Here is a 129735-nt window from a genome sequence, read left to right as displayed (position 1 = left end):
AGATCAGATTGCCTCAAAATCAAACTTTATACACGGAATGATCTCATGGATCAGGAATATTTTGCTGTGAATAGTGACAAACAGGTGTTAAGAGAAGTACTGTGGTAGTTTTTGTTGCTGTTCAGTGTTTTGGGACAAAATAAAATCAAACGTTCCTTTTACCCCAGGTGGCCTTTAGCCCGTTTGTACCCGACGCTGAACTTGGACAATACCACATTGTAACACGGATTTTTACATGTAGTTTAACTAACCATGATCTGACAAACATCACAGCAGTGTACCAGCAAGTATGCATTTTATAGGCCTACCCGAATAACCCACGTGGCATCGTCTTTTAAAAATAAATAATCATATAAACACCTCCAAAACTTTGCTGTGCAGATTTAAACTAATTTAAAAGCATCTGAACCATCTGTGCTAGGTAGACAATTAAAACGTCAATTTATTCCGTAAACAAACAAACAAACGCTTTAATGGTATTTTGCTCTATATTCGATTTTTTTTTAATTGATTTATATATATATATATATATATATATATATATATATATCCTTTTCTCACCAAGTTGCCCAGTTCACACTACTTAGTGAGTCCTTGTGGTGGCGCGGTTACTCACCTCAATCCGGGTGGCGGAGAACAAGTCTCAGTTGCCGTCATTCCGTGCATCTTATCACGAGGCTGGTTGTGTGTGACACCATGGAGACTCACAGCATGTGGAGACTCATGATTCTCTCTGCATCCAAGCACAACTTACCACGTGACCCATTGAGAGCCAGAACCACTAATCACGACCACCTGGAGGTTACCCCATGTAACTCTACCCTCCCTAGCAACCGGGCCAATTTGGTTGCTTAGGAGACCTGGCTGGAGTCACTCAGCACACCCTGGATTCAAACTCAGGAGTCCAGGGGTGGTAGTCAGGGTCAATACTGGCTGAGCTCATTCATGCATTTGACAGACGCTTTTATCCAAAGCGACTTCTAATGCGCTTATTACAATCCCAGGGACAATCCCCCTGGAGTTAAGTGCCTTGTTTAAGGACACAGTGGTGGTGACTGTAGGGATTGAACCAACAACCTTTTGTTTACTAGGTTAGTGCTTCAGTCCACTACACCACCACGGTGTAATAATGTAACTGTATGTAATAATCTCTTTCCCTCTCGTCCTTGGGTCCTACGTTTTTAAATTGCCATAAACTGTCACCTTTCTATGTCTGAACTTGTCTAGTGTAAAAAAACATGAACAAATTGTGCACGTGCTTGATGCTCTGTTTGTTTGGCACGGATACTGAATGTTTCTGTCAGTCATTTGATTTTAGTGTGCTGCATTAATGAAATGTATAATTGTTTTTTCTAACACAGTTGTTGTATTTTATTATGAAATTGATAATTTTATTCGAAGTCTTTAGATCAATATGTATACATGAAAAAGGAACACAAATATTTACTCCAACTGGACCGTGAGGTCAACTGAACCGACTGTAGTAATATCTTATTATCACAAGGTGGCTCTGCAAGCTCATTTAGAGCTGGGTTTAAGTCGCACGTAAGAAGTCCTTATTGTCTATGGCGCTTTTATCAAAAGTTCATTCTAAGCACGTAAACCAATTTCTCTGATCTTGCAGTTTATCAGAGACAAGGAGACATTTCGTGCATTATACAAATTAATTCTAATCATTTTAAAGCTTTCACTAAGATAAAAAAAAATAAATAAAAGTTAAGTATAATGCTCATTCTCATCCTCTTCCTTCCTCCAATGGCAGGTTCAAACATGGCAGTCACAAACTGCATGTTTCATATAGCCCAAACAGTTAGACTTCAAGTGCACAGTGCTTAGTTCTGTAACCAGATGATCTATAATCGAAGTGTCTCTTTATATTGAGAAATAGGCCTTTTGAGAAGTTCAATGGAGCGATTATGCTGGTCATTTTAATCCTGTTCAGTGTGCATCTGTTAGTTTCCAGCCAAATGAGCAAAACTATAGGCTAAGTGAGAGCTCCATATAATAATTCACATTGTGTCCAATCACGTTAAACCTATGCATTTTCTTGGACCACTTAACATTAATCACAAATAATATCACAGATAATATCAATGTGTATCATAACTTTGACTATTGTAAGAAGAAACGTATTGCTAATTGCCATTTGCTGATACTCTGAAATATATTTTGAAAAGCATGGTGTGTAATCATACTTTGGAACATAATCAATACAATTTCAATACATATATATGTATAGGGCTACTTCTATGCATACATATCAAACAGATATGAAAAGAGCTTGGACCAAGAGCTGCGCAGCATATTTAGACAGGAAGGGTCTGATTTTAGGTCCCTAAAACCATTTTTACACATTTTCTGAAAGGCTATGCCTCTCTTAACCTTGACATCTTGACACACAAAATATTGTTTATATTTTGAAGTGAAAAGGTAAAGTAAGACCCTATGATGTCTGGCTCAGAATTGAGATAGAAAGCCCCTAATGGCATATTATAGCTTATACAATTATAGATTAAAAACTATTATGATTCATGGGTTATTATTTAATAATTCCATGCATTAGATGTACATGTCAAACTCTTCTGTAGGTTCATTATAACCTACAGTATAGGCTAACTGAGCGGATTCATTCAGTCTAAATTCAGATTATTGCTATTATGACATCCCTTCAATTAAAAATATGTGCATCAAGATATGTATATAATCACAGGCTTGCATATAATTCACAAAATAAGAATTAAATAAATCTCTTTGACTGGGATGATGTTATTTGATTTGTCTGTCATTATTGATTTAGCCTATGCAATTACTTCAAGTAGTGAATATACATAATTACATATAATATTTGATATATTTATCTTAATTTTTAAGTAATAGATATTTCATATTTTTTTTTTTTTTTTTTTTTTTTTGCAATGGAACTAAATTAGCAAATGTTTCTATTTATTTCCATGATAACATATTGGATGATGCATCATCATCATCCTGTACATGTTAAACTTATGTTACAATTAATATGTTACAATTTAAAAGTTAATGAACATTGATTTTTCCCTACTTAGGAAAGCTGAGAAAGAATGAAAGTAACAAACATAGTACAGTGTTTTAAATGGGACAAGCATAAGTTCAGTTGTTTTAGGCAACTGAAGTAAAATTCCTCCAATTTACAGTGCACTTGACCATAGCTCAGTTGCCCAACATCCAGTTTTACACCATTGTGGTTAAACACAACCGCATTTTTTAATGGAGCGTCACTATTGCAAACCCGTGCATTTTCCCTCTCCGTCCTTCCAACACCATCCCTACTGAAATCAATGTATTTGCAGCATTTTGTGATGCAGTGTAAATTTTAGTGTGTAAGCACGCTTAGTGACGCTCTGTCGTGCGACCAAACGTTGATAGCATTTCAGCTTTTGCTGCAACGCACTCTGACGTAGACATGCACTGACAAATGAGAATCTCGGAGAGGCAGGATTTTTTCCCTGTGAAATCGAAAAAACATGGTGGACAAACTCATACATGCAGTGTATCAAAGTCTTTCTAGCAAGTCAGTCCACATCAAAAATAAAAATTAATAAATACAATGATCAATAGCTTCTCACATAAGAGTAATTTATGAGTGGGATGGGTGGGACATGTATCTACCACTTTTTGCCTTTGCCAATTTTGTACCCACCACTTTTTAAAAAGCTTTCATCAGGTAAGTGTCTAATGCAGAAGAAACATCTCCAGTTCTTGAGCAGGAGTTTCCATTTCATTCGTGTGTGTTATAATAAGTGGCGATCCAGTGCTTAATGTTAAGATGAGTACACGCTGTAGCTGTTATCAGTGGCGTTGAATGAAAGCGGGTGGTGAGATTCTCTTGTGCATCCAGACACGCTCTACTCGTGCTCCTTCCCAGTTAAATCGCAAAGCAAAATGCAAACAGATGTGTTCCCGATAATAATATACTGTACATCCATGACGTAGAGATGCACTATTCGTTTATTAAAATAAAATGTTTTAATAGGGCGAATTAGTACCCAGAACTCCTTGTACTGGAGGCAAAAACTTGTGTGACAGATGTACAAGTTATCAAAATATTTATGTGAAATTACAGTATAACCAAAATTCAAGGATGCAATATAAACAGAAAGCACAACTAAACATGAACAGCGATAGCTCACACAAAATTCTGTAAAGATTTATTCGCCATCATGTCATTCCAAACACCATGTTTTGTTTTAGTTTTTTGTTCTGTAGAACACAAAAGGAGACCTTTAGCTGAATGTCCAAGCTCATTTTTCCAACAAAAATAACTGGGGCTGTCAAGCCCCAAGCACTATAAAAGTAGTCCATATGACTTAAGTCACTCGATAGCTTAGTGTGAGGAACAGACCCAATTCACAAATGTTGTTTACTAACATTCTTAGTAAACTCAAAGTGTTCTTCATCAAGGGGGTGCTTGATGACTCAGAAAGCCAAATCCTCTAATGATTCATATTCAAATCTCAGGACGTTTTATGTCTCATTGGAGGCATTTGTAAACTATATATATATATATATATATATATATATATATATATATATATATATATATATATATACTTTTTAACTGATAATTAATAATTAATAAATATTCAATAAAAAATTTAATGCACTCCACTGTATCGTGAATTTAAACATAACTGTGGCGTTGTGTGGTACCTGTGCCCCCCTGGGCATTGTGTCACTGGGCACATACCTTATCACCCATATGAGTAATCCGACCCTTATTACATGGAAACTGACTCTTGCAGTCACCTGTAAGACTTAACAGAGTTTATGTTGTGATGCCTTTGGAATAGGTCTATTTGTTAAAGGAATAATCCGGGTTCAAAACAGTTTAATATCAATTGACAGCATTTGTGGCATAATACTGATTTCCACAAAAAACAATTGACTCATCTCTCTATTTCTTTAAAAAAAGAAGAGGCAAAAATCGAGGTTACAGGGAGGCATTTACAAAGGAAGTAAATGGGGCCAATTTTTGGAGGGTTTAAAGACAGAAATGTGAAGCTTATAATTTTATAAAATATATTTTTATATTTATTAATTCTGTGAATTATTTGAGCCATAATGTTTTATGTTTAAATCATCGTTTTTATCAACCTCATCAGGCTGGTTTTTATGGTTGTTTTAATGCTCACTTGATCAAATGCATTGCTTATGTACTTAGTATAACAGTAATTTTAAACTTTTTATGAATTGTTCAGAATTAGAGGTTGACCGATTTTGGATTTTGCAGATATCAATAACTGTCTTGGAAGAACAATGATATTAGATGTTAATTAGATGATCATTTTTAAATATATTGAATGTGTTAAAAAAAATTCTTAGTCCTTCCTTACCATAAGGGGGCAGATGGCCAAAGCATAAAGACCACAAGAGCCCAAAATCCTCCATGTAGTTTATTGTGAAACCAAAATCCCAATAATTACCAGAAAAATGGAGCATAATGCGGGACTTTTAACTATAAACATGCCTGAAATATCCAGAGACTTTTATTTTTAAATGAGAGCTCACAGCTGCAGGACTGTTTCAGTCTGGGACAGATTACAACTGAAGTAGACTACCGGATGTTCCTCTTACTGGAAGTTTTGAGAACAGACAGCCCCAATTCCAGTCTCAGAAGCATCCTTTTGTAGTGTGAAAAATCCCATTCATTTTCCCATAGACTAATTGATTTTCAACAATAACTTATAAACCTTTAAAGACAGACCTACTGTGAGCTCCGAAGGTTGTTCATCAATGGTATATTCCTCTGTTGAAGCCATGAGTCCACATTATTTCAACTTCATTGTTTAAAAATTGTGTTTAATAGTGGAATTCCTAATGAACAACTGCACTACCCATGGTACAGCAGAGAAGGATCCACCAATCAGAAAACCGCGGCAAACAAAGCCCGCCCAACAAGTCCAGTAGAAAGCACCCACTTTCCTAATGCAATATGAATGACGCAGTGGAGTCGCTCTCCCAACGCCCTCAAACTACATATATATTTGTATGTATCTGAATATTTTGTAGTAAACCTAAAATATATTGTTTCTATACTTATAATCAACAACCTAAAATCAATAGTTTTATATATTTCTAACGTTTTTTTATTCAATTACGTCATTCGCAATGCTTCATGGGATTGTAGTTCATTTTTTCTTTAAAGACATTCAGTTCACAGTCTTGCACCTTTGTCCGATTTTTCAAATACATTTTTGCATTAAATCAGAATTAGTAATGTTGTGATTCACGTCGAAACTGATTGGTTTGATTCATGGTTAAAGATTCTTTAATTTAGCATTTTATGAAAAGCCTATGGATTAAATGAATCAAAAAATACTTTCAGAACTCAAACCATTGAAAAAATGGATGGGCACATTGATCTGATCATTTAACATTCAAATCACAATGACGGTGATAACCAAAAACAAAATATTAAGAAATATGAGCTCTGAATAATTACCACACAAAATATAACTGAAAGTTACAACAAATAAAATAACAACAGTGTATATAAAATCGGCAAACAGTAAAGCTATAAACTGTACACAGTAATTTGCATAATTTATTCACACCGCAATGCATTGATGGGAAGCGCCTTCTTTTCCCAGTATCATTAGACACAGATCGCACACCTTGCTGAATAATGCTCACTCCTGAAAGAAATGCAGAACATATGTCATGAAAAATATTACTTTGTGGCTTTTTGAGTCTTTGAGGCTTCCTTTGTTTAACCCTTAAATGCATACCTCGGGTCTTTAGAGACCCGGGACCTCATTCTACTCCCTGTACCTCATCTATTTTTTGGATTTGTGCCCAAACCTCCTTAGTATTCCTCAATCTATCTCTTATAAATAGTGACACACACACACACACACACACAAAAAAAAAAAAATAAATAAATAAAAAGAGTCACAATTGCAATTAAGTACCTAAAGTGTATAGGGTCTTTAGAGACCCCAGGTATGTAAGAGTGTCAGAGTTTTTATTTTTTTATTTTTTTTTGCACTTCCATAAATTATATTTTTTATAATTATTTCATATCTATTTAAGTTTACTATTACAGTATATCTATTTCTTTGTTTTATTACAAGAGAAATTTGTACTATATTCAAACAAATAAACACTACATCATGTTTATTTTCTGTGCAGCAATGAATTATCAACAATGGTGAATTATCAGTTCCCTATCTGTCACTCACTTGACGTTGTGTCGATGTAGTGACACTAGGGGTCACTCTTGGGAGCCCCGAACACCACTGATCGTTGAGAAAAGGCCAATGGGAATTGGCGAGTGGAATTTGCATGCCACTGCCCCGGACGTACAGGTATAAAAGGAGCTGGCCTGCAACAACTCATTCAGATTTTCTCTTCGGAGCCGAGCGGTTCTATTCATTGAGCTGAATTCTTCCGCCGAGTTCATTCACCTCATCTGCTGGATTTACGGCGCATTTCAGCGGCTTCTCCCCCTCTGCACCAGTGCAGTGCAGAGAACGCCCCTGGGCACTTCGGCAGACTGAAAGAGTATATTCCTCCTGCTGAAAGATGATATTTTCTCCTTCTAAAAGAGTGGCACTTACAGGAACATCTTTTTAAAGATGCCTTTCCGTTTGTGTATAATTCCTGGTTGCGGTCGTTACCTCTTCACTTCTGACGGCCACGATCATTGTCTTACATGTCTGGGTGCTGCCCACATGGAGACATCGTTCTTGGATGGGTCATGTCCTCATTGCGAGAACATGACTATGGTAACGTTGCGGTCGTGGCTTTCTTTCGTAAGAAGGGAAGCCACCCCAGAGACTCCCCGCCTCGGTCCTTCTACCTATGGGTATGAGGCCACGTCGGTTAGCACTGGGGGCGATTTGGGACTACCTCCGCCAGGAAACCCCCCACGGACCTCCCATTCCCCAGCACGCTCGTCTGCCCTGGTCGGGTTCTGGGATGAGACCGCCGGCTCGCCGGTGAGTTCGCGCTCTCATTCAGAGCTCGCGAAGTGGATGAGTTGTTTCATCCAGTCCGATACTGAGCCTCAGCTGGGCTCCCACCTTCGGGTGCGGTCTCCCAGTCGCAGGCTGATGCCGAGCTGACACCCATGCTTGCCCGGACAGCCGCAAGCGTCGGGCTAGAGTGGAATCCTCCACTCTCCCCCGAGCCCTCGCGGCTCGATGATTGGTTCCTGGGCCCAGAGCGCAGCTCACGGCTGCGCCCCGCTCCGGTCCCTTTCTTCCCAGAGGTGCATGAGGAGCTGACGAGGTCGTGGAGGGCACCTTTTACTGTCCGATCCCGGTCTTTCAGCTCCCCCACTTTCACTACCCTCGATGGTAGGGCTGCCAGGGAGTATTCGGCGATTCCCCAGGTGGATAAAGCGGTTGGGGTGCATCTATGCCCGCAGAGCGCCGCCACCTGGCAGGGCCGCCCGAAGCTCCCATCCAGGGCCTGTAGGCTTACGTAGTCTCTGGCGACTAGGGCCTATGGTGCCACTGGACAGGCTGCCTCCGCCTTGCATGCCATGTCTCTTCTGTAGGTACACCAAGCCAAGTTGCAAAAAGAACTTTATGGAAAAGAACTTTATTACCCTTACGGCCTGTATGGAGCTCCAGGGGCGGCCCCCCGCTCCTGAGCACCCAGCTGTGGCACAAACATGCCCACACCAGGCTGGTTCTGATGGACTGCGGGGATGACTTTCCTTTTCCCCCCTCCCGGACCGGCCCCATGGTGGGTGTCCAGAGCCAGGTAAGTGCTTCAATGTCCCCGGACTCAGCACGGACACGAGGTTGGAGCTCCAGCCCCCTCGATGTGGCGTCTCAGGCTCTGCCCCGCCACGAGGCCCCACCCGCTGGTACGTCCGACATGATTGTCCCCTTGGTCCCCCTCGCCCGGAGTTTGGACGTTTTCCAACCCGTCACGATGGCTGACCCAGACCGTCCGACTCGGCTACGCGATTCAGTTCGCCAGGCACCTTCCCAGGTTCAGTGGTTTCCGCTTCACTTCAGTGAAGGGCGAGAACTACGGAAGGGTGCGATAGAGCCTGTCCCTCCAGCCGAGATGAAGAAGGGGTTTTACAGCCCCTACTTCGTACCAAAGAAAGGCGGTGGATTGCGGCCAATCTTGGACCTGCGAGTACTAAACCGGGCTTTGCACAGTTCAAGATGCTGACGCAAAAACGCATTTTAGTGAGCATCCAGCATCAAGATTGGTTCGCGGAGGTAGACCTGAAGGATGCGTACTTTCACGTCTCGGTTTTGCCTCGACACAGACCCTTACTGCAGTTTGCCTTCGAGTGTCGCAGAGGCAGCCCTTGTCCCGCTAAGTGAAGTGGGCATCCGCATCCTCAACTATCTCGACGACTGGCTAATCCTAGCTCACTCTCGGGATTTGTTATGTGTGCACAGGGATCTGGTGCTCAGGCACCTCAGCTGGCTGGGGCTTCGGGTCAATGGGAAAAGAGCAAGCTCTCCCCGGTTCAGAGCATCTCTTTTCTCGGTTTGGAGTTGGACTCGGTCTTGATGACGCCGCACCTCAGTCGGTGCTGAACTGTCTGAAGGCATTCAAACGCAGTCCCACTAAAACTTTTTCAGAGGCTCCTGGGGCATATGGCGTCCTCAGCGGTGGCTACACCGCTCGGGTTGATGCATATGAGACCGCTTCAGCAATGGCTTCAGAATCGAGTCCCGAGATGGGCATGGCGCTGCGGGACACATCGCGTGGTCGTCATGCCGATCTGTCGCCACGTCTTCAACCCTTGGTCGGACCTGACATTTCTACAGGCTGGAGTTCCCCTAGAGCTGGTCTCCAGGCATTTCGTCATCATGACGGACACCTCCAAGACAGGTTGGGGTGCCGTATGTAACGGGCATGCAGTCGCTGGCTCTTGGACCAGCCCGCAACTGCATTGGCACATCAACTGACTCGAGTTGCTGGCAGTGCTGCTCGCCCTGCAGAGGCTCAGGCCATTGATCCAGGGCAAGCATGTGTTTGTCTGGACGGACAACATGGCGACAGTAGCGTACATCAACTGCCAAGGTGACCTACGCTCCAGTTGCATGTCGCAACTCGCTCGCCGTCTCCTCCTCTGGAGTCAGCAGTGCCTCAAGTCATTGCGAGCCACTCATATCCCATGCGACCTCAACACCACGGCGGACGCGCTGTCACGACGGATTACGCTCAGAGGAGAGTCCGCCCCCAGGTGGTCCAGCTGATTTGGAATCGATTCGGTCAAGCGCAGGTAGACCTTTCGCTTCCCGGGAATCCTCACTCTGCCCACTTTGGTACGCCCTGACCGAGGCCCCCCACGGGCCTTTTTTCAAAGATCAGAGGTGTTCGGGGCTCCCAAGAGTGACCCCTAGTGTCACTACATCGACACAACGTCTCATTCCCTCCATCAGGGAACGGAGGTTACGAAAGTAACCAGGACGTATTTTATGTGCGTGTACTTATGCGTATTATACTTGTTATTTCTTACTCAAGGTGGTGCTGATGTTTCAGTGATTGATTTGATTTACATTTGACATTGCTAGCTGACCTAGAAACAACACTGAAGTAAACAATAGCAAGTGTAACACAGGAACAGTATGATATGACTATTGTCATTTGGGTGTACTACTGAAATAATGTAAGTTGTTCATCTATTTATACTCAATAAGTGCCTGAGAAAATACATATGTGTAACGTATGTGTAACTTAGGTGTAGCTGATGTGTATCTTTATGTGTAGATTACGTATTATGTGTAGCTTAATATGTGTTTGACAGCCAGTTGCATCTCATGAAATTAAATGAAAATAATGAATCCTGTTCCAGATTTACCCTGATTTGTTGCTTTATCTCTTTGATTTATGAAAAATAAAATTCAATTTATATCAAAATATATTTTATTTGATTATTTTCTAATTGTCTTGAAAATATTTTGAAAATTTGATACTATCTGGGCATTTTGTACAGTCATTTTTTATAGATATAAGTACAGGTTCTCTATATACCCGAATATGTAAGAGTGTTTGGGAAAATTACCATGAATTTAAGGGTTAAAGGATGGCAGAAACAGCACTTGCCAAAGCGTATAGGGCTTGTCACGTTTCGTCAAAAATAATCTGGGGAAGGAATTCAGACACTGATGATATAAAGATGCAAAATAACCAAACTATCCTATCTGCAAACATCTGCAATCTAATAGGTATGTTTTTATACATTAAAGGGAAAGTTCACCCAAAAATGAAAATTCTTTCACATTTACTAACCCTTATTCCATCACAGATATGTATGACTTTCTTTTTTCATCATTTAGAAGAATATTTCAGCTCTGTAGGTCCTCAAAATGCAAATGAATCGTAGCCAAGACTTTAAAGGTCCTAAAAGCACATAAACGCAGCATAAAATTAATCCATATGACTCCAGTTGTTAAATCTATGTCTTCAGAAGTGAAATGATAGGTGTGGGTGAGAAACAGATCAATATTTAAGTCCATTTTCACTATAAATTCTTGTCCCTGCCCAGTAGGTTCCGATATGCACGAAGAATACGGATCGCCATAAACAAAAGAAAGAGGATATGGAAGTTAAAGTGAAAGTGGAGACTGATAGTAAAAATGACTTAAATATTGATCTGTCTATCTATTGTAGAAAAAGTTGACATTACTTAAAAACAAACAATTGTCAACTTGAATGCCATTTAAGTCAGTGCAACTTACAATTTTAAACAGTGAACACATACAATGTCAAGTTGTACTGTATATATGATATGTAAATGTTAATAAGTAGCTAATATTTTCATCAGGATGTTAAATTGTATATTATATTGGCCTTTCCTATATTGACCTTAGCATAATCAGTATTTAATTATAATATAATCAGTATTTAAACATAATCATGTTTCATAACTTTCAGCTCCTTGACAATATAACATGGTACAAACTCCTACAGTATATAGTGAACTCTACCAAATGGTGCAACATATGGTCACACTTCTTTTTCCGGTGGTGTCATATGGTTTCATTACTTTTTCTGCTTCTACTGGTTGTGACTCTACCATTCATGCACAACCTACAGCATATTCTGTTTTGATACTGGAGCACATTTGAACATGCCATAACGAGGAGGAATAGAAGATGAGTAGGAAAATAGAGAGAGAGAGAGAGAGAGAGAGAGAGAGAGAGAGAGAGAGAGAGAGAGAGATAGAGTGAGAAAGAGAGAGTTTCTCTCTTTCTTTCTTTCTTTCTTTCTATCATACATCATTCTTTGACATACAATTATTTTAGTTACACTTATGAAAACTATACATTGCTGTAACTCGTCATGTACTCACACAAGCCTTATATTACATGCCATGCACAGACTACCTTTAAGTGCATTTTCAAGTATTGCTCTATTTAAAATATAATTTCCCAAGGCACGGGCAGAGACTGGGGAACGAACTCCGTGGTCGTGAGCATGGGCAGTGAGCACGGGCAGTGACTGGGGCACGACCTCCATGGTCATAAGCATGGGCAGTGACTGGGGAACAACCTCCGTGGTTGTGAGCATGGGCAGAGACTAGGGAACGACCTCCGTGGTCGTGAGCATGGGCAGAGATTGGGGAACGACCTCCGTCGTCATGAGCATGGGCAGAGACTGGGGAGAAGGTGTCCTTTTCCTTCTTCTTTTCCGGACAGCTGGGAGCATAGTTACGGGAGCGGGCGAAGCCACAGGCATTGGCTCTGGGATGGTTGAGGCTACAGGCATGAGTGCTGGCTCGATGGCCGTGGCAGGCGTGGGCGCTTGCTCGTTGGCCGTGGAAGGCTTGGGGCAAGGAACCATGGAAGGCTTGGGGCAAGGAGCCGTGGAAGGCTTGGGGAAAGGAGCCATCGATGCAGGTTTTGCCCAGGGTTCCCGCCATAATCCATTGTGAAAGGGGAACCGCAAAGTTCCAGAGCCTTCTCAACATATTCACAGAGTGTCCAGTGAGGATCAGCCGGAGGCATCTGTGCCTTCAGTGCACTTTTCAGACCGGTCCGGAAGAAAACCACCAGAGAGCTGTCTGGATAGTGCACTAAATTCACTAGTTCTAAGATCTCACGGGCATGATCCTCAACTGGACAGTCCCCTTGCTTGAGAAGCAGGATACAGACAGCCGCTAGATCCATGTTGGTCAGTTCTTCTGTAACGGATGGTTGCTGAGGTGAGACAGGAGATGTAGGATCTATGTACAGGTTTTAATAAAAATGATGACAGTCAAAAACACTTTTTTGACTGTGTGTGTGACCTTACACAGTCACACACACTGTAAATACTAATAGTAATCTCAAATTATAAAGAATAGTTTACTCAACTTAATCTTACATTTTTACTATTCTTACTAGTTTTAATTAAGTTACCGTTACTCTCTAAATCCTAAAGTTGTCATTAATAAAATAATTTAAGTGGTCCTAATTAAACATGACTAGAAATGTCATATTTTGGAATCATAACTCAAATACATACGTTTTTTTAAACTTTGGCTTCGAGTACTACAAACTCTTAATTACCAAGTAGGAAATTGCGGTTGTGTGGAAAACCCATAAACCCTTGTGCTTGAATAAATTGTTTGTTTGGTCAAAACAAGGGAACTTATGTAGTAAAATAATATTTTTTTTTATTTAAAAATGTATTTAGTTTTAATTCTTATGACTATTGTTGTTTTGATGTAGCTGGTTGATAATTTATATTTTTGTGAAGTCACCATGAGTGACTCCTCTAGTGAACTTGGAGCCTGTTAAGTTTAAGCCAATCTATTTTATTCAATTGTATTTTACAAAAGAGCAGATTTATGTGCACTAAGTACTGAGTAGAGTCAAGTGTGTCATATGGCTAAACTAGAGTCTAGTCATTATTTCCCTTATTCTGTATAAGACATGTTACAACCCAATTTAAATAATTAAATCAAAACATCGATACTTTAATCGTAGATGAGTTAAGCTTACTTGTAACTAGTTAATGGTACTTAAAAAAATACGTTCCGTTTACTTGAGCAAAATAAGTATGTTTACTTAGAAAAAGCATGCAAACTGATTGCCTTGAAAATGTAAGTAAGGTCAACTAATTCGATTTTACAGCACATGCAATATGTGACTGTCATGGGTTTTATTTATTTAGCTATACCTGAAAAATTATGGAACGATCACATAGTTCTTGTAAAATGAATAGGGCCTATCATTTTTTGAGAATATGTCATATTGTACTTCAGCTCCAACTACTTAGTTATGCTCATAAAATTAAAAAAGCTCTTATTTATTGTTTGTCATGTCAATTCAATGAATTTAAAATCGTTTTAAAGGCAATTTGTAACAACACTGTTTTATGCTCGGAGACTTTGCATTAAGCATATGCAAGAGGCCTTAATTGTGTGTCCCCTTGGTAAACTGGGGAGAAAGGTCAGTTTAAGCACATAACGGACTTGTGTGTTGACTTTTGGGAAAAGAAGAATATACATAAAAATGCAAGTGCGATTTACGTGCTACAAACGTTCAACTTACCTGGCCATAGTCTCTTAATGTGTTAAGGGTAAAATAGACTATAATAGTTATTTTTTTAGAAGGTGTAGTTACAGCTATCTAAACATGGCAATGAGCAGGCAATTATGCGTTTGATCTAACAGGTCAATTAGGTTTTTAAAGGGTGTTGGCTGGTTTAAACCTGGCGCACTCAAGCTATTGTATTGTCTGAGGAGAAACTGGCGAGGGCGCCAAAGAACGCGAAATTAATTTAGCGCGCGGCCTCGATCACCCTCTCCCTCCTCCAGCGCGCGCTTAACTTTACCATCACTAGCCGCTCACGCCCCCATGTGCACACTTGATTTGAGAGCACAGGCTACACTCAGCATCACATATTAAAGATGTTTTTCTTGCATCTAAAATGTAACACAATGTTGTGTGTGTGGTTTAAGTTTTAAATAGTTTACGAGGACTTTTTTTTAGGTTACAAACTGGTAATTACAAGGGTATTATGCTATAAATGTGGTTTATGAGGACATTTCTAGTGTCCCCATAATTAAAATCGCTTAAAAAAACATACTAAACGATGTTTTATTGAAAATGTAAAAATGCAGAAAGTTTTTGTGAGGGTTAGGTTTAGGGGTAGGGTTAGGGTTAGGGGACAGAATCTATAATTTGTACAGTATAAAAATCATTATGTCTATGGAGAGTCCTCATAATGATAGCTGCACCAACATTGTGTGTGTGTGTGTGTGTGTGTGTGTGTGTGTGTGTTTGTGTGTGTGTGTGTGTGTGTGTGTGTGTGTGTGTGTGTGTGTGTGTGTGTGTGTGATCAACGATTTTGTCCACCATTTATCATAATTATGACAATTACAGTTTAGAGAGACTTTAATTATGCAGCAATAAAAAGGGATAGTATAAGTCCAAATGTGATCACATATATAAAAGAACCAAACGATTCTTTTGTCATCTTAACCCATAGCTAATTTTGGTTAAGTCTTTTATATCTTGAAATTCAAAACATGTTCGATAAATAATCAACATCATCACTGAATGACATTAGTAATTTTGTTTTTTTATTTATTTATTTGTTATTATTATTATTATTATTATTATTATTATTATTATTTACATTATTCGTGTAGTAAAATGACAATGCCATTGTTAAATTATTAAAGGGAAAAAGTGCATCTCATTCAAAAATTGTTTCAACACTAGGCTGCGATGTAATACACAAGAAAGGTTAGGAAATGTCTACCGATAAATGAAAAAATCATTTAAAAATATATAATACATTTTTATATTGTATTATTTATTTATTGGAAGACACTTAGTAAACGAGCAGCTGTAAGCATTCATCTATCGCCGACAAAAATAAGAAACAAACACGGCATTTTAATCATGTCACTACATTTAATGTGAGCCACATCTTATTTCGTACTGAACAAATGTTATAACTATGTTCGTAACGGGATCTTCTAATTGGATGTTAAAAAAAAAAAAAAAAAAAACCCTCTTTAACTAATGCCTCTCATTCGAAAACGTCAGTGTGAAATAATCGAAAGAGAAAGAAAAAAGAAATGCAGAGCTCAGAGAGAGGGAGTGGGAGAGCCAGAACAGAAGGAAGGAACAATAGAGAATCAAAGCATAATGATATTCCTAAATGAAGAGGGAAATGTTGCCGCGCTCATTTTATTAATCAGACTGTCAATTTCACCCCAGAGGCCAACCCCAGGAGCCATCTAAAACAGACTCAGATCAGAAGCTGCTCTCCTCACTTCTCCTCTCTCTCTCTCCACCTGGATATACGCGTCTGGCCGATCAAGGGCCGACTCGATCAGCCGATGACACTCTCCCTCCTATTTATTTGCTTATAAACCTGTTACAATAAATGATCATTCGAACAGCGTCACGAGCACATTTAACTACGAAGGCGCAAACCACTTTTTGATGAATGACTTTCTGGACCGGAGAGGATGCGCGGGTCATTTTGAGCAGGCATACGTTGCCCGCACTGACATTCCTCTCTTTTCTTGCGTCCAGCTCATAAAGGTGTTATATTATTTAGAGGCAGCTGCTGAACTGAATGCGGATTAGGTCCGGCACTTTAGTCATCGGAGCACCAGCCCTGGGACTTTGTTTTTTTTTTTTTTTTTTTTTTTTGCACGACTTCATGATGGAGAGGATAAGAAAAGAAATGATTCTGATGGAAAGGGGACTACACAGCCCAGTGGCAGGCAAGAGGCTCTCCAACCTCTCTGACTCGGCCGGGAACGCGGTGCTGGAGGCCCTGGAAAATTCTCAACACGCAGGTCGTCTCAGCCCGAGAATAACTTCCGCCTCGCTCCACGGTAGTCTCGGGGATATTCCCACCAAAGGCAAGTTCGAAATCGACAGCTTATTCGGAAACCACCACAGCAGCGACAATACGTCCTCCACCGAAGTATCATCCTCTGAAAGCAGGAAGAAAATTCATTTTTATCCTGAAGTTTCTCCAGACTCCGATATGAACAGCGATGTGGAGGTGGGATGCCCGTCTCATCGCTCACCGGGCAGTGTCAGCCAACAGAAGGAAAACAATAGCAAAGGTACAAATATTTACAAAGAGTCGTTGATCCAGTCACTTTATAAATCTGTTAAAATGCTATATTTGAGTATTATAATGTTTTGCTTTCGGAACAATATTGATTACTCTAATTGGAGTTTGATTTGTATTTTCTAGCAGCAATTTTTTGTGATGTCTGTTAAAGTAGGTTACCTTTTTTTGTTTGTTTGTTTTACTGATAAGATACTGAAAAAATGTTGCCTGTAGATGCCGTTAACGAATAAAATTATTTGTGAATCAATTTGTGTACAGTATAAATACGGTCTTAAATTGGAAAGAAATTAAATGAAGACTGAAAAAAAACTTTTTATTTGTGGATATTTTGTCTTTAAATGTCGACTCTCTGAAGGATTAATTATGGCTTCCAAAATGATTTCGCATTACATCGATTTTCTCGGACAAATAGCCTGTGGAAAATGACGGTTTCAAGGAATAAATATTTGTAAATGCATCACAGATCATATTTGCAATGCTTTAAAAATTCATCTAAAAATATTTGATTCATTTGTTTTCTATTCATTTCAATATCCGGTTTAGGTTTTTCGGACAGTAATTCAGGCACCTCCAATACAAGTTCATCGTCTGTCTCCAACCTAAACGGCAATTCCATCGGTAACTCCAGCAGCTCGGACCAGGTGAGGAGGTATCGGACTGCTTTTACACGAGAACAAATTGGAAGATTGGAAAAAGAATTTTACAGGGAAAACTATGTCTCAAGACCCAGGAGATGTGAACTGGCCGCAGCATTAAACCTTCCCGAAACAACAATAAAGGTAGGAGCTGAACTCTTCCCAGAACAGACAAAAAAGGTACCTTGTGTGTTTGTTTAAAATGTTCAGCTAATATCGATCTCACTTCCACAGCCTACAACAACAGAGGTTTACGAGTAAACAGACACACATAAAGGCACAAACAGAGACATGCAATTCGAAAAATAAGCCTGTTTTCTTTCTAAAAGATTAATACATTTTCTTAAGAGAAAATGCCGCATATATATATATATATATATATATATATATATATATATAACCGTCTTGTAAGTTTCTGTATCATAGGCAATTGTGTAATTCTTTATATATAAAAATAGATTTGCCTATGATACAGAAACTTCCAAGAGGGTTTTATTTGCAAAAACTGATTCGGTCAATTACACAAATATTCTTCTGATGAAAAAGTTTTGCTCTGTAAAAATTATAGTAGTTATATTTGGAGCAGGAAAACTGTAGTCCAGTTGGTTTTGTTTTTGCTTCTCACCACTGCTCACCTGTTCACTAATTGTTACCTGTATATTTTTGTCTGTAGGTGTGGTTTCAGAACCGACGAATGAAGGACAAGCGGCAGCGGCTGGCCATGTCCTGGCCACATCCCGCCGATCCCAGCTTCTACACCTATATGATGACGCATGCAGCCGCCACCGGAAGTCTGCCTTATCCTTTCCATTCCCACATGCCACTGCACTATTACCCCCATGTCGGTGTCACGGCAGCAGCTGCTGCAGCAGCCGCCTCAGGAGCCGCTTCTTCACCTTTTGCTACCTCTATACGTCCCCTTGATACTTTCCGTGCGCTCTCTCATCCCTATTCACGCCCAGAGCTGTTGTGTAGCTTCCGACATCCAGGACTATACCAGTCACCCGCCGGCCTAAGCAGCTCGGCAGCGGCGTCAGCGGCAGCGGCGGCGGCGGCAGCGGCTGCGGCAGTCAGTGCACCCTCAGCCGCGGGGCCATGCTCATGTCTCAGCTGCCACAGCAGTCAGGCGGCCAGCGCACTGGGCTCCAGGAGCGCCAGCTCTGATTTCACCTGCACGGCGAGCGGGCAGAGGTCTGAGAGCGGATTTTTGCCCTACTCAGCAGCAGTTCTCAGCAAAACTGCGGTGCCCTCACCAGACCAGAGAGAAGAAAGCGCGCTCAATAGATAGCTTAGCAATAAAATAAATGTTTTATTTATTTAAAGCACATGTCATTTGATTTGGTTGATTTAGGGAGAATATTTCCATTGCAGAAAGGCCTCTATTGCGCCCACAATTAGAAAAATGATAAGAAACAGTGTTAAGTGTTAATACTAGAGGTCTTTTAACGTGTTTCAACACAACACACAAACAGTACGTTACAGTAGTATAAAGAACAAGTGGGTTATTTACATTAAAATGCAATTATTTATTTTAATTGTCTCATTTTTAAATATAAGTATCTGTTATTATTTGTATCATTGTTAACTGTGTGCAAATATTATTTTCGATGAGATTAGATCACACCGTGCAGTATGTATACACTGGATGTGCCACTTTAGTATCAGTTAAGGGACCTGGCGCAAAATAATGATGCTGTTCTAAAAGTGTTGCTGCTTGAGGGACTCTCCTTGATCCAGGAGTGTGGCGCATAAAATCTGCACTGCTTCCACAATGCCATTTCTGCTGTTAATAATGTGAAGATCATGACGAAAATTGCCAATCATGTACCTTGATGGACCTCCTTTGAATGTGGAAATGTAAGAAAGTTCCCCGTTCTGAGACTCGCTGTCAAACCATAACAACCCGCTGTGGGAAGTCATTAGACAAGATATATAAAAGACCTTGAGCATTTCGCATTGTTCTTGGTGTGTAGATTGTACAGTATTAAACGTGGTATTCGTTACCTGCAGAGGAAATTAAAAAGAAAAAAAATCCCCTTTCCATCGAGTCTTATTTTCAATCTTCTTATAGGAGCATTGGCCGGCCTGGGTAGACTTTTTACTCAGACATGTTCCGCTGATGCGAGCAGTCTCATTAAATCCAAACCGATATTTCCATAATACTCCCAGTAGAGACTCTTCACTCACAATATAATAGGGATTATCCACACAACCCCAAACTTCAGACAAATTGCTCATGCATTTCTGTCTTCATACATATTTTTTGTTACTGGGCGGAATTCTGCCACACATAAAACCGCATTTAAAACATAGCAAAATAGCACTTGTACAGTACAAATGGTAGCTAAGATCTTTGGTCATAACACGCATAGTCTCGTTTAAATGGTCTTAAGACAAAATTCTGACTGCCATTCGAAATGATTAACGACATAGATACCCTTTTTATATATTGTTTTATAATTTATGTGACTGACGGAATGTTTATTTAATTTTAGGATTACACAATTGTTTTAGATACTCGTTTAACTTCATTAGTTCACCAGACCACAGATCAAATTAGAATTAAAGGAATATTAGCCCTCAAACCATGTTACAAGCCCAAATGATCAGACACACTGTATATAAAGCATATTACACTGCTGTTACCTTTTCAAATGATTTTTTATGTTACTAAGTGGGTGCGCTGGGCTGGTTGCCGTCTGTTCAGTAAATGAGAGTAAGGAAATCCCAGTGTTTTGCTCCTCTCCCAAGGGTTGCCGTGATACATGACTCTGTACATTACGTCTCTGTATTTTACTTATTACCGACTGTATGAATTTTCATATTTTCACTTGAGAAAAAATGTGCAATATAAAAATGTATATTATGTTATTTATTGATGGTGTTTGTTCTTGGAAAATAAATATTTAAAACGCAACATTTTAAAATCGTTATCATTGTGCACGTTGCATAATATTAAACGAACGCATTATGAATGGCGAGCAATTGCCAGATAATTTGTACATCTAAAGTTTGTACAAAAATGTGGTCTAACGGTTCATTCATAATTTTCTACGACTTGACTATTTTGTGTTTTTTTTCTTCCCCCCTTTAATTTAATTTTTGTTAAATGTCACGCAGTTCAATTCTTAACAATCTTAAGCACCTATTTTATTGCAATTTCTGAACATGTGATTTTAAATCAACTGAGGCCTTTTTCATCTTCCTTTTAAAATCAATAGGCCTATTTCAATAATAATAAAATATATATATATATTTAATAATATAAAAAAAAACAAAAACAAAACAGTAGTGTTAAGCGGAGTTCCTGCACTCGCAACACTTTTATTTATTTATTTATTTTATTTTTTATTTTTTTATTATTATTCTTGGTGAGAGAGGGAGTCTGGCATTAATTAAAACGACACTAAAACTATAGGGAATAAGGAGTCTGCGATCACGGGTCATTCCGGCCTTATAATTTACCATTATTTTTACATTACCTCTAAATGATACAAGCTGATACTGCCGTTAATTGCAGCCTGGTTAAATATATACCGGAACACTCCCGCGGGACTTTGAGATAAGTTGCTTTCTTTTTTGAACGTCCCCATTAAAGAAATGGGATCAGAGTCGCGCAGCACGTGTGTGATGTATCGCCATGTTTCGTTATGCTCTTTACCAAGGCGAGGGTTACAACCCATACAACAAAGGCATTGAGATAGATGGAGAGGCAAACCGGAGAAGACAGAGGGCAGAAAAACACTGGCCACAATTACGCCATCAGTTTTGTATCCAATGTGCAAAGCCTGAAAAAAGAATTCATCATAAAATGCAGCAAACTGTCTGTCACCTTAACCGAATTGCTTTTGACAAGAAAATAAATCTGCGGCTTGTTTAATATATTTGATATTTTCTTTATTTCGGTGCTAATAGAAAACCCAAATGAAATGTCCACCACCAAGATAGAAATGCAAAGATCGATGATCCTCCCGCTACTGTCCAATCACCCACATTTAATTGACTGTATTTTCTGGGTAATTGAACTGCTTGTTGTAAATTGAACATTTTACAGAAACGACATAAAAACTACATTTACTGACATTCATCGCATCTTTGACATTGATTATCTGATCAGCGCGTGTCATGCTAACCTCCAATTCTTCATTACGCACTGTTTATGAGCTGTTGCAGAACAACTCGCTTGTTCCACTGTGATTGATTGCCTTATTAACGCGTGTTCTTGTAAGTGTGACCGAACTGATTACGATGCATATGTTTAGAATAATGTTTCATTTAGCTGACTGCGAGTAATGCGAGGTGACAGCTGCTGCGGGGAGGACAAAATCCGAACTACGGGGAGCACGTGGGGCCAAAACATTGTTGTTTTAAGGTGGAACTTCACAAATAGGACGAGCTAGCAGATAGCGGTGCACTGAACGGAGAGTTTGCACTACTGTTTCAATGAAATAATACGATAAGTAGGCCTATATTGTTGTGATTTATCCGTGTGCTTGAAGGACGATATACAGACGGTTTTGGAAATGGAATCAAATAATAATGTTAGTAAGAAGAGGGTGATCCCATCCAATTGTTGCGATGGAACTAAAACTCAAAGGCACCAAAGTCAACAACAAAGAATATCACCCAAACTGAATCTGTTAAGACCGGCTGACACTGTGTAGCACACCATATGCTGTCATAATTATATAGCTAAAAGCCATCGTCAGTTTCGGTAAATGGGCAGTTGGTTACGTGGCTTATTATAAAAAAAGCACTGATAAAAAGCCAATAATTTTTTCTTTCCACAAATTTGGGAAATCAGATCAGATGAATGAATTTGAACGTGATTTACACGAAAACCATGGCACTGCTGACTTCATTGAGTTGAGTCAATGTCCATCTAGTCTTCAAAGCTTTTTTATTTGCTTTGTTTGTGTTGTCACCATTAAAGTAAATCGAGGGAACAGACGCTAAAATATTCGTGTACCACCTCAGCACCGACTGTGATGAGATTCATGCGTCAAATCAAACTATGGCCACCCTTGTTTGTCTCAAATGAACGCTTCTGTTCAAATGTTGCTTTCATATATTATGTGACATTAAATTAACTATAGCTCATTAAGACAGAATGAAATGGTTAAATTAACTTATCAACCCATAATGATGATGAATGAGGTAGTAATTCAGATTCAAGCTGGGCAATTTGCAACTCTGCACATTTTTATAGTTCTCAAATAACATTTTGAATAGCAGGTCATCCCCTCAATCAGTTGCATGGGCACGTTAAGTATTTCCCCCTCTCACTCAGAAAGAAAATGTTTTTCATGCATATGTATTAAAACGTGTTCGCAATTATCCTTGAAAATCACTTGCTCTAACTGCAGAGCTGTCAGCTTGCTATGGGCTGCAATGAGAAGGTTTGGATTCCAGGATGGAATGGGGGTCATAAACATGATGTTTTGCACAAAAAAATACAAAAATTAAAAAAATAAAAAAATAACAACAACAACAACACACCTAAATAGGCTATGCTCATTTATATAGGCTAATATATAGCCAGTATCTTGTTTAAAAAAAAAAAAACCGATAATGATATTTTTGATGCGACCTCATTTACATCTCTATACAAAATAAGCGGGGAATTTACCTATACAATGCGCATTATGCCAGGTAGACCTATACAAACCTAATGTTTGTTTCATACGGCACATAATTTATTTAAATGCATCTGATGTGCAAAGAACACTCACGCATATTGCTTTCCCTTTTTTCAGTTTAAACTTGACAGGCAGTTGCAGTTTGCAAAGACATGTAGTGTGTTGCTGTCAACGCGTAATCCTGTAGCACCAGACATTTAATATTACTTCAATTAATTAACTATAAAGTTAACCCTTTGTCTGATTTGCAACATAGGACATCTCAAAAGAACTAGTTAATAGGCAGAATGGAATTTCGTTGTTGTGATGGACTGCGCAATGCTGCATTTCATTTCCAAACAGCTTGTCCATAAACGCCTGGTAAACATCTCCACTAACGCACGTCATTACAGTAAAGTCAGAGCGCCAATAAAGATAACCGAATTTTGTCGCAACAATAATTGAGGATTGTTTTTAAAGAGATGCGACAACAAAGACTGCTGAAAGCTCTGAAAAGCTCTTGCGAAAGAAATGATCATGCTAAACAGCGAGACGGCTGCGCAGACGGGGTCAGGTCAAACCATCGCGCGCAACTCTCCTGGAGGCGTGCGTCACGGGTTCTTTGACAACTGCTTGCGAATTCTTTTCCTGAAATGACATTACACAAGAAATCATACTTTCGCAGATAAATCGGATTTCTGAAAAAGAGTCAAGCAAACACTCTGTACCCTACCTTGACATTTCATTATATTAACCACTTATTGATGTTCCTATACTGTAATGTTAGTGACAGCTAATGTTAGTGACTCCACAGAGAGCAGCAGCAGCTTTGCGTATATGATTCAAGAGTAACGTCACAAGCAAGTACTTTATAATGAAGAAGAGAATATTAAAAGATAGTGTCTTGTTAAAACTGACGGTGGTCATTGATTTGTGATGGTCACACAGATCTCAAAATATTTCCAAAATGTAGAGACAATCACAAATGAAATTACTATGCCCCATGTCTTCACACAACTTCAATCAATATTCAAACTGCAAAACAAATTGGTCCCCTATAAGAGCAAATATTGATATTATCTCTATGTCTGGGTGAGCTGTAATTAGTTTAACCAAATAAAGAACTTTTGCAATGAAAAACTGTATTGGTTTGAGTGAAACTAGAAGGTAAACTGTATTTTTGAACAATTACAGCCACCGAAAACATTATTTTGACAAGGAAATTTTTAAGCTGCTCTGCCCGGTTAAATGCATGGGCTCAAACTGTGCAAGAAAGACAAACTGGTAATGTTTTGATTAGGTTTAAAAGAAGAGACTGAGAATAGAATCTCTTTATGAAGATAAGCCTGTTTATATTTCAGTATTACACAGCATTCAGTGATGATTTTAGACACACTGTAAATAAGAATGACAAACCTCATGATGTACATACTAAGGGTTTCATGACAAAATGAAATTGTCTGCACTCAGTCTGCCATGAATGACTCTTTTATAGATTTTATGTTACGATGGGGACAAGTGATGGGCAACACAGCCAACCCTGCAGCCAGATTGTGATAATAACATGAGCTTTTACCAAATACATAAGCCGATTAAATACAGTTTTTGGCTGTTGATCTAAAAGGGATAATTTTTCCAACAATGAAAATTCTGTGATCATTTACTCACTCTCTTGTTCTCCTAAACCCGTATGACTGTCTTTCTTTCATACAATACAAAAGCAGATGCTAGGCAGAATGTTAGCCTAAGTCACCATTCACTTTCATTACACCTTTTTTCCTTTCAAAGAAAGTGAATAGTGACTGAGGCTAACATTCTGCCTAGCATCTCCTTTTGTGTTCCATGTATGATTGAAAAAAGGAAGTAATACGAGCTTGGAACAACATGAAGGTAAGATAACAGAATTATTGTTTTTGGGTGAACTATCCCTTTAATTATCTTGAAGTTAGCAAACTTACAAACTCAATTCAGTATGATATGTGTCCATAACAAAAGACTTGCTTTTAGATTTGACTCAGACATGGTCACCGACCAACACTAAGAACAAGTTCACCACTCTGCATTTATGTTTAATTTCCATTTTCCCCTTTCACACATTCTGATGCAATGATATACAGACACAGGTATGCTAGAGTTTATTTAACATAAAAGTGCATTATTTGTAGCTAATGCAGAGCAGTGCAGTATTGATCTAAAATGTTTCAACTTGAATAGTTTGAGATACTGGATCCAATCCACTCACACTGTGTTATTGGGCAGATATGAATATGTAATGTCCTGTTGCTGTCCATGGTGCTGATTTTCAATACTCCTGCCGAGATGGTATGTTAGTTCTAAAGCTCTGATTTTATGTTAAATGCCCCTCCATTTCAGAGTCATCAGATTCACAGAGAAGGAGAAGCACCACCCATAATAGTGGTGATAGAGTGGGAAACATTTGCTGTGCTTTTATTACATGGTTTTGCAATGGTTTTGTTGAAATGGAATATGTAACTACAATTAATACATGTTATTTTTTATTCTGCAATGAAACCTCAGATCATCACTTTGTAAAGTGTTGCATGAGATAATAAGCTTTAGAGATATGTAAGACCAGTTTCATTCAAGGTATTTTTTTAACTGAATTTATTCCACTAACAATGGTGAAAATCAACAAAAAAATAAAAAAATAAATAAAAAACTGCATCGTAATGCAGTGCATGACTGGGCCAAAACAGTAAATTTAATTAATTTTATTAAGTAATTATTTATTTTATTATTATATTAATTATTTATTTTATACATTTTCCTTTTATGCTACAATGCACCTGAACGAAGACAACCATCACGATTACATATACTGATATGAAAGCACTTTTGCATCAAGTATAGTTTTTGAATAGAATTGACAATCTAACTAAATGTTTACAATTATAATTAACTTTTGCATTGATTAACTTTGTAAGTTTCAAGTTTTACTTTTTGGTCTTCTAAAAATTATAAAGAGAAATTCTTTGTAGTAGGTCACATACAGTAGTTAGGCTACTCACTGCATAGCCTATATTTTATAATCATTTGTTTGCAATTATATTATAGTAGTAATAAATAACTTTAGAAAATACCTCAAATGCAACAGAAGCCAATTATATTCCAGAGCTGACAGGGGCAGCAGAGAAGATCATGCTGATCCACATCAATAGATGACAGTACAGCATCTAACACCACTGTCGTATCGGTTCTTAAAGTACACGAAGAAGAGCAATGCTAACGCTAGCTAGAGAACTACTGAATGACCCTTTAAAAAGAGCTTTTATTCAGTTTTTAACACAACTCATTATTGTTATATTGACAATAATGCCAAGAGTCGGATTATTGTATTAGAAGATACAATGTGCATTTTCTGTCATATAATTCTTTCAGTCAAAACACTGAAATAATTTTGTGTCATAAAAGGTGCAGTAATTGATTGTTTTATTCAATTATAAGCATAAAATGGCCCTATTCCCTAAAAGATAAGATTGAAATAGCTGCCATGAAATATCACAACCGTGACAGCGCTAGTCTCTGTAAACAGTTAAAGAAAGAAAAATGGCCACGGTCACTTTGACGGTTGTCAGTTTGAGAACGCCATTTTGCTACTGTTGCTTTTCACAACTAACGTAAAGGTCATTGTAACTGTTCAGGATTGCAGACATCAAATTGCATGTTTATTTACTTACCCATGAAATTAAAATGCTATCCTGCTCCATATCTAATTACAGTGGTCTCCAAGTGTCTCTGAGTGGGTAAGTGCCTTTTTTTGAAAGAGGGAGCATTTCTTATTTAGGCTGAAGTTCTAGAACTGTTAAAATCGCTTGAAGCATAATTATTTAGCAGAGATGGGCCACTTCTATTAAAATTAATGGGAGAAATTGAAACGCCAAATGGCAGCCAATGGTCAAAGGATGTAGAAAGGAAGTCCCGCCTTACTGGTAAAAGAGCCAATCACCTTTTAGATACAGACATCGCCTGTCAATCAACACGAGAACGCACATACGTATTAGCTATATAAACCGAGAAAATTGCGGGGTATTTTATTGCGTAATCTGAGGTAAAGAAACACAATTTATGATACCAGTGTTGTCAGATTTTACTGCTGATTTGAAATATGATCTTTGATTGTAATCTTGACCAACACTTTTGGAGATTTCAGTCTTTTCCCATTCAAGTAGATAGGAGCTACACTAGCATGACTGGAAATAGCCCCCAGAGAGCGTCCCAAAGATGGCCGACAGTGGACTGACTTGCTAGAGAGACTTTGGCACAGAGTAAAATTCAGGGCGAATTCCAAACAGAAGTAAGCATCCCTATGCCCTACTCCCACTGAAGGGCTGAGCCCTTGGCTGAGTTCCATTTCAAATTGTTATCCCCTTCCCTCGCAAACTTCACTCTGTCTCATGGACTCGGATGTACGTCACTGCTTACGTTGCGCAAGTGTCCACTACTGGTGGAAGACGTGCAATGGGTTTAACTGGAACACCCTTAACCCTTGATCACTTGGAGCATGTTGAAGGCTGATGTCAAATTGTGGAATTATTTAGTGATTTTTGCACCTGAGAAAACATTGTTTTCGGAGATTGATTTCAGAGGCTTATGCATAAATCTTGTGTTAAATTTTTTATTTTATTTAGAATGAATTGTTTGAAAGGATTCATCAAGATTTACACAAATGAAAATGTTTACATAACAATGAACACATAGGCTGTAACTGTGTGATAAAAAGTTTAAGGTAGCTACAAGTATTATGCTGTTAAATCTTAATAATTTCTAAACTGCTTAATTGACCTAACTTCACTTCCATCATACAATAGAGTTGTGTGGGGGTGGGGTTTCTGAAATGCAATCTGCTGTCATGTCACAGTTGAGTTGCATTGTGGGATATGAAGCTGCCTGAAGCGTACATCAGAGTAGGCTCGCTCCCTCGGTCAAAATCGAGGGGTTGAGGGTCTGTCAACAGAAACTTCCCACGCTCACTTAATGAAGTGGAATGCTTAAGGGAGTTAGCGAGTGGATGTTAAAAGTGAAGTGGAACGCAGCCCTTGAAGTGGGAACTCTGAAGGGAGCAGGGCACTCGCATCACATGTATGGCCATTTGGAACACCCTTGATGAAGGAAGTAATGAAAGACATACATCACTTCCACTTCGTCTTCGCCTGAAACGTTACCATCACGACACAGCGCAGCTGTTCTATCAGCAGGAATCTCTTATTTATTGCTGTTAATTTGTTGTTGCAAATAATTTTTGTAATAGTTTTCTTTTCAAACATTGCCTTTTATGTCTTATTAAAAATTGCTTACTGTTGCTGTTTTAATAATAATAATAATAGTAATATATCTGTACATTCATTCATTCATTCAGCTGTCCATCGTGTCCGATGAAGACATCCTGTGAATCTGTTTCCTCCACAAATTTCTGTCTTTGGCGAGAGATTGCCAGCTATTGAGAGGATTCTGTTTTGCTTTTAGGTTTCGTTTGATAGTGTCTTTGTAATGCAGTTTAGGTCTGCCTCTGCTGTGAAACCCTTCTTGAAGTTGTGAGTACAGGATTAGTTTGGGTAGTCGGTGGTCGTCTAGCTGGATGACATGACCAGTCCATCGCAGATTTCACTGGAGTTCATACATGCTTGGTAAAGTTGCTCGCTCAAGGATGGAGTTGTTTGGTATGTGTTGCCACCATCTGATGTTCATTATCTGCCGGAGCTGCCTCATCATAGACTAGCCTACAGGAAAAAATGGACCCTGTTTTTGGAGTATCTCTCTGCTTATGGCTGTCTACTATCTTATGAATGAGGACAAATGTAAACTGCAGAGGAGAAGTATCTGTTATAAAAGGGCTATAGTGCTTGCCCAAGCGTTTGAACATGCAATATGTCCTGATCAACAATCTTGCTTTAAGGGCCTGGGTAGCTCAGTGGTAAAAGACGCTGGCTACCACCCCTGGAGTTCACTAGTTTGCTAGTTCACTAGTTCGAATCCCAGGGCATGCTGAGTGACTCCAGCCAGGTCTCCTAAGCAACGAAATTGGCCTGGTTGCTAGGGTGCTGAGTGACTCCAGCCAGGTCTCCTAAGCAACCAAATTGGCACGGTTGCTTGGGTGGGTTACATGGGGTAACCTCCTATAATGTGCTATAATGTGGTTAGTTCTCGGTGGGGCGCGTGGTGAGTTGGGCACGGATGCTGAGGTGGGTGAGGTGAAGCCTCCACACGCGCTAGGTCTTCATGGCAACGCGCTCAACAAGTCACGTGATAAGATGCACTGGTTGATGGTCTCAGATGCGGAGGCAACTGGGATTCATCCTCCGCCACCCGCATTGAGGCGAATCATTACGCCACCACGAGGACTTAAAAAAGGGAAAAAAACAAAAAAACAATCTTGCTTTAAAATATATCCCGATGATGTGTGAGGTTAAATGACATAAACGGTTAAATCGAAGTGATCATCGCATGTACCCTTCGCTAACGGCCTTGTGGAAGGGCCCTCTGCCATTTGCCACTTTCATTTGGAACACCCCTTCGTGTGGTGTCCCCTTCCCGCAGTGCCCTTCAATGGCACAAAAATGGCATTTTCGCATTTTCGGGCTTTGAAATTGTGAAAGTGCTTGACAGAGTGCTGGAGGAGAGGAAGCAGGGGGTCTTTTTTTTATTTTTTATGACTGCTTCAACAACAACAGAAAGGCAGTCATAACTGAAAGATTTGCAAACAAAGACTGAGAATACAGCTTAATTTTCACATCGCTTTCTCCACGACATACCATAACAATAAGTTATGGTAATAAATAAAAAAAAAAATAAAAAAAAATACAATTAAATAAAATAGGGGTGTAGGGGGTTTTACTTTACAAAACCATAATCCTCCAATAGAGAATACAAATATTTTGTTTTGAGACTTTTCATCCCTCTCAGTGTCTCCAAATACATGGAAAATACCTCTTTAAAAACAGGTAATCAGGGAGGAGCTTTGAAAAATGTACATTTGTGTATATAAAATTTCAACAACAGCAACAAATTATTCACAACGTAAGATACAATTTTATCCTTAATTAATCAACCAAACTTAATAATTTCCCATGAGATTATCAGCATAACTGGTTTTTTTGTTTTTGTTTTATCCAACTGAATGCATCATTCCAGAAAGAATGCACCAAATTACACTGATTAAACAAGTGATCAACCATTTCTACATCCATCTTGCATATTTGACATAGATTTGAATCCCCAACATTAAATCTTTTCTTAAAAGTTCTTTTGCTGGGTGTATATAATTCATAATTTTAAAGTGCACCTCTTTACACTTAGGGGCAACAGGAAATGAGAAGAATTTACTCCTAATTTCACTTACTGCTTTCCTCTCAAATCGTTGGAAAATATACGTTCTCCTTACAGGTCCTGGGAAACGTTCGCGTGTTGGACAATTTCTCATTTTATATCTAAAAAGTTTATATTATCTATCATAATCAATACGATCATACATTTTAAATATTGCAACTGAGTACTTTAATTGTTCTGTTATTAACTTAATCATTGGGAGCAGGGGGTCAGGAATTGGCTGGATTGCAGGTCCCTGTTAGGACCTTCTGGTAGATGCTGGAACTGCACCACCCGATGGCAAAAAGCATGTTTCTCCATAGACAGCCATTCAAAAGTAGGCGTGTTTTACGACGAAATATTTTTTTTCCAAGAACCATTTAAATGTAAAAGATTTCATTACATTATAGCACATCGTCACCCGGTGACGGATTGTTTTTAAAGGGCTCTTAAAAGCGTGAAATGTATTTATATTTTTCCCTATCTATTCCCATGGACGACTGGTCAGTCACGTGACACCCGATCCCGGAACTGAGCGCCCATGAGCAAACACGGCAACCTCCATTTCGCTAGCTTTCTGGGAACACTGCGCTAGCTGAGCACAGTCATAGAGATGAATGGGGATGTTAACTGATAGCTCTTTCCAGGTATTTTATAGCTCCACGAGAGGAAGTCCCTGCCGCTTGGGGTTGTGGGAAGAGTTTGATGACGTTTCCCTTTGAAGTAGAGCAACAATAACGCAACTTACTGCTGGACATCTACCGTTCAACGGTAAATCATTCTAAATTATTTCTTATCTTCGCAGTTATTTGCGTGGTTCTGCACATGGAAGCTGCGTCACAGTGCATGCATTAAAGATGTCGTCTGATCATGTCAGCTGTATCATCTGATATTATCAAGTTAGACTGACTTTGTTTGATGTATTTATTTCATTTAAAATAAAACAAAGGCGCATTTGTTATTCTAGTTTTGGGAAGCACCATCTGTCGCGGGGTTTTACTCCTTGAAAACGCATTTTAAAGCGCTCTATTTCCGCTAACGGAATAAGTTTAGAAACTCGTGGAGTTAGTTGTCTTTATCATTGTTTTTAGAATATTTTGCGAACCTGCTTTCTGTAAACTGCCCCTCATCACTAATAACTTAGCACTATAGGGCGCATAAAAGCTTGGCTTTGCTTTTTAAGAGTAGCACGCGATGTTTTGAAGTTGGAAGGGTAAAGTTGAATGAAGTGGTTACGTTATAAACGAATGGTCGTTAGGAAAACAGGTTTTGTATTATTACTTCGGCCTTTATATGTTTAAAGTCTTTCTATTCTCGCAGTTTGCTTGGAGCACCATCGGATTCAGTCTGTTTAAAATCACACACACACACACTCCTTCCTTCAGTCTGTTTAAAATCACGCACGCACACTCCTTCGTTCAGTCTGTTTAAAATCACGCACGCACACTCCTTCGCTCAGTCCGTTTAAAATCACGCACACACACTCCCTCGTTCAGTCCGTTTAAAATCACGCACACTCACTCCTTCGTTCAGTCCGTTTAAAATCACGCACGCACACACACTCCTTCGTTCAGTCCGTTTAAAATCACGCACACTCACTCCTTCATTCAGTCTGCGGTTGCAGGCCTCTGAACTCTTTGACACTGTAAACTTGGGACTTAAAATAGAGAAGTGTCTTGTTACTTTTAAAAAAGCCTTTAGATTGTGCGTAGGATGTGATATCTGATATCACTGATCTGGGAGATTTATACCTCAGGCTTTGCGAGTTATACTTAATGTACAAATGTCATTACATTAGGTTATAAAATATCAATCTAAGTGTTATAGAGATAGCATAGGTTTCAAGCAAAACATTTAACTAAAATAAGCTGGACAGGGATTAAATGATAAAGCAATAGCTAGAAACGCAGTTCAAAATGAAGACAACAGTTATTTGGACTCTTTCTGGTTGTCAAACGTTCAGTGGAATATATCCTACACCTGTATGAACTTCAGGTGAGCTGACTTCATCCAGTAAAAATCACCTTTACAACAGTTGGTTAAAAGTCATTGCAAAATGGCTCAGAAAAGGGAAAATAATTTCCAAAAGAATCTAGCAGCATTTGTTTGCAGATCCCACTTGGTTTGATGTTGTTATCTAATGCATGGACATTTATACATGTTTAAGTGTGGCTGATGTGTCCAGTTATTTTATGGGGCCAGTGTAAGTGAAATTTCTTTAATCCTTGTAATGTCTTGTGTGGAAAACGTGTATATGGTCTTGTTAGTGCAAGGAGGAAAATCCTTCTTGCTTTTATTGTAAGCAGGTGTCGTATCTTGACGTGGTGTAACAAGAGTAAGAGAGCCCAGGCTTTGAGAGAAGGACGTCCCTAGCAAGATGGGGGCAGTGGTATCTCGATGGAGGGTAAATATACAAATTCAATCTCCTTCAAATTGCAATTCAATGTATTGGCCACAAAGCAGCATTTATTCACTTCTAGGATGTACCCTTAGGCAGCATCTATTATAGTGCTCACTTGTGATGACAAGCCTGCAGTTTGATTTTTAAATGGCTTGATGAAATATGTTTTCTGTCATTCACTAATTTTGTACCTCCTACCAGACACTTCCAGCTCTTTTAATTTCAAATTTGTACATGTTAAGAGCTTGCTGTGCTGCTGTTAACAGCAGTGTTTCTGTTCACAGGCCAAACCATCTACTGTAGAGGTTTTGGAGGGACTTGATAAGGTATAAAACTGTAGTCTTTTAGTCATCTCTTATATTGAGTTTGCACTTGCACCCTTTACCTACAGCAATACTTAATAATCACTGTGTGTTTTTTGGATGAGGGTTCCTTTTTAAGTCCAGTCATGTTGTTTCAGTCTGTCACTGAGGCTTAAAGTAACAGAGAGCAGAGATGGGTAGAAACTCACTACATTTACTTTGTTACATTTACTTGAGTACAGTTTTGGAGAACATTTACTTTTAAGAGTAGGTTTAATAGTGGGTACTTTTTACTCTTACTCAAGTAGCAGCCATATCACCCTGTAGCTCAAGACCAGTTTCCCACTGAAGCTAAGCAGGGTTGAGCCCGGCCAGTACCTGAATGGGAGACCTCCTGGGGAAAACTAAGGTTGCTGATGGAAGAGGTGTTAGGGAGGCTAGAAGGGGGTGCTCACCCTGTGCTCTGTGTGGGTCCTAATGCCCCAGTATAGTGACGGGGACACTATACTGTAAAAAGGCATTGTCCTTCGTATGAGATGTTAAACTGAGGTCCTGACTCTCTGTGGTCATTAAAAATCCCAGGGCACTTCTCGTAAAGAGAAGGGGTGTAACCCTGGTGTCCTGGCCAAATTCCCCCCATTGACCCTTCTCAGTCATGGCCTCCTAATAATCCCCATCCATAAATTGGCTGTATAACTCTGCTCTCTCCTCTCCAATAGCTGGTGTGTGGTGAGCTTACTGGCGCACTATGGCTGCCGTTGCTTCATCCAGGTGGATGCCTGCACACTGGTGATGGTTGAGGAGAGTCCCCTGTTCACTGTGTAAAGTGCTTTGTGTGTAGTGTCTGAAAAAGCACCATGCAAATCATGCAAAAGTAAATTTCTAATGAAAAAAATTACTTTTACTGCATTAAAATGGGCAACGTTCCTTTCGTTACATTACTGGTTTTAATTAAATAAGTTTTAATAAATGCGTAATTTATTGAGATTTTTTTGAATGGGACTTTTACGACAGCAGAACTTTACAGATGCGCTCTATCACTCGAGTCGAGTTCATGACTGCAGCAAGTGCTCAAAGCAAACACTTTCATCACACAATGACTTCATTTTACACCAAGACAAGCGGATATTACAAGATTACAATTGCAGCTCCAACCTAAGAAAACTCGTTGCGGTGAGTTTTGGCGATTGTGATAATTTGAGCGTGTCTGTGTTGTGGTGATGGTCATTTTCAGGATGATTCTGTATGTATGGGCTCTTATGAACTCAGTTTCGAAGTATACATTTTTATATCAGTGCTGAAATATATCAGTGTCTATTGTATAAATCCATGAAACATCCGCATTGTGTAAATGCCTTTTGTTCTGCCGATTGATTGCGTGCGTGCGTGACTACTGGAGCGCATCTCTGCACGTGCACACTGCACAGACTTAAATAAGTCTAAATGCTTCCAAATACAGAGATAAGGTGCAGTTTACCCTTACTGTACAAAACTGATGATCTAAATTCTTTCTACATTGAAAGAAATAGTGAAGGAAGCCATTAATAAAGATGATCTTGCTTTAGCATTATATGATTGGTCCTGTGGAATATTGTTCACGTTATTCACTGTAATAATCGCTAGAAACTGGCGTCCAAACTTCTCTTGTAATTGACAGATTCGTCCAAATCTGACAAGTGTCAAAGTGATAGTTTGAACATAAATGAATATTCTGTCATCATTTCCCTGCCCTCATGTTCTTCCAACCCCGTATGACTTTCTGTATTTTGTGGAACCCAAAAGATGTTAGACAGAACGTTAGAGACTGACAGTCGCAGTCACCATTCCCTTTTAAAATATGGAGGAAAAAACATGCAGTGAAAGTATATGGTGACTATAAGGCTAACATTCTGTCTGACATCGCCTTAATTGTGTTGCATTGAAGAAAGTCATACAGGTTTGGAACAGCATGAGGGTGAATGATGAAAGAATTTCCAATAATAATTATTTGTATTAAATTGTAATTTATTATTATTATGAAATACATGTTAAATGTGTATTATGTAACGGGATATTGGAGAATAACAGTCCATTATGTTACATATGAAAGTAACTAGTTACTTGCTACTTGAGTATTCTTTTAATTGGATGCTTTTTTACTCTTACTCGAGTAATTATTAACATCATTACTTGTACTTCTACTTGAGTAATTTTTTTTCAAGTAATTGTACTTTTACTTGAGTACAGTTTTTGGCTACTCTACCCACCTCTGACAGAGAGTTACAGACAGACAGAAACAAATGTCTTACGCTGCACCAGCCCTGTGGAATTGACATTAGATATTTTCGGATGTGGGTTATACAATACCACACACTTTTGATCTTCTCAGTGAGAGTGGTCAGTTGGCATTTCTCAGGGCTTAGCTGATATGAGTATCTTGATTGTACATTTTGTTTAGACACTAATGTCATTTGATTTTACCAAAGACATTTGGTCTGATTGGTATCATGTGTTGGAGTAAAAAGATTAGATCTGTGCACAGTAAATAACAGTTAATTTTGCGATATGATCAGAGCCTGCCTCTCGTGTTCTACCTTAGGTATTTAGGTCATGGGGAATTGAGTGAAACATGTTTTCCTTCTTCACACCCTGTGTGCTGCTGGGGACTTTAAAGTTAAACTGTAATTTTGTGTCTTTAGGCCGTCATGCTTGCTGTTATTTGATCTTTCCCTGCTAAACATGCCTCCATTTCTCTGAACACATTTTTTTATTGCATAACATATACTTCTGCACATTCTACAGGATATTCAGTCCCTTGAGGAATATCGAGAGAAGAACCAGAAGCAGTTGAAGTTATGGGTTTACAGGCTGCTGTTGTATTCAGCTCTGATTTACCTGATAGCCTGTTTAGTCATCTATGTGCGGTATATCCCAGAGCAGCTGATAGGAAAATTAATAGTGGCTTCACCGTTCATGGTATTTCCATTAATGTAAGTACTTTTGATGCTGTTTTTAATTTGAAACCAATTAAAGGTTTGTGGTAAATTACATAAAGTAATACATTTTAAATACACTGAAATGTTTTTTTTATTTTGTTTTACAGTTAAAATATCTTAATATTCTTAAACCATGATACATTTACTTAAAACAAAATGACAAGATATTAAGCACTGTTTTCAGAGACATTTTAATAAAATTTAATGAGGTTAGTACTTTAAAACAACAACAAGAAAAAAAAACTATTTGTTAAAGGTGTAAGAAAAATAAACTTGTTTTCCCATTTGCATTGTTTATTTTTCTTTACCCATTAGCGAATAATTTTTTTTTTCTTGTTATTTATTTGTTTGTTTGTATTTACTTCATACTTCAATAGATATCATAATAATAAATGTTGAAATTTGCTTTGGTCATGTTGATTGAAATTATTTCAATCTTTCAAAATTATTTGAATTATTACATTATTTACTTGTCACTTGTAGTGTTTTGGATGAATACATGTAAAATTGTGTTGTTGACTTTGTTAATGATTTTCTATACCTGCATGTAGAGTCTGGCTCCTGAGGAAATTGCTGATTGTTTTATACAACAAACGGACAGAGAGAAACAGTAAGAATTTCACTCTTACTGTAAACACCAGCAAAATCTGGATTTGATATTGATAACATATTTGATCTCACTATGAGGTCAGTCTGAGATAACACAGTAGATTTAATCAATGAAAAACATTCATTCATTTGGTCTTTATTTTCTTTCTTTCTTTTTTTTTTTTTTTTTTTTTTTTTTACATCTTAGATGAAAAATTAGAAGAGCTGAAAGCAGAGAAAAAGAAAATAGTGAGTAATCACTAGAAGTGTCTTCCTTGAATGTCACATCCTGGTGTGCAGTGTTGTTGAATTTAGCGTAAAAGCAGCAGCCCTTCAGTTTCCCTTGCATTGTATTGAGCTCTTCTGCTGTCAGAGAGAGAAAGAGATCATTTCTGCTCTTAATAAATAATCTGAAATCAATGAAGACGGGTAATTGGCACAGAGACTTTACTTGGTAAAGCGCTTGGCTAATGGCTTGTCTTTAAATTAATAGTGTTTAGTGATGGGAGGAAATAAATCTGAGAAATTGCTTGTCATCCAATGTCATGTCTAATAACTTTCAATAATTACAGCTGATGGATTTTCACACTCCCCATTATCGCAGTAGGGCTTGTAATTATTCTATTCATTAAAGTTAAATAATTAGCACTATTTGCGCTTTCCCTGAAATTAAGTTTTAAAAGAAAACTCAACGGAACACGGTGAGCAGACACCATTTGTTCCACTTTTTAACCCAAAATAAACAATTGGGTTAAGCTACTTTTTTGTTGTTGAAAAGATATTGATTTTCACTATCTTAAAAGATTTTTGAAATCTCTATTAATGTTTGCCTTTATTTTGCATTACATATTCTGCATTGGTGTATTAGCAACAATGTTGAATGTAATTGTGGAGTTATGTAATGGTGTAATATCTTTCTTACAGCTTGAGCAGGTGATGGAAACTGAAACCTACAAAAATGCCAAACTGATTCTGGAGCGGTTCGACCCAGAATCAAAGAAAAAGCTTGTAAGTACCTAAAACTGAAGTCTACAAATGAATATTTGGGTAAATGTTGTAGATTCATGTTTTTGTTGTTTGTTTTATTTAAAGGAGTTAGAAACTCAACCCATAAGCCAACCTGCAACTCCAAGACAAGGCCAAGGTGAGCAATCTAAATATTCCCTCTGTTTTGAACATCATTTTCTGTATAGAAATTTTAATAGTTAATAAAACATGCTTAACATTCAAGAATCAGATTGTCACTTAATGACTTTTCCTTATTTTATGAAAGCTAATTATAAACGCAGGATTCCTACGTTCATGAAAAACCTGGAAATATCAGGGAATTTTAAAATTGGGAAGGCCAGGGAAAGAAATACTTATACTAGACATTAATACAATTTTAAAAATCATGGATATGTCTAGATTCCTAGTTATGCTCAACTTTAAAATATGTTATCTGTTAGAGATTGCTCTTTTTGAGTGCGTTCTTTACAAACTAGAAAAGTCATGGAAATTCATTGGTCAAAAAGTGTAGGAACCTAGAAAACAAAATTTAAACTATAACATGCTTAAAAAATTTCCTCTCCAAGGAAAAAAATAAATAAAATATTAAATAAAAACTCATATTTGGAGTCTCATAACACCAGGAATAAAACAAGAATAAATTCAATGAAGTGTCACATGCTACTGTTGTCTGACTGGTGTACACACTATCCAAAACAGTGTTACTGTCCTGAATAACAATAACCTTTCTGAAAAGTGCATGTCTGCTTAAAAGAATACAGTAGGGTTGACATTTTGTCTAATATGTCTATTAGTGTTGATGAGGTCAAAACAAACCAGTTTGAAGGAAATATACACTCACTGAGCACAATATTAGGAACACTTTGGTTCTAATAAAGTGCCTGACATGGTCTTATGCAGTTGTAGCCCAACCGCCTCAATGTTTTACGTGTTGTGCATTCTGACATGCTATTCTTCTCACTACAATTATACAGATGGGTTATCTGAGTTACTGTAGACTTTGTCAACTCGAACCAGTCTGGCCATTCTCTGTTGTCCTCTCTCATCAAGAAGGTGTTTCCATCCGCAGAACTACCGCTCACTGGATGCTTTTTGTTTTTGGCACCATTCTGAGTAAACTCTAGAGACTGTTGTGTGTGAAAATCCCAGGAGATCAGTAGTTATAATACTCAAACCAGCCCATCTGGCACCAACAATCATGCCACGGTCCAAATCACTGAGATCACATTTTTTCCCCATTCTTATGGTTGATGTGAACATTAAGTGAAGCTCCTGATCTGTATCTGCATGATTTTATACATTGCACTGCTGCCACATGATTGGCTGATTAGATAATCGCATGAATAAGTAGGTGTACAGGTGTTCCTAATAAAGTGCTCAGTGAGTGTATACAATAAGTTGATTTTGACATTTCTAATTGTTATTTTATCACATCTCTGGGACCCCAAACAGAAGTCGATCTCAACAGAAAATGACAGTTAAAGTGGTAGGACTAATAAAACTTTCTTCTGCGAAACAAGGAGGATGATTGTGTTTTTGCCAATACAAAGGAAGTCAATGGGGTCCAAAATGGACCTAAAGACAGCATAAAATTAATCCATTCTCAAGACTTAAGTGATTTAATCCATGTCTTCAAACCAAATTGTTTCAGATTTTACACTTCCTTGGTCACACCAGTTTGGGACTTTGTTAGCAAGCCTAAATATAGACCTTATTTTAGCAGCCAGCTATGAATGTTTTAAAGGTTTTATCCAAAACTAAATGGGGAGCAGACAGCTCAACTCTCATGAACTTGTACAGAACCATGGTATGCTCAAAGCTGGACTATGGAAGTATCATTTATGGATCAGCTAGGAAGTCATACATATGACCTTTGGACACTGTATACCACCAAGGTATACGACTAGCTTTGGGAGCCTACAGAACATCACCAATCCAAAGTCTCTATGTGGAAGCCAATGAAACTTCCTTGGTAAGCAGATGTCTAAAATTGGCCTTACAATATGCAACCAAACTTAAAACAAATAAAGAAAACCCAGCCTATTCAGCAGTTTTCCCAATTCAGCATTCAACAATATATGAAAAAAAAAAAAAAAAAAAAAAGTTTCATTCGTCCATTTGGCCTGTGTATAAAACCCATCTGGAGAATCTGAAAGTGGATCTAAACAGTTTGGAACAGACACATTTCTGCAAAATTCCTCCATGGGATCTTAAAAAGCCTCAAATCCATCTGGATTTAACAAGGAACCAAAAATCCAAAACGCATCTGAATGATTTCCATCAACAATTTCTGGACATAAGAGCAGTATACCCACAACATATCCCAATATACACAGATGGATCTAAATCTGGAAATAAAGTGGCAGCAGATTTTGCAACAAACCAACTGTGTCAGGGTATTCGCATTCCTGACCAAAGTTCAGTTTTCACTGCAGAGGCAAACACTTTACTACTGGCACTGAAGTTTGAGACTGCTTTTTTTTTTTTTTATAATAACTGATTCAAAATCATGTCCTGAAGCATTGGAAGCTACTAAAACTGATCACCCAACAATCGTGAAGATTTTAATCAAACTGTCATCTCTTGAAGCAAAGAGTTTTAATATTATATTCTGCTGGGTACCTGGACACTCAGGAATCTCCGGTAATGAACAAGCAGACAGAGCTGCCAGAGAAGCACTATCTACTGAACCAGTAAAATGCCCTATACCTTCCACAGATCTGAAACCAACTCTGAATGTATATATCAAAAACAAATGGCAGTCGGAGTGGATCAATGTTTAAACGACAAATTGTGAGAAATAAATCTTGTTGTTGGAACAAGATATGTGTTCCCTTTTAATAATCGCTGGGATCAAGTCATTTATACATGATGCCGGATAGGACATACAAGACTCGCACACCAATTTTTTCTATCAGGAGAAAATTCACCAAAGTGCTCATCTTGTCAGAACCCACTATCCTTTAAACATATTTTACTGAACTGTCATACCTCTTCACATCTGAGGAACCTGTATTATTTAGTTGATTCTTTTGGAAAAAGTTTTTAATCAAGTGAATCCAAATTTAGTTTTAAGGTTTTTATGAAAAATGAATCTTAAACACATTATTTAACTCTATTTTTAAATAACTAAACCTGAATATAGCCATAGAAGCTGGCATGGCGTAAAAAATGAAATAAACAAACATTTTAGCAGCCCATGTCCTCAGAAACTGTATAAACCAGTATAATATTAAACTCTAAGAATAATGACATTTCCTTCACAGAGCTGCGACAGAGGCATGTGACCCCTCGTCCTACTGGACGTCCGCCTCTTGCTCCAATAACTGCTGCTGCAGCCCCTCCTACCCCACTGTCTGCCCCAGGGGGGCCACCTGAAAAAAAAAGTCTGTCTACCTCAGCCCCTCACGGTTTGATCAGAAGGCCTGGAACTCCGGCTGGCACCCCTGCCCCAGGGACAGGTGAGTCACCCTATCTCGCTGAAAATCTGATTGCCCTTAGCTCTTGTAGGTGGGCTGTTCAACAAAGCCCTTACTAGCAGTGTTGGGTAATTTATCCCCTCTCAAAGTAATCCACTACAAATTACTAATTATTTCTCTGAAACTATTTCTAACTAACTTCTCTGAATCAGAATGTAAGTGGCGTTAAAAGTTAAGCTCCAATTTGAGTGCTTGATCGCAGTCTCCATTTCTCAGTGGCGAATTCTCAGGGCCAGCAAAGCGTTATCTGCTGGCCTAACATGCCTAATTCATATATTATTATTCATTCTTTCAGTCTCATTCACCTTTTTGCCTATGTATTTTCAATCGCTTTCCACTGCTAATTCATCTACAAACGAATTGGGAAAAACTAAAAGTTTATTCAATCCGAATGTATTCCTTGACGGTAACGAGCGAAGCATGAAGCAGGGCTCGACAATAAGGACTGCCCGATTGCTAGAACTGTCACTTGCCCGATCGGGCCAGTGCTGCATTTATAACATTAGTGCAAGCAAATAACAAGCAAGAGAGCACAAAAATGACACGCCGCGAATGAAGTCTTCTAACCGAGGAGCGAGCGCGAGTATATTTATCTTGCAAAGACGCGCAAATGCGCAGTCGTGTGCAGACACCGAGCACACGCTCCTAGCACTGTCCTCGCTCTTTTCCAAGTGTCTTAGCTGCAGCTATTACCAGTGTGTAGAAAATAGCAGGAAGAAAACCCACTTAATGAATTTCGTAGTGGGATTTAACGTCTTGTGCAACATTAAGTATCCCTACGCATTCTGTGTTCACAGTGCACGAAATTCCCACATTTTTCGTTTTCACATGTTGGTGAAAAGCAGTAATCCACACTTTGGAACATAAGAAATCAACAGTTTCTTATTATAGGACTGAAAATCCATGTCTCTCCATGCATATGTCTCATCATCATCTTCTCTATGCAGCGTAGACTGTTTAACATGCATGTGCTCTCGTAAAGGGACAGAGCGCTAATTTTATTCCCACTGTAAAAAAACAAACACATTTTTTCTCATTAATTCGCCTTTAGAGATGAAGCGCTGAATGAGACGTAATAAACTTTGTTAAACCCCAGTTATACACGTGTCTGGAAATCACGAGCTGCTAAATATCCAAAATGTAAGTATGCATTTAATTAGGTGATGTTTCAAAACGTAAACATTAATTCGACATAATGCCGTTTGATATGAAAAGAAGCAAAATCACTATGGCTATTAGGCTATTATTATCAGAGCTGTTCAGCTGCAGGGTGAAGATGAATATTTGAAACAGTCTACTTCATATCATCCTCATGAGACACCTGTTTCGTGTCTTATTTCTGGACCGTACAGTTATTTTTGTATTTGTGCTTTGTGCATCAGTCTGTGTTGGTCTTTAGGTTGTCTGATTTCATGTTATATACACATTGTTAATTCACAGATTAGGCCTAATATCTCCCTAATGTATATTGCATGTCACAACCGATTTGGTAGCAAGTCTCTTCTCAGGGATTCATATGTTTATAACATTCAGCCAATAATCACATCTTTAACTCAGTGATTAAATCTTTGATCCTGTGTGTGAATACACTATACATGGCCAAGAGTTGCATGACTAAACGGGAGACCGAAAACCCATCATCTGCACAACAGAACTCTTCGCATAAAAACTCATGTGTAAATGGCATTATGGCTGAGGTTAATATGATGTATTTATGAATTTATATCTGTAAAGCGCTTATATGGGATTACATAAGGCATAAATCATATCTTGCAAATTATAAATGTGATTCAGTTTTGGGGACATTGGCTTAAAAACATAATATATGTAAAAAATAATTATCTTCGGACACATTTTTAAAGCCATGATGGTAAAAACAGCTATTTATCATTTTTGTGTTGGGGCCAGTGAAAATTTTGGCAGGGCCAGTAAAAATCTGAAGCACTGGCCCGACCAGGCCAGTAGAAAAAATCCTTATTGTTGAGGCCTAATGAAGGCTGTTTCACAAATTACATTCAGAAGCAGAGATCCACCCTGTTAAGCCTTCAGAATTTCCACAGAATCCCTCAGTGCAAATGAATGAGCAACTAAAGTCAGACTGTCAGATTCATCAGCCAATCAGATTGATTTATTTTGTTCTTGGTGGGTGTCATCCACCAACTTGGCCTGACTACAAATCGGGGCTATAATTGGTGTTAAGGATGGGTAGTGTAATCCAGCCTTTATAAAACAAAGAAAAATATTGGTAAATATCACTTGTTAGCACAACATTTTCATTGGGCGTCATTTCCATCAAGCTTTAATTTATCCAAATTATGCAATAAGTGTGAAAACATTATTTCATTGTATTTAGGATGCATAAGATGTTTGCAATTGAAATTAGCCCCAGCAAGACAAAAAAAAATTAATAAATGTATATTTAATTTCTACAGGGTTGGTACAAGGTGCTTGAAGTACTTGAATTTGGCTTTTTCAAATTTAAGTCCTGGAAAACCCTTGAAAATAAAAAAAAATTACCAAAAGGTGCTTAAGTTCTTGAATTATAAAAAAATAATTAAATAAGTTGCTTAAATCATTTAAGAAATTAAATGTTATTTTAGTTTTTTTTTGGAAAAACACGTCAACACGATTGCAGCGCTATTCAGAATGGGCCAATCACAATCAATTGTTACTGGAGGATTTAAAAATATATATTTTATAGATACCGCTGCGGTGGATTTAACAAGTATGTGTCCTTGCAACTATCAGTTTTAATAAAAAATTACTCTCCAGAGTGAAAAATTAGATGAGATGTAAAATGTTCTGAGATTTGAATGCAGATCAGTGGAGGATTCAGTTTTGTGAGCCGTCTAGCGCCCCCCTTATGTAAAGAAATTTGTGTCTCTCAAAATAGGTTATTTCTGAAAGCATTTGGGTCAAAATCAAAATATGCTGACAAACATGTTCCTTGACTTTTTTTAGTCATAAAAAAGATTTAAAATAAAATATATTTTTATATTTTATAACCTAACCTTTAATAATATTAAATGGCTTGACTCTGTTTTACACATTTATTGTTTTAGATATATTTGAATTTGTCAGTTGCCTGAAAAAAATCCTTGCCCCCTTCAGCTGGTACACCACTTCTATGACATTTAGTGTTAACTTGCTTCATTTGTGAAACAAAATTAAATAATAAAAGAGAGAACAACAGCCTAGTTGTGCTTTATGAATAAAAATAATGTCAACATGTTACAAAATTTTTACCCTCAGCGTTTATGGGCAAAAACTGAACAGAAAATGTCAGTATTTTGTAAGTTTGGAGAATGACCTATTTGCAGTTTTGGTGAGTTCCTCACATAAATTTATTGTGTGACTTTAGAAAACATGGAACATAGCACATGAGTCATATGGACTACTGTTTACGGACCCAGTTATTCATTTTTGTTGGAAAGCGAAGTGCGTTTTATGGGAGCACACTACAATAACACATCAATTTCATCATGAATGAACCAAGAATTGTAAGAATGTGTAGATAAAGATGCAAATTGAGATATGTTGTACTTGTAATAAGTGGTGTTTTATAGAAATAAATTAACTGAATGAAATAAAATATTTTTATTTAAAATTAACAAAGAATTTGTTTGAACATAGTCCTTGAAAACAAATAAAAATCTGCTTGAAAAGTCCTTGAAGAGTATTTTAACTTTGAAGCATCTGTACGAACACTGTTTCTAACACAGAATTCTGTTAAACACAAAACAGAATTGTACAGTTGAAGTCAGAAGTTTACATACACTTTTTAGGGGTCAAGCCCTGAAAGAGCAAAGACCCTATTGATCGTGAGGATTTTGCAAGGATTTGCCGTATGGCCTGTTGCCATTTTGAAAAAAGTTCCAAAAATACTTTAGCGAATTGCTTCTAGGCCGTTCGTCCGATCGGAATGAAAGCACCACCAGTAAATCGCTCTAAGCAAGTTCTTTGAGGTAATAAGGAACATGGCAAAATTTTTATTGTAAGTGCCAAAAACAGGCCGATGAAATTAAAAGTTGTCTCCGCTTTTATGTAAATGAATATAACGGAATGAGATATTTTCACCAAATTTGACACTTATATAAGGGCTCAATCTGAGAACACACTGAAAAAGTTGCGGAGCTTGGCCACTTGGTGGCGCTATAAGAGGAAACAACGTGAAAGTGGCTCTATGGAGCCATTGGTCTGATTGACTTCAAAATTTGCATGCAGTGTCTTTGTCAGACTCGCCATCACTGACCATGAGCACAGTCACGTTTATTGAGATACATTGCCACCATTGGCCAATCAACAGTGAATTTCATTGCGGACATGCCAAACAGGTCTCAAGGCTGTATCTTGGCAACACTTTTGCCTATTAAAACAAAACTTGTTACATGTGATAGCCATCATGCCCTGATGGTACCTGAGCGGTTTCGGAACAGTGCCACCTACTGGACAAGAATTCAGCAAAATAGCTATTTTTAGATATTTTTAAAATAGATGCTCTTTTTATCATTGATAGCTTACTTTTTCTAACTCCTACAGCGTTCATCGGATTCTAACTTAAATCATGATGTTTCTTTGGCTGATCATGTTGCCAATAATGGGCTTGACCCCGGTGTTGGTGCTTGCAGCTATATTTATTCTTCTTATTCTTCTGTACATGGATCCTATGGGCGCCCATAGAACCGTTTGCGGGAAATTTATGAAATTTTGCACACAGGTAGAGGACAGTCTGAAGTGATACCATAGCAAATTTGGAGTCTTTATATCAAACCCTCTAGCAACCAATAGTTCAAATTTCACTCATGTTTATGCAAATAACTTTTGAAACAAGTCCTAGAGACAAAATTATGTTTTCCCCTGATTCCGGAGCTCATGCCGAATCGAAAGCATACCATGGATTCAATTTCCGACTGACTAGATTTTCCACCATTTAGAATGTTCTGAAAAACCTACTTTTTCAAACTCGTCCTAGACCGTATGTCCAATTTGCACAAAAATTGGCATGCGTGGGGGCCTGGGTAGCTCAGTGGTAAAGACGCTGGCTACCACCGCTGGAATCGCAAGTTCGAATCCCAGGGTGTGCTGAGTGACTCCAGCCAGATCTCCTAAGCAACCAAATTGGCCCGGTTGCTAGGGAGGGTAGAGTCACATGGGGTAACCTCCTCGTGGTCACTATAATGTGATTCATTCTCGGTGGGGCACGTGGTGAGTTGAGCGTGGATGCCGCGGTGGATAGCGCATGTGGAGGCTTCATGCCATGTCTCCGTGGCAGCGAACCTCAACAAACCACGTGATAAGATGTGCAGGTTGACGGTCTCAGATGCGGAGGCAGCTGGGATTCATCCTCTGCCACCCGGATTGAGGCGGTTCACTACGTGACCACAAGGACTTAAAAGCACATTGGGAATTGGGCATTCCAAATTGGGGGAAAAAAATAAAATTAAAAAATTGCCGTGTGTCACCTGGAGACATTCAGGACAAAAAGTTGTTAAAAGAATTTTGATAGACCAAACCGTTTTTGAATGCCGTTTCAACAAATTCAATGAAGAATGCGCCAAACTGAATATGAGGCTGTATCTCCAAAATGCTTTGACGGATTGTGACTAATCTTGGTATGCATCATAGCCATCATGGCCTGAGGTGACCTGCAGCATTTTGGCACAGCATTTTTATATCTCTACGGGTCAAGAGATATAAAAAAAAATGGCTGTTTTTGCTTATAACTTCTGAACGGATTGTCCTACAACTAGAAACTAGACTCTTGATACCAATTTTGCCTATGTCGGCCATTTTCGGCATCGGACATTTTTAATTTTGTTTAAAATGCTGTATTTTACAAATACGTTGGCTTATCGTTACAAAACTCGGTATGTGTCATTGGTGCGATGCCCTGAAGGTGCTCAAGTTTCAGGACAGTGCTAGCTTGAGGTAAAAAACAAATATAATGAAATATATAAAAATGTTAAAAAAAATTATTCGTGTCTTTTTTGGGGGGGGATTTTCTCCGCAATTTGGCATGCCCAATTCCCCGTGTGCTCTAGGTCCTTGTTGTGGTGTAGTGACTTGCGTCAATCAGGGTGGCAAAGGATGAATAATTCACTCTTACTCAAAAACTTGCATGTTGATTCAGTCTGATAAATCGTTCAACTGAATGAATGGAATCACTCAGGGCTGTGTTAACAAAAAGCATTGTTAGCCCAAGTGGATCTTAAAGACCATTGATGCCTATGGTACCTATGGTCAACTTAAACTATTGATGCTTTTGGGAAACACTGCCCAGAACAGTTAATAAATGAACATCAGACTCACTGCACTGCATTTCTTTACACTCAGGGTACGTTTACATGACAACGATGCATTAAAAACGGAAACGTTTTTCCTTTTGCGTTTTTGAAAAGTTTCGTGTACAGACGACAACGTTGTGAAAATGATCCCCATTCACACAGATCCGTGAAAATGACTAAAAACGCTGTATTATGCATGCCAGGCCAGTAGTTGGCAATATCACTTTCTAAAGAAACACTACGCGCCTGCGCGCACAAGCGTTCTTCCACAGAGCGGTGAATACAAACAATGAAGATGGAGAAAGATGGCGAAAGCATTGAGCAATTTTGTCTGGACTGACGTTGAGGTTGCATGATTACTACAATTACCTTGCTGGAGAAGCGTCAATAAACTCAAAATCTTGAGCAGCACAAACACAGTCCTGTAGTCCGCCATTGTAGTTTTGAATGTCTCGCGCATTGTTTTGAAGTACTCGCACGCATTCCTATAGACTGAACTCTCAAGATTATTCAATAAACTCTGTTCATTTTTACCATCACTTTGTCTCCTGCCTTCTGTATTCCCCCTGCTGACTCTTGGGCTGGTAGGAGAGTAAGTTAACATAACAAGCTGCTGATGTTGACTGGTTTTGGATATCAGACAGAACTCTTGTGTACACGGGATCTAACATGCATTTTCATTGCCTCATGTTTTCATATTCTAAGCATATCATTGAATACTGTACATGACATCACATCTCTGTCTATAGGCTATATACATAAGCGGTGAGTGAATGAATTGCAGGGTAAAGGTACATCAAATAAAATTAAATAAATAACATTTAAATACATTTTTCCCATCTGAATCCAAACATTAATTTCAAGATTGTCAAATTGCAGGTTCTACCTACTGTACAATGTTCACACTCCATACAAAACACTCCAAATGAATAAATTGTTGATTATTGTTATTTGCACAGACACCAGTATTCATATTGAAATTATACATATCAAATTGATGCCTATCAATCCATAATTCTTTCTATAACATGTAATGACGTCATCGTTTTCACAAATTCGCGTTTTTGTATGTTTACACGAAGACGATAATTGTTTTCAAAAACTTGCACTTTGAAACCCTTTTTCAAAAGTTTGCATTTTCAGGCCCCAATATGCCGTTGTCATGTAAAGAACAGCCAAAACGCATACGTTTTTAGTTGAAAATGTTGCGTGTAAACGGACCCTCAGTCATCTGACTTCAAAATAACAAATGTTCGGTATACTATCCCCTTAACTGGCACTCCCCTTTTTTAGCATTTACCAGAAAATTACATTTTCAAGTTTAAATGGTTGTTGCTCTTGAATGCTAGGGACTGAAGACCTAATTTTGGTCTCTCTTTTAAAGATGGGAGATTGTTGTGCAAATGAATCAGTAGTTTTAATTTTTTTATTTATTTATTTTTTAAGTTATAGAAGTTTGTTTATTGAAATGAAAATGCAATGCACTAAAATTGTATTTAATTTATTAAAACAAATATAAAAATATATATTTGGTTGCCAAAAAAATTATAGAAAATTAAAGCCATATATCAAACCAAGTTGTATCCCAAATTTCAAGTAAATAAGTTATATAATGCCAAATTTCTTAGAATTATTGTAGACGTGTACCAAATGTGGCCACAAGATGACATCAAAGCTCCATTGTTCCAAGAGTGACATACTCAGATTTAAATGCCTGTCATTCTGAAATGCCTGGGTCTACAGACCTAATTTTATACTCTTTATAAAGAAGACACTCGGGAGATTATTGTGTAAGTGAAATCAGTTAAGTTAATAAAGTTATAGAAGTTTATTTAAATGAAAATGCAGTGCACTAAATTTTATCTATGAAAAAATATATAAAGAAATGTGGCATCCAAATACATTACAGAAAATTAAAGCCATACATCAAACCAAGTTGTGTCCCAAATTTCAAGTAAATAAATTAGAAAATATATTATTTTTCTAACATTTACTAGGCGCAGTACCAAAAGTGGCCACAGGGTGAAATCAGAACTCTGTTGGTGCAAAAGTGAAAAAGTAATTTCAGAAATGTTTTGAAAAACGAATTCCAGAAACACCACTCAAACCACAAACTATCAAACCACACTATTTTATTGGAAAACATTAAAATTAATTACAGGTTATAATTATTATAATTACATTTATAATGCATGGTTACAGTGTTAGTATTGTTAGCAGTGGAAGCCAGTAATTATTAGGTGTGTAAATCGGACGTTTCATCACAATACGATCTGATATCGATTCTCTTGGCCTGCGATCCGATATTTGCCAATACTTCAAAGTCTGCCGCGATACGATTTTGATTTGATTCGATTCAGGGCCCTGCAATCGATATTATGTGCCTATTTTACACAATCAATAAGTAAAAAAAATGTTTGCCCTCAAATGCAACCAAATGTAATTTGAATTATTTTATTGAGCTCTCTGAAAAGTGCAAATTTATTATCCATATTGAGACATCCACAACAAAATAAGGTACTTCAGATGTTGAAAAAAATTATACAGATAATAAAAAATAACGTCACACACAAGTGATAATCAGTTGTTTGATTACAGCTTATTTTTCAGTTTAATCCAATTCAAAGTACTTGCATACCCATGACTTGTTTCCAACTATCCATGCTATCCATGGTTTTCTTGGATACAACTTCCACAGATGTAATGACATTTTTTTTTTACAGTTAACTGGGATAAATGTTAGTAAGGGTGTTGATGTGTAGATGTGTAAAGTCTTATAACTGATGTTAGTGCTGGGCAGCAGGTGATTTCTCTTTCCCTCGTTAGTGCTGTTCAGAATGTCGCCGTTGTCGAGACATTTTACATGATGGTTGAACTGCTCCATAGTACTTTGAAATAGCTAATTCTCATGTAAAATTCAAATGGTTCGAATGAATCGTGCATGTGAGCCGCTCTGCGTTTGTCATGAGAGCTCACATTTTAAGGAGTTCCCGATTGATGCGCTCGCACGGATCCTGTCAATGGAGCTCACGTTTCATGGGAAGCCCGGTTGACGCTTGCGCACGGAGAGCAGAGCATAATTTGGCTTCACAGACCCTGCGCACATCCTTGACCCACATGAAAAGCGTATTTAACGCTCATAAAGTGAAATTAATGTAATAAGGTTGCTTCATCGCCTGACAGATATGTGTACGGATGTGGCTGACATGAGAGTATTAAAATAAAGGTACATCTTAAAAATGTCTATCAATATTTAAGAGTTGTATCGATGACATTGGTTATTAGGTCGATGAATCGTTACACCCCTAGTAATTATTCACATTTCTAACAAACATATATTTTTCTGTCATAAATTATATAATAGTTTGTTTACACCACTAAATCAAATAATAAATGATACAAAGAGCCCATAATTCACACTGATCAGCACCTGTGCATTTAGCTCTTGCCCTATATCTGCTATGAGTCCAAACACAGAATATGCACTCCTGCTGGTTTGGCGTTTATTCCTCCTCAAAACTGCATGGAACTTATTCCAAAGTACTCAAATCTAGCCTCAAGTTTCGCTGTTTTGGATAAAATGGTCAAGTCTACTTTCAATCGTGGACATTTACCATGGACTGTATGCTTGAATTTCCTGCCATCATCCGATCGGATCATGACCAGAAGATATAAAAGATAATACCTCACATGTTGCATGTTTTAAAATCCACTCTTTCAATATTAGTAATGCATTACTCTGATGTCATTCAGATCACAAAACAGTGGCCATATTTCGAAGCTAGAGACTTGTAGCTTTCAAACGTTATAAGGTTTGTCAAGATTAAAGTTGGATATGAAGGTAATATAAAAATATATAAAAATGCTAAAAAAGCAAAAACATCCCATATATGGGACAGTGCCAGTTATAAACTAGCTCTTCAGTATACTTACTGTCTGATTGTTCATATGACAAGTAAAGAAGAAAACATTTGCAACATTTTGTAAGAAATTAATTTCAAAATTAATTCATTGTATTTAAATGTTGTATCAATTTTATTATGAAATAAGAGTTCACATCGATCTGAGTGTGTATATTGATAAAATAATTGAAAAACGATAAGTTGTATCATGCTACATCATAATGGTTTTACAAATGTTAATAACTTTTGATAATTTTAGTCTATTGTCATTGATAGACTCCTTGGCTGATGCCAAGAACAATGTATATTACATTAGAAGTGATTCTTTTCATTGTTTTTCGAGCCGTTTGCCTAAAATCTTCACAGAAATGCAAGTTTCACTATTTTTTCCATTCCTGTACTTGGCCCTGATAATTGCTGCTTGCAGCTATATTTTCAGCTTTTATTTCTTTCATCACTTTCCTAGTGGGTCAGAAGTTTACATACACTTTGTTAGTATTTGGTAGCATTGCCTTTAAATTGTTTAACTTGGGTCAAATGTTTTGGGTAGCCTTCCACAAGCTTTTCAAAATAAGTTGCTGGAATTTTGGCCCATTCCTCTAGACATAACTGGTGTAACTGAGTCAGGTTTGTAGTCCTCCTTGCTCGCACATTCTTTTTCAGTTTGGCCCACACATTTTTTTTATCGGATTGAGGTCAGGGCTTTGTGATGGCCACTCCAATACCTTGACTTTGTTGTCCTTAAGCCATTTTCCACAACTTTGGGGGTATGATTGTGGTCATTGTCCATTTGGAAGGCCCATTTGTGACCGAGCTTTAACTTACTGGCTGATGTCTTGTGTTATTGCTTCAATATATCCACATAATTTTCTTTCCTCATGATGCCATCTATTTTGTGAAGTGCACCAGTCCCTCCTGCAGCAAAGCACCCCCACAACATGATGCTGCCACCCCCATGCTTCACGGTTGGGATGGTGTTCTTCTGCCTTTTTCCTCTAAACATAACGATGGTCATTATGGCCAAACAGTTACATTTTTGTTTCATCAGACCAGAGGACATTTCCCCAAAAAGTAAGATCCTATGTGTCCCTAGCTTTTTTATGGTGGTTTTTGACCAGTGGCTTCTTCCTTGCTGAGCATGTCGATATAGGACACGTTTTACTGTGGATATAGTTACTTGTCTACCTGTTTCCTCCAGCATCTTCACAAGATCCTTTGCTGTTGTTCTAGGATTGATTTGCACTTTTCGCACCAAACTACGTTCATCTCTAATCTCCTTTCAGAGCGTTATGATGGCTGCATGGTCCCATGGCATTTATACTTGCGTACTATTGTTTGTACAGATGAACATGGTACCTTTAGGCATTTGAAAATTGCTCCCAAGTATGAACCAGACTTGTGGAGGTCCTCAGTTGTTTTTTTTTCTGAGGTCTTTGCTGATTTCTTTTACGTTTCCCATGATGTCAAGCAAAGAGTCACTGAGTTTGAAAGTAGGCCTTAAAATACATCCACAGGTACACCTCCAGTAGACTCCAATTAGCCTATCAGAAGCTAATTGGCTAATTGCCTAAAGGCTTGACATAATTTTCTGGAATTTTCCAAGCTGTTTAAAGGCACAGTTAACTTGGTGTATGTAAACTGCTGACCCACTGGAATTGTGATATAGTCAATTAAAAGTGAATCAATCTGTCTGTAAACAATTGTTGGAAAAATTACTTGTGTCATGCACAAAGTAGATGTCCTAAACGACTTGCCAAAACTATAGTTTGCTAATATGAAATCTGTGGAGTGGTTAAAAAATGAGATTTAATAACTTCAACCTAATTGTATGTAAACTTCTGACTTCAACTGTATATGTGCTAACACTGTGGTTGGAATTTTCATGACTTTTAGGTAAATCTCCTGTGATGCATGTATATACACTAATGGACATTGTTAGTAGACAAATTAAACTACATTTACATTTATTTATTAAGCAGATGCTTCTATCCAATATGATTTGCAAATGAGGAATACAGCAAAAGCGATTCGTCATAAGGAGGTAATAACAGGAAGTGCTGCAATACAAAGTTTCAAATTAATCTGAGAAGTACAAGTAGGGAGGAAGGTGAGAGACAGTGATGAAGGAAACTAGTGAGAGTATGAAAAATGTTTTAACACTTTACTTTCTAGAAGTTTACAGTGCTAAAAATGGCAGAAGTTGAAGAAACATGCAAAAATTGCTCATTGAGATCTTGTGTAAATTTTGTGATATGCATTTTAGTTCTGCATTTTAACTTTACATTCTCTCATCATTTTTCATTTTGTCCCCACTCCACTGCAAACATCTGTTAGCAGTGACAGACGGTTGACACAGGGCCTGGTGTGTTAGTCAAGTAAGTTTTGCCATGTGCAAACAGTTCTGGGCCCTGTTCAAGCAAACACCTTTAGGAAGAAATTGGAAGAGAAAAGCACCGTGGTCCACTGCGGCGTCTCCATATGCTGGTAAATGAGTAAGCAGCAGGGATTCCAGACTATGCCAAGTCTGGCAGAAATGACCAGTTTTCTCACTATGATTGCTCTTGATGTTAAATTATATTAATTATGAGAGTGGATCACAGCAGGCTTCATGAGGGAGGTCCATATCAAAGTCGTTATTAAAAGCTGTCCCTCTTATCATTCATCATCGGCTCTGTAGCACAGAGCCACAGATATCGGCACACGTGCAGTCTTACAAAAATACAACAAATGCAAAACCCTGTGGCAAATGTCTGGCAGACATTGCCACAAATATGGCGCAAGCTCATATTTTCAAATGCAAATGAGCTTTGGTGCAAACTGTTTGCTGCAAATTTGCGACAGGCAATTGTGGTGAATAGTGTTTTTTTTTAATTGGGGCTGCACGATTATGGCACATCAATTGTCTTATGTCCCTTGATATTGTATTCACAATTATTAATTTTGATTTAATAGAATTTACATAAGTAAATGTACTTTGTTTAGGGCAGCTGCGTGTATTTAGGCAACGCATCCAAAACAAGCTGAAAACTGTGTTCATGTGAGACATAAAACACGCATCAGCACTAAACCAAAGTCCCTTTCAAGGCAAGTCAGTCCATTCAGCGGCCATCTTTGGAACACTCCCAGGCAGCTATTTTCTATGGATGCAAGTGGCATAAAAGAACAGCTACTATCTACTTGAATAGTAAAAAGACCAAAATCTACAAAATGATTGGTCAAGATTATTATCAAAGGACATATTTTAAATCAACAGTTAAATCTGACAACAGTGGTATCATAAATCATGCTAAAAAACACTATTTTTCAGGCTGGTCCAGCTAATGCGCATGTGCTTTCTAAACTTGACTGACAGGCGATGTCTGTATCTAAAAACTGATTGGTTCTTTTACCGGTAAGGCAGGACTTCCTATTCTACATCCGCCATATTGGGTGATTTAATTTTTCTCATTCATTTTAATAAAGGTGGTCTTGGGCTAAACTCACTCTTTTGGACTGTTACTGACAGAATTCCACAGGAAGAATTGGGACACGCATTATTCTCAAACTTCCCTGCCCCTTTTGTGTTTGTTAAATATTTGAGCTAATTTGATTATACCTACAGCAGCCATTGAGACTGTAGTACTCTCACCTAAAATTAATACGTATTGCACCTGTTTAAATCCATTCTGATGAATTTTGAAGAAGTTCCAATAAATTCAGCACAGAAAATGGCTAATATAAACACTCTGATTTATTATAGCGTTCATACGCACAACAGACATGTCTCTGATTGGTTACAATGCCCAAAGCTTTAAAAAAAAAAAAGAAAAAAAAAAAGTTTTACTATGAAATTATTTACTACTACAAACTATTAAGTTGTAAATAGAAAATTTAGACACAAATGATTGTATGATTTGTTTATATGATTTTGATGTATAATTATAATACCAAAAGGGAATTCTGTAATTAAAACTTTTCACGATTGGTTAACTGCGGAAGCCGTAATTTTAATCTCTCTCTCTTTTTTTTCTTTCTTCGATTTATTGTTCAATTCTGTTGTTTTCAATTGTTTTTGTTTTTTTGTTCCACTTTTCACTGCACATTCAGGGCAGTGTTGTTTATAGTGGTCACCCGATATATCGCAGTGGCTGATAAATCAGCCGATATTTAGAATTTTTAGACCTTGTTTAAACAGATGTAATTCACGAACCTCACAAAACTTGAGTGAATCCATCATTTTCTTCCTGTGGAGCGCTCTTATATCTTCCTCTGAAGCATGTATTCTGTCAGCCTGGATCAAAACTCTGTTCCTCTGACTCATGAATGTTTGCATGATGGTCAGTCCGTGACACTCCAAGCAGGTGATCCGGGCCGTGTAAGCTAGAAGCGGTCAGTAGATTACTGCTTGCTGGATCTGCACTAGCGCGTGAGAAGTAAACATGATTTATGTGTGCTATAGTAAATGTCATGTTCACTGTGCACTGTATGTACTGTATGTACAATTCGTTTGTTTCTGTCATTTGTGAGTTAATGTGATTCCTAATATAAGAACAGTTTCTATGTTCAAACAAATTACTAAAATTGGATGATTAAACAGAAGAAACTGCTATCTATCTTTTAAAATGCAATCTTATTTCTTTAAAGATGTTTTTTTTTTAATTATTATTATAATTATTTTTACAAAGTTTAACCAAGTTATTTACTATATTAATTGTGTGATATGTCAATATTATATTGGCCTATTGGCCACCCTGCTCTCTGGATATCTGCATCAGGCATAAAAAAAAAAAAAAAACCTTTCAGTTGACCACTAGTTTTTTGCATTTAAATCTAATCTGAAATATATCCCACCCTTAAAGAATCTCTAAACATTATTACATATTCTAATACAGTACAAATCCCAACACAATTGTACAACATCACAAACACAATGTGCAATTTTTTCAAAATGTTTGTTCCAGAAATCAACTATTCATAAATTACTATATATATATACATACATACATCAAATTCTACAAAATGAAAACACAAATCTAAATTTACTTAAGTGTTTGTTCACAGGAATGCACCCTCCAGGTCCTCCGCTGGCCAGACCCATCCTCCCCAGAGAGCGAGGTGCCATGGACCGGGTCATTGAATACCTAGTGGGTGATGGACCTCAGAACAGGTAAATGCTCTATATTGAAATCATCTTCACACTGAGCTAAATAAGGGTTAGAAATGATTTCATAATGTTGTAAAATCACCAAATATTTAACAAAAGTTTGTTTCAGTTAAGCCAGTGGAGTAAGGCAGGAGAGTAAATATCAGTTTAGCTGGTTGTTTAACCCGTTTTATCATCAACCATGTGAACATTTTAAGTCAGATCACACCTCAACTAACTGCACAATTTGAGGTCATTTATGTGTATAGCACAAGTGGTGTGGATTAATTACAGTAAGTTTAGATATTAAGATTTAGATAATAAGTTTAAATATTATTGTTCCTGATTTTTAAGTCAATTACATTTGTAGCATTGTTAATTACCACAGAAAATAATTTTGACTCGTCTCTAGTTTATATAAAAAAAAAAAAGCAAAAATTGCAGTAAAATTAAGGTACTTACAATGGAAGTGAATGAGGAAAGTCCATTAGCATTAAAATACACACTGTTGGTAGCGTGACACATTTGTTGAGTGAAATGGATATAATGTAGAGCGGGGGATTTCAGGACTTGAATTGATTGTGAAAAGTGAGCTATGACTTTTATAGGTTATTTTATTTTTCCCCATCCACACAGCCTTGGTTACATTAGCATAAAAGAAAAGACTTTTAAGACGCGGAGAAAGCGTTTACACTTTGATAAAAGACTTTGAAATCAAACAGATGAATCATGCACTACAACACCAGAAACATTTAAGAAACTAAATGGGGTCAATTTGGATTTCATATTCTGTTTAAAAGTAATAATGTAGCTGATTGAATTTTTGGAAAAAAAAAAAAATGTCATGTTGGTAGTTCAAATGTTATCTCTTTTTGTTTCAGATACGCTCTGATATGCCAACATTGTTTGTCTCATAATGGCATGGCTTTAAAAGAAGAGTTTGAATATATTGGTAAGATTTAGATAAATATGCAGCACTCTGTTTGTCATGCTAACCTTTCTCTGCTAAGATAAACGACATACTGAGCATTTTCAGGACTGTAAACCGGTGTTGACCATCTCTTTGATGCGTTAACGCATCTTTGTGCTGTTTTTTTTCTTTTAATATATGTTTACTGTATGTGTCTAAGGATCATTCAGATGAATTTAGTTTTTTTTTAAAATCATTTTAGCATTCAGATGTGCCTACTGTTATTTCCTGAACCCTGCCCGGAAGACACGTCCCCAGGCCCCACGTCTCCCAGAATTTAGTGCAGAAACCAAGATGAGCCAAGACCCCCCTGATGTTGCCATGGAGACAGACCTGTCTGCTCCTCCACCTGCCCCAGGTACCAGATCATCACCAGAGTTCACCTGAGCAGCAGGAGGAGATGATGTTTAGATACTCCTGATATTCTCAAAAGGGATGTGGAGTTTTGCTCCGTATTTAAGGAGGATTTTGGAAGGGCCGGATTTGTGTTTACTGCAGGTTTGGCGTTGTGAGTGTATGAGAGGTGGAGACGTGCAGGACGTTTTGAGCAGTGTGTGTGCGTGCTCGCGTGTGTGTGTGCGTGCTCGTGTGTGTATTACAGCTGCTCTTGGCCTCTTCGGGGACATTTGCTGATATGCTGCTGTGTCTTGAGAGCAGATCTGAGAGGTGATCAAAGGCTTTAGAGTCTTTTATTTCCCCCCCTGCAGTGCTGCTTATTTAGTAGGGCTTTACCTTGTGTTTCTACCTGCCACTCTCACACACATTCCTTGCTCCCTCTTCTGTTATTATGTGCTCATGAGAGTGTGATGTAGCAAGAGTGTGTGTGTGTGTGTGTGTGTGTGTGTGTGTGTGTGTGTGTATGCGCTCTGTTTAAATTTGACACCTCTCTGGAATTTAGTGACAGCTTTAAATTTCTTAATTTGAACTTGATTTTATTATTTTCTTCCATTTGTTGTCCGTCTGGTTGCTGGTTAGCAATGAATGTTCTTCCTCTTTTTGTATAACATTCACTCTAAATCGCACAGCACATGCAGACTATGTATATTTCATTAAATCGCAGCCTTTGCTGTAATAATCACACTGGGCCATAAAGTGAACTGCTTATCCAGAGGTGAGAAACTAGTCAAATACATGTCACTTAGTTAAAAAAGAAAACATAAATATATTCCTACTGTTTAGTAATAATGATATATAATAATTTTAATATTATAATATATAACAATATTCTAAATAAAATAATAATAATGTACGGTTAAGTAATATCTCACATTTGTTAGGCACTTCATCTGATAAAAATAATGCAATGTTATGTTGAACTTGTATTGTTTTATTTTCATTTTATTTAAAGGGCCCTAATTAACTCTCACCCTTAGATTTAATTCTAAAATATTTTTGCATTTTTCTAAGATTCAGCCCCTCTCACAATACTGTTGTCTATTGGTGATTCACCATTGTTGCACAGAAAATCAATGTGATATAGTAGAAATTTATCTGAATATAGTACTCATTTGTCTTGTTTTAAACAAAGAAAAAGATACAATGTAATAGTAAACTTAGATATGAAATAATCATATATAAGATTTATGCACACATATACACTACTGGTCAAAATTTTGAAACACTTGTCTGAAATGTTTCTCATGATCTTAAAAATCTTTTGATCTGAAGGCGTATGCTTAAATGTTTGAAATTAGTTTTGTAGATAAAAATATAATTGTGCCAACATATTAATTTATTTCATTATAAAACTAACATTTATTTAAAAAATAAAAGTTTTTGAAATTGATGACTTGGACCAAATAATAAAGAAAAGCAGCCAATAAGTGCCCAACATAGATGGGAACTCCTTCAATACTGTTTAAAAATCATCCCAGGGTGATACCTCAAGAAGTTGGTTGAGAAAATGTCAAGAGTACATGTCTGCAAATTCTAGGCAAAGGGTGACTACTTTGAAGATGCTAAAATATAACACAGTTTTAATTTATTTTGGATTTTGTTTAGTCACAACACAATTCCCATAGTTCCATTTATGTTATTCCATAGTTTTGATGATTTTACTATTATTCTAAAATGTGAAGAAAAAAATATATAATAAAGAATGAGTAAGTGTTTCAAAACTTTTGACCGGTAGTGTACATTGCAACATTATTACATATCTGGGGTCACTATAGACCCTACACTTTTGGTAATTAAACAGTTAGGAATTATTTTATTTTTTTTAGCATTTTTGTTCTTTTTATTATTGTTGTTAGACTTTCATAGGAGAAAGGTTGAACAATACTAAAGATATTGGCATATAACTCCAAAAAATGGATGAGGTAAAGGGGTTGGCATGAGGTCCCAGGTCCCTAAAGGTATTCTTTTAAAAGTTAAGCAATGAAATGAAATCTCTTGTAAATCTAGAGTTATTTTAACACAAGTACTCATTGTGGTTGTTTACTAGAGGGTAAAGCAGCCAGTCCAGAGCATGTGAAGGCAGAACCTGAGGAGCACCATGCAGAAGACAGTCCATCAGAAGAGAAGAAGCCTGAAGTTGCTGAACCTCACACTGACCTCCCTGACAAATCAGACGGCGAGCAGGATGTGTCCTCCATGGAAGTTGAATAGAGTGTAAGAGAATTTGCCAATACTAACCTGTATTCATTTTGTGTGTGTGTGTGTGTGTGTGTGTGTGTGTGTGTGTGCGTGCGCGCGCGCGTGCGTTTGATTTCATTTGAAGGATAATTTTCTTTGTTCTTCACCTTTTAGTTTATTTGGTGTCTGTCATTTTAATTTCTTATTATAATTGCAGTGTTATTTCATAAGCCAGTGAAGTAAAGTGCAGTATAAAATGATATGGTTTAGGGGGTTTTGTGAGGGTTATTTTTTTGTTGTAAAACTACCAATTATAAAACTGATATAGTTGTAATAATGTTACATTGCTGACTTTCATAGTCAATGCATATTTTGTGTCATTTACATATTATGTGAAAGCATGAATGCAGAAGTTTCAGGTGTTTGTTACTCTTAGTTGGCAAGAAAAGCAGCTATTAACATGCATTTCATTTCACCCTCCTTTTTGAAGCACTGTTTTGTGAATGAATTTATATAATATTCTTATTTTACAATACATAATGCAAAAATGTCCTGTTCAAAAGAGTATTTATAATATTTATAGTCATTAATATCAGCTCGGTGCCTGTTATGAAAGTGTAGCATACATTAGGTGCTGTGAGAGATCGGTCCCATGTTTACAGGTACTGCCATAGGAATGTCTGGTTATTTATTACTGCATAGAAACAGTCCGTCAGTGTTTTCAGCCATATGTGCCTTAATAATAATAATAATAAAAATAAAAAAAAATATAATGAATAGTCTAGTAATTATGAAGCATATCATTTTGAGCAAAAATGCAATGCTGTTTTAGTTTTGCCTGAGGAATTTGAAATAATTCAATAAAAAAATTTTTTTTAAACACTTCTGATGTTGAGAGTTGACTTTTATTGTCTGATTAAGACACAGGGTTCAAGATTGATTCAATATTTATTTCATTTTATTTTAAAGGAATGTTCGGGGTTCAATACAAGTTAAGCTCAATCAACATCATTTGTGGCATAATGTTGATTACCACAAAAAAATAATTTTGACTTGTCCCTCCTTTAAAAAAAAAAAAAAAAAAAAGGTTAAAATCTGGAATACAGTGAGGCACATATACAATGGAAGTGAATGTGGCCAATCCGTAAATTTATGAAACTCACTGTGTCAACAGTATAGCCATAATATGTAAACACTATGTATGTTCACATGATTTTAGAGTGACGAATTCGTTTACTTGCCTTTTCTTTGTAAAGTTATATCGAATTTTACTATACAACTACATTGCCATGATGACGAAACACCATAAACATTAAAACCCTAAAAAAAAAAACGTAAAAATAATTTAAACAACTTTACAGCTCAAATAATACACAAATTTTAACAGAAGAATTGAAGTGCTTTTATACAATTATAAGCTTCACATTTCTGCCTTCAAACCCTCCAAAAATTGGTCCCAATCACTTGCTTTGAAACTGCCTCACTGTAACCTCCATTTGTCCTTTTTTCAAAGAAAAGGAAGAACAAAATATATGTTTGTAGTAATCAACATTATGCCACAAATGCTGTAGATTTGATTGTAGATTAGAGCTTGAATTCAATACCCGGAACAGGTTAAGAATTTATTCTTAATGTAGCCTACTACAAATAATTTTTTGTTCATGTCCATCACTGGACTTTATACTGTCAACAATCACATGAAGGTTGCAGCCCTCAAAACCAAGATAAGTGGGTATCAAAGTCTTCTTAGCAAGTCGGCGGCCATCAGGCTGGGCAGCTATTTTTCTATGTGAACAAGCGGCATACATTTGCAGCACCTATCTACTTGAATGGGGCTAAAATCTCCAAAAAGGTTGGTCAAGATTACGATCAAATAACATATTTCAAATCAGCATTCAAATCTGACAGTACTGGTATCATAAATAGTGCTTCTTTACCTCAGATTACACTAAAAACACAATTTTCCAGGCTTGTATACACATTCTCAAGTTGATTGACAGGTGATGTCTGTATCTAAAAGGTAATAGAATGCAACAGTGCTTGTCCACTTTTTCAGCCATCTGGGTTCTGGATGTATTTTCCCTATTCATTTCTTCCATAGACTTTAGGAAATTCTTCATAAAAGAGTTGTGAGCCATGAACCAAACTAACGAGCTCCGAGGTCAATCACAACATCACAAACTTTGTTTTGAGGCAAAAAAACTATTTGAAAATCGGACAAAAAGACAAAGGTACAAGGCTGTGTACTTACCGTCTTTCAAGAGGGCACGGACTACAATCCCATGAAGCATTGCAAATGATGTCACTGAATAAAAAACAATGGGAATATATAAAACTATTGATTTTAGGTTGTTGATTATAAGTCTAGAAAAAATTTATTTAACGTTTATTTCAAAATATTCCAATATGTACAAATATATAAGTAGATTAAGGGTGAAGAGAGACCGACTCGGTTAAGTGCGTTCGCTGGTTTCGTTGGCTGCAGTTCTCTGATTGGTGGAACTTTCACTGCTGTACCATGGGTAATGTAGTTGTTTACCATGTATTACGCTATCAAACAACATTTTTAAACAATGAAGTTGAAATAACGCAGACGGGTGGCTTCAACGGAAACATACACCATAAATGAACAGCCTCCTAGCTAACGGTAGGTCTGTCTTTAAAGTTTTATAAGTTATTGTTTAAAATCAATTAGTCTATGGGTTAAATTAATGGGATTTTTACTTCTGGAACCAGACTGTTGCGCTCTATTGGCTCTTTCACTTGTAAGGCGGGACTTTCTTTTCTCCATCTGTTGACCATTGGGTGTTCCAACTTCCATTCATTTTAATAGAAGTGGCCCATCTCTGCTAAATAGCCTCTGGTAGTATTCAGTTGGTCATGTGATCTTAACATGACAGCTACGATGAGGCATCCACCCCATTTAAAATAAAACACCTTTTTCTAGGAGTCTTCATCTCATGTGAGTGAACATTTTAAACAATTTTTTTTTTTTTTCTCCCCTAAGGACTGAAGGACTACTTCAGCTTTTAATTTTTTAAAATTCATTATGCACATTTTGGTGTTCTGGATTTGAGGGGGACAGGGTCATGGTATGCATTGCTTGTAGCTGATGTTATCTGTGTCAAGAAATTGCCGGTCAGTGGACATGCCACTTGAACGGTTAAGTGACCCTTCTCAAGTGAGCATCTGTGTGCTCGGGCTGAAATAGGCTGTTAGTGGCCTGTGGTATTACCCGCATTGCACCCTGCCTACGGTCCATCCATTCTGACACTGGGAGACATTGAAAAGAATGTGTTAAAACACAGTCCATTTTCATTAGGCAACCTATTTTAGCTTGTGATCATTTTATTTTAGCTCATTGATCATTTCAGACAGTATTAGATAACGGGAGTGACACACAAGCCTGACTGAGCTTGATTACTTGACCCTGTTCATTTGCAACACTGCCCCTTGACACACAAACATTCCCACTCGCTTTCTCTCTCAGGTCAGTCTCTCACATTTGTCTTTGTGATTTTATAATGCATGTTTACAGATATGTGACCCCCTGAGCACAGCAATGCATCACTGTCAGCAGGACAGTGCTACCTGATTCCAATACACTGCGCTTTTCTCTGACCTCTGACAGCACCCTGGCGCTCCTGAAAAAATAACCCGTCAATAGGACATTTGAACCTTTCCCAGCAAATATGATGTAGATCAAGTGTTGGTGAATTACTTGTGAGGTGGGCACTCAGTAGCCCAACCCCAAATGCAGAGCGTTTCATTTTGAAGTCAAACTCCCCACTACATCATGCTGCACAATGTAATTTATTTTATTTGACACCTTGCTAGTGCGCTGTCAGTAAGATCATTTTGTGTGTTTTGAATTCCCTTTCATTTCCAGAGCCCAAAGATAAATTGTGTCACAATTGCTTGTTTTATTGGAGATTTCTCACAAGCAGGTGGAGTGATTAGATATGAACCCACCTTGATGCTTTCCTCACTTTTTCGCATAGAAAGATTCTCATTTCAAATACTTCAATCTAATTTTTTCATACTTCACGCCAACATGTGATATATATGTTCAGTTAAGAATAATACACACTCAAAATATTCATATTTTTGTGGGGGGTCTTCTATGAGATTGTGTCACAGAACAATAGCTACCACCACACAAAGAAAAAAGAAAAAAAAGAGAAAAAACATTACTGGCAGCTGAGTGCCAGAAATTTACTGTAAAAAAATAAATAATAATAATTTAAAAAAAAATCAGCTTTCAGATTTCATCAAGAGTGACTTCCAGGAGCCCTTTTGACATTTAATTAAGTATGGGATATATCTACAATCACATTTTCACTAGTTAAAATGCTAATTCTTGATATCAGCAATGGAATTACCACTACTGAAAATACTAATTGTTGATATCAGTAATTAGGTTTACACTAGTAAAAATGTGAATACTTGATATCAAAAATTACATAATTATTTTTGGAAACTCCCGTTCTTGGTATCAAAAATGGAATTCCAGGTAGTAAAAGTATAACTGTTGAGGTCTGTTCTTGTATTTTCACTAGTAGAATTTCACAATAATCTGTCATTCACTCCTGTTCAAAATGGAATTACAGATATCTATAATTAATTTCTTACTAGTTAAAATTCTAATTTCACATATAAGCAATGTACTGATACTAGTAAACTACAATTTACTTACTAGTAAAAAACAGTAACTTTTATCAATAATTACATTGTTATTAGTGCAAATATTCTTCCTGATAACAACAATTGAATTACATCTAGTAAAAATGCTAATTTTTGATACTGATCATTTGAATATCAGTTGTGTCAATGTTAATTTGAGATATATTATTAGATATGCAATTGCAACCAGTAAGAAAGCCTTTTAAGATTTCTTTAATTAATCTTCAATGTATTGATATTGGAAATCTATTTCCAGATATCTGAAATACCAAAACATGTTGAAATACATTTCCATTTATACAAATAAATAAAATCATTTTCAGTAATTTAATTCAATTGTTGATATCAGGAATGGATATTTGTACTAGAAACAGTGTTATTTTTTTATATTTAAAAAAATATTATTTTTACTTAGCAACATGAAAAGTTACATTAAACACTCCAATGTACATAAGTTATATCAAAAGTAAGAAGAAACTTAAATATTTCAATAAAAATATAATCAAATGTGATGGGTCAAATGTGATGGATTTTGCCAAAAAAAAAAAAAAAAAAATACATGCACATATTATGTTGTCAAATTGAATATAATTTTTCACAATATATGGTAAGGTAAATACCAGTTAACCAATTAACTGTTTTACTGTAGCATTTTTACATTTTTTCCCATTAATGTTAAGCTACAGGCGTTTTGTTTTTTACAGTGTAACTACTACACACTGTAAAAAAAAAATCCTGTTAAATTACAGTAAAAAAAACTGGCAGCTGTGGTTGCCAGAAATTCACTGTAAACAAGAAGAATGAAGATTTTCCAAGGATTCATTATGTTGGACTGTGATATGGTCTATTCTCCTGACATTATATAGAGAATCACAGCAGTATATTGTCACTATACAGTATAGGTGGAAAGGAAAATATCTCAAGGATGCATATTTTCTACTCTTCTATATACAGCTGTTTATCCACCCAGGAAGGAGATTCCATCTGCTTTCTGCTATCAGCAACCTACTAATTGATTTTCAAGGATGACAAACGAGCCGCTGATTTGCTGAGCAGAGGTAATTCCGACCTGGTCCACCTGGGCCAACCGACATCTATGGATTCTCTGAATACTCCTCCAACTCACACGCCATGTCTCTTGACTCAGATTTACACTGATCTTTTATTTATTCCCTGAAAATATGGCAGATAAGAAATATAATTGTTCTTGATATTTTGTTTTGTCATATCGAGCTGCCTAAGATTGAAATCCTAAGAAACAATTTTCTGTTGAAATGAAAGAGCTTGGCCTTGTGAACCCTGGAGGAAAATAACCTCGCTGTTCCAGGCAGAATATATATAACAGAAGAACTGAATAAGTTAAATAGACAAGAGCACGAGCTGTGTCACTTTTCTATTTACTGCCCTTTGGGGTGAGCGCTTCAAAATATTCTCGTTATGTTTCTCCTTGTGTATGCTTAATATCAAGTGTGAATCGTGCAGCCGCAGCATGATAAAAACTAACGGTGAGCTGTTTGAGTATCAGTTGGAGTTTGACTCATTTTAATATTGCAATTTAGACCCTCCCCGTTTCCTTATAAGAATGAAATAGACAATAATGAGTTGAATGTCACAAAAGCAATTAACATGTCCCAGTATTAGAGTTCACCGTGGGATGATGACAGCTGTATCATTATCAAAGTCATCATACACCCGGTAGACATAAGGGACACATTAAAATCAAATTAAAGGATCGTATCAGGGTGCGGCGCCATGGCCTGAATGAGGAGACGCTCTATGAGCAGTTGAATTCTGGCAATTAGCTTTTGGCTCTGTGATTTTTAAATGCCACAAGACAAAGTTGAGTGGCATGAATTAATTTCACAAAAAGGTCATGAGGTGCCAAAAATATGTTGATTTGAACAGAATTACCATTTAAATCACAAAACACATTTAAGCAGGCCGATTCCCTGTACCCCTGCGCACTAGAGCCTGCCATAAATTGTTAGACAGAAACAATAAGCTTCTCTGGAGGAGAAAAAGTCATTAAACCTTGCTGTAGCTTAAATGGAGACTCTACTCAAACGTTTTTAGAGGCATCATAGTGCAGAGAAATGCCAGGCCTATTATTGCTCTGCATGTTCTTCAGCATTCATACTTCACCTCTGAAAGGGCACATCTTTTGCTTTAGCTCTGACACTCACAATCTCATTCCTCATAGATATACTTCTGTATATACGCCTAGCAAACCATTTCATATTCACAGAATTGCGACATTGTTGTTCTAAATGTAAAAAGTAGCTCATGTTCAGGCTGTTGAAGGCAGTTGAAGGCAGAAGAGTCATTACTGTTGGTCATTGAACATTTATCAGAACAGTGTAGTGATAATCACATGGCCACTCAATTATGTAGTAGACCTCACACAAGACACCAAGGTGTAAGTGTGTGAATGTGTATGAATGTCAGATGGCCCCTCCCTCCATTTACCCAGGGCGCCAGCTAAGGAATTCCCCTTAACAGTATAAGAATGATCCAAATGGACCATTCAATAAATTAGAAATATGTAAACTGATTAATCATCTAGTTAATCTGAAGGATTTTGTGAAATTCTGCCTAACCTTTAGAGCCTCACACACGCAGCGGTACGTGGTACAGTGTATCGCAGTATTTCTTGCGTACCACCACTTCTCAGAGTCTCCCAGTACGATGTAATGTCTTTATTTAATGTAAGTCAGTGATGCGATGAGGCCAGCCAATCACTTTTATCTGAACTTCCAAATTATTTTGATAAAATTGCGGAGGTAAACATCCGAGCCATCTCTGTGCAAAACTCAGCGGTGAGTTTAACAACACGTGCAACAGCATCTGTGCTAGTCAAGCGATCCGTGGTCCAGTTCTGGAGGAGCGTGCGTGTTAAAGCTTGTCTGGCCATAGTTCAGTAACACTCTTCTCCAAAACATGAACCAGCAACTTTTAGGTGAGTGCATTTTATCAAGTCTTATTTAATCAAATGTATTTATGCAAATTGTTTAGCTGCAGGGTGCAGTTAAAACTACAGACTGTGTCTGAAATGTCAAAGCTGTTACAGAGGTGATGTCAGCTCATATGCACAACCTTTTTCCACAAAAGATAAATCAATGATGAAAACCGAACCTTCAATTAAAATAAATAGGAAAATGTGCTTTTTATTTTCAGTTATTTTCTGTAGTGCTCATAAAAAGATTGTGAAGTGTCACTGAACTTGCCTATGCATAAATCCTGACAGTGCTTAGTTGTATACAGGTGTGTGTCAGCGTTCACAATCCTGAACATCATCAAATCAGTTTGTTCATCGTTTCTTATGATTATTTATTATCTGCAGAAGTATGTGGCTCCTGTGTGCAAATTCATGTGTGCAGGACAAGAAAGGCTAATTGTCCCCTCATTGAATGGGAAAGATAATAATAATAATAATAATAATAAAAACAGACACAATGCTCTTTTTGTTTTTTTCATGCTACCTTATTTTGTGTAAAAAGAGAGTTCTACATTAGATTGCCATTGTTCTCTTGTGTGGGTTGATATGGTCAAAGATACAGACTTATGCCTAAATAAATATTCTTCCTTAGATTTAATAAACAATAAACCTACATTGTATGCTTTCATTTTCAAAGTAAAGTTAATCAAAACCTATTTGTTAGTTGAAGGAGTGAGGTCATATTTGTTCTTCAGCCAGATTTTAAGAAGGAATTTATAGCCAGACTCAAATGTTAATTAAATACCTATTTTAATGTAATTACATACTATTATAATGTAAATAAATGCATAATATTAACAGTTTTATTTTGTGTTAGGTAACCTAACCCCCAAAGGAGAGTACCTGCACTTTTTTCCTTCCAATTTAAGCACTGTTCACACATAATATATATATATATATATATATATATATATATATATATATATATATATATATACTGTTGTGCTCAAAAGTTTGCATACCTTGGCAGAAATTGTGAAATTTTGGCATTGATTTTGAAAATATGACTGATCATGCAAAAAAAAAAACAAAAAAAAAAACAAAACTCTTTTATTTAAGGATAGTGATCATATGAAGCCATTTATTATCACATAGTTGTTTGGCTCCTTTTTAAATCATAATGATAACAGAAATCACCCAAATGGCCCTGATCAAAAGTTTACATACCTTTGAATGTTTGGCCTTGTTACAGACACACAAGGTGACACACACAGGTTTAAATGGCAATTAAAGGTTAATTTCCCACACCTGTGGCTTTTTAAATTGCAATTAGTGTCTGTGTATAAATAGTCAATGAGTTTGTTAGCTCTCACGTGGATGCACTGAGCAGGCTAGATACTGGCCCATGGGGAGCAGAAAAGAACTGTCAAAAGACCTGCGTAACAAGGTAATGGAACTTTATAAAGATGGAAAAGGATATAAAAAGATATCCAAAGCCTTGAAAATGCCAGTCAGTACTGTTCAATCACTTATTAAGAAGTGGAAAATTCAGGCATCTCTTGATACCAAGCAAAGGTCAGGTAGACCAAGAAAGATTTCAGCCACAATCAAGGCACAGGGTGATTTCTGTTACCATTATGATTTAAAAAGGAGCCAAACAACTATGTGATAACAAATGGCTTCATATGATCACTATCCTTAAATAAAAGACACGATCAGTCATATTTTCAAAATCAATGCCAATGCCAATTTCTGCCAGGGTATGCAAACTTTTGAGCACAATTGTATGTATATGTGTGTATATATATATATATATATATATATATATATATATATATATATCCCCTTTTCTCCCCAATTTGGAATGCCCAGTTCCCACTACTTAGTAGGTCCTCGTGGTGGCGTGGTTACTCACCTCAATCTGGGTGATGGAGGACAATTCTCAGTTGCCTCTGCTTCTGAGACAGTCAATCCGCACATCTTATCACGTGGCTCGTTATGCATGACACCGCTGAGACTCCCAGCATGTGGAGGCTCATGCTACTCTCCGCAATCCACGCACAACTTACGCACCCCAATGAGAGTGAGAACCACTAATCGCAACCATGAGGAGGTTACCCCATTTGACTCTACCCTCCCTAGCAACCGGGCCAATTTGGTTGCTTAGGAGACCTGGCTGGAGTCACTTGGCACACCCTGTAGCGAACTTCATGTGATGAACTCCGCTAATAAAAGAGGTTTTTCCCTTTAAATAACAAGTTGTGGATGTGATGTAATTTCTATAGCAGAAAGAAAAATGTCCAGTGTCAGGAGACATGGTGGCGTTTAACATGGCTCAGTTCGATTTACTCTCATTGATGTCCTGCTCTCCTGCTGAAGCCGTGCATGGAATGTCTGAATCTCCCTCTGAAGCCGTGTTTGGAGAGAAATTGTGCACCTAACCTGACTTAAATGGAGACTGACGGTAAACCAGTCATGCTAGGGAAAGTGTAAGTGATACTCTCTTTTTGCTGTTGTTCATTCTTATGGAATATTGTAAATTCGATAGTTACTTTGTGCTAATTGTATTTCATTTATTTGTATTTAGGGGTGGGTTTTCTTTATTTTGAACTGGATACAATTCAAGCTTTGAACAATACACAAGCTCAACGGGCATTCCTAAAAGTATTTTGAACAGACTGAGGAGTTATGAATTTGTACATGATTTGTATTTTTAGTGCTTATTCGATATGTTTGGAATTGTAGTCTCTATTTGATATGTTTGGATTTATTGTACTGGTGGAATCTGTGTATGGGTATTATGAACTTGTATTACACTTCATGAATATATGAATATATGTTGTTTTACCTGCTCTGGTTTGTGAAGGGTCATTTGAATTGCAAAAAAAAAAAAAAAACAAAAAAAAAAAACAAAGAAACAGGATATGATAGGGATTATATAAATTGATAAGAACATTTATTAGATTCCTTTGGGACGGTTTAACTTATGAATACTTGAAAATTGTCTGGATAATATACCAGTTGATGGTACTCAATGTTCTCTTTTGGATATGGAATTGTGTGGAGATTCTCTAACTCTTCCCTCCTTACAACCACATCATATTCCTCCTGTAGGGGTTCTTCACAAGTCAGATACTGATTCTTCATTTCAAGCTGTGGAAACTAATCTTCTTTCTCAAAAGCATCTTTCCACAGTTGTAAATAAAAAAATGGAAACCCTCTTGGACACTCAAGAGAAATATAAAGAAGAATTGAATGAGCACTCTTGTGAATGAAAAGCAAATGGAATTAGCTCAGATTGTGAGAAATCATGTTGAACATTTGCAGAATCAAATAACTTCCACCATAAACTGGCGTGTGAAGCACCTACATTCTGAAGTGCTGAAAGATATTAATGCTGTTATGACTCCAATGGTGCAGACTGTAAATCAGTTGGAAACTGAAATATCTGTTCTCACAAAACGGGTGGATAAAAGCATTCAAGAAGTTAAATCCATGAAAAACCAAAGCTCTTGGTGATGCTTCTGTTCAAACTACTTTTCCATCTCCTATGGATTTTCAGTCAGGAGCTACAACTAACCCTCACAGACTGCAATCCATGATGCAGAATATTACTGAAAGAGATCTCATGTCACATAATGATTCTTTCATGCATGAAGATACAAAAACAAGATCTCTTGGTAAAAGTCCAATTAAACTTGAGTTTCCTTACTTTGGTAGGATGGAAGTTACAGCAGATCCTTTGCTGTATTTGGAAAAGTGTAATGATTATCTAGCTCTACAACCCCTCACTCAGGAAGAGCTTTTTGTTACTCTCAGGTATGTTTTGCATGGGACCGCTCGAGATTGGTGGGATGTGGCACGATTGGAAATAACCACCTGGGACGTGTTTGAACCACCTGAGAAGTTTCGACCTGCTTTTTTGTCTTAGGATTACGAAGATGAATTGGCAGAGCAAATAATAACTTGAGTACAAGGTGAAGGAGAGAGCAAACGTGATTTTGCTTATATGTATTGATCTCTTTGTAAACGTTGGAAATCTGACGTAGAGGAAGAGGAAATTTATAAAGATGATTTTGAAAAACACAAATCCTCAACTGGCTAGTCAACTAAGAAGTAGTAGTGTGGTTACAGTGGATGGACTTGTTCGTTTGGGCCAACAACTTGAAAAGGATAGAGAAAATCAGTGGAACTATGAACAGAGGAGAGAATTTGTCAAAAAATCTCAACCTACAACTCAACATACTTCTACGAGTCATCATAGCATTTCGCAACCAATTGTTTCCAATTCCACTCCCAATGTGCTTTGCTGGTGTTGTAAAAGTGCTCACTCTCCTGCAACTTGTCCACTACTAACATCTTCTAATAAAAATAGATCATATAATAAAGCACCTCACTCCTCATCTATTCAGAATTACCAGAAAAGAACAGAACATCCTACTGTAAGTACTCTTACTCATTCTCGTTCTTCCAAAGGTAAAATCTCTAACAGGTAAAATCCCCAACAGCTGGTTGTTTCGATATCCATTGGTACATGGAAAGATGGTGTTTTCGTTGACACTGGTTCCTCGTGTACATTGCTAAATGACAGTCTTTGGAAAAAACTAAAAGCACCTACAGATGAATTGAACCAATGGACTGATGGTGCTAGACAGCCTTTAGGATGGACAGAGGTAGAAATTATACTTCACAACAGATCTTGTACCTTACCTGTTGTTGTTTTATCCTCACAGACTATCGTTTTTCCTGCTGTTATCGGACTTGACTTCCTTTTTTTCAGTGGAATGCAGCTTGATGTTATGAATCGGATGTATTGGTTTCAGAATGATAAGGAAAAACATGTTTTCCAGAAAGAACATCATGAGTGGACTATGGAATCACAGGTCGCCTTATTCTCTGCTATAGCTCCTTGTTCAACCGAGTTTTCTGATCTGGAAGCATCTGTTAAGTCTCCTGACCCCATCATCCATGATGTCAACTTAAAAGAGTGTGAAAAACAACATCTTTTTGCACAAATAGATGCAAATGCTAATGTTTGTACCACAAAGCTGGGATGCACTAATGTGCTTACTCACAAAATCTTTCTGACACAAGAAATGCCCATTAAGCAAAAGTCTTATCATGTTTCCCCATCCAAATTGAGCATCATGAAAGAACAAATTAGTGAGATGTTGGAAAATAAAATCATTGAACTCTCATCTTCAGCCTGGGCTGCTTCTGTGGTTATGATACCTAAGAAAACAGGGGGACTTAGATTTTGCGTGGATTATTGGAAATTAAACGCTGTCTCTCAAACAGATGCTTACACATTACCTACTATTCAGGAAATCCTGGAATCACTGGTGGGAGCAGCAGTTTTTTTCCACTTTGGACTTAAAAATGCTTCTGCAGGAGTCACGTGACACCATGCAAGGAGCAGACGTGTGAGCGACGAGCTCTGTGCACTTTGCTGAATTTTCGATTATTTTCATGTTATAATTTGGTGAATTTTGATACACCCAGTTACACATTTGCCCTTTGTTGCAAAAAATGGCAAAGAAGTCAAAATCCTCGGGCTCTGGAGACATTAAAAGACACTTATGTGTTCAGGATGAAGGCCCTGACAGGCCTACAGACCGGGGACTCGATTTGGATGGCGCGATGGCAGAGGAGATCCAGCGTCAGTTGTCCAACATGTCGGTGATGTTGACGAAGATTCTTGCTGACTTGGAGGATCTCGCTGTAATACATCGATCGATCACGGCGATGGAAATAAAATTCTCAAAGTTAGGTACAAGAGTGACTGATGTTGAAAAACGAATCGATTTTCTGGAATCTTCGGAGAGGGAATTAACCGCTAATCCACCTGTGACCAAAGTTGATTTGGAACATCTCCTGGTAAAACTTGAAGATCTTGAGAATAGAAGCTGCAGGAATAATGTCAGAATTGTTGGAATTCCTGAACATGAGGAGGGCAGATATATGGTGAAATTCCTAGATGAGTTTTTCCCGAGTCTGCTCGACATAACAGGCCACAAGCTGGAAATCGAGCGAGCTCACAGAGTGCCAGCTCACAGATCTGCTGAGGGAGATAGGCCCAGATTGATTCTGGCCAGATTTCTGAGATCATCCGATAAAGATCTTGTGTTGCGCCAGGCGAGGAGCAAAGGGAAGCTTTCTTGGAAGAACCATAATATTTTCTTGTTCCTGGACTTTGCGAGTTCGACAAGAGAGAACAACAAAGTTTTTGCAACAAAGGGCGATCGGTTCAAGGGATGTAAGAAACTCTTACATCAGAAAAATATCTCGTTCGCTTTGATGTTTCCAGCAAAACTGAGAATAGAAACGAAAAACGGTCACAAAGTATTTACATGTCCAAATCTGGCAATGTCTTTTATAGAATCAATGTCTGAGTAAACCATTGGATGTTTCTCATTTGAGTGGGCCTGACTCGCTGTACTTACTCTTGAGGAAGCTGGGCGACATTTTGGGTTTTTTGCGTTGGCTCCGCCTAGTGGCTGGAGCTTGTTTTGTGAATAACACTTTTCCTTAAAGAAACTTTTGCACTGATGAAAGATTACATTTGCATTGAAGTTCCCGGACAGATTGAGAGTGGACACTACGGATGACTGCAAAATATCTACATGCTCACACAAAGGATGTCTTTTATAAAGTTGATGGATTGTGTAAGTCATGGTATATACTTTTATGCAGCCTCCGAGTGAATTGACTTGACCATCCGGGGAAACGGGATGCCGGTTTTGTTTCTTTTTGTATTGGTTCCGCCTAGCGGCTGGAGCTTGTTCTATTGAATAACACTCCTTTGGAACAGCTGTGGATTAATCTGTTCGTTCTTTGTGCTTATTCCTCCTGCTGGATGTAGTTTGTTTTGAGTATTTTTACGAGACAATGGAATGATTACGTCATCCGTTGAACTCATAACAGCTGGCTCACTGAACATTTGTTTGTCTGTCCGAGGAAACTGAATGGTTTTATATCAGCTGGAAGTTGTTTTGTGGAAGATCACACCTTTAAAACAGTTCTGTGAATGAATCTACACATTCTTTGTGTTCATTCTTCCTATTGACTGGGTTTATTTCACAATATATTTTCTGTTATGTAATTTTGCTTCACAGATTGTTGTCGTGGGGACTCATGGGTATTCATGGACCTTTTGAGTTTAGAGGGATTGTTGCCGGTTGGCACTTTAGTGCGCAGGGTTAATGCGCATGTTTTTCTTTTTTCTGTTTGTTTTGTTCAGGGTGGGGGGGGGATGGGTGTTCGGGGGTTGATTGTTTCACTAATGGGGAATGTGGTCTGTATAATTTTGTTTTTCACACACAATTTTTTTTTTTTATTATATCAATATGTCAGTTGTTAATATGAGTGTACTGTTTCTCTCCACATGGAATGTGAATGGGTTGGGACACCCCATAAAAAGAAGGAAGTTTATTACTTTTCTTAAACGTAAGAAATATGATATAGTGTTTCTTCAAGAAACACATCTCTCCCTGCAGGAAGCTGAAAAATTTGGGAAGATATGGGGTGGACATATTTTCTTTAGTGCTGGCTCAAGTAAGAGCAAGGGAGTCATTATATTGATTAATAAACATCTACAATTCAAAGTCTCATACAGATTAAAGATAAATTAGGAAGAGTAATTAATGTTTTAGCTGAAATTCAAGGGCAAAGTCTGATTTTGGCTAATATTTATGCACCTAACGCTGATGATCAGGGCTTTTTTATAGATCTTGAAGTGATGTTGCAAGCCGCTGGCACCCCTCATGATATAATATTGCGAGGAGACTTTAATCTTTTGATGGACTCAGTCCTTGATCACAGTGAAGCAAAAGTGTGTTAACCCCCTAGAGCAACCTTGACACTTCACAGGATGTGTAAAAATCTTGGTCTTGCAGATATTTGGAGACTTTTGAACCCATCTTGTAGGGACTATACATTTTTTTCATCAGTCCATAAGATTTATTCTAGAATAGATTTTTTTTAAAATATCCAAATCCCTAATTTCATCTGTTGTTGATTGCTCAATTGGAAACATTTTAGTCTCAGATCGCGCCCTGGTGAGTTTAGAGGTGATGCCACATATAGAGAAAAAGAAATCATATAGTTGGCGCTTTAATGTATCCCTTCCTCAAAATCATGATTTCCAACAAAAGTTAAAGACCAAAATCAATGTTTATATGGAGACCAACTGGTCCTTAGTATCCTCTGTGGGCGTGGCTTGGGAGGCACTTAAAGCGGTTCTTAGGGGTCGGATCATACAGTATGCCTCATTCATTAAAAAATCCAAAGCACGAGAACTTGTGGAGTTGGAAGAGAATATTAAAAGTGCCGAGGCAGAGCTAAAGCGCCGTATGTCAGCTGATGGCCTCAGAGAATTGACCTGATTTAAATATAGATATAATACTATTTTGTCACGGAAAGTGGAGTTTTGGTTATTCAGGGCATTCATACTTTGAGTCGGGTGGCAAAGCAGGGAAGCTTTTGGCTAGATAAATAAAGCAGAGAGAGTCTCTTTCTATCATTCCCTCAGTGAAATCTGCTGGTGGTGAAATTTTTACTTCAGCCATTGATATTAATAATGCCTTTAAAGAATTCTATATTGATCTTTATAGTTCCACGCCTTCGTCTACTGATGAAGATATTAGAAACTTTGTGGAACCATTAGATCTTCCTAAACTGACGATTGAGCAAGAAAACTCTCTTGATTCTGAGATAACCTTGGAGGAGCTTGACGAGGTAATTAAGTCCCTACCTACTAGCAAGATGGTTTTGCCACAGAATTTTTTAGATCCTATGCTACAGAACTGGCTCAACTTTTGTTAGAAGTTTATACTGAATCATTAAAGAAGGGAAAACTTCCTCCAACCACGACACAAGCCCGGATCAGTCTGATTCTTAAAAAGGACAAAGATCCAAGCGAGTGTAAAAATTACCATCCAATCTCCCTGATCCAACTAGATGTAAAAATATTGTCAAAAAGTTTGGCTAACCGATTAAGTAAAGTTATGACATCTCTTATACATATAGATCAGGTGGGGTTTATTCGGGGCCGCAGCTCTTCTGATAACATCAGGCGTCTCATCAATATCATGTGGTCAGTGGTGAATGAACAGTCTCCGGTCGCTGCCATCTCACTTGACGCTGAAAAGGCATTTGATATGGTAGAATGGGATTATCTTTTTAAGATTTTGGAAATGTATGGGTTCGGGAGTACATTTATTGGTTGGATTAAGTTACTTTATAAACACCCTGTAGCAGCGGTGCAAACAAATGGGTTAATTTCAGATTATTTTACTCTGAGTAGGGGCACTCGGCAGGGTTGCCCTCTTTCCCCATTATTGTTCTGTCTTGCCCTGGAACCATTAGCAGCCGCGATAAGAAAGGAGGATGATTTTCCAGGGGTGACAGCGGGAAGTGTGGCGCATAAGCTTCTGCTTTATGCAGATGATATTTTATTATTTGTCTCTGACCCCACTAGATCTATGCCTTGCCTCCACAGAATTATTAATTCCTTTTTCAAATTCTCAGGATACAAAGTCAATTGGTCTAAATCTGAAGCTTTGGCGCTGACAGCATACTGCCCAGAAACGGCTTTCCAGCCGGGCGCCTTCCAGTGGCCCAAACAGGGCATAAAGTATTTGGAGATTTTATTCCCAGCAAATTTGTCTGATTTAGTTAGAGTTAATTTTGACCCTTTAATAAAAAGGTTTTCGAGCAATGTGGGCAGGTGGGCTTCATTACATTTATCGATGATTCGGAAGGTTAATGTTATTAAAATGAATTGTATTCCAAAATTCAACTACCTGCTTCAGTCTCTCCCTGTAGATGTCCCCCTCTCTTATTTCAAGCAATTTGAAAGCATAGCGAAGTCCTTCATTTGGAATGGTAAGCGCCCCAGGTTAAATTTCAATAAGCTACATAGGCCAATTGAAAAAGGTGGGTTAGGCCAACCCAAGATTTTGTTTTATTATTATGCATTCAGTCTTAGACATTTGGCTCATTGGTCTCTTCCACCTGAGAGAGCCCCTCCCTGGTTTTGTATTGAAAAGGAAGTTCTTGCCCCTATCTCACCACTGCAAAGCCTTTCGATCAAACTAGCCGGAGAGGTTAAGTCGCACCCTGTTATTTTGCATTTGCACTCGTTATGGACAAAAGTGTCCAGAGTGTTTAATTCGGATATTTATTTAAATGCAGCCTCGAGCATATGGCTGAACCCTAAACTATGTATTAATAAGTCCCCTTTTTGTTGGTCAGATTGGATTTTGAGGGGGGTTAATACACTTGTTGACCTGTATGCGGGTGGAGTATTGAGACCTTTTGAAAATTTGGTTCAACATTTTGGCATTCCCAGATCTCAGTTTTATAAGTATTTACAACTTCGCCACCTACTCTGCGCTGTTTTTGGGAGTGGCACGCACCCCCTAAAGCGGCAGGTGCTTTGGGAGAGGTGATTGCTGCTTTTGGAAAAGGCCATGAAGCATCAGTGTATTACTCCCTACTAATTCAGAGTCTGGGGGATGGAGCCTTGACTTCTCTCAAGAGAGTATGGGAAAAAGATTTGAATTTGGTATTAGAGGATGGAGTGTGGACTAAGATGTTAGGGGTGTTAGGATCCAGGAGTTTTGGTTGAGGGTTCAGAGGTATTTGTGTGATGTTTTGAACACTCAGGTTTTGCTCTGTCCCAGACTCTGTATTTTGGGTGATGGGGCGGTCATGCATTTAGGGGATAATCACATAAAAAACTGGGTTATGACCAGCCTCATGATTGGCAGGCAAGTAATTTTAAGGGGTTGGAAGTCAAGTGGAGCACCCTCTTTTTCGGAGTGGTGTGTGGAAATGGGGAGGGTAGCTGCATTTGAAGAGGCGGTAAGTAGAAGGCTGGGGTTTAGGGACTTATTTGCTAAAAAATGGGGCAAATATTTAGTTTTTTTGGGGGACTCTCAGGGAGGGGATGTGGAGAGTGTAGTTTAGTTTAATCATGTATGTTTATTATTATTTTATTTATTTGTGTATGTATGTGTATGTATATATGTATATGTATATATGTGTGTATATGTGTATGTATGTATGTATATGTGTGTGTATATATATATATATATATATATATATATATATATATATATATATATATATAAAATTTGTTTTTTTTGTTTGTTTTTTTTTTAATTGTGTGTGTGTGATATGTGGGACCACAGGGGTGTTCGTTAGGGGTCAGGGTGGGATTGTATTAGTAGGGTTTAAATGTAAAATGTTGATTCTTTATATATGTGTTGAGTTTTTTCTACTGTCATATACATATGAATCAATAAAAATGTTAATTACAAAAAAACAAAAATGCTCCTGCAACCTTTCAACAGTTGATGGAACTGGTTTTGGGGGAATTTCATGGTACCATCTGCTTTATATATTTGGATGACATCATTATTTAATCCCCCACCATTGAACAGCATTTTCAGGATGTGCAAGCTGTGCTACTTTGCTATCAACCAAGAATGAAGTATCCAAGGACTTGCAAGTCCCTGATGAGGAGATATGGAAGGCAAAACAAAATGATCCAGATATCCAATCTCTCTATATGACCATCATGGATACTGGACAACCTGTTACTGTAAATTCTATCACCACATTTACTAACTTGTAAGACAAGGTCTATAGAGTGCAATTACCACACAACCATCTATCAGATTTACATTCTTACTTCTCATCATTCTAAACTCCTTCAGAACTTCCACGAAGATCCATTATCTGGACATCTAGGATGTTTTAGAACTTACAAAAGGCTGAAGACTCTTGTATATTGGCCCAAAATGAATCCTGATGTTGTAGAATATGTTCGTTGTTGCCAGCAGTGTCAGCTGTACAAACCTGAATGTAGAGGATTGGCAGGGAAGTTACAACAGACTGATGTACTTCGACCATGGGAAATGTTAGGAGTTGACATTATGAGCCCTTTTCCACGAAGTCCTAATCGGAATATTTACCTTTTAGTGTTTGTGGATTATTATACACATTGGGTGGAGCTATTCCCTCTTCGACAGGCCACTGCAGAATCAGTTGTCAGAATAATGACAAAGGACATCTTCACTAGATGGGGAGTACCTGATTTTATTCTGTCTGATCAAGGTTCTCAGTTTGTTTCCGCTCTCTTTGAAGAGACGTGTAAACAGTGGAATGTTTCTCCAAAACGAATGACTGCCTATCATCCACAGACCAATATGACTGAGAGGAGAAATCGTACATTGAAAACAATGATCTCTATGTACATTGGCAATAATCATAAACAGTGGGATAAAGACTTACCTGAGTTCTGATTTGCCTTGAATTCTGCTGTTCATGAATCGATTGGTGTGACCCCAGCTGAGTTGAATTTGAATAGACCACTGCGAGGTCCCCTTGATGTCTTGTTACAGCCCAGGGAATGTACTCCCAATTCTTCAGTCTATGCTCAAGTGGAGAAACTGAGTAGAATGCAGGAGTTTGTCAGTAAAAACCTACATAAAGCTAAAAGACATCAGAAACAAAATTATGACAAGGATAGAAGAAAAAGTAAGTATGAGGAGCAAGACAGAGTTTGGTTACGAACCTACCCTTATTTCGAGGCGGAAAAATAATTTTCTGCTAAACTTGCCCCCAAATGGCAAGGTTCGTACTGAATTGTACAAAAAAAGGGTCCTCTTAACTATGAAATTGTATTGGAGGATACTGGAGAAGATGGTCGTATTGTGCATGTGTCACGGATAAAACCTTGCTACCCTTCAGCTGCAGAACTGCAAGAACTAAGTGATGCTGATACTAAAGTGAAAGGGGAAAAGGAAAATCAAAAGATCTCAGACCTTTTCGTGGAAGAAGAGGAATTCAAGGGATTTAGTGATGTTAAAACACAAACAGAACTTGATAAAATTGAACGTCAAAGAGTGTTGAATATTTCTGCAGAAGAAAGTGAGGAAGATGACTTCCTTGGATTTTAATAATCATTGAACAGTGTATGTAAACTTTTTTCAGGATTCAAACTCGTGACTCCAGGGGTTGTAGTCAGTGTAAGTACTCGCTGAGCTACCCAGGCCCCCTGTTCACACATTATGAATTTTGTTTACAAAAAGATAAACAAGAATATCTAATAACAACTACAAAAATGAGAAGAGAATAAAGTGCATAGGATAGAAAGTTGCAAGTGGTTGAGTTGGATGTTGCTATAGTAAAGTATTGCTATTATCTTATGAAAAGTTTTCTGTTAACTAATAAGGTGAATATCTTATTTCTAGTTAAACAAATAAGATTATTTGCTAGACATTAAATAAACAGGTTATGCAATCTAAAGAACATTAGATAATCATAAGCTGGTAATATACACTAATGACAAGGTCTCTGGTAAAAAGTTTGGATAGTGATATTTACGTTCCGCTTGATCAAGTGATAAGCTCGGTGATGGCGATGTGTTCCACTGGTTGTGCTAGTGGGAAAGAAGCTGTATTCCTTTTTAACAGCCTTGAACTAAAATCGCTGAGGAATGCTGATCTCCTGGAGCACTGTGAGGATCCATGCAGAGAAGGTTGACTCGTGAGAGCTTAACCTTGTTGCGGGTATTTCTGTTATTGTCTCCCTCTTCTCTTTGAAAAGGAGACTCAATATAGGGTCGTTTCTTTTGTCTCCTCTTTCTCTGGATGGGAGACTCAGAACGTGGATGATCTGCTAGTGCTTCCAACCTTGATGGCCGTAGACTCAGAATGTGGAGTGGTACTGTTATTGTCTCCTTTTTCTTGTGAGCGGATGTAACAGAGTTAAAATGTATGTTTATTTTATGTTAATTGAATTGTGAATCCCCCTGAATAAAGCAGCTATCTCATTTAAAAATGGGTATGGTGCTCACTAGTGGCTAGCGTGAAACTGCAGATGGCCATATTTGTCTTGCTTCCAGGCTGCCATACCCCAACAGTCGAGGCGAGCTGTCTGTGCTGTGGGTATGAGCATTTTTGCTCTGTCTTGTGTATTTGGTATTTTTGTGATTTTATATTGTGTTTTAATTAGATTTACTGAGTGTTTATAACTTAATTTAACTAGTCTTTAAAGGTTTTAATGTATGTTGTAACAAAGATTTCATGTTTTATGTGTATTTTCACAAGCCCTCATTAGGCCATGCCTATTCACGTGCTTTACCTCAGGACGCCGTGAAAATATTAATTACATTTTATATTTCATTTAGATAAATGTTGGTCTGCAGCAATAACACGCAGCCATAAGGAATTGTATTTTCTTTTATTTTCGTCATCAGTAAACAGATGTTCCTCAAACTGGTATGTGTGTGAGTTATGATTGGGGGGTCCTGTTGGTTCATCAAGTGGCCGAGGGTAGTCCAGGTGTGCAGGGAGACGGAGCCTGCTATAGTGGAGAGATGTTCAGAGTCTATTACACCGGTGCCAAGGATCCGACAGTCACCTGTGATCTAGGGTTCAGTTATACTGAGAAACAGAACTTGGTGTATTGTGTCTCTCTGGATGGGAGACTCAGAACAAGGATGTTTCAGTTATTTCCTCCTAACTCACAGAACTGGGGACTCAGGATCTGGTGTATTTGTTGCTCTTTGTCTTGGAGGGCGACTCAGAACAGGGTCGTTACTGTTAAAAGGGTACTTTTACTCCTTTCTCATGAGATTGCAATTTGCCACCTTTCTGTTCCTGCATGCACAATACTCAATAGTAAAATGTATTTAAATCTCTTGACTGAAAGGTTTTTGCATGTTTTAATACAAAATAAATAAATAAAATAAAAAATAAAAATAGTTGCATGCATATTTCCAGTATGACTCCAGGACTGCTTGCGCTGGATAAGTGTACTGCTGACTTGAGAACTTTTGCAACTGGCTCATCATCATAGGTTAATAAAATGGTAGTACAATCAAATCATAAACATATTTCCAATATGTTTTATTTGTTATAATTTTTACTGTTCTGAAAAATGTATCAGAAACATACATTTCCACATTCAAAGGAATACTTCACCCAAAAATGTAAAATACTCTCATGATTGACTCACCTTTAAGCCATTTCAGATGTGTATGTCTTTACTTCTTCATCAGAACCGAAGTGAAGATTTTTATAAGCACATTTCAGCTCTGTATATCCATACAACGAAAATGAATTGGTGCCATCAGTCTGCTGGCTGTTTGACAGTCCAAAAGACATATTTAGGCAGCATATAAGAAATCCACAAGAAAAAAAGTAAATGTATCCTGATATTAAAGTCTCATCATAAAGTGTATCTATAGGTATTTAAACTGTATTACTTGTAGTTTTGCGGTTGGCCTGCAGGTGTCTGCATAAGTTTATGTGCTTACAATGCTCTTAGAAATGTACGATTACTCCAGAGCACTCCTAAATCTATGAACATTTTCAAGTACTACTTAAGTTATGATGGCTTTGGGAAATGGGCCACAAAACTAAGATGAATTGTAAAATGGATTATACAGTCTACTTAGGCTAATGATGCTTTTGGGAAACAAGACCCTAATCATTTCATATTTTAAGAAAACAGATTCTTGAAAATGATGTGTTTACATAGACTTTTTAATTTAGATATTTTATTCATTCATTCATTTTTATAAAATAGCACTAACAAAAACAGCAAAACTCATAATGGTTGTCGTTAACACACACTGTCTAACAACCATCCAGAGATTACTCTAAATTCCTGTTTCATTTTAAGTTGAAATGGATGAAATGAATGACTTGCGATTCAGTGAGTTTTTGATTCACTAAAACAGTCATTAGGTAGGTGGCGCTGTATGTTTTGTGCTGTAGAATCAAAAGAACCGACTCATAAGAGTAATTTGTTTAGGAATCGGGCTACACTGGTCTTTTTGCATGTTTCTCATTATAGATTAAAAAGAACTGACTCATAAAAGTAATTCATTAAGGAATTGGACTTCACAGGTTGTGATGTATGTTTCATGCTGTACAGGATGTATGTTTCATGCTGTAGATTCAAAAGAACCACTCATAAGAGTCATTCATTCAGGAATTGGACTACACTGGTTGCCCTGTATGTTTTGCACTGTAGAATCAAAAGAACCGACTCATAAGAGTCATTCATTCGGGAATCTGACTACACTGGTCGCACTGTATGTTTTGCGCAGTAGATTCAAAAGAACAGACTCATATATGTAATTCATTCGAGTATCGGACTACACTGATTGTGATGTATGTTTTGTGCAGTAGATTCAAAAGACCAACTCATAAGAGTCATTCATTTAGGAATTGGACTACACTGGTCGCACTGTATGTTTTGCACAGTAGATTCAAAAGAATAGACTCATATATGTAATTCATTTGAGTATCGGACTACACTGATCGTGATATATGTTTTGCTCTGTTGAATCAAAAGGACTGACTCATAAGAGTAATTTATTTAGGAATCGGACTACACTGGTTGTGATGTATGTTTCACGCTGTGCAGGATGTATGTTTCATGCTGTAGATTCAAAAGAACCACTCATAAGAGTTATTTATTCAGGAATTGGACTACACTGGTTGTGCTATTTGTTTAGCACAGTAGATTCAAAAGAACCGACTCATAAGAATAATTCATTCAGAAATTGGACTTCAATGGTTGCGCTGTAAGTTTTGCACTGTAGAATCAAAAGAACCAACACACAAGAGTCATTCGTTCGGGATTTGGGCTACACTGGTCGTGATGTATGTTTCACACTGTAGATTCAAAAGAACCGACTCATAAGAGTCATTCATTCAGGAATCGGACTACACTGGTCGCACTGTATGTTTTGTGCAGTAGATTAAAAAGAACCGACTCAAAAAGGGTAATTCATTTGGGAATCGGACTACACTAGTCGCATTGTGTTTCATGCTGTAAATCCAAAAGAACTCACTCGTAAGAGTTATTCATTCAGGAATCAGGATACACTGGTTGCAATGTTTTTTATTTTTATTTTTATTTATTTTTTGCTGTGTAGATCCAAAAGAAACAACTCATAAGAGTCATTTGTTTGGGAATCAGACTACACTGGTGTGATTTTTTGCAGGAATGAGATTGTTGGCCTGTTGAACACACAATTTTAGACAAGAAACTAAAAACACACAGGCAGTTTGAAGTCCATACCACCTGACCTTCATATAATTTTGCCTTCATACTGCATCCATCCCATAACATCTGACACATTGATTTACCATGTGTTGATGATTCAGTTGATACTACATCGGAAATCAATGTAAAGGCAAACAAATTTCGCAAGCCCACTGATTCCCACAAGTGCTCAATAATTATGGTAATTACTGTACATACCTCACACATGAAGCAATGTTCAATACAGTGCCTTCAAACAAACTGACTGCATCCCATGACCCTTTCACCTACAATATATGGTCTGTTTTCATCCAGAGATATGCCATCCCTGGTTGACAGGGGGTGGGGGGGCTGTAGAGGGCTGTTTGAGTTAATCCTGCTGTAGCTAGCATGTACTCGTTGCTCTATCTCATGTGGAAATCATGCAAAGTATCCTGCAGCCCGCAGCCTCATTTTATAGCCTCATCCATTACCACTCTGTCATTGTTAATTGTCTTCTTTTTACCTCTGCAGGATTCTCCAAATTGGTGCTATCGAATGTGACAGGGGGAAGAGCATTAACCATCTGACAAGATGATATCTGCGTTCAATTTCCTTTTCTGCACTGATATATACCTGCAGCACATCATTTTCCTCTCTGTCATAAAGAGCGCAATAAATCAAAGGTGCTTATGGAGGCACAGCAAAAAACAGGGCCGCCGGATTTGTGTCTCCAGCGCTGGCTATTATGACGCCATTACCACAACGTTCTGCTCCTTCAAACAAAAATGATCAAGCTTAATGCCGTTGAGATTAGGGAGATTAAGAGGGAAAGAGAGAACGTTCTCTGTTGTCTCTCCCAAACAATCTACCCTAAACTCGATAAAAGAAGCACCATCTTCTCCCTTCTCCTCTCGTTGACACTATTATCCATCTATTTGGATGAAATTGCTGTATCATAGTATAAATCTGGGATAAAAGTGGCACATCCTCTAAAATAAAAGGGAACATTAACTGCTCTATCTTCCCCAGGCCCTGGGAGCAGGCCGGCAGTAAGCTCACTCAAGTGTGGTGGCAGTTATGCTGGGTTTTACTGGACTACAGACAATTATCCTTTTCTCCTCGCCTCTCAAAGACAAACTGCCAGGGCTTCATCCAAAATTATTTCAAATAGATTTTCCAAAATGTCTATTGCAAGATTGCTGCCACAGATTATTTCGCTTAAATTGATAGAAGTTGAAAAAGCAAGAAAGCAAATCTACGAATCAATCACAATATCTTTTTATCACAGAGATATAAAGCTGTGAGATTTTTGCCAGATAACTTTTTCATCAATGCTCCCTTTCATAAGTGATCATAAAGGTATTCATTAATGACTAAAAAGTCATTTACAAATGCATTAAAAATCATTAATATGATTAATATCTCCTTCTTTTAGGGAGATCATTAATAGGAAAAGTGGTTCATAAAAATGCGAAATTTCTTTTTTTTTTAGAGATGATAGATAGATAGATAGATAGATAGATAGATAGATAGTATTATAATTTTGAGGGAAAAAAACATTTAAAACAAAGAAACATTATGATGTAAAATGAATGAGATATATTTATGAATCCATATTATTTCTAGGTCACTAATCAAATATGTAAATATGTGATGTTGACCTTGGTATACACCTCTGTACAGACTGTCAGATATCCTTTCTTCCATTGATGCACATGTGATGCTCTTTGGAATATTCTCAAATCATGCTTGATAACATGATCATCAGAATTTGCACAGACTTGTAAAGTTCAGGCCAGTTCGAGTGCATGCTGCCAGCAAAAGTAGGATATGCCAAATGTTAATTGTTAATTGCATGTTGATTGCTCGGAATAAGAAACACGTCTTTAACCTATTTATCTAAACACTTTAGTTTGTGAGTGTAAATGCATTATGGAATATAAATCACTAGTGCTGTTTATCCATAGAATTAAAATTGCTGGTAGTCTGTGCAAGATCCTGCTGCAGATTGCAGGGGTATTTGTGCATTGGAGGGACCATCTTTCAAGATGTATTTCCTCTAAAAGTTTTTCATTGTTTAGGTAACCTGGACTCAAGAAAGAATAACAACTGTACTGTTCAATATTCCATACACATCATGGTTCCTATATAAACACAAAAATATAGTCTAGACAATTTTCTGCAGTGAAGACAGTGACACAGACAGTGATGTAGGTAAGAATCTAATACCAGATTTCAGTCACACACAAACACACAGGCAGACTGGGATGGCGACAAATATCGGGCCTTGTAAAAAACTCACCAGCTCAAACCAAGAAAGCAAATTACGGCTCTGAGCTCCCATTCAGCATGAAGCTCATATACATTTATTGTATTTGCTCTAGATGCCTAAAACAGCCATGCATGACTCCATCCATCTCCGTTTGTAGCACAATAGATTTGCGCAAGATGAGATGAAGATATGTAAAAAAATAAATTATAATAATAAAAATAAAAAAAAACTGTTTGACACAAACATGCAGAAAATGTGCTGAATTGTAACAATGACTAAATTGAATCAATGCTTGACTGGTTTTCATTTGCTAAATATGGGAATTACATCTGCTCATGGCTCTTCATCAAATGTTTGACATCCATTGTGTTTTTATTTTTTTCTTGGCTGGATACTGAGTCGTTCTGTGCTGAAATGAGACAATAATCTCTTTTAATTTGTGAGGTGGTATGAGATTAACCCAACAATGACTGACTGGTAGATGATTAAGGGTACAAAGGTGTATGTTCACCACAGTGGGCGTTAGAACCTGTCTATAACTGTGCAGTATTGACCCTCGGCTTTCAATTAGGTCTCACATCTACATATTCACCTTAATATTCTAGATGATTAAGCATTCTGTATTATTCTTTAGATTCTGAGAGTAAACTTAATGGCATATACATCAATTTCCTGCATACATTAGCACTAACTCTGTCACTGGCAGGTATAAGAGGTTTTCTTTGCTAAGGCCACATAATATCAGATAAAATTTCTTGCTGAATAAAAACATTTCAGATAGTGTAGCAACTTAGGGGCCGTTTACACGACAACGATGTTCTAAAAACGGAAACGTTTTTCCTTTGCGTTTTTGAAAAGTTTGGCGTACAGACGACAACGTTGTCAAAACGATCCCCTTTCACACGGATCCGCGAAAACAGCTAAAAACACTGTATTATGCATGCCAGGCCAGAAGTTGCCGATGTCACTTTGTAAAGAAACACTACACGCCTGCGCACATCAGCATTTTTTTTTATTTAATTTTTTTTATTGCTTTACTCAATATAACATGACAGTCAAACCAACTGAAAGCATAAGAAATAAACGAAAGGAAAACTTACAAAAGGTATATCGACAATATACAGAATTCAAAAGGCTATAATTTATACAATATAAAATGCATATAATATTAAGATTCAAAAGGGAATATTCAAGGCTTTATAAAAGTTAATACTCTTTAGCGCTTTACTGTTTTTTACTCCTGTTAACATATTAAAGTAATATTTTACTTCTATTTTGAAGTGTGTGAAGTTTGGTTTCTGTGACGACCATTTACATTTATGAATACATTTTTTTTTATAAATCAACAATACATTTATAATATACCATGCTTTATGTTCAATTTTACTATCAAACTAAAACAAAACATCCTCTTTCCTTAAATGCATATCAATACCTGTATTCATCTTAATAAAATATTCTAAATCACACCAGAACATTTTTGTATAGATACAGTCAAAAAAGAGGTGTACAATGCTTTCAATTTCAATGTTACAAAAAGCAATTTTTAAATCAATATCTTTCCTAAATCTTGCAATAACTTGTTTAACAGGGTAAATCCTGTGAATAATCTTAAACAAGACCTCACGAATCTTACTGGTCACACAATATGGTCTTGTAATTTTAAAGGTTTCTTCCCAATTAATATTTTGAAATTGTGCATTCCAAAAACATTTGGCTGATGGAGCTGCACAATTTTGACAGATTTTCCTAAGATAGTTGTTATTATTTTTTTTTTATCTGTAATACTTATACCTTCCAATTTAACAGTAAAGTCAATATTTGGTCTTGAAACAATGTTATATTTTAACAATTCAATAAGTTCAAAAGGTATAGCATCAATCACAGTCATAAATTCCTTAAAAGATACTGGGAAGGAATATTTTCCAGAGAATTCAGAGTGCGTAAGTAAATTACCATTGCTGTTAAATAGTTGTGACACCAATAAAATATATTTTTTAAACCAACTGCCAAAAAAAAAAAAAAAAAAAAAAAACAATAAAAAAATAAAACAAATACAAAAACAAAACAACAACAATTATTTCTGTGCTTAATGTATTTATTGTTCCAAATTAAACATCACATAAGCATTCTTCCACCAAGCGGTGAATACAAACAATGAAGATGGCGAAAGCATCGAGCAATTTTGTCTGGACGGACGATGAGTTTGCTTTATTACTACAATTACTTTGCTTAAAGCGTCAATAAACTCAAAATCTTGAGCAGCACAAACACAGTCCTGTAGTCCGCCACTGTAGTTTTGAATGTCTCGCGCGTTGTTTTGAAGTACTCACGCATGCCTATAGACTGAACATGTAATACGCGTGCGCATGACGTCATTGTTTTCACAAATTCGCGTTTTTGTATGTTTACATGGAGACGATAATGGTATCATTTTCAAAAACGTGCACTTTGAAACCCGTTTTCAGAAGTTTGCATTTTCAGACCCCAAAACGCCACTGTCGTGTAAATGAACAGCCAAAACACATAAAATGTTTTCCGTTTTTAGTTCCAAGTTACTGTCTCTTATGTTATGCATATAACGTCCTGATTACTTGCGTAACCTCCATTGCCTGATGGAGGGAAAGAGACGTTGTGTCGATGTAGTGACACTAGGGGTCAGTCTTGGGAGCCCAAAACACCTCTGGTCTTTGAAAAAAGGCCAATGAAAATTGGCGAGTGGTATTTGCAAGCCACTCCCCCGAACATATGGGTATAAAAGGAGCTGGTATGCAACCACTCATTCAAGTTTTGTGCTGAGGAGCCAAGACAAGGTCCCAGCCATTTCAGCGGGTAGTTCAGCGTTGTGTCTTGTTCCCTCCATCAGGGAACGGAGGTTACGCAAGTAACCAGGACGTTCCCTATCTGTCACTCACTCGATGTTGTGTCGATGTAGTGACACTGGGGGTCCCGACAGGAAGACCCCCAGAGATGCGCAGTCAGATCAGTGCTTTCCTTCCTGCAGGAGAGGTTGGAAGGGCGGCTGTCCCATTCCACCTTGAAGGTGTATGTTGCTGCTATAGCAGCACACCACGACACAGTGGACGGTAAGTCCTTAGGAAAGCACGACCTGATCAACCGGTTCCTGAGAGGGGCCAGGAGGCTGAACCCCTCCAAACTGTGCCTCGTTCCCTCATGGGACCTCTCTGTAGTTCTTCAGGGTCTACAGAGAGCCCTCTTTGAGCCTTTGCAGTCAGCTGAGCTTAAGGCACTCTCCTTGAAGACTGCCCTCCTGACTGTGCTCACTTCCATCAAGAGGGTAGGAGTCCTGCAAGCGTTCTCTGTCAGTGAAACATGCCTGGAGTTTGGACCAGGCTACTCTTACGTGATCTTGAGACCCCGACCGGGCTATGTGCCCAAGGTTCCCACGACCCCTTTTAGGGACCAGGTGGTGAACCTGCAAGTGCTGCCCCAGGAGGAGGCAGACCCAGCCCTGTCGTTGCTGTGTCCGGTGCACGCTTTACGCATCTATTTGGATCACATGCAGAGCTTTAGGATCTCTGAGCAGCTCTTTGTCTGCTTTGGTGCACAGCAGAAAGGAAGCGCTGTCTCCAAGCAGAGGATCGCCCACTGGCTCATTGATGCCATAGCTATGGCATATCGTGCCCAGTACGTGCTGCCCCCGGTAGGGTTACGAGCCCATTCTACCAGGGGTGTAGGGGCCTCCTGGGCCCTGGCCAGGGGTGCCTCTCTAACAGACATTTGCAGAGCAGCGGGCTGGGCAACACCCAACAACTTTACAAGGTTCTACAACCTCCAGGTGAAACCGGTTTCATCCCAGGTAGTGGCATGCAATCCAAGCGGATAAGCCCGGGATAGCCGGCTGGGTGTATCACTTGCACATAGCGCCTTTCACCTCCCTTGGAGCTGAAGATGTGCGCCATTAATTCCCAGCAGTGTTCACAAACTTTGTTCCCTGGTTGACTTCCTCTGAGCCCTGTGGCAGTTGAGTGTTCGGAGAGACTCGCTGCCAGCCCAGTACACGTGCTAACTAAGAGCCCTGTTCTGGGGTAGGTGCTCCGCATGTGGCGGTTCCCTGTAAGGTAACCCCATGCGATGTATATCTTCTGCTAATTCGTTTCCCTGTTGGAAAACTGCATCTTCCTTGGGCAGAGCCCCCTCTACCACAGTCCACATGTTTGTAGTAACTCCTCCCCTGTTGGATAGGATCTACCATGAGCCTTCTCCACATGGTCGGCAAGACCATGTGACGTAATTTCCACTTAAATATCCCCCCTCTCTTTGGGCGAGGTGTGGTCTCCACGGTGTCCTCCCCTTGGGAGGGACACCCCCGGACTAGACCTGGTGGCCCAGTTGGATAATCCCCCTTGTTTTTTAGGGAGTGGAAAAAAATAGGGGGAAAAGAGGCCACGACTGGGTTAGCCTGTCTCTATCTTTTGGGTAGTCGACTTGTACCCAAAGGGCCGTTCGACACTCATAGCTATGTTGGGGGAGGTTACGTGTCGGCCTGGTGCGCTGGCTATGAGACACACAGTTGTCTGCCCATCACACACCGCCAGTTCACTTAACACAGTTCAGCCAGTTGCGGCATTTTGTATAGGGACCCCTAGTGTCACTACATCGACACAACATCGAGTGAGTGACAGAGAGAGAACGTCATGGTTACTTGTGTAACCTCTGTTCCCTGATGGAGGGAACGAGACGTTGTGTCCCTCCTGCCACAACGCTGAACTACCCGCTGAAATGGCCGGACCTTGTCTCGGCTCTTCAGCATAAAACCTGAATGAGTGGTTGCATACCAGGTCCTTTTATACCTGTATGTCCGGGGCAGTGGCATGCAAATACCACTCGCCAATTTTTATTGGCCTTTTATCTAAGACCAGAGGTGTCTCAGGCTCCCAAGAGTGACCCCTAGTGTCACTACATCGACACAACGTCTCGTTCCCTCCATCAGGGAATGGAGGTTACGCAAGTAACCATGACGTTAGTTATTTATCTTGTTCTATACTTCAGATTGTTTACATTTTACCCTGGGATATTTGTTTACCTTGTTCTTGTTTCAGTCTGTTTAAACTTTACCAGTGGCGGGCCGTGGTAATCTATAATAACTGCAAAAATCTATCTAATAATATTTGCAATTTAAATGTTGCTTGCAATAAATTAAGTTTTGTCAGGGTACACGGTTATGCTGCGTTCTATTCAAGTTGGATGTGGGATATTTCTACTTGATATCTCTGACGATAAATGCATTCCATTCCCCAATATTCGGAAGAAGACATTTAAGGAAACAAAACTGCAATGCTCCCATTAGCTTAGCAGGGTTTTGACTCTCATTAGAGATGTCTCCTAGCAACCCAACTGATAAACAATGCTGCAGCACTAGCATTTGTGCTTCAGGTGTATGATTATCAAAAGACATTATAATGTTTTATACACCATGTTTTCTGCAGGCATTAGTTAAACAAGCTTTAATATCATGTAATGTGGAAATGAACTCATTTATCGATATTACTTAATAAAGTGAATGTTTATCACTTACTTTGTACATCTCCTCGAGTGTCGACGTGTTTGTGTGACATCATGCACCTGCATCTCGGCAAAATCGGAGTAGAGAATTTCTGCACAAGCCTACATGTTGTAATTCTGACTTTAAGATGCATTCCATTGCACTTTTCCTAGTAGGATGTTGTAAAATCCGACTTTTCGAGTTGAATGGAACGCAGCACTACTCTTCAAAACTTGATCCAACACTGAATGCTCAAGCAGCCTAATTTACATTTAGAAAACTCCTGATGTTGCTATAACAATGCAAAAAGCACTTACCAATTTACTTTAAGTGAAAATCAGTCCTCCTTTCATGATTAATAAATTAAGCAATCACAAAATCATGCAGAACATCTCAGGTTTGTAAATCCATAAGGATCTCTTTCTCAATGGCGATAGCGGCAGTAAGACAGTCAACTCGTCAGCAAGATCTTGCGCTCTTCGCTTTCAAATTACATCACTTAAAGCATGATTGCGTCACTCAAGATCAGATAGAAGGTCTTGACTGGGACATATCCTAAAGATCACACCCACCAAGATCAAATAATTCATTCTGATTGGCTGATGAATCTGAAAATCTGACTTTAGTTGCTCACTCATTTGCACTGTTGGTGTGGAGCTCAGACTCACGCGCTGCTTCGGCTAAGGAGCTTGGCTTTGGGCATGCGATTTGTGAAACAGTTGTCACACTTTGCTTGTAAGCATCAAGTAATAAATTCTGACTGGATAAACTTTTTTTTTTTCTATTTGTTTGTAGATTAATTAAGAGTGGAAAGTGATTACAAATACATAGGCAAAAAGGTGATGGAGAATGAAAGGATGAAAAATATTTATTTATTTGGCATGTTAGGCCAGCAGAGAAGGCAGAGAATGCTCTAAAGATGCTGGACAACAGCCAATTCTTCAGAACAAAGGGGGGAATGTTGGGCCTCATGTATTCAGATAGAAGACCAAGGCAGGCCTAACAGTCATGAAAACATAACTCAAGCCCCCACCTTCCAAGTCGTAAATTTTACTGATAAAAATCACGCCAAAATCAAACAAAGGGAGTCCAAAACAGACTACAAATCCATGAAGCCTTGCTCACTAAAGGATCGAACTCTCAACTCCTATTGGATGAGGCACACAACAGAACGTCCCTCAAACATGACATCATCAGGAGTTGAAATAATTCTGAAATGCTTCCAGAATTCACTTCCAGCGACTTTGTTCACCGAATATAGACGTAGTTTTTTTTGCTGCTCTCCGGTGCAACCTCGTGGCACAAGGAAGTAATGTCCGACTTGAAACTGTAGCCATACAATCTCCATCTCGCTGGACGAGTTGAGATTACTCTGTGTTCAACCAAACACTCTAACGGATCCGAAGGAGACTGCCGAGCAATTCGCATCTTCATCCGTTTGCCTACAGAAGTGAAGAGATTAAAGATTTCTCTTCCATCTTCAATCAAGTCGACATTTCTGAGTTCTCCGCCAGCCTGCCGAGAATCAACAGCCGTACCGCCCGCCGACAATCAACAGCCATACCGCCCGCCGACAGAGCGAGGAAACGGCCTCCCGTCATCACCCGAGCCTCAAGGAACTGGGTCAGAGTTAAAGGATGGAGGAAAACACATTCTACCTGTGTCCTCATGCGATTCAAGTAAGAGGTTTACGTCTGGGCAGAGATAGAATATAATAGCGTGTTATTCTTGTGTTTCAAGGTTTTTGCTTGTACAGTTTACGGATCGCCATATCCGCTCATTATTAATACTCAGGGCATTAATTATCGAATTTGTTTTGCTGTATTGTGGTCCAAACAAATTGGATTGTTGTGCAATTTCGCCATCGCGGGTGAGACAGCAGCTGAGTTCACCCATTGAAGAGTCAAATAACGCTGGACTGTTTACGAGCCGTCCACCGCGTCTCTGAGCGATGAACTAAACAGCTGCTTTCTCTCCCATGACCGCGAAATCAGCTTTAGGGCTGTCACTTCTCTCTCTCTCTCGTACTAATTACACACACACACACACACTGTCACACACACACACACACCTTATGTGTTATAGGATTATTTTGATTTCCATATCTAATCATATCACTGTTTAGTTTGTAGTTGTAAGTCAGAAGTTTATTGACTGCATTGTATTAATTATTAATTGATATTACTACATCAATAAACTTTGTTTATATTACAAAGAGAAGTGTTTTTGGTTTGTTTTGCATATGCCTGTGTCATGCTGATGGGATGTCAGTGCTCGGATTCAAACCTTCATTCATTGTTTTTTTCCCCGAAAATCGATATTCTTCGGATGCCGATTTTCCTAAGAAAACAATCTAATATTGAGACTGTTTTACTATTTGGTTATTAGTCCCTGATTTCAGGGTGGTGCCCCGTCAATGTTAATCCTTATTAATATTCTAATGATTTTTGATAATTGATAATTATCTTTGATGATTGAATTTGAATGATCAATAAGCTAGTATTAATTTTAATTAATGTTTCATCGATGTTAACAATTAACGATTATCTTTGATAACTGTTGATTTAAAGGATTTAAAAAAGCTAACACTGATTCTCATCAATGTTCTATTGATTTTAATAATTAATAACTATCTTTGATAATTATTAATTATTGCTAATAACCAAACTTGCTCCTAAATGTAGCACACTACATTTACTGGAGCCCCATATGATGTTTTAATGAGTTAGATTCAATTGATTAATTTAAATATGAATTAATAACTACAGAAATAATTATTAATTATTTCTGATAGTAACACTGATCTAAACAACCAGTAAAGCCCTACATAATAATTGGTGCCCCGTGTGAGGCATCCTACGTGCCAGTTCTGTCACATAATAATTGGTGCCCCGTGTGAGGAATCCTACGTGCCAGTTCTGTCACAGTGTGTATGCATAAGAATCCAAAGTAATAACTTGAATCCTTACTTCAAAGTTTGGTTCTGTTTGACAAATTACTTCTCACAACTTGTCAGTGTGGTGTGAAAGTGCTCTTAAGAGTGAATTAGGGGTTGGTAAATTTACTATAGTCTGCTTAAAATCTGCTGTTGTTGTTATTTAACTCCTAACACTTTCATCTAAATATTACAGAGAGGTGCCAAGTCACTTCATTGATGTCCACCAAAGAGAGAACACAGTGAAATTTGCACATTACATAACAGTAGACCGTAAGCCACAGGTCGAAGCCTCTCAACTGTGCTTTCATGTTAGCATTATATCAACTGTAAAACAACAAGCTGTCAGAGCCACTATCACAATAATTTTTACGGCCCCAGTAAAATGAGTCACCAATCGCCCTGCGTGACTGGAGCTGAAGCTCCACAGAGATGCAAGATGTAGTTGCTGCTGTCCTTCGTCTCTCCATAGAGGAGAGAGATAACCTTAACGGCTACAGTATTAGTCGTTGAGATGAAGCATTGCAGCAACTAGTTGATTATCCCCGGTCGGGAAGCCAATGCGCACAATCCTGGACCTTGTGGGCCAAATGTTCCTTCTTCATCACCGCAAAACCCAACTGCAAACCGCTGAGCACCAGGCCCAGCTCGCCCAGCTGCAGAGCAGCTACCAAGCGGTGCAGAAGGAAAATCTCAGCCTGCACCAAGAAATTAGGTGCACCCAAGCTGAGAAAGTCCAGGCACAGAAAGATAATGCCCGGATGCAGGAGGAAAACGAAGCCCTGCGCAGGCAGCTTCAAGCTGCCCAGCTAAAAGTAGAGTCAGATCAGGTAAGTGCAGCTAAAACACACAGCACAACATCTGACATAGAAGAGGGCCGCCTTTTTAGTGCTACGTGTAGAAATGTGCCCCTGAGAAACCCAGGAACACACACTAGGAGCCGAGCTGCCCCTAGTGGTACAGTCTCTGACTTCGTCCTCCAAGACACCTTTCAAAATCCTCCAGTGGCCCGCTGGTTGGATGCAGGTGCCCCTCCTTATAGTTGCCCTCCTCAGTCAGTTTTCAGTCACGCCACCATGCATTTCAAACCAACTGATTCCACACCACGGAGGGGGGACAATTATTTTCAAGCCCAGAGTGGTGTAAGCGGCTCGAATATCCCATTAGCCAGGGAGCTGTACGCAACCCGGGGTCCACCTCCACGCGTCGACTGGACTCCTTCCCCACCATGAAGGGGAGGAAGTCGTCCTCATCACTATAGCGATCCGAGTGACTATGATGTTTTGGATGACTCGGATGACCCGTGGTCATACCGACACCAACGCTTGCGCAGCCGAAAACTCGAGTCCCTCGCAGGGGACATAGAACGCTTTGACCCAAGTAATCGATATTCAAACATCGACAATTATCTTAGGGAAATTGAGCACTGCCTGATTGATTTGCCTTATGCTTCGTCACGTGAAAAACTCAAGCTTATATGGAAGACCACGGTAAGGAGTGTCCATGCGTTCATGGAAACGCTACCGACTGGTACACGAAACCACTACTCAGCTCTGTGTAAAGCCCTACGCGAGGAGTATTCGCTGTATATCGACGAAGCCTCCGCTACCATAGCTGCTTTCGCCATCACCCAGAAGAGGCACGAGCCTCCTCGTGAATATTATAGACACCTGAGAACCACATACTTCCAAGGAAGTAATGCACCAGATCTGGAGGAGGAATGAGCTTTCAAGTCTCTTTTCCTTCACAACCTCCGTGAGTGTGTGCGATATGACGTCACGATGCACTGCAGAACGGGCAACCCCACCATGCAGGAAATCAGAAAGTACGCACAACTGGCATGGGAGAAACGCATGCGCCCTGCCTGAGGGCACGAAGGTGACGCCAGAGCCCTGGGGATCCAAGCCTCAGAATATGCAGACCTAGCGCTTGAAGGCAACAAAATGCCTCGCGTTAAGGTGAATGCTAGAACCGGACCCCAGAGGCGCCAATCACCCCGCCAGCAGGGTAAGCAACAGAACCAGGGGGGTGGTGACCAGACACACCCCCAGGGTCATGGCAGGCCTAAACAACAAAGTGTTCGCCGGCCGAAAAGAAATGCGCTTTTCGAACGAAAACCCAAACAAGAAGGTGAGTGGGTAGGCAAGGTTTCAAATCCCCTCATAGAACAAGATTTGAGAGAGGAAATGGAGGATATTAGGAGACGTTTGACTGAGTTAGTAACTAAGCTTGACATGCTCCGTTGTTCACCAGGTCCGTCGACCTCCTCAAAGGAACACGGCACTGAAACCTCGTCAGTATGACTAGACGATGTACCCCCTCCCGTTAACGCCAAAGTTTATTTTGTAGGTCGGGAAAAGGGGAACAGTGTCCAAGTTGCTCCCCAAAACAGTCACTCCTAACATGCCACACCCTCCTTTTCTGACCTTCTGGGGCGATCTGTACCGTGAGGGCAATGCCTGATACATTGGTCATTCAACTCCCACGCACTACTCGACACCGGTTCCGAAATAGTCTAATGGGTTCCAACACCTTCGCAGAGGTGACTAGAGCAAAGCTCTCCCTTGGTAAACCATTATAGACAGAGACCTGCAACGTAAGCATCACAAGCTACACGCAAGATAGGTCATCTATCACAAAACGGGCCTGGATTGACACCTTTCAAGGGATGATGCTAATAGACCCTGTTTACATATGTCCCATTAATACGGAACCACTGTTAGTTGGCCAGGACCTACTGAACCGATTGGCACCACTCATTGACTGCCGTCATGGACACATGTGGGCTCAGGTTGACATACCGAGACCACTTGCTCCAGAAAACAGTTCGCCAGCTTCAGATGCACACGTTGCCATCATCCAAAAATCCAGCAGAGACGACGACTCCAATAAGAACAATTACAGGGCCTGAATAAAACCCTTCAGGGTACTATAGTCACTGTAAATTTGCAATCCGTTCTTATCAATAACACTTTGCACGCTTTAGGGACTTTGTCAGAGAAAACAACTTATGCGTGTATCGTTAGAGATCTAATGCAGGACCTCCTCAGGGAAATTAGTTCCTCAGTCAACAGTCTGAGTGGTGGAAGGATTCCAGCTTACCTGGTCTCCCTAGACCTTGTCAAACAAATCCTTAGATCTGCTACTATCTCCGTTGTGCAACCTTCACAGATACACATGGCATATAGTTTTGGCATTGAAATTCCAATCCATGTAAATCCTCAGAACCTCAAAATAGGATTTATCCTCAATCTACCATCATAGGCAGAATATATATAGACTAAAATCTGTATTTAATGTTGGTTTTCAGAGAGGTAATGCACACATTCACCTCAAAACACCACCAACACTCACCGACCATGATGAGGACCCCTCGCTCTACCTTATCTCTAACCTAAACACGTGTACCAAGACAAAGAACATTCATTGGGTTTGTCCAAACGCAACCCCTTTGTTAGAGAGGTGACTAACTACCTCGCTGAACAAGTGTCGTGGTAGCATGTCCATCAAAGATGAAGGAACAGAGACAAAGGTAGAGCGAGCAGGCAGTCGCTGGCTCGTTAACACACCAGCCACCGAAGTCATACGACTGCCATGATACAGCCACTAAGCTAAGGCCACTAAACTAAGGCTACCAAACCAAATGGTGTTCTTAATGGTTCCCCAAGGAGCCACCGTGCACATTGACGATATTGTCCTCCATCATCTCAACGTCGACAAAAATGACGCAGAAATTGAGATCATGGACGCGTTTATTGGTCACAGCCTCACCGTTGATGACACCCTTCAACAGCAGCTTCAGGCTGAAGGGATGGAATTAGTGAAGTTCAGTCTCAAACCGACTGGCTTGACCACTATATTTCATAGTCACATAAGCAGATTGTCATCTTACCGAGAACACCCTATCAGTTTGGTTGCCCTCTGGCTCCTCCTTAGTGGTTGGATCATCATCGCAATTATTGCACACACCATGTACAGGTACATTCAACACCTACAGGCCAGATTGGACTCACTTCTCATACAGCCACGTTTTACACACCAGTCTGAGCCCATCCCACAGGTTAACCCCAATCATTTCCAAGGATAAGCCTTTTAACCTTTAACCCTCCTTTCCTCTTAACATTTTGTTCTTAGTAACCAATGTCAGGTTCTACTTTGATTTTGTGTTATGACCAAAGAACAACAAAGGATTGTGTTATGGTTAATGCTGTGCCTTCCAATAACTTGAAATGTTTATGTGTGATGAATGTAGTTTTAGATTTAGCTAGAAGTTCTATGCCCAGATGTGCCTCAATCTCTGTCCAGACGATAAAGCCTCTGTGAACTCTAATGAACTGTATAGACTCTGCAACCATTTTTCATTCCTATCAGGAATACATGGATGGCGTAACCCACAGGTTACTGTGAACTGACAAGAACTGTTCGGCCCTTCAGTTGTTCTAAAGATGCTGGACAACAACCAACTCTTCAGAACAAAGGGGGGAATGTTGGGCCTCATGTATTCAGATAGAAGACAAAGGCAGGCCTAACAGTCATGAAAACATAACTCAAGCCCCCACCTTCCAAGTCGTAAATTTTACTGATAAAAATCACGCCAAAATCAAACAAAGGGAGTCCAAAACAGACTACAAATCCATGAAGCCTTGCTCACTAAAGGATTGAACTCTCAACTCCTATTGGATGAGGCACACAACAGAACGTCCCTCAAACATGACATCATCAGGAGTTGAAATAATTCTGAAATGCTTCCAGAATTCACTTCCAGCGACTTTGTTCACCGAATATAGATGTAGTTTTTTTTGCTGCTCTCCGGTGCAACCTCGTGGCACAAGGAAGTAATGTCCGACTTGAAACTGTAGCCATACAATCTCCATCTCGCTGGACGAGTTGAGATTACTCTGTTTTCAACCAAACACTCCGAAGGAGACCGCCGAGCAATTCGCATCTTCATCCGTTTGCCTACAGAAGTGAAGAGATTAAAGATTTCTCTTCCATCTTCATTCAAGTCGACATTTCTGAGTTCTCCGCCAGCCCGCCGAGAATCAACAGCCGTACCGCCCGCCGACAATCAACAGCCATACCGCCCGCCGACAGAGCGAGGAAACGGCCTCCCGTCATCACCCGAGCCTCAAGGAACCGGGTCAGAGTTAATGGACGGAGGAAAACACATTCTACCTGTGTCCTCATGCGATTCAAGTAAGAGGTTTACGTCTGGGCAGAGATAGAATATAATAGCATGTTATTCTTGTGTTTCAAGGTTTTTGCTTGTACAGTTTACGGATCGCCATGTCCGCTCATTATTAATACTCAGGGTATTAATTATCGAATTTGTTTTGCTGTATTGTGGTCCAACCAAATTGGATTGTTGTGCAATTTTGCCATCGCGGGTGAGACAGCAGCTGAGTTCACCCATTGAAGAGTCAAATAACACGGGACTGTTTACGAGCCGTCCACCGCGTCTCTGAGCGATGAACTAAACAGCTGCTTTCTCTCCCACGATCGCGAAATCAGCTTTAGGGCTGTCACTTCTCTCTCTCACTCTCGTACTAATTACACACACACACACACACTGTCACACACACACACCTTATGTGTTATAGGATTATTTTGATTTCCATATCTAATCATATCACTGTTTAGTTTGTAGTTGTAAGTCGGAAGTTTATTGACTGCATCGTATTAATTATTAATTGATATTACTGCATAAATAAACTTTGTTTATATTACAAAGAGAAGTGTTTTTGGTTTGTTTTCCATATGCCTGTGTCATGCTAACGGGATGTCAGTGCTCGGATTCAAACCTTCATTCATTGTTTTTTTCCCCAAAAATCGATATTCTTCGGATGCCGATTTTCCTAAGAAAACAATCTAATATTGAGACTGTTTTACTATTTGGTTATTAGTCCCTGATTTCAGGGTGGTGCCCCGTCAATGTTAATCCTTATTAATATTCTATTGATTTTTGATAATTGATAATTATCTTTGATGATTGAATTTGAATGATCAATAAGCTAGTATTAATTTTAATTAATGTTTCATCGATGTTAACAATTAACGATTATCTTTGATAACTGTTGATTTAAAGGATTTAAAAAAGCTAACATTGATTCTCATCAATGTTCTGTTGATTTTAATAATTAATAACTATCTTTGATAATTATTCATTATTGCTAATTACCAAACTTGCTCCTAAACATAGCACACTACATTTACTGGAGCCCCATATGATGTTTTAATGAGTTAGATTCAATTGATTAATTTAAATATGAATTAATAACTACAGAAATAATTATTAATTATTTCTGATAGTAACACTGATCTAAACAACCAGTAAAGCCCTACACTTTGCTGGCCCTGAGAATTCACCACTGAACTTTACACTGGGTTATTTGATTATCTTGTTCCATGTTTATGATTGTTTATTCTTTAGCCTGGGTGTGGCAGCGGGGGCGTGGTCGAGCATCCATCCGAAGAGAGGGAAAGCGGTAAGGGCGCTTACACCTGAACTAGATTATGTCTAACACCTGTCTCTAATTCCAGTGAGCATGGGGAGAGCGGCATATAAATGGCCATGCCACCAGCAGAGAGGCAGAGAGTCTAGCACAAGGGAGCCCACAGTGCTCGTGGAAGCTGATGTGTTTATGTTCATGAAGCTAATGAGTTTGAGTGCCTACGTGCCTCTGAGACTGTTGAGTTTGTGAAGATGTAAAGCATTGAAGTGGCCAATTAAAAGCCTTACCTGAGTCTGGAAAAACCTGCTTCCCTGTGTCCTCCTTCCCTTCTGTTTGTGGAGTCTTTCACACTGGGTTATATGTTTATCTTGTTCCATGCTTCAGACAGTTTAAATTTACACTGGGTTATTTGTTTATCTTGTTCCATGTTTCAGACTGTTTATACTTTAACCTGGGTTGTTTATCTTTTTCCATGTTTCAGACTGTTTATGCTTTCCACTGGGTTATTTGTTTATTGTGTTTCATGTTTCAGACTGTTTATACTTTAGGGTTATTTGTTTATCTGTTTCCATGTTTCAGACTGTTTATACTTTATTGTTATTTGTTTATCTTGTTCCATGTTTCAGACTGTTTATATTTTAGCCTGGGTTATCTGTTTATCTTGTTCCATGTTTCAGACTGTTTATGCTTTACACTGGGTTATTTGTTTATTGTGTTCCATGTTTCAAACAGTTTAAACTTTACACTGGGTTATTTGTTTATCTTGTTCCATGTTTCAGACTGTTTATACTTTATACTGGGTTATTTGTTTATTATATTCCATGTTTCAGACTGTTTATGCTTTACACTGCGTTATTTGTTTATAATGTTCCATGTTTCAGACTGTTTATGCTTTACACTGCGTTATTTGTTTATCTTGTTCCATGTTTCAGGCAGTTTATAATTTAGCATGGGTTTTTTGTTTATCTCATTCCATGTTTAAGACAGTTTATGCTTTAAAATGGGTTATTTGTTTATCGTGTTCCATGTTTCAGACTGTTTATACTTTACCCTGGGTTATTGTTTATCCTGTTCCATGTTTAAGATTGTGTATGCTTTAAACTGGGTTATTTGTTTATCGTGTTCCATGTTTCAGACTGTTTATACTTTAGGGTTATTTGTTTATCTGTTTCCATGTTTCACACTGTTTAACCCTAGATTATTTGTTTATCAACTTGTTCCATGTTTCAGACTGTTTATACTTTACACTGCCTTATTTGTTTATCTTGTTCCATGTTTCAAACACTTTCTGCTTTACACTTTGTTATTGTTTTTAATCTTGTTCCAAGTTTAAGACTGTTTATACTTTAGCCTGGGTTTGGGTTATTTTTTTTTTTATCGTGTTCCGTGTTTCATGTATCGTGTTCCATGATTATATTTTAAACTGGGTTACTAATTTATCTTGTTCCATGTTTCAGACAGTTTATACTTTATTACTATTTGTATATTGTTTTCCATTTTTCAGACTGCTTATAGTTTAGGGTTATTTGTTTATCTTGTTCCATGTTTAAGACTGTTTATACTTTAGCCTGGATTATGTTTTTTATCCTGTTCCACGTTTAAGACTGTGTATGCTTTAAACTGGGTAATATGTTTATCGTGTTCCATGTTTCAGACTGTTTATACTTTACCCTGTGTTATTGTTAATCCCGTTCCACGTTTAAATTTGTGTATGCTTTAAACTGGGTTATTTTTTATCGTGTTCCATGTTTCAGACTGTTTATATTTTAGGGTTATTTGTTTATGTGTTTCCGTGTTTCAGACTGTTTATACTTTACCCTAGATTATTTGTTTATCAACTTGTTCCATGTTTCAGACTGTTTATATTTTAGCCTGGATTATTTGTTTGTCTTGTTCCATATTTCAGACTGTTTATAATTTACACTGGATTTTTTGTTTATCAACTTTATCCATGTTTCAGACTGTTTATACTTTATTGTTATTTGTTTATCTTATTCCATGTTTCAGACTGTTTATACTTTAGTCTGGGTTTGGGTTATTTGTTTATCGTGTTCCATGTTTCATGTATCGTGTTCCATGATTATGCTTTAAACTGGGTTACTAATTTATCTTGTTCCATGTTTAATACTGTTTATACTTTAGCCTGGGTTATTTTGTTATCCTGTTCCATGTTTCCGACAGTTAATGCTTTAAACTGGTTTATTTATTTATCTTTTTCCATGTTTCAGACTGTTTATACTTTAGGGGTATTTGTTTATTGTGTTCCATGTTTCAGAATTTTTATATTTTACTTTGGGTTATTTGTTTATCTTGTTTCATGTTTCAGACTGTTTGTGCTTTAAACTTGCTTATTTGTTTATCTTGTTCCATGTTTCTGACCATTTATGCTTTAAACTGGGTTATTTTTTAAATCTTGTTACATGTTTCAGACTGTTTATATTTTACATTGCATTATTTGTTTATTGCGTTCCATTTTTCAGACATTTTATACTTTACCCTGTTTATACTTTACTACCGTCTCCATCCTGATGAGTTGTCCTTAGCAGCCTCAGAAATGTGGGACAGGGGGGATGGCCCTCCGAGGATGGACCCAGAGGATCTTTCAGATTCTGAGCTGGATGAAGATACTTCCCAGGCCTCAGATCCAGCACCTCTGGATCCATCAGATAAAGCTGTGATTTTTAGAGCGACAGAGTGCTCTAGTGCTAGTATTGGCCTCTGTATTGGCGAAATCTGTTTTTGATAAAGGCTCCCAGCGCTGAAAATTGGAGGTGTTGCTGATCCTTCCTGATTTTGTGGCGGAGCTACAGTCCTCCTGGAAGGCACCTAGCACTAGTGCCTTACCCAAGACACAGCTGGCCAATGTTACGGGGGTGGGAGGCTGTGGGGCCTACATTTGCTATTTTGGCTGGAGCAACAGCAAGGGTAGGTAGAGATGCAACTCATCTAAACAAGAACTGAAGGGCTGTGGATGTTCAGCTGCGTGAAGCGTACCAGGCATTGGCCTTGGCTGTGAGACTTTCTGGTACAAATACCGGCTTGCTGTTCTATTTGGAGGGCTTGTTACAGGTTGTGCCAGGGGAAGACTTTAGGCCACCGAACGGGGCAGTCTTTGGCAGCAGGAGGCTAGGGCCTTTCAGCCTTGTCTATCCAGGGCTGGGGAGGTTCACAGTGGACTTCAATCCAGAGTTCCTCAGCTAACCTGAGCTAGGGGAGTCGTTGCTCCTTTCACCAGCAGCGTCCGGCAAAGCCGGCAGACGTGACCGATGGGACGCCTGTCTCGGCAATAATGGTTGTCAGCCTCCGGTGTCCCACTTTACACCTCAGCATGTGGCTCACTGGTGCCAGTGTACCCAGTTCCCTTGGATGCTCAATACCCTAGGTTCAGGGTACAGGCTCCAGTTCAGAGCCAAGCCGGGGGTATTATCCCAACATTCTTGGGAGGAAATATGGAGTGCAAATCCCTCTCGGCAGAGGTCTCAACTCTTTTGCGAAAAGGAGCAATAACACTCCTGCCCTCAGAGTCGGTAGGGCAGGGGTTTTATTCCACATACTTTCTCATTCCAAAAAAGGATGGGGGCTGGTGTCCCATCTTGAATCTGGAAAGGTTCAGCTGGTACCCAAAACAACTACTTTTCTGGATGTTAAACCTGTCAACCCTCTTCACGAGTATAAGGCAGGGGGACTGGCTCACCACGGTGGACCTCTGAGATGCCTATTTTCATATTCCCATCCACAGAGATCACAGGGAGTACCTCCGTTTTTTCTTTCAAGACAGCGTGTACGAGTACAAGGTTCTTCACTTTGGCCTGTCTCTAGCTCCTCATTCTTTTACCAAGTGCATGGATGCAGCACTGGTTCTGCTCTGTCGGCGGGGAATTTGCATCATGAATTACCTGGATGACTGGCTGATATGTGCCCCAACCGAGCAGCAGGCAAGGAGTGACACAGAGGTGTTTTTGCACATTCTCAGACTAGGCCTGACGTTGAACGAGGAGAAGAGCTGTCTCATCTTGTGCAGAACGGTAACATATCTGGGCTTGGTGCTGGACTCAATGACCATGAGAGCCTGTCTTACACCCCAGAGCATTCTGGTGCTAAGGGAGCAGATATCCCCTCTTATGGGGAAATCTCAGATGTCGGTGAAGTGTGGCTGGAGGCTCCTCGGCCTAATGGCAGCAGCCACTCAAGTCGTGCCACTAGGTTTGCTTCACATGCGACTGTTACAGCAGTGGTTCACAAGGAACAAAGTGATTCCACATGAGGACGGTCAGAGAATTTTGCAAATGGATCCAGAGGGTGTCCCAACCATGAGGTGGGTGTTTTCAACCCCAGGCCTCAAACAGGGAGTCCCTCTGGGTCAGATTTGTTCAAGAGAATCCATAACCACAGATGCATCCAAAATCGGTTGGGGTGCCATGTGGTGAAATTGCCCAGTTTGAGGAAACTGGGAGCCCTCTTGGACAGGAGTTCAAATAAATCTGCTGGAGATGGAGGCTGTGTATCGAACCTTGGGGAATTTTCTCCCAGACCTGCAGAGAAAACATGTCATTATGTGCACAGACTGTTCCATGGAGGTGTCTTACATAAACCACCAGGGGGAACAATCTCCCCATCTCTTCATGGCAAGGCTCAGGAGCTCCTCCTATGGGCACATGCACATGGTCTTTCCCTGAGGGCCTTACATCTTCCAGGGTTAGTCAGTGTAGCAGCAGATCTTCTGTTGAGGGGAGGACCAAGGCCTGGGGAATGACGGCTGCACCCAGAGATTGTGCAGGCCATTTGGTCCCATTTTGGAAGGGCTCAGGTGGACCTCTTCGCTTCTCATGAGACCACTCAGCATCCCCTATGTTACTCAATGGTGGGCCCGAGGGGAATGCTTGGGGTAGATGCGCTAGCACACGAGTGGCCTCAGGGCCTTCTTTATGCCTTTCTCCCTTTTCCTGTTCTGCCAGTAGTGCTGGCCAAGATTCAAGAATTGTGAGCCAGAGTCCTGCTTACAGCTCCCGACTGGCCCCACCAGTTGTGGATGCCAGATCTGGTTGCATTGCTCAGGGGGTCCCGATGGCGTCTCCCACTCAGACAGGACATGCTGTCCCAGGCCCAAGGGCAGCTTTGGCACCCCAACCCGGGGCTGTACAACATGCATGTTTGGCCTCTGGATCGGAGCCATCAGAGAGTCTGGTGCGAGGGGTCCATGTTTCAGACTGTTTATACTTTAGGGTTATTTGTTTATCTTGTTCCATGTTTCAGACTGTTTATACATTAAACTTTGCTATTTGTTTATCTTGTTTCATGTATAAGACTGTTTCTACTATACACTGTGTTCTTTGTTTATCTTTTTCCATGTTTCAGACAGTTTATAATTTACCCTGGGTTATTTGTTTATCGTGTTCCATGTTTCAGACTGTTTATACTTTAGGGGTATTTGTTTATCTTGTTCCATGTTTCAGACTGTTTATACTTCATTGTTATTTGTTTATCTTGTTCCATGTTTAATACTGTTTATACTTTACCCTGGGTTATTTGTTTATCAACTTGTTCCATGTTTCAGACTGTTTATGCTTTACCCTGGGTAATTTGTTTATCCTGTTCCATGTTTATACTTTATCCTGGATTCTATTAGAATTTGAATGTATTTGGGAAACCTGTTTACCAATAGACATTATTTTGAAATTCAATTTGGTGACACTAGTGATGTAGAAATAACACATTGCACCTTTAAACCAACAACAACATACTTTTCACACAAATATTAACCTGTGTTATTTTTAATTCTGGGTTAGAAGCATCCTGGGTAATCTTTCACACTGTTTATACTTTACACTGCGTTAGTTATTTATCTTGTTCTATGATTCAGACTATTTACATTTTACCCTGGATGATTTGTTTACCATGTTCCATGTTTCAGACTGTTTATGTTTTACACTGGGTTATTTATTTATCGTGTTCCATGTTTCAGACTATTTATACTTTAGGGTTATTTGTTTATCTTGTTCCATGTTTCAGACTGTTTTTGCTTTACAATGGTTATTTTTTATATTGTTGCATGTTTCTGACTGTTTATACTGTTGCCTGGATTATTTGTTTATCTCGTTCCATATTTAAGATTGTTTATGCTTTAAACTGGGTTATTTGTTTATTGTGTTACATGTTTTGGACTGTTTATGCTTTAGGGTTATTTTTTCTCTTGTTCCATGTTTCAGACTGTTATATTTGTTTATCCTTTTCCATGTTTCGGACTGTTTATACTTTAGCCTGGATTATTTGTTTATCTCGTTCCATGTTTCAGACTGTTTATGCTTTACACTGGGTTATTTGTTTATCGTATTCCATGTTTCAGACTGTTTATACCTTAGCCTGGGTTATTTGTTTATTGTGTTCCATGTTTCAGAATGTTCATGCTTTACACTGGTTTGTTTGTTTATTGTATTCCATGTTTCAGACTGTTTATGGTTTATGGTTATTTGTTTATCTTGTTCCATATTTCCGACTGTTTATACTGTAGCCTGGGTTATTTGTTCATCCCCTTCCACCTTTAAGACTGTTTATGCTTTAAACTTGGTTATTTGTTTATCTTGTTCCATGTTTAAGACTTTTTATACTTTATTATTATTGTTTTATTTTGTTACATGTTTCAGACTCTTTATACATTATTGTTATTTGTTTGTCTTGTTCTGTATTTCAGACTGTTTATATTTATTATTATTTGTTTATTTTGTTCCATGTTTCAGACTGTTTATACTTTAGGGTTATTTGTTCCCTATCTGTCTCTCACTCAAAATCAAAATCAAATCACTTTTATTGTCACACAACCATATACACAAGTGCAATAGTGTGTGAAATTCTTGGGTGCAGTTCCGAGCAACATAGTAGTCGTGACAGTGATGAGACATATATCAATTTACAATAAACATCAGATTAACACAACACAATTTAAAATCTAATATACACATAATTACACATTACACAATACACAATATACAATATACAAATAATAACATACAATGTACAATGTACAATATACAATACACACAATATAGGACATTCAGGCTGTTACTATCAACCGACAGCCTGAATGTCAATACAGTACAATACAACCTACTGTATATTTTATATATTGTACTGTATTGACATTCAGGCTGTCGGTTGATAGTAAGTTGCCAGTGTGTTGTTAAGAGAGAATATAATATAATAATAATATAATTTGTGATAGTCCGTTGTGAGATATAATAGTAATAATGTGCAGTGCTGATATATTGATCGTGGGAGATCAAGAGTTCAAAAGTCTGATTGCTTGAGGGAAGAAGCTGTCATTTAGTCGGCTGGTGCGGGTCCTGATGCTGCGATACCGCCTGCCTGATGGTAGCAGTGAGAACAGCCCATGGCCCGGGTGGCTGGAGTCTCTGATGATCCTCCGAGCTTTTTTCACACACCGCCTGGTATATATGTCCTGGAGGGAGGGAAGCTCACATCCAATGATGTGTCTGGCAGTTTGCACCACCCTTTGCAGGGCTTTGCGGTTGTGGGCGGTGCTATTGCCATACCAGGCGTGTTGCAGCCAGTCAGGATGCTCTCTACAGTGCTGGTGTAGAACCGTGTGAGGATGTGGCGGTTCATACCAAAGTTCCTCAGCCATCTCAGGAAGAAGAGGTGCTGATGAGCCTTCTTCACAACGGCTTCAGTGTGGATGGACCATGTGAGTTCCTCAGTGATGTGGACACCCAGGAACTTGAAGCTGCTGACTCTCTCCGCTGGTGCTCCATTGATGGTGATGGGACTGTGTTCTCCATCTATTCTCCTGACGTCCACCACAAGCTCCTTTGTCTTACTGACATTGAGGGAGAGGTTGTGCTCCTGACACCAGTGTGTCAGAGTGTGCACCTTTTCTCTGTAGGCTGTTTCATCATTGTCAGTGATAAGACCTACCACCGTCGTATCATCAGCAAACTTAATGATGGCACTGGAGCTGTGTGTTGCCACAAAGTCATGTGTGTACAGGGAATACAGGAGTGGGCTGAGAACACAGCCCTGTGGGGCTCCAGTGTTGAGGGTCAGTGATGAGGAGATGTTGCTGCCCATTCTAACCACCTGGTGTCTGCTTGACAGGAAGTCCAGGATCCAGCTGCACAGCGAGCTGTTTAAGCCAAGATCCCGGAGTTTCTTATCAAGCTTGGAGGACACTATGGTGTTGAATGCAGAGCTGTAGTCTACAAACAGCATTCTTACATAAGTGTTCTTTTTTCCAGGGGGGAGAGCAGTGTGTATTGTAGATGCAATGGCATCATCAGTGGAGCGGTTGTTGCGGTAAGCAAACTGCAATGGGTCTAGCGATGGAGGAAACACAGAGCAGATGTAATCTCTAATTAGTCTCTCAAAGCATTTGCTGATGATAGGGGTCAGAGCAACAGGACGCCAGTCATTTAAGCAAGTGATTTTGGATTGTTTTGGAACAGGCACAATGGTGGACGTTTTAAAGCATGTGGGGACTACAGACAAAGAGAGGGGAAAGGTTGAAAATGTCCGTAAAAACACCAGCCAGTTGTTCTGGACCCGTGGCTTTATGAATATTCACCCGTCGGAAGGATTGGGTTACATCCGCTACAGAGACGGAGAGTGAACTAACCTCTGTAGCTTCGGCCTGTGAGGGTGGTGTTATTTCCCTCGAAACGAGCATAAAAATATTTAGCTCATCCGGGAGAGAGGCAGCGGTGTTCACGGCGGAGTTTTTATTCCCTTTAAAGTCCGTGATGATATTAATTCCCTGCCACATGCTTCTAGAGTTGGTGGTGTTGAACTGTCCTTCAATCTTCTACTGGCGTTTGGCTGCTCTGATAGTTTTGCGGAGTGCATAACTGGCTTGTTATGCTCCTCCGCGTTCCTGGAATTAAAAGCAGAGGTCCGCACATTAAGTGCCGCGCAAACATCGCTATTAATCCAAGGTTTCTTGTTCGGATAGATCCATATTGTTTTGGTCGGAACGACGTCCTCTACGCACTTTCTGATGAAACACTTTACGCTACCAGCGTAAAGCTCGATGCTGTCATCAGAGGCGGACCGCAACATTTCCCAGTCCTTGTGATCAAAACAGTCTTGTAGCATAGAGTCTGATTGGTCCGACCAGCACTAGATTGTTCTGAGGGTGGGTGCTTCCTGTTTCAGTTTCTGCCTGTAAGCGGGCAGAAGCAGAATGGAAGAGTGGTCCGATTTGCCAAATGGTGGGTGGCGAAGGGATTTGTAGCTGTCCCAGAAGGGAGAGTAGCAATGGTCCAAAACCCAGTCCCCTCGTGTGTTAAAACAAATGTGTTGGTGGTATTTTGGTGCGACTGATTTGAAACTGGCTTTATTAAAGTCCCTGGTCACAATGAACACGGCCTCAGGGTGCGTGGTTTCCTGCTTGCTTATAATCTCATACAGTTCCTTGAGTGCCCGGTCTGTGTCGGCTTGTGGCGGGATGTACACAGCTGTGATAATGACCACTGTGAATTCCCTTGGTAGCCAGAATGGTCGACACAGAAGCATGAGAAATTCCAGATCAGGAGAGCAGAAAGACTTGATAGAATGTATGTTCCTCTGATCACACCAGGATTTGTTGATCATAAAACATACACCACCACCTCTTCTTTTACCTGAGAGGTCTTTCGCTCTGTCCTCTCGGTGCACGGAGAACCCCACGGGTTCAATGGCTGAGTCTGGAATCTCCGCAGACATCCAAGTTTCTGTAAGGCAGATAATGCAGCAGTCCCTCGTCTCTCGTTGGAAAGAGATTCGTGCTCTCAGCCCGCAGAGTTTGTTGTCCAGAGACTGAACATTTGCCAGTAGAATACTGGGTAGCGGGGGTCAATTTGCACAATGTCTTACTCTGATGAGAACCCTGGTTCTGTTTTCCATTTTCCTTTTGCGTTCCTACTCGACGTTATGTCAATGTAGTGACACTAGGGATCACACTTGGGAGCCACAAACACCTCTGTTTTTTGAAAAAAGGCCAATGAGAATTGGCGAGTGGAATTTGCATGCCACTCCCCCGGACATATGGGTATAAAAGGATTTCAGATTTTCTCTTCGGAGCCGAGCAGTTCTATTCATTGAGCTGAATTCATCCGCTGAGTTCATTCACCTCTCTCTGCTGGATCTTACGGCGCATATCAGGGGCTTCTCCCCCTCTGTATCTGTGGTTTGCAGAGAACACCCCTGGGCGAGTATATTCTAAAAGAGTATATTTTCTTTCTGAAAGAGCGGCACACATGGAATGTCTTTTTAAAGATGCCTTTCCATTTTTGTGTTATTCCTGGTTGCGGTTGTTATCTCTTCGCTTCCGACAGCCACAATCGCTGTCTTATGTGTCTGGGCACTGCCCATGAGGAGACATCGTTCATGGATGAGTCATGTCCTCATTGCGAGAATGTGACCATGGCAACATTGCGGTCGCGGCTTGCTTTCGCGGCTTGCTTTCGGCTCCCCGCACCGGTCCTTCTACCTATGGGTTTGAGGCCGCGTCGGTTAGCACTGGGGGCAATTTGGGAACATCAATGGGACCACCTCCGCCGGGTATCCCCCCACGGACCTCCCATTCCCCAGCATGCTCGCTTTCCCTGATTGGGCTCTCGCACGAGACCGGCGGCTCATCTCAGCGTGAATTCGACTTCTCGTTTGGAGCTCCGGAAGACGAGTTATCGAGCGCAGCATCGGAAAACGGACTTGTCCAGTCTGACACAGAGGCTTCGGCTCGGCTTCCTCTTTCGGGAACAGTCGCCCAGCCTCACGCCGACGTGGAAATGACGGACATGCTTTCCCGGGCGGCCGCGAGCGTCGGGCTAGAGTGGAACCCTCCACTCTCTCCTGAACCCTCATGGCTCGACGATTGGTTCCTGGGCATGGGGCGCCGCCCGCGGTCACGCCCTGCCCCCATTCCTTTCTTCCCGGAAGTGCATGAGGAGCTGACAAGATTGTGGGAGGCACCTTTTACTGCCTGGTCCCGGTCTTTCAGCTCCCCTGCTCTCGCTATCCTCGATGGCGGAGCGGCCAGGGGGTATTCGGTGATCCCCCAGGTAGACAAGGCGCTCGTGGTGCACTTGTGTCTGCAGAATGCCACCACCTGGCGTGGGCGCCCGAGACTCCCGTCCAGGGCCTGTAGGTTTACGTCATCCCTGACAGCTAGAGCCTACGGTGCCACTGGACAAGCCACCTCCGCCCTGCATGCCATGGCTCTCTTGCAAGTACACCAAGCCAAGGCGCTAAAAAAACTGCACGAGGGTATTTCTGACCCAGGATTGATGCAGGAACTGCGCTCGGCGACCGACCTCGCTCTCCAGGCAACGAAGGTCACGGCGCAGCCTCTCGGGCAGGCGGTGTCCACCCTGGTGGTCCAGGAGCACCACCTTTGGCTCAACTTGGTCAAGATGGGAGAAGCGGACAAGGCACGGTTCCTTGATGCCCCCATTTCCCAGGTTGGCCTGTTTGGTGATGCCATCGAGGACTTTGCCCAGCAGTTCTCGGTGGTGAAGAAGCAGACGGAGGTTTTACAACATATCCTGCCCCGGCGCGGCTTAAGACCCCGCACCCTGTCTGCTCGTTGCCAAGGGCATCCTCCTGCAGCAACAACACCGGCTCCGCCACAGCCTGCCCCCGTGGCCCGGCTCCGGCATGGAGCCCTCCGCTGGAAGCAGACACCACTCGTCTCGTGGCCGGCCGCTAAGAACCCGAAGAAGGCTTCGAAAAGCCTCCGAGACGGGTGACCCAGGGCCGATGAGATCCACTTCTCTGGGGCTGGTCGACAGACCACTCCATCCCCCGGTGGAGGGCCGGGAGGAGAATCTTTTGTCGCCGCATGCCCAGGAGGCTGCGGAACCCAAAAGTCTGACAAAAAAATGGTTCCCATGTCTCCTTGGTCAAATATCCAGTGTGCACGGCCATCGTCACGGCCAAGTATGGCGCTCCAGTGGCAGACCCCCCGCCCCTGTGCAAACACGCCCACACGGGATTGGTTCCAGTGGACTACGGGGATGAGATTCCTCCTCCCCCCTCCTTGACAAATCTTATGGTGGGCGGCAGGAGCCAGGTAAGTGCTTTGATGTCCCTGGACTCAGCACGGCCACGTGGCACCTCGAGCTCCGCCCCGCCGTAAGGCCCCACCCGCCGGTACGTCTGACGTGATCATTCCCTTGGTCCCCCTCACCCGGAGTTTGGGCACATGTCTCGTGCTTTCCAACCCGTTGCGATGGCTGACCCGGACCGTCTGACTTGGCTATGCTATTCAGTTTGCCAGGCACCTGCCCAGGTTCAGCGGCATCTGCTTCACCTTGGTGAAGGGCGAGAATACTGCTACCTTGCTTGCGGAGATCGCTACCCTTCTGCGCAAAGGCACGATAGAATCTGTCCCTCCAGCCGAGATGAAGAAAGGGTTCTACAGCCCTTACTTCATTGTACAGAAGAAAGGCAGTGGGTTGCGACCAATCCTGGACCTGCGAGTACTAAACCAGGCTTTGCACAGACTCCCATTCAAGATGCTTTTGCAAAAACGCATTCTAGTGAGCGTCAAACATCTAGATTGTTTCGCAGCGGTAGACCTGAAGGACGCGTACTTCCACGTCTCAGTACTACCTCGACACAGACCCTTCCTGCGGTTTGCCTTCGAGGGCCAGGTGTACCAGTACAAGGTCCTCCCCTTTGGCCTGTCCTTGTCCCCTCGCATCTTCACGAAGGTCGTGGAGGCAGCCCTTGCTTCGCTAAGGGAAGTGGGCATCCGCATTCTCAACTATCTCGATGACTGGCTGATCTAAGCTCATTCTTGAGAGTTGCTATGCACACACAGGGACCTCATGCTTCGGCACCTCAGCCAACTGGGGCTTCGGGTCAACTGGGAAAAGAGCAAGCTCTCCCCGGTTCAGAGCATCTCTTTTCTCAGTCTGGAGTTGGACTCAGTCTCGATGACAGCGCGCCTCACGAACGAGCACGCACAGTCGGTGCTGAACTGTCTGAAGGCATTCAGACGGAGAACAGCGGTTTCACTGAAACACTTTCAGAGGCTCCTGGGGCATATGGCATCCTCAGCGGTGGCCACACCGCTCGGGTTGATGCATATGAGACCGCTTCAGCACTGGCTTCGGACTCAAGTCCCGAGAGGGGCATGGCACCGTGGGACACATCGCGTGACCATCATGCCAGTCTGTTGCCGCCTCTTCAGCCCTTGGACCGACCTGGCATTTCTATGGGCAGGGGTTCCCCTAGAGCAGGTTTCCAGGCACGTCGTGGTTACAATAGTCTTCTCCAAGACGGGCTGGGGCACCGTATGCAATGGGCACACAGCCGCCGGCTCTTGGACTGGCCCGCAGCTGCGTTGGCACATCAACTGCCTAGAGTTAGCAGTACTGCTTGCCTTGCGGAGGTTTCGGCCGTTGATCCAGGGTAAGCATATGTTGGTCCGGACGGACAACACAGCGATGGTAGCTTACATAACCGCCAAGGTGGTCTACGCTCCCATTGCATGTCACTACTCGCCCGGTGTCTCCTCCTCAGGAGTCAGCAGCGCCTCAAATCGCTACGAGCCATTCACATCCCGGGCGACCTCAACACCGCAGCGGACACGCTGTCATGTCAGGTTACCCTCAGGGGACAGTGGAGACTCCACCCTCAGGTGGTCCAGCTGATTTGGAGTCGATTCGGTTGATCACAGGTAGACCTGTTTGCTTCCCGCAAATCCTCCCTCTACCCGCTTTGGTACGACCTGACCGAGACACCTCTCGGTATAGACGTGTTGCCACACAGCTGGCCCCCTGGACTACGCAAGTATGCGTTTCCCCCAGTGAGCCTACTTGCACAGATCCTGTGCAAGGTCAGGCAGGTCGGGGAGCAATTCATCCTAGTAGCACCCTACTGGCCCACCCAGACATGGTTCTCGGATCTCACACTCCTCGCGACAGCCACCCCCCCCCTGGTGAATTCCCCTGAGGAAGGACCTTCTTTCTCAGGGACGGGGCACCATCTGGCACCCGCAACCAGACCTCTGGAATCTCCATGTCTGGCCCTTGGATGGGATGTGGAGGACTTAAGTGGCCTACCGCCCGCAGTGGTAGACACGATCACTCAGGCAAGGGCTCCCTCTAAGAGGCGCCTGTATTCCTTGAAGTGGCGTCTGTTCACTAAGTGGTGTTCTTCCCGATGTGAAGACCCCCAGAGATGTGCAGTCGGATCGGTGCTTTCCTTCTTGCAGGAGAGGTTGTAGGGGCGGCTGTCCCCCTCCACCTTGAAGGTGTATGTAGCCTCTATTTCGGCTCATCACGATGCGGTAGATGGTAAGTACTTGGGGAAGCACGACTTGATCATCAGGTTCCTGAGAGGAGCTAGGAGGTTGAGCCCCTCTAGACCGCGCTTCGTTCCCCCTTGGGACCTCTCCATAGTCCTTCAGGGTCTATGGGGAGCTCCCTTTGAGCCCTTGAATTCAGCTGAGCTTAAGGCACTCTCTTTGAAGACTGCCCTCCTGACTGCGCTCACTTCCATCAAGAGGGTAGGGGATCTGCAAGCATTCTCTGTCAGCAAATTGTGCCTGGAGTTCAGTCCGGGTTACTCTCACGTGATCCTGAGACCCTGACTGGGCTTTGTACCCAAGGCTCCCACAATCCCTTATAGGGATTAGGTGGTGAACCTGCAAGTGCTGCCCCAGGAGCTGTATCCCAGACCCGACGATAATGCCAAAAACTCTAAGGCATACCCCCACATGGACTTGTCCTCATGCCATACCCAGCGTAGCTTCTTCATGTGCTCTACACGCTGGCGAGCAGAAGAAAAAAATCCATCTCTGCTGGGTCCGTCAGTGGCTTGATTGTTATGTCACAGTTGTTTTGCAGAGATGAAGGACCCAAACGCAGAGATGGAATAAAAAGGCTTTTTTAAGAAAACTACAAAAAGCAACATAAACCTCTTACAGTGGAAGGAAAAAGGCAAACCAGAACAGAACAGGAATATAACTAGAACACAGGTAAAAATAAAACTGCCCAAAGACTGGAAGATAACACCGATTAACACACAAAACAATCGAGCACAGGACAAAACATGAGGGAAGCTTATATAGGGAGAGGTAATGAAAGACAGGTGACATGGATTATAGGAGTAATTGGTGATGTCATGGCAATGGGGCTAGCACACAGCACGTGGCACCTGCAGAAACAAGAAGAAGAGAAACAAACAGGGAAACAAGCAGACATGACATACTAACAAAGTGAGGAGGCACAGCCACAGTCAGACTGTGAAAGTTTATACTTTACCCTGGGTTATTTGTTTATCTTATTCTAAGTTTCAGACTGTTTATGCTTTACACTGGGTTATTTGTTTATCATCTTGTTCCATGTTTTAGAATGCTTATGTTTTACCCTGTGTTAGTTGTGTATCTTGTTCCATGTTTCAGACTGTTTATACTTTACCATGGGCTAGTTATTTATCTTGTTGTTAGTTATTTATCTTGTTCTAGTGTGAAACATTGCTTAACTCAGGGTTAAAGTGGGGTTAAAAAACAAAGTATGAAAAGCCTTCTAAACGGTGGTCAATTTTATTCTCAGGAACACTATTTCATGTGTTTCTGCAGATTTGCTGAATTACTTATTTTGAGAAATGCTTTCATACTGCTCATAATGTTTTGTTTCTTAGCTTAACTTTTATATTTTTTCCCAGATGAAAATGCTGGGGTGTGTGAAAGCAGACTGTAAGTCATCATTACTGCTGAGCTGGGCATGGGCCACTGCTCTGGGTGAGGAGGGAGCTGATGGACTGAGACCACAACACAACTCCTCAATGCTGCGCTCATTTCACCTCTTATACGATCTGTTATCCACAAGGCCGGTGCTCAGGTAACCGGCACCTAGTAAAAACACTATGCACCCATCGCTTGCAGCCTTGACACCTAATGTGGCAGCATACAGAGCCATCTTCACTTTATAAATGAGCTAACCACTCAAAAGACACAATGGAAGTCTAAAACATCCTCTTTTATTGTTGGCTAAACATTTCCCCTGGGCCCTGCAATTTGGCGTTATGAGAAATCGGAGGCAGAGAGAGCCATTGTCCCGCAGTTATAGTTCATTTTTATAGTGGTGCTACGACTGAAGAGGAAACATATGCCAGTCACAGTCATCTAATTAGCTCAATAATCCTTCAATGGGCACAGGCTAAATACTATAGTGCTGGAGGAGGTAAACATTCACTACAGTAACACTAATGGCACAGAATATTTGCCAGGTACTCCTTTACAAGAATATTCCCCATGGCCTGGCATAATTAATAGCTTTACAGTCTTCAAGGCCATAATGCTCATCAGTTATTAATTAGAAATTCATTTTACTGAATAAATAACATTGATGATTGATGATGAAAGTTGTAATTGGGCTCTGTGAGATATTCTCAAGGGAGAAGTCTCGCAGAGAAACACAATCACAGTCGAGGAGTTCCAGTATGCTGGACCAGACACAAGGGGAGTTCATAACCATGCAGAGCTGTTCTTTTGAGACGAGGCTAAGCGCCACAAATGGGACTTTGATAAATCAGAGCAGTGTGCATCAGAGTGTCTATGATGTACTCCATGATGGATTCTTCTGAATTAATGATGTTTTCAGGAAAGTACTGACAAAAATGATGGCAGTAAACAGTCATTTTGACTATCACAGTATTTTAAGGCATATTGGTAACATTTTACAATAATGTTCCATTTATTATGGGTTCATAAAAGGGTTAATTAATGACTAATAAGTCATTTATAAATCTTTGACATACAGTTATATCAACATGAATAAAAAGAGCAACTTTCATGCATTTATTTGCCAATTAGTGAGCATTTTTACTTACATGTTATTAATGCTAATCAATACACTTATTAATTCTCAAAAACATAAAATGGCCTATTTCATGATTTATGTCACAATGTAGCAAAAATAGGGATTTTCTCATTTCGCTACAGTCTGCTTTGTGTTTATATTGTAATGTCAAAAGAATGCTTTTACCTAGTTAGCTTGTTACCAACCACTTTTCAGGTAGTTATGCTTATTCACAGCATATATCATATAATAAAGCCTGATGACCAATAAACCATACTTAACTTTATGTACATAACTTTCAAATGTTGTCAAATCCTTAAAAATGCTTCATATGTGTCCACTTTATATTAAAGTACCTTTTCCTAGGTTACTAATGTTGAATAAGTGTTATAAAGCATTTATAACGTGTTAGATAAAATTACTCACTGTTTGGCCAGCATTGCTTACAAGCCACACTTTTTTATAAATGTTGCTATAATGGCATATAAATAATTTATAATGCATTTGTAAATTAATTATTAGTCATTTTTGCACCCCTTTATAAACCATTAACAAAGGGAACATTCATGTAAACTGTTACCAAAAAATTCTGTCATGAATATATATATGAATATTGAATATATTTGAATAGAGCTTACTTCAGTAGAGCACTAGGCTAAGAGACGATCCTTTTATCATTTCTTTACCCCTGCCTCTCACGTCAATATTTGCAACAAAAGGCAGCGGAAACAACAATGGCATTACGGTACTGTATACTTAATCGCAGAAACTGCATGGTTGCTAAGTTACTCCATCCCTGGGGGCCGCTGCAGTCTTTTTAAATGACGGAGAAGAGCAGTGAAAACTCCAGCCCTCTATGCTTCACTATCGATTTTACTCCAGAGATCCCAGCACTGATGATAGGCTTCTGATATATTTTCCTGCTGCAGGGAGTCCCTTTGAGCATTGCAAGAAAAATATCTGTCAATATGCTCCTATTATGATTTCTTGATCTGTGGCGATAAAAACTTAAAGCATCGGCCCGTATTGCAGAATAATGGGTTGGACTATTCAAAAACCAGTGCTGTTGCTGTGATTTAGGATTTTTCATAGTACTGTTTTTTTTCAGAGAGAAGTGTAACCCTTGGTGTACCCAGCTCGGAATACTTTGGGCCTCATTAGTTTGATTGACTTTCTGTGGGGCACGATCAGCTGTGACATCATAATGCGCCATAGTAAATATGGAGTCTGATGGGCCGGTCTCATAGCTGCCTCTCTCGCATGTCGCAGTCTGCCCTCAGAAGACTGCCGTGCCGCTCTCACCGCCCTATTAGCAATTTATAATGGTGATCAAGGAGTAGTCATCAGCAAATCAAGACAACTGTCTCCACGCTGCACTAATTGGCCTGTGTTCTTTTCTGATAAATGGCTTGTGACTAGCATGAGGTCCCTTGGATTTCAACGATTCTAATGGCCCACAGTAACTAGATTTACTAACACAAACCGGGTCAAAGAATGGCGATGGGGAGCAAAAAATGTTAATTAATATCAATAATGGCCAATTATGAGTTTGACAGAGGGATATGTGCATTTTCTCTGATGACTCTGGGCTGGGTTGCAGGAAAACACTGCGAAATTAGCATAACAGTGTATGCCCGCTCCACGGAGGAGCCCAGCAAACATCTGCTACGTTAGAAATTCAAATCCGCTCCCTGTTACCGGCGCTGAATGTAGCTGCATAATCAGCCATTCTTCTTAGGCCATTTTGATGGTGCTAACAATGCCCTGGTGACTGGGGGGCCCCTCCCCTCTGGGCCCTCCAATCAGATCGGCCCCACGCAGACCCGGCTGTAACCGCGACAACAGAGGAGTCAAAGAGCACTTCAGGGACTGGCTTTGTGCAGCAGACACTAATCCTTTTTACCCATTACACCACCTTTATTGGAAGTAGCACTTAAACAGACAGGCTTTAATCAAATTTAAACATGCTTTTGGAGGCTGAAGAGGTTGCAAATGACATATTAATTGACAGGCTTTTGTGCACAGCCTCTGCTGACTAAACACTCATGCCCTTTAATTAATCACACAAGCTGGAATATACACAATTAAACTGTGCGCTCAGTGTCGAAACTGTATAAATAAAGGAGTCTGATATCGAGAGCAAAGTTCTTCGATACCGATGGAGTCCCTTATATTTATTACTACTCCAGTAAACCACTGAGGGCCTGTGAGCGCATTTTCCAATGCACTCCACATGCATATCAATATTTTTCTCACTAACCCAAATATTGTTGCTGTTTTTACTCCGTCTGGTTAATCTATTGTAACGCAGCAGCAGTGTGACCGTATTGACCAAATTGGACCATATGACAAGCGGTGTACATGTCAGAGTCTAGGAGGAGTGGTCGGTCCCTGAGGAGCGGCTTTAAAGAGCTGATAGAGTGGCCCAGCTGTGGGAAACCTGCTCCTCCAAAACCCCCAAATAGGCCCCGCTCTGAGGTTTAGTAGAGGGCTAGCAGACTGGTATCGCAGGAGCATGCAGATCTCTTAAGGGCGACCTGAAGTGTTTTTTGATGGAAGGTCAAAGTAGCAGGGTAGGGTTATTTTTTAAAGTAATTTTTTGTCTAACCAGTAGCCAAATACCTTAAAGCAGTGGTAAATTTCACACTGTTTTTTATTTTAGTCATTTTTTTTGTCTTTTGATGAAAATGTCCTTTTAAATTTAGTCAATATAGTACGTATTATTTAGTATAGGGTGAAATTAACATTAACTAAGATTAATAAATGCTGTATAAGTATTGCTCATTGTTAGTTCATGTTAATTAATATTGTTAACAAATGGAAACTGTTACCTTAATTTACTGAAGTATTAGATACTTTTTAGAAGTTACTCTATTGTAAATTTATATAGTTCATGATAATGCGTTATGTGTGGCACATTTTTAAGGAAATTAAATATTCACAATTTAAGCAAATTACACATTCTGACTAGTGCTTGAATTAGTTCATGTTCACCTGTTCATTGGCTTCATGGTCTGTTCAGATGTAAGTTGTGTTATGAAGTTTATGTTGTGGATCTAGCTGATTAATGTCACATTCTGCATATAGGATGTGTCTGAGTGAGGCAATTAAAGTTGGTAGTAAAGTTCATTGTACAGGTGTTCAGCTCATGCAACATACTGTGACTGGATTTTAATAAATTATTTCTATATTTTTCTTTCTTTAATAAATAAATAAATAAAAAATGTTAGTGCACCATTAATATTTGGCAGTATTATTTCTTCTCATATTTTCATCAACAAAATGTTTTAATAAAAAAAAAAAAAAATGGATTATCATCATGATGTGTCTTTTTCATCTCATCTTCATAATCATTGACAAATTCAAAAAACCCTTCATCAACGAAGACTTTTTGCTGTTATTTCACTGATGAGATTAACACTCTCTTTAAGTCTTGACTACAAAAAGATATTAAATATCCCCACCAATACTGCCCAGGAATAAAGATATAGTTCAAAGAACACACGTTAACCTTCTGTTACAACGTGCTCCGCTATCATCCTATAAGTAGTCACACTTGAATCTTGCATTACACAGCCTATTTACTTTTCAGAAAAATTTAAATGTAACAATTCATGAAACACCACAAATGTAAAAAGTAACAAAAAAAAAAAAAAAAAAAAATATTGTTTTGACTAACAAATATTGTAATTACTGTAATAAATTGTATACAGTTACAACATTTAAAACTCCCCCCCACCCCCCAACCCACATCTGAAATTTATAATAAAATACCTATGACCAGAGAACATAGTTCAAACCTTTTGGTTAAAATCTACATTCATTACACTGTACAGTTGACCCCTGCTTCAATCTATACCAATTTTGTGAATTCAGGAGTTTCTGAAACTGCCAGTTTACATGTTGTAGACTTACAGTAATTATTTAATAATTATGAATACATTTTAGTATTTTTTTTAAATTTTAAATATTTTAAGTCATGTTACCTTTGAAGTTTGCTGAGGCCCCCCAGTGGGCCCCGGCCCCCTGATTAAGAAGAACTGGTTTATATTTTAAAAAAGCTTAGTTTTGAGGATAGAATTCACAAAAATTATTTTAATTTATTAGGGTTTTGAACTAGATGTTTTAAACCAATTTACAAAACCACTGCAAGAAAAAACAAAACAAAACAAAAAAAAAAAAAAACACACACACACACATTTGTATAATGAGTTGACCCACTTGTGACCCAAAACCTTTTAGTTACTGAGATATAGCCCTTGTGACAACTTCCCTGTGTAAAAACTAGCCCTGTCTCCCCTATACTAATTTGAAAACACACTGTGACTAGTCTTTGTCTTTTCTATAAGAGAGTAAATCTGTTTCGCAGAAGTGTGCAGACTGTGTTCTGTCTGAAGTGGTGGAGAACAGAACTTTCTCTTTACTTTACTACTTATAGAGAACATGGGATATATTGTTTGCTAAATCCACCTACTCTGTGCTTTTATAATTTAGGACAGAGGAAGTTTGCCTATGGAAAATAATACAAAATTCTATGTGATTTATGAGTGTGGGCTTCAGTAGATTATTAAGCACTTTTTATCTGGGGCTTTCTAAAACGCAATAATTGCCATTACTTTTGCTCAAACATTAAAAAAAAAAAAAAACTCCTAACCTTAAGGATTAAACTTAATCATGTAACTTATCTCATACCGTTTGTGCTACAGATATGAATGATATTTCAAATTGTGCAGTTTGTTGCAACCCCATAGCAACGGCCTGGCAGCCACTCACAACACCCTAGCATCAAACGGTGGTGAGTTTTGCATGCTAGCATCACTCACATGTCACAGGCTGATTTTAATTAGTAAATAACTTCTAAAATGTTGCTAATTTATATAGCTAATCGAAATCAGTGAAATTATCAAATGCTTATTTTTATTTTAGTTTTTTTAGTTTTTTTCAAGTTGATTAAATCAGGTGATTGTTGAGCCTCGTATTCAGATAGAAGACAAAGGCAGGCCTAACAGTCGTAAAAACCTAACTCAAGCCCCCACATTCCAAGTCGTAAATTATACTTATAAAAATCGCGCCAAAGTCAAACAAAGGGAGTCCAAAACAGACTACAAATCGCATGAAGCCTTGCTCAATAAAGGATCAAACTCTCAACTCCTATTGGATGAGGCACACAACAGAACGCACCTCAAACCATGACATCATCAGGAGTAGAAATGCCTCTGAAATGCTTCCGGGATTTGCTTCCAGCAACTTTGTTCACCGAGTATAGACGTAGCTCATCGCTGCTCTCAGGTGCAACCTCGTGGCACAAGGAATTAAAGTCCGACTTGAAACTGTGGCCATACAATCTCCATCTCGCTGGACGAGTTGAGATTATTCTGTGTTCAACCGAACACTCTACGGATCCGAAGGAGACCGCTGAGCAATCCGCATCTTCATCCGTTTGCCTGCAGAAGTGAAGAGATAAAAGATTTCTCTTCCATTTTCAATCAAGTCGACATTTTTGAAGTTCTCCGCCAGCCCGCCAAGAATCAACAGCCGTGCCCGCCGACAGAGCGAGGAAACGGCCTCCCGTCATCACACGAGCCTCAAGGAACCGGCTCGGAGTTAAAGGACGGAGGGACACACATTCTACCTGTGTCCTCATGCGATTCAATTAAGAGGTTTACGTCTGGGCAGAGATAGAATATTATAGTGTGTTATTCTTTTGTTTCAAGGTTTTTGCTTGTACAGTTTACGGACCACCATGTCCGCACATTATTAATAATCAGGGTATTAATTATCACAAATTTGTTTTGCTGTATTGTGGTCCAACCAAATTGGACTGTTGTGCATTTTCGCCATCGCGGGTGAGACCGGCAAACTGTTTTGATCCATTAAGAGTCAAAGAACGCGGGACTGTTTACGAGCCGTCCACCGCGTCTCTGAGTGATAAACTAACAGCTGCTTTCTCTCCCACGATCGCGAAATCGGCTTTAGGGCCGTCACTTTATTCTCTCTCTCGTACTAACCACACACACACACACACCTTATGTGTTATAGGATTATTCTAGTTTCCATATCTAATCATATCACTGTTTAGTTTGTAGTTGTAAGTCGGAAGTTTATTGACTGCATTGTATTAATTATTAATTGATATTACTGCATAAATAAACTTTGTTATGTTACAAAGAGAAGTGTTTTGGTTTGTTTTGCATACACCTGTGTCATGCTGACAGGATGTCAGTGCTCGGATTCAAGCCTTCATTCATTGTTTTTTCCCTGAAAAACGATATTCTTCGGATGTCGATTTTCCTAAGAAAACAATCTAATATTGAGACTTTTATACTGTCTGGTTATTAGTCCCTGATTCCAATGTTAATCCTTATTAATATTCTATTGATTTTTGATAATTGATAATTATCTTTGATGATTGTTGAATTTGAATGATCAATAAGCTAGTGTTAATTTTAATTAATGTTTCATCGATGTTAACAATTAATGATTATCTTTGATTCTCATCAATGTTCTATTGATTTTAATAATTGATAATTGTCTTGATAATTATTAATTATTGCTAATAACCAAACCCGCTCCTAAACGTAGCACACTACATTTACTGGAGCCCCATATGAGGTTTTAATGAGTTAGATTCAATTAATTAATTTATATATTAATTAATAACTAAAGAAATAATTATTAATTATTTCTGATAGTAACACTGATCTAAACAACCAGTAAAGTCCTACATGATTAAATCAAAGTTTTTCAATAACTGTCCATTGAGTGATAGGATAGAACAGTATTTGGGGTAAAAAAAAAACTCCTTGTTGCAGGGGCTTAAGGCCTAAATGTATGAATCCTGTTTTTGTTTCTGCTGCCATATAGCTCGAGTTTGTGTTTGCAGCCTGCAAGTCTGCTAAGCAATTTTTTTTCTCTATTTTATCTTTCTATTAAAACACTTACTGAACTTTACTTTCTATTGCGATTTGTTGCAATTTTTCATTGCGTGCATCCGCTTTTTCACTTTTTTCTCCACTTTGCTTTTTTATTGCGATTTAGTGTGATTCTACTGTGTGCATCTATTTTTACCTCTGTGATTTTTATATGGATTATTGCATTGATCTCAAACCCCCGCTGCTCAGGAACCACAAACACAAACAAATAACTGCGGTAAGTCATAGCACCATCACGTTATCGTCACCTGCACAGCATGCCACACATTTTGCATTGCTTCATCCGTCAGTAGTGAGGGATTTACATTTGATAAAAGTAAGGAATTAAGTCAGTGAGAAAGAAGCCGTTAGATACTCTTTAGGATGTGGCCAATACAGCGAGCCATGTGGACTTTTTGGCAGGGCCGTTTCTAGTTATAAGCGGTATAAGTGGCCACTTAATATATCATAAATATACATTATACATACACAAATATACATACACAAATATACATAAGTATTTGGACAATGACACATTTTTCATAATTTCAGCCCTGTACACCACCAAAATGGATTTGAAATGAAGTAATCAATATGTGATTGAAGTACAGACTGTCAGTATTAATTTGAAGGTATTTTCATCCAAATTGGGTGAACGGTTTAAGAATTACAGCACATTTTATACACAGACCCCCCACCCCTGTTGCCTCACAGCAAAAAGGTCCCGTGTTTGAGTCCAAGCTCAACTGGGCCTTTCTGTGTGGAGTTGCATGTTCTCCACGTGTTTGTGTGGGTTTCCTATAGGTGCTCCGGTTTCCCCCGCAGTCCAAAAGACATGCAGGTTAGGTAAATAGCAGACCCTAAAATTGCCCGAAGGTGTGAGTGAGAGTGAAAGTGAGAGTAAGAGTGTGAATGTGTATATCTTTGAGACTTACTCTGTGATGAACTGGCCACCTGTCCAGGGTGTTTCCCTGCCTTCGGCCCGAGACAGCTGGGAGAGGCTCCAGCACTACTGCAACCCTACATAGGACAAGCGGCTATAGAAGATGGATGGATGGACTGAGAAGCTGTTTTATGGCCAGATCTGGGCTGCATCCAGGTTATTTCATTAAAAATTAAGCTTGTTGCTGTAAACTCTCATTATGAGGTCAAACTTGCTGTCAATGCAAGTAAAGCTGGCCATCATTAGGCTGAAAAAACAAAACAAATCCATCAGACAGATAGCAAAAATTTTAGGAGTGGCCAAATTAACAATTTGGTCCACTCTGATGACCCAGTTTCTGATGCCGAAGTTAATTCATGCGTTCATGACCTCAAGACTAGATTATTGTAATGCATTACTGAGAGGATGTCCTGCAGATTCAAAAAATAAGCTTCAGTTGAATTAAAATTCAGCAGCTAGAGTGCTGACTAGAACCATTAAATATGATCATACCATATTTTATTGTCACTACATTGGCTACCTAATAGCTACCTAATACATTGGTTAAGTTTCATATCAATTTTAAAATTCTGCTTAATAGTTACAAAGCTTTGAATGGTCTTAAGACCTTCTATCGCACTATAATCCATCTGTAACAGTGTTAGGATAGGCAAGGAGGAAGCGGGAACCTGCTGAACAGTCAAAGTAATATTTAATGAAACAAAAAGACACAAACATAAACACACTCTCTCGAACTGTCGCAACCGGCTGCCTTTATTCCTCTCCTCAGCTGATTAGCCCGATTGGGGGCTGGGCGTGCGTATTCACGGTATTCCTCCTCGTCACACCATCACGTTCACTATGGTCACAAAATTCTGGCCTGTTAATAGTACCTAGAATATTAAAATCCACTAAAGAAGGTAGATTATTTTCCAATTTTGGCTCTTAAACTAATGAATATTCTTCCTAGCATTGTTCGGGACTCACTCAGTTTAAGTCTAGACTAAAGACTCATCTCTTCAGCTAGGCATACACCTAAATTATCACTCAAATCATAGTTATGTTCATTAGTCAGGTCTGCTGGAACCGGAAACACTTCTTATGTTCTTTAACTCTGCTTTATAGTTAATGGCATCTACGCTATTATTATTCTATTTATGTCTTATTACGTCTTATCCTCAGGATACATATCGCAAGGTTATCAGAGCCTGCTAGATCCAGCTCCGGTCCAATTTCGCTGAGTGATGACTACTAACTGCTGCCTGTGCCAGCCAGATGGTGATGTGTGCTTCAATGATCACTGTCTGCATCACTTCAATCTATTACAAATGGACTTCACAGAGGATTAACTGCTGCCAACTCCAACCGTACAACAAGGGATACTTCACTGGTGACTGCCTGCTCCTCAGACTAAGGATGAACTTCACTGGAAATAAACTGCAACAAGCTTCCAGCCGGACTACGAGGCACACCTCACTGACATCTACCTGCATCATCTGGGTCATAGGATGGACTATACTCTGTTAAAATGCAATACATAGACAATAAATTAAATAATTATTTAACTGGGGCCTAAAGAGAAATAATTTGTAAAGCACAATTTTCAATCACGTTTTCCATTTAAACTGCTCAATGAGGTCTTTATGACATTAAGACAATGCAGAATCATTTTCTGTTTCTGCAGCATCATTTTGTGTAAAACTGCTTTGAAAGAATGTGTGAAAAGCATCATAAAAATGACTTGAATTGTATTTGAATAAAACAACTTTCTGTGATCAATCTTGATACACTTTTTGACCAGCAAAATAATAATAATAATAATAATAATCTTAAGGGGTGCCTTAAGCCCTATTGTACCCTATAATTTTGCAAATCACCCACTCAACAGCCATAACAATGTTTTGAGTGGTAGACCTAGAGCAAAACTGCAAAAATTCACAGTCACATTTGTATTAAATCCATTAATACAGTAGATTCAATGACTTTGAGTTTAGTTTTCGTGTGAGATACAGAATCTATTGCTAAACTGTTATTTGATTTTACCCTCTTTTCCACCCTTCCTCTCACCCTTTGTACCCTTCTTTCATGTTCTACAAACACAGCATCTCCACATTCTAATTAATCTTAACAAAAAGACAGGATGAAAAGAGGTAGGGCATCCTTTCGCAGTACCGGAGTCAGAGGTCAAGCTTTCTGTCAGAGGTATCGCCCTGTAGTATCAGATCAGCATCACCCTCTCTGACCATTACACTGTTTTTAACTGCCACTACGACTTAAGTGCACACTTGTGTGTGTGTTGGTGTGTGACCTCCTCAACAGCACATGGAGTGTGTAGTGTGTGGAGGTGGTGTGTCATGTCTGAACAGGGCCAGGAGGTCTTTGTGGTTGTAGCGGCCTGATCTCGGATCAGCCCAGCAGGGGAGAGCTGCTACATCGAACGGACAAGCCGTACTTCCCCCAGAGGGCAAAGCTGACAACACATATCTGCATATCCACCAGCCCTCTCTTTGTGTGCAGCCCAAATCACCCTGATGCATATCGTTTATGTAGGATGTTCCAGACCGCTGTGATTGTCTAGGTCAGTGTGAAGAACATCAAGGTGTAGTTTGTTTAGAGTAATCTGGTGGGGTGAAAGGTCACTGGCTGTCCTGGTTTGTACGACTACTCATTTTTACTAGTCGACTCATAGGCAGGTCAGTGTTAACCTTATGTAAATGACTCACAGCATGCAGCATCAGCGGTCTTTGCTGTTTCTGGCATGTCCAACACTGTGATAATGGAGAGTGTGTGAGTGGAGAGAATGTCAGTGCAGTTGAGATGATCAACTGGCCATGTATACAGGCCATTTACAGGTCATAAAGGTTTTTATACAAAGTTAATGACACACAGCTACATTGTGACACAGTACATTTACATGCAGTCAGACTAAATCTATTGGGTTGACAACCATCCCGTATAATACAGAATTGTCCATAAAGATCACTCAGTAATTTTTTCCTCAGTAAAAAAGTTGTAATACTAAGGAAATG

The 129735-nt window shown here is 39.3% G+C and overlaps 2 protein-coding genes and 1 long non-coding RNA gene across 3 annotated transcripts; all 3 read left to right on the top strand.

Moving 5' to 3' along the window:
• Positions 1 to 16629: 16629 nt before the first annotated feature.
• LOC127447423 (homeobox even-skipped homolog protein 2-like) lies at positions 16630 to 18978 on the top strand. The gene is made up of 3 exons (XM_051709304.1): positions 16630 to 17044; positions 17599 to 17834; positions 18364 to 18978. The coding sequence occupies exons 1-3, from the start codon at positions 16630 to 16632 to the stop codon at positions 18976 to 18978; spliced, it is 1266 nt and encodes a 421-aa protein (XP_051565264.1).
• Positions 18979 to 31170: 12192 nt separating this feature from the next.
• On the top strand, positions 31171 to 61120 carry LOC127447425 (endoplasmic reticulum junction formation protein lunapark-A-like). Its single transcript, XM_051709306.1, has 13 exons — positions 31171 to 31402; positions 32938 to 33035; positions 33317 to 33358; positions 36116 to 36303; positions 36861 to 36919; positions 37106 to 37146; positions 37822 to 37905; positions 37990 to 38041; positions 41172 to 41366; positions 56611 to 56716; positions 57574 to 57644; positions 57865 to 58020; positions 60106 to 61120. The coding sequence occupies exons 2-13, from the start codon at positions 33009 to 33011 to the stop codon at positions 60267 to 60269; spliced, it is 1185 nt and encodes a 394-aa protein (XP_051565266.1). The 5' UTR covers positions 31171 to 31402; positions 32938 to 33008; the 3' UTR covers positions 60270 to 61120.
• An 871-nt stretch (positions 61121 to 61991) lies between these two features.
• On the top strand, positions 61992 to 102365 carry LOC127447435 (uncharacterized). The gene is made up of 3 exons (XR_007898385.1): positions 61992 to 62088; positions 65874 to 65977; positions 102163 to 102365. It is a non-coding gene; the product is annotated as an uncharacterized LOC127447435 (long non-coding RNA).
• The last annotated feature ends 27370 nt before the right edge of the window (positions 102366 to 129735 follow it).

The sequence above is a fragment of the Myxocyprinus asiaticus genome, chromosome 10 (genome assembly GCF_019703515.2).
Source record: "Myxocyprinus asiaticus isolate MX2 ecotype Aquarium Trade chromosome 10, UBuf_Myxa_2, whole genome shotgun sequence".
Lineage (NCBI taxonomy): Eukaryota > Metazoa > Chordata > Actinopteri > Cypriniformes > Catostomidae > Myxocyprinus > Myxocyprinus asiaticus.
Note: the sequence above shows the minus strand (reverse complement) of the source record. Positions and strands in the feature narration are given on the sequence as shown.

What these genes read in the sequence shown, in the direction of transcription:
- LOC127447423 (XM_051709304.1), top strand. Translation starts at nt 16,630, where the DNA reads ATGATGGAGAGGATAAGAAAAGAAATGATTCTGATGGAAAGGGGACTA. An exon ending in GAAGGAAAACAATAGCAAAG is followed by an intron (nt 17,045 to 17,598) that starts GTACAAATATTT and finishes TATCCGGTTTAG; the next exon opens with GTTTTTCGGACAGTAATTCA. An exon ending in TTCCCGAAACAACAATAAAG is followed by an intron (nt 17,835 to 18,363) that starts GTAGGAGCTGAA and finishes TTTTGTCTGTAG; the next exon opens with GTGTGGTTTCAGAACCGACG.
- LOC127447425 (XM_051709306.1), top strand. Translation starts at nt 33,009, where the DNA reads ATGGGGGCAGTGGTATCTCGATGGAGG. An exon ending in CAGTGGTATCTCGATGGAGG is followed by an intron (nt 33,036 to 33,316) that starts GTAAATATACAA and finishes TTCTGTTCACAG; the next exon opens with GCCAAACCATCTACTGTAGA. An exon ending in CACCCCTGCCCCAGGGACAG is followed by an intron (nt 41,367 to 56,610) that starts GTGAGTCACCCT and finishes GTTTGTTCACAG; the next exon opens with GAATGCACCCTCCAGGTCCT.